Source organism: Thalassophryne amazonica, chromosome 1 (assembly GCF_902500255.1).
Source record: "Thalassophryne amazonica chromosome 1, fThaAma1.1, whole genome shotgun sequence".
In the NCBI taxonomy this organism is placed as follows: domain Eukaryota; kingdom Metazoa; phylum Chordata; class Actinopteri; order Batrachoidiformes; family Batrachoididae; genus Thalassophryne; species Thalassophryne amazonica.
The window spans coordinates 153747189-153858385 of NC_047103.1; the positions used below are offsets into that span (position 1 = coordinate 153747189).

The 111197-nt window shown below is 41.8% G+C and overlaps 1 long non-coding RNA gene across 1 annotated transcript; it reads left to right on the forward strand.

Moving 5' to 3' along the window:
• Positions 1-674: 674 nt before the first annotated feature.
• LOC117520713 lies at positions 675-71994 on the forward strand. Its single transcript, XR_004563742.1, has 3 exons — positions 675-911; positions 1248-1304; positions 71884-71994. It is a non-coding gene; the product is annotated as an uncharacterized LOC117520713 (long non-coding RNA).
• Positions 71995-111197: the final 39203 nt, after the last annotated feature.

Sequence of the window (111197 nt, forward strand, 5' to 3'; positions counted from 1 at the left end):
CCCAGGAAGATATAGTTTGTAAGTCATAAAAGCCCAATTAGAGGCATTAGGGCCCTCAAATGGAAGATTACAACTGTGACTGCATTTTTTTTCAGGCCGATTGTGTCGTTAATGTAGGATGTGTTTTTTTCCTCTGAGAAAAGCTTTCAAAGCCGGGGGGGTGGGAAGCAGTAATTCAAGGTTACAGGTATACAGTGTCGCTGCCCGTTGACTCAGCTTCCTTGCTTTAAATCTCCTCACCCCTCCGTTTGGGCGAGCTTGACCTTGAACGTCTCCAGTGTGACCCTGGTGCTCCGGCTTTCACATTACCACACAATGGATCCTGACTCATTCAATTTAAGCCCATCAAGACGTGGCAAATTAGCCGCTGTTATTTAGACGCTACCGTGCCCCCAACCTGAGGTTGCAGACAACAGTTACAGTACATTTGTGTCGTCACGTGTGCAATGTGCTTAATCCTCAACTATATTTGAAGTAAATGTGCAAAAATGCATTTTAAAGGTCAGTTTGATGGACCTACTACGTACACACAAACACCAGACCTACGTTTTTGAAGTCACCGTCGTTGCACTCCCTTATTGATGAGGGAAGATGGTCTCTTCTAGAAACTCCTGTGCGTGGGTTTGTTTGACGTGGGAATGTCATTGCACGCTGACAAGCACACGGTTCTTTACAGATCCTCAGTCTGGTCCGATGGCTGAGAAGTCCCAGAAAGTCGGGGTCTGAGGACCTGCTGCAGCCTTCATCTGACTTCACAGCTGTTGGGTTGTAAAACATCACCTCCTCCGCCTGATCCGCCGTGTAGAACTTCTTGTTTCACCAGAGGCCCATTAGCTGTCTCATGTTCAGTGTTCCTATGGCTACCCTAGTGGCCATGGAGCACACAAGGCCCCCACCACAGGAATACCCAGGTGTCAATGTGACAGGTTGGATTTTGAAGTACACAAAATCAGTTAACCTAATTTCAAGCTACGTTCCAGCTTCAACCACTCTTGCTCCTAATTTCCATCATGCATGTGATGATTAATCCCTGCAGCAAGCCTAGACATGTCCAGCAGATGGCATCGTTTAACAAATTACATGACCAAAGGAAAGTTGCTTTTTGTGTTCAACATTTAATCACTTTATCCTCACTTTTAAAGTGGTGAGTTACAAGATGACAGCTTCTATTAATTTTATGTTATTGTGTTTATAAGATAGAGGGAGTAATTGCTTATGTGTGTTTATGTTTGTCTGTCTTTGTGCAGAATAACTCAGAACCAGGTGAGCAGATTTTCGCCAGATTTGGAAGGATTATTCTTTTGGTGAGAATTTTGCATGATTACATTTTGGTCACATCACTCAACGGTCAAAGTCATGAAACTAAGAACTATATTTTCCAGTCTATCTCCACAACCAATCATGACATCATGATGATGCCACAAAAATGATGTCATAATTGTACGATTTTCCAAGATAGTCTCATAACAAATATAATGAGAGATGGTGATGATCAGCTATTCATGTGTCATTGTGTAATCAGTAAATAAATAATTCAATAAATAATTCTCATTTTACATTTTACTTTGGCCCAGATTTTATTTAGTTGTACATATTTAATTTATTGTTAAAAATCATTATTTTTTATTTGGCTAACAATTACTCGCACCTCGGAAAAGCACCTTTTGGAGTTGCACTCAAATCTCGTTGCAATGCAAATTACAATGACAATAACGGTGATTCTGAATGTACATGACATCATGGTGAAGTCACTAAAATATCATGATGTAACATTATAATGGTCCCATTTTCCAGGATATCTCCACAATGAACAAAGATAGACAGACAACGCAAAGCTTATATCACCTAGTAAATCACTTGTTCGCAAATGATTAATCAGACAATTACATTATATTTAAATTTTTTTACATGATCTCAGATTTTTGTAATATATATTTTATTCCACAAATAAGACAATAATATTGTGATTGCTGATTTTATTATTTATTCTACATATTTTTTGCAAGTTCATCTTGATTGTAAGGTCTTTTTTTTTAAACAAATAAATAAACGTACATTTCAGGTAAAATAGAGCACTGATGATTCACCATTTAAAAAAAAAAAAAATCCAGCCTCCAAGAATCAGTCTGTTTCTGGGCCTGTCGCTTTAAATGTAAAGGAGCTGCACCTGGCCACGCCTCTTTTGGAATTGGATGGGAGCAGAGCAGTGTAATGTCTGAAGATCTCCTCTCTGTCCCAGCTGCAGAGTGAGTGGGCGTGTCACATAAGGATGTCTGTGACACATGTCATGGAAATAGAAAATGAGCTGTTTGAGGCCTAAAGTCTGCTTATAGCAGTAGAGTTTTAACATCAAGTCTAGTGGTGTGTGTGTGTGTGTGTGTGTGTGTGTGTGTGTGTGTGTGTGTGTGTGTGTGTGTGTGTGTGTGTGTGTGTGTGTTTTGTTTAAGAGGAAGACTCCAAATATAAAAAACTGAATTCAGATTTTTTTTTTTATGATATGACACCTTTAATCTAGCAGGAGCAGAATGATAAACACACAAAAAAATGGTTTATTTGTTTATTTATTACAGGACTACTAAGCAGAACACTTCATCCTTCTAGTGTTGGTACATCCTTTTCCAAAAAACCTCCCAGGATATTCTAGCAACATTGTCTTTCTGGAATACTTTGCAAAATGAAGGCAAAAAAATGTACTTTTTGTAAACACATGCAGGCTTACAACCACTATATTTTAAAAAGTGAAGTCAGCACATTAAATAATTAGGCACACCTTCACTTTACCAAAACTATGTTTATTTCGTGTCTGTACAATCTTATGTTCACATCTTTACTGAAGTCATTTGCACATGTGCTGGTATTTTTCCTTGAATTTGAATGTTTTTCAATAATCATTGTATGTATTTGACACATTTACCTTTTAATACACATTATGAATTCTGCACGTTAAAATGGATGGATTTTTATGAAGCAAGACCTCTTGCCATTCTTTTTTCCCCCTGCTTCATCTGTACTTTGCACTTTGTGCAGAATGCTTTGAATAACAGAAAATTGTGCCAAATTCAAGACAACAGTTGAGGCAGGTACTTAGTGGTGCCTGACTGTGGCGATGAAAAAAATTACAGGTCTGCAGCTGCTGAAGGACAATCTTTATCAAGTGCTCTTCATTTGTCAGTGCCAACTCAAAAAAAAAAAAAAAAGTTTTCTCAGCCAAGTGAGTGATAAATGTTCAATGCATTGATTTTACCACCTTAATATAGCAGCTGAATGTGGAGGGAGCAGCCGTACATGGCTTTTTATTATGGCAACGACATCTGTTTTCAATAGCAATGCAGTGCCTCGACTTCCAGCCGACTTTAAATAGTAGATTTTTCAGGATTATGTAAAAGGAGAAAATCTGAACATGTCAATCGAAAATATAATATGAATTCAGAGTGCAGTACCTGGCGTTTATTAATTCAGGGCCACAGAGACAGCTGAATAATGAAATTTAATGAAAATTTTAGACAGAGTAAAAGTCAGAGTGCTTCTGTCATTAATTTTAAAAGCACACGACCATCAGGCTTTGCACAGTAATGATAAATTCCTCCATTGGGCTTTATGTTCTATAGTAACTGTGCCAAATCCCACCTAGAAAGGAATGGATCCATTGGAACTCAAGGTCTTCTGATGTTAAATCGATTTCTGGGAAATAAAATTAATGGAAAAAGTAGTTTTAGTTAAGCAATCATTTTAACAGCTAATTAGGTTTTGAGGAGAATTTATCCAATACAAATACATTTTGTAGTTGTTGCTGTTATTATTCATCCATCCATTCATCCATTTTCTATAAGTTCTATATGTACTTACTCCAATTAAGGGTCATGGGGGGGGGGGTGTGTGTGTGTGTTATTTTTTAATTTCAATTTTTATTTCTTTATTTATTTTTGTAGTAGTGGTAGTAGCGCAATCTCTAGGGATAAATCCACTCTAATCTCACCAAAATTCAGCACAATACACACACACACACACACACACACACACACACACTCATCGTCAACCGCTTAGTCCAATTAAGGGTCGCGGGTTGGAGCAAATCCCAGCAGTCATAGAGCGAAAGACGGGATACATCCAGGACAGGACACCAGTCTGTCACAGGGCCACAAACAGACAAACAAACACACTCACACCCACTCGCACACCTATGGACAATTTAAAGATTCCAATCCATCTAACCCGCATGTCTTTGGATGTGGGAGGAAACCGGAACACCTGGAGGAAACCCATGCAAACACGGGGAGAACATGCAAACTCCACACAGAAAGGCCACAGGCAGGAATTGAACCCATGACCTTCTCGCTGTGAGGCAACAGTGCTAAACACTAAGCCACCGTGCTGCCCTTTCAGCACAATAAAGATACTTAAAATATGTACTTTCACTAAATTAAATTAATGGAGTATATCTCCCATATAATGGTCCGTAAATGATGGAATCCCTAAATTCCTTGCAATTGAATGTTGAGAAACATTGTTCTTAAACTGTTCGACTATTTTTTCACGCAGTTGGTGATCGTCGTCCCATCTTTGCTTGTGAATGGCTGAGCCTTTTGGGGATGATAATTTTATACCCAATCATGACACTCACAATTAGTGTCCTCAGTTCCCAAACGCTTATTGAGTGTTGTTAGAAGGAAAGGTGATGTAACACAGTGGTAAACATACCACTGTCCCAGCTTTTTTGTAATGTGTTGCAGGCATCCTTTTTAAAATGAGCAAATATTTGCACAAAAACAATAAAGTTTATCAGTTTTAACATTAAATATCTTTTCTTTGTGGTGTATTCAATTGAATATAGGCTGAAGAGGATTTGAAAATCATTGTATTGTGTTTTTATTTTCATTTTACACAACGTCCCAACTTCATTGCAGTTGGGGTTGTCGTAGGTTAGTCATTGCATTCATTAAATATTTTCTGAATGAAATATAAATGTACTTTTTATGATTAAAAACAACATAATCTTATATGATTTTATAATAATTACTATATACTATTGTAATTATATTGGCTATAATCTCTTAAATCATTAATTAGCTTAGTTGACATCATAGCTAATGTTAGCATGGGGTAAGTGCCCATTGTGAGCAACAGGATTTATAGTGTGCTTAAAAAAACATGCTCATGTTAGGGTCATTCACGATGGATTTAATCATTCAAGTGTCTTGAAAAGTTGGTAGCATCACGTAATGCAATGCTAATGGGCCAGTATTAGCATGAAAATCCTCTGGCATTGCAGTGCTAACAAGAGTTGCATAATATGATGCTAATGCACTAGCATTAGAATATATATATATATATATATATATATATATATATATATATATATATATATATATATATAAACTTACAGCTTCAAGGTGAGGCTATTTCATAAAATCATTAACAATGCAGCAGGCTGAACACATATTGTATGAACGGAATATATTTGTTGTTTGTGAACAAGCTAATTCCAAGACAGTAACATGCTGAGCCTGCTCCAAAACATTGCTGTTAGCGAGATTTAAATGAACCATTACATGAAGGAATTGTGTTTTTACTAACTGGTATTGTGTAAGATGTGACTGCAAATTATATTGATCTGTTTTAATACGTTTGATAGGGTAGACTTTGTACAGATGTGGCTGCACATGGCCGCCTTCCAAAAAACAAACAAAACAAAAAACTGATCACGAACAAGACAAAATAAACAAATGAATAAAAATCTGTGTTAGCTGACAGGACAGATGCTATGTTCCTGCTGAGTGTGAGTGCTTTTGTCACAGCACATATTATAAGCTAGTTGTTAGTTGCTTATTGTTGTCATTGAAAGAATATCAAGTGCTGGGATGGAGCACTTCTGGGTGCACTCTTGATGCTTTTTTTTGCCAGAGACAAAAAATATAACACAGTATCAACATAGGGCCTAAGATAGTTCAAGCACTGTAGCGACTTAACAATTGCTAGTGTGTAGTATAGGCAAGTCTGCTCAGATCTAGGAGCACGTACTGGTGGTACATGTCTCTTCATCTACCAACCTATTGTCATAGACTGCTGCACCCAGGCAAAGGAACAATCGATCCCCAACAACCTGAAAGTAGCCATCTATTTATCTTATAACCTAGTTGTTGTTGTTGGTGTCCCCTTGGCCTTTTCTAGTGGCCAGTGTACACAACACTGAAGCACCTGTGTACGGGATCATGAGAAGCACACCAAAATGTCCAGAATATTGTAGCTGACTTTCCCTCACAATGCAAGTGATTGTCCTCATCTGAGTCTCCCTATTTAAGTGTTTTCAGGACACACAGTCATTCCAGCAGTGCACAAAGATTCTCCAATAACACATCTAGTTGTTGCCTTAAATAGAGTTTGTCCAAATTAAGTTACCTAGTTGGTATAAATTTTACTTGTTAAGTTATACATACATACATCCTCAATGGCTTATTCTGGATCGGGTCATGGGGGCAACAGCTCCAGCAGGGAACCACAAACGTCCCTTCCTGGGCCACATTAGCCACTCCTGACTGGGGGATACTCACGCATTCCCAGGCCAGTGTGGAGGTATAATCTCTCCACCTAGTCCTGGGTCTTCCCCAGGGTCTCCTCCGAGCTGGAACATCTACCTAGAGAGGTGCCCAGAAGGCATACTTAACGGATAACCGAACCACCTCAGCTGGCTCAACACGAAGGAGCAGTGGGTCTACTCCGAGCTAATAATTTTGGCCGCTTTCGCCATTTTAGCCACTTGTACCTGTGATCTAGTTCTTTTGGTCATGGCCCAACTGTCATGACTATAGGTGAGAGTAAGAACAAAGTCTGACTGGTAGTGTATACCTTTTTTAAAAGTTACACCTTTTTGTCATAACAGTACAGTAGAGCGACTGCAACACCACCCCTGCTGTGCCAATTCTCCAGCCAGTTTCACGCTCCATTGTCCCCTCACTCATGAACAAGAGCCCAAGCTACTTCAACTCCTTCACTTGGGACAAGACCTCATTCCCTACCCGGAGTAGGCAATCCATCGGTTTCATGCAGAGAACCATGGCCTCAGATTTAGAGGTGCTGATCGTTATGGGCGTGACCTCCAGCATCCAGTGAGTGCTGGAGGTCACAGGCCAATGAAGCCAACAGGACCACATCATCTGCAAAAAGCAGTGATGAAACACCTTGATATCTTGTTCAAGAATATCACAAACAGGATTGGTGACAAGGCACAGCCTTGGCAGAGGCCAAACCCACCGGAAATTAGTCTGACTTGCAGAGCACCTGAAATTAGCTCTCGCTTTGTGAGTACAGAGATTGGATGGCCCTGAGAAGGGACCCCCTCACGCCATACTCCCACAGTATCTCCTGGGGTATCCGGTGATAGGCCTTCTACAAGTAAACAAAACACCTGTAGACTGGATGGGCATACTTCCAGGCACCCTCCAGGATCCTTGTGAGCTGTTCCGTTGTTCCACAATCAGGATGGAACCCACATTGTGCCTCTTCAATCAGAGGTTTGACTGTCGGCTGAACCCTCCTTTCCAGCACCCTGGAGTAGACTTTACCAGGGAGGCTGAGTAGTGTGATACTCCTGTAATTGGCACACACTCTCTGGTCCCCCTTTTTTTTTTTTTTTTTAAGATATGGACACCACCAACCCAGTTTGTCACTCCTTAGGCACTGTCCCAGACCTCAGTGCAATGTTGAAGAGAGATCTCATCCAAGGCCAGGTCAACAAACAGAGACCCCGCTGACCTTGACCTTTGCAAAAATAAAATCTTTGTCAGTTCTGGGGTTGACTGTCATCTACATATATCAAGTTTGATGCAAATTGTCCAGAGGACCTGGGAGGAGCATTTGGAGAAACAACCACACAAACGTTTCTCAGATTTTCTCAGTCTGAAGATATTAGTTGTTTACACTTGTATTCATCAAGGTTCAGGTTTAGCAATGTAAGAGGAAATCCTTTCAAAGTAACTTCTCTAAATGGAAGCTTTTCTCATTTTCAGTTGACCCTTCGCTTTTAGTCCAATAAATTTTAAAACGCTGTGCTATAGCGATTCTTTTATCACAGTGTGACCTGACAAAGCAGCACTGATGTTTTACATTATGTCACTGCCACTTCTCCTGAAAACATAATTTCAGGTCAGAACAATAAGTGTGAACAAATCAATTAATTTTTACTTGCTTATGCAAATGACATCTTTCAGTGAACAGCCTTCAACAAATTACTGAATCTTTTAAAAACAAACCGTGTGTCTACATGGTGAATTTCTTCATGAGAAATTTTATTATCAATCTCTTTTCATGGCTGGTAAATGAAGTTTGGAGATAAGAAGCTACAGCAATAAACATGAAAAGCTGAATTCAGGTAATTCTTAAGTGTTCATGTCAGTGCCCTTTACTCTTTTATTCAGTTAAAGCTTACTTTTTTCATGAAAAGGGTCCATTAAAAAAGTAAAACATAAAAAACAACCCAAACTTCAAAATAAAAAGTCAATGAAAAAGTGTCCTTGTTATGTTGAAGCACCATCCTGTCTGTGTCTGTCCTCCTTCAATATGTTTTTACAAAAAACAAAACAACTTTAAATTTAAGGACTTTAAATCAGCTCAAATAGTTTACAGGGGAGTAGAAACAGTGGGGTGAGGGTGGGTGGGGTGGTGAGGGGGGCAGGGTAAATATCTCCCACGTGAAGTTTTTTTTTTTTTTTTTTTTTTAAAGCGAAATTCCTGTTGTCTGTTTTGTCTTTTTTACAACCCCAAATCACAAAAAGTAGGGATCTATGGAAAATGAAAATCTGCAGCAAAAAAAAAAAACAAAAACACCACAGTAGCAGTGTCGTGGAGCAGCTTAACTACAATTTCCATAACAGTTGTGCCATTTGTGATAAAAGATTCAAATTTGGCACACATATTCTAGATTAACTAATGTTTATTTTCCAATATGGAGCCATCCTGGAGCTGACCTCTAATGAGCTACATGGGGTCAATAAAGAATTACACAGGGGTCAAAATTTTTAAATGCTCCAATCATATTGAAAGCTATACCACCTTATTTGTCTGATCATAACAATTCCAAAAAAGGTATAGTTTGGACTATCTATGACTGAATGTTCTGGGGTTATTAGGTAAAAACAGCAAAAATGGTGACAAAGGTCAGTTTCAGTTTGTACTGTGGTCAGAAGTTGAAGTTCCTCCAATTTTGGTTTAAAAAAAAATGATGCAAATTATTTGTTAATAGCATTTTAAAAAGGAATAGTTTGCACCATATGTCATGCTTAGTTATCAGGTTATGGGGTAACATACACTCAACAAAAATATAAACGCAACACTTTTGGTTTTGCTCCCATTTTGTATGAGATGAACTCAAAGATCTAAAACTTTTTCCACATACACAATATCACCATTTCCCTCAAATATTGTTCACAAACCAGTCTAAATCTGTGATAGTGAGCACTTCTCCTTTGCTGAGATAATCCATCCCACCTCACAGGTGTGCCATACCAAGATGCTGATTAGACATCATGATTAGTGCACAGGTGTGCCTTAGACTGTCCACAATAAAAGGCCACTCTGAAAGATGCAGTTTTGTTTTATTGGGGGGGGGATACCAGTCAGTATCTGGTGTGACCACCATTTGCCTCATGCAGTGCAACACATCTCCTTCGCATAGAGTTGATCAGGTTGTCAGTTGTGGCCTGTGGAATGTTGGTCCACTCCTCTTCAATGGCTGTGCGAAGTTGCTGGATATTGGCAGGAACTGGTACACGCTGTCGTATACGCCGGTCCAGAGCATCCCAAACATGCTCAATGGGTGACATATCCGGTGAGTATGCCAGCCATGCAAGAACTGGGACATTTTCAGCTTCCAAGAATTGTGTACAGATCCTTGCAACATGGGGCCGTGCATTATCCTGCTGCAACATGAGGTGATGTTCTTGAATGTATGGCACAACAATGGGCCTCAGGATCTCGTCACGGTATCTCTGTGCATTCAAAATGCCATCAATAAAATGCACCTGTGTTCTTCATCCATAACAGACGCCTGCCCATACCATAACCTCACTGCCACCATGGGCCACTCGATCCACAACATTGACATCAGAAAACCGCTCACCCACATGATGGCACACACGCTGTCTGCCATCTGCCCTGGACAGTATGAACCGGGATTCATCCGTGAAGAGAACACCTCTCCAACGTGCCAAACGCCAGCGAATGTGGGCATTTGCCCACTCAAGTCGGTTACGATGACGAACTGGAGTCAGGTCGAGACCCCGATGAGGACGATGAGCATGCAGATGAGCTTCCCTGAGACGGTTTCTGACAGTTTGTGCAGAAATTCTTTGGTTATGCAAACCGATTGTTTCAGCAGCTGTCCGAGTGGCTGGTCTCAGACGATCTTGGAGGTGAACATGCTGGATGTGGAGGTCCTGGGCTGGTGTGGTTACACGTGGTCTGCGGTTGTGAGGCTGGTTGGATGTACTGCCAAATTCTCTGAAACGCCTTTGGAGACGGCTTATGGTAGAGAAATGAACATTCAATACACGAGCAACAGCTCTGGTTGACATTCCTGCTGTCAGCATGCCAGTTGCACACTCCCTCAAATTTTGCGACATCTGTGGCATTGTGCTGTGTGATAAAACTGCACCTTTCAGAGTGGCCTTTTATTGTGGACAGTCTAAGGCACACCTGTGCACTAATCATGGTGTCTAATCAGCATCTTGATATGGCACACCTGTGAGGTGGGATGGATTATCTCAGCAAAGGAGAAGTGCTCACTATCACAGATTTAGACTGGTTTGTGAACAATATTTGAGGGAAATGGTGATATTGTGTATGTGGAAAAAGTTTTAGATCTTGGACTTCATCTCATACAAAATGGGAGCAAAACCAAAAGTGTTGCGTTTATATTTTTGAGTGTATGTCACATGTCATAGAATCCAGTGGATGTTGACCTTATTTGACCTCTACTTTGGAGACCAAGCATTCAACACTGTCAGAACTATTCCATTTTTTTTTAATCCTTTTATTTCAACCAATAATTTGCATCACTTTTTTGTAGAGACCACCAATGAAACGTCCTCTTATTGTATGTCATTAATCACTGATGGTGAATAGCAGATTTTGGGCTTGAATTGATTCAAGGACCCAGAGTTTCCATATGATTCAGCTGACCATGCCAGCAAAGTTGATCCTTCATAGGAACAAACTGAATAGAACACCAAGAATCATTGTTGATGATCTATCTTTAAACTTATGGTGATGGAATGCATAAGAAAAATGCTTTGATAACTTCAAATTAATTGCCACCAACATTGATATGACACAACCAGTTCAAAGAACAGCCTTGGGCAGAATTTATCATAAAATTGGTCAGATCCTGCAGTCACTGATGCAGCATTATAAGTTGGTATTTGAACCCTCCCTTACAATACAAATTAGCCCGTCAACTTAGTGTACATTTGGCAGCAGAAAGGTATCCCTACATTTTGTCAGTGGGTGAGCCGTCGCCTCTTTTGAAGGTGTTTGTCTATGGAGTGTCAGAGCTGTCAAATGATGTTGTCACATAAACATGTCACCGCAAGATCCAATATCGAGGCCCCTGTCCACTCGCTGACAGAAAGACGCTCTGTCTGTTAAATCCTCTCCTTGCCTGCACAGTGTGACTCTTCATAAACAAACAAATGCAGACAAAAGACAGCTGAATTCTTACATGTCCAACTTCAGACTCTTTGAAAGTGAAAAAGAAACGTGGCTGCTGAAGGGAGACGTGCTTCCCGTTAGTGAGCAACCGGCGACTGTCTTAACTAGCCAGAGCTTTTGAATGCCATTAGAATACATGAGGACTCTGAGACGGCGAGGTGCTCTCCCCTGGTTCCTAATGTATGACTATTTCATATGGACAGGAGAGGGGGGCCGTCTGCGGGGGTGATTGACACAGGCCCACATTATGAGCAGCTTTTGGAAATAAGTCCGTGGAGACTCGGCGGATTGGGTCTGCTGAAGGAGCGGCGTCTCCATGAGGAGCCATGCCTTCTTAACCCCGCTCATTGGTATGCCGATGCGTGCATTACCGAGCCATGCTCCGACCGACATAGCCATCCGCTCCCCCACAACCACCCCTCCCCTCCTCGGCCCATCGCTACGCCGACACAACCCCACCGAGGGCCCTGTGACGATATGCAGCGTGGAATACTGAATCAAAACAGGCTCCAATTAATAATCGTGCGGTTTGCTTGCTCCTCTCGGGCCTGGAGGACAGCTTCAGCAAGGAAAAAAAAAAGTTTATCTAGCGCACGCACGTCCCGTCAAACATGTCAAGTTTAGTGGAAATAAGAAAGCGTGGGCCCTTAAGTCACATGCTGCATGTGACAAAACAAAAAACCACAGGCGAATAAAATGTTTAAATTTGGTTTAGATCTCACTTCTGGTCTCTGGAATTAGAGGAATAACATGTCAGCGCGGAGACATATTTTGCTGTCAGGTAAGAAGACAGACTCTTGCGTTACCCTATTGTGACTTTGAACTATATGACGGTAAGCAGACAGATTGTTTTTGTCACAGAACCAAGCGACCTTGAACCGAACCGTTCTCTTTTCAAACTCTTCCTCCGTACATCTAAAAAATATTCCCATCAGAAGGGAACTGATAGAATTCACAAGACCTAATGTCATCGCAAAGAAATATTACCACAAACATACAGCACATATTTTTGTCTTTATCGTTGGCGCAGAGTTATCATTTAGCAAGCTCGGAGGTCCAAGGTGAGACAGGAGTATTTGAGTACGCCTAATGAAAGGCAATATAAAAGGTGCCTCTTGTGTTGTTTGAAATCAGCTTGTTTTGTTTTTTGGCTATGGTACATGTGCTGGCACTAATTATACACGCTAGGTAGTCCTCGCACATTCAAAAAAGAAAACTCGACCATTTTTGACATGTTCATTTAAAGTTACTAATCAGATGTAAATATGCAAAGCAGGTCCCGATGGGATTTCTTTGATATGCAAATCGAAAGTGCAAACAAAGGTGGGGGAGATAAAGGTTTTTTTTTTTCCTAAAATTAAAAAAGAAAAAAAAAATCTGAGAGATGATATTGTCATGACATTCTGGTAAGAAGAAAAATGTGAGCTACCGCCAAGGCTGCAGAAGGTAGCATAGCTGCAAAACATTTTTTCTTCATTTGTTTATCAGTAAGAGACCAGATTTGGAATTTGTAAATGTTAATTAAAAATAAATACACATTTTTGTTGATTTCATTAAAATAGTGTGCTTGTTTCCAGTGTGGAATGTTCCAGGTTCAAGGCCACACCATCCCATTCTCCATGTAATGTGGAGTTATGTTAGGAAGGACATCCGGTGTAAAACATGTTCCAAATCAACATGCAGATCTGCTGTGGCAAGTGAAAACATGGGAGAAGCAGAAGGGACTTACTTTTAGGGAACGTAACACACCGGATTACTTTGTAGCGTTACGGTCTCATGAGCAAAGGTGTTCGGCGATGTCAGCCCCTTTGTTGGAAAAAGAAGGTCCAAGTTTTTAGAGTCCTGGCACTTCCTGTCCTACTGTTTGGTTGAGAGTCTTGGACTTAACCAGTGATCAAAGACAATGACTTGATTTCTTTGGTATGATGTCTCTTTAGAGGACCCTTGGGTGCTGCTTGACTTTGTGTCAAACAAATGTTACTCAGGGAGATTCAGCAGAGAAATATCACTTATATTGTGAGGGTACATCAGCTAAGTCATTTGGTCTACGTGGCGCATTTCTCTCTGCATGATCCAGCATGCAATTGCCTCAGTGTTGAGGACCCAAGCGACTGGAGAAGGCCAGGTCAACACCCACTTTTCACCTGGTTACAGGAGGTAGATGCTTACTTTCGAGAGGTGGGGACGGACCGGTCTGCTTGTGATGGGCCCGTAGTGTTGTGGGTGCTGCAATGAACAGCGCCTGTGCATGATCCCACACCAGACAAGTGTTTACTTTTATTTCACGTCATAGTTGTTTTCACTTTTTAGTGTATTTAATACTCATTTCCTCTTTCAGAAAGAGAAGTCTTGTAAAATATGAGGTTATTTCTTTCTTCCTCCTGATCTGCTTATTTTTCTTTGCCTACAGCAGCCATAATACAACCAGATATTAATACACTGTTGCAGGTGACTTATGACAATATGTGCAGACAGGGTACATGTGTTATGAACCCACTTGTGTAAGGTGCATCTGACTGTTGCAGTCTTTGTAATGCATCAGAGTGTAGACAGATAGATAAATTTATCCCTCACGTGGGTTAACATTATACAATCAACATTATTTATATAGTATTTTACAACAACCAAAAGTTGACCAAAATGCTTTACACTCAAGAAATAAAAACATAACATTCAATAAAATCAGAAAAAAACAGCGTATTAAATGCTCTGTATTAAAAGCCATTTTAAATAAATAGTGTGTATCAGGGGTAACTTACTCCATAGTTTGGAGGTAGCAAACACAAAAGCATGATCACCTCAGTGATCATATCTCAAGCTTGGGACTTCACTGAAACGTTGACCACATGACTGCAATTCGCTTTTGCGAATGCAAAGAGTTAAGTTGATGGCTTTAAAGACAAACATTAAGACCTTAAAATCAGTTCTAGAATGAACTGGAAGCCAGTGGTGTGAGTAAAGTACTGGGGTAATCTTCTCATGTCTTCAAGTATTTGTTGAAAAGTTTACAGCAGCATTTTGCACATTTTGATGGTGTGCAACAAAAGGCTGGTTAACACCAACATGAAGTGCATTAAAGTAATCTACTCTCGAAATAAGGCATCAGTGGCCTTTTCAAGACTGTGTCTGTTGAAGAAGAGTTTAACTTTAGACAAAAGACAAAGCTGGAAAAAGCTTGTTTTAATTGTGAGTCTGTCTGTTTATCAAACGTCAAACAGCTGTCAAATACAACTCCCAGGTTCTTTACAGCTGGTTTAAAATAAGGAGGGAGAGCACCAAAGTGTGAAATTGCAACATTCTGCATGCACAAGGTACCAGACATAATACACTCAGTTTTACCTTTATTTAAATGAAGTTTTGTGACACTTACTGCTTTATATCACCAACACAGCAAAATAAGTAATTCAGTACATCACTTCCATTGGGCTTCATATGCAGATAGGTTTGTATATCATCTACACAGCATTTGAAAGACAAATTGTGGTGCGCTATAATTAACCCTAAACATAGCATGGATAGTGGGACAAAAATGGGGCCAAGAACAGAACCCTGTGGCACTCAAGAAGAGGGAATACTTCAGTATAGTACCGCAGATGTCTGCTTCATGACCAGAGTGAGAAATGCACTGCATGGGCCACAGTACCAAAGGCTGCTGCAAGGTCCAACAGTACCAGCATAGCAGGATTCCCTGCATCAACAAATAAGTCAATGTCATTGTGCATATTCGAAAGTGCTGAATCCGTGCTATGTCGTGACCAGAACCCAGAATGGATTTTTTTCAAAATTGGAGTTATTTTCTTTAAAAACACATTAATTGTATATAAACAACCTTTTCTAAATCTTTGGGAAGAAATGGCAGATCTAAAATTGGTCAGCACTGAGGAATCAAGGTGGGGCTTTTTTTAATAGGGGCTGTAACCACAGCATGTTTGAAGGCAGCTGTAGCAGACCCTAAACTAAGACAGTTGTTAATAAGAACATGAAGACGTGATTCGACAGTATTAAAAATCTCATTCAACAACTTAGCTGGAACAGCATCCAAGGCACAGTTGGTAGGTCTCGTGTGTTGCACCACCTGAGTGAGGAACAAAAGAGAAACAGGCTCAAACTGCTCAAGCACAGCAAAATGTGCACGAGAAACAGACAATTCAACATTAAGTTGAACACCAGCATTCTGCCTGGCAGATGCCTCTTTAATAGTGAAATAGTGAAGTTGTTGAAACATCTGTCTGAACAGAATTGCACGACAGCGTGTATGGTCTCTAATAACACCCTGGGATGATGGCAGCTGCTAAAAATAATGTACGAGGGCTGTCAATAAAGTATAGGTCCTTTTTATTTTTTTCAAAAACTATATGGATTTCATTCATATGTTTTTACGTCAGACATGCTTGAACCCTCGTGCGCATGCGTGAGTTTTTCCACGCCTGTCGGTGACGTCATTCGCCTGTGAGCACTCCTTGTGGGAGGAGTCGTCCAGCCCCTCGTCGGAATTCCTTTGTCTGAGAAGTTGCTGAGAGACTGGCGCTTTGTTTGATCAAAATTTTTTCTAAACCTGTGAGGCACATCGAAGTGGACATGGTTCGAAAAATTAAGCTGGTTTTCGCTGAAAATTTTAACGGCTGATGAGAGATTTTGAGGTGATACTGTCGCTTTAAGGACTTCCCACGGTGCGAGACGTCGCGCAGCGCTCTCAGGTGCCATCGTCAGCCTGTTTCAAGCTGAAAACCTCCACATTTCAAGCTCTATTGATCCAGGACGTCGTGAGAGAACAGAGAAGTTTCAGAAGAAGTCGGTTTCAGCATTTTATCCGGATATTCCACTGTTAAAGGAGATTTTTTTAATGAAAGACGTGCGGACGGGTCCGCACGTCGGGACGCAGCCGGCGCGGTGCGGCGGCACAGGAAAAACACCTCCGTGTTGATAACCATTTGTAAAATCCAGGCGGCTTTTGATGGCTTTCAGTGGAGTGAGTATATGAGAAATTGTTTAACAGCTGGACATGTTCCAACTTGTCCTTAAGGCTTCCAACAGAGGTGTTTTTCCTGTGGTGGAGCATCGCAGCGGCTGCGAGCCGACGCTGCAATCCGTCCGCACGTCTTTCATTAAAAAAATCTCCTTTAACAGTGGAATATCCGGATAAAATCCTGAAACCGACTTCTTCTGAAACTTCTCTGTTCTCTCACGACGTCCTGGATCAATAGAGCTTGAAATGTGGAGGTTTTCAGCTTGAAACAGGCTGACGATGGCACCTGAGAGCGCTGCGCGACGTCTCGCACCGTGGGAAGTCCTTAAAGCGACAGTATCACCTCAAAATCTCTCATCAGCCATTAAAATTTTCACCGAAAACCAGCTTAATTTTTCGAACCGTGTCCACTTCGATGTGTCTCACAGGTTTAGAAAAAATTTTGATCAAACAAAGCGCAGGTCTCTCAGCAACTTCTCAGACAAAGGAATTCCGACGAGGGGCTGGACGACTCCTCCCACAAGGAGTGCTCAGAGGCGAATGACGTCACCGACAGGCGTGGAAAAACTCACGCATGCGCACGAGGGTTCAAGCATGTCTGATGTAAAAACATATGAATGAAATCCATATAGTTTTTGAAAAAATAAAAAGGACCTATACTTTATTGACAGACCTCGTAAGATACATAAATATTGAGATTTTGCCCTCTTTCACAGCCTTCTGGTAATTCGTAAGTCTGTCTCTCAATATAACCAGAGAAACGTGTAGTTTGTCCTTCTTCCACTTTAGTTTAGCCTGTCTGCAGTGTTGCCTGAGGACACGAGTGGTGTCACTTAACAACAGTCTACAAATGTGTGTCATATGTACCTTCCATAACCTGCTCATCACCAGCTCCTTCAAGACCAAGCCTCAACATAAGGTCTCCTGGAGACATCCAAGCTCAAAACACTGGCACCAACTGGATCTGATCCTGGTTAGGCGTGTCGCCATCAAGAACATTCTCGACAGTCGGTCTTACCACAGTGCGGACTGTGACACTGACCACTCCCCGGTGTGCTGCAACAGAAGAAGTTCCACCGTGCAAATAAACTGGGGATCCCATGCATCAGCATCAGCAAGTTGACTCTCCCAGGTCTCGTGGAGCAGTTTGCAGATTCTGTCAAGAAGGATGCATGGATGTATGAGGCATTGCAGCTCGGCGAAACAGAGAAGTGGAAAATTCTGCGAGATATCATCCACCGCACCGCCCTGGCCACATTTGGGAAGAAAACGTCGAAGTCACACGACTGGTATGAGGCCAGAGATGGCTCCCACAATTGCGGTCAAGCGCACTGCACTCGGCTTGCACAAGCGGTCACCAACTGAGAGGAACCTGCAGCTACTCAGGGCTGGCCGGAGCAAGGTCCAGCACACCGCCAGGCGCTGAGCCGAGTACTAGACAGAGCTCAGCAAGACTGCACAACTTAATTGTGTCATTCCTCTCCAATAGGACGGGGACTGTGCAGTTTAATGGCAACATCTCCGAGCCCCTCAACATAAGCAGTGGGGTGAAAAAAGGCTGTGCACTGGCCCCAACCCTTTTTGGGATTTTCTTCGCTCTTCTCCTGAGGCATGCATTCGGCACAGCACAAGAGGGAATCTACTGGCTGTTGACCAGATCAGATGGCAGGCTTTTCAATCTAGCCTGCCTAAAAGCGAGGATAAAGGTTTGTGAAACCCTCATCAGAGACATGCTGTTCGCTGATGATGCCACAGTTACGACTCACATGAAACTGCAGCTGCTGATGGACCACTTCTGCCGGGCCTGTAAAGACTTCGGTCTGACCATCAGTCTCAAGAAGACAAACGTCCTAGGCCAAGACATACCGGTATCACCAGTCATCATCATTGACAACTATGAGCTTGATGTTGTTCACCAGTTCACGTACCTCAGGTCCACCACCACCGGTAAACACACCCTTGATGCTGAGATCAACAAGAGGATCAGAAAGGCAGCCTCAAAACTCTCTCACCTTACATGAAGAGTGTGAACAAACCCCAAGTTGACCGTGAAGATGAAGATGGCAGTGTACAATGCCTGTGCCCTCAGCACCCTACTGCAGGGGTGGCCATGTTCGGTCCTCAAGAGCCACATTCCTGACACTCTTAGTTGTCTCCCTGCTCCAACACACCTGAATCCAATGAAAGACTCGTTAGCAGACTTTTAATAAGCTTCATTGGATTCAGGTGTGTTGGAGCAGGGAGACAACTAAGAGTGTCAGGAATGTGGCTCTCGAGGACTGAACTTGGCCACCCCTGCCCTACTGTATGGCGGCGAGGCATAGACCTGCTAGGAGAAAAGGCTCAACACCTTCCACCTCAGCAGTCTCCGAGGTATACTCAGCATATCCTGGCAAGGTAAGGTGACCAACACTGATGTCCTATCTCGTGCTGGCCTCCCCACCATGTACACCCTGCTGAGACAATGTTGGCTGCGCTGGCTAGGTCACGTACGCTGGATGGAGGATGTCCGAATCCTCTATGGAGAACTTGTCATAGGACAGAGACAATTTGGCCACTTGTAACTGCTGTATAAGGATATTCAAGAGAGAGATCAAGGCGCTGGATATCAAAAGAAATTCCTGGGAGAACCTTGCAGCTAACTGCTTCAGCTGGAGAACCACAGTTCACAGGCATCTGCAGACTGGTGAAAAGAAATTGTCAGGGGTAGCAATAGAGAAGCGTGCCGACAGAAAGGGAATGGCAGCCCTCAGAGCAGAGTCAGAGCACAGATGCGACCTATGTGGTCTTGACTGCCACTCTCGCATCGGTCTCTACAGCCACAAGAGGCTCTGCTCAAGACGTGCAGTCAACTAATTATTGGACGGATATTTTCACCCATGGTCAGCCATGACCAACGGAGGCCTACAGTACAGCCAATTTGTTATAATAACAGTCTAAAGATGTGTGCCATGATACTGTACAGCAGGTTAGTATAGAGTGTAGAGCTGCAACAATTACTGTGTTTTCTGGAGTATAAGTCACATTCTTTTTTTCTTTTTTTTCTTTCTTTTTTTTTTTTTTTTTTTTACGAGTTTTGGAGGTCCTGCAACTTATATTCTGAAAACTCATTTTTATTAAAAATAATTATTACTTAGTTAGGGCCTTCCCAGGAATCAAGGCAGAAACAAAATAAAACAGTAATAAAAGAATTAATGGCATGAATAAAAAGTACACTACAACAATGCACATAAATCTCCAATAGCTGATAGAAAGACCCGTCGGCTGCTCCCTTGTTTTCACTTGGGGTTGATTTGGCACACGTTTTATGCCCTTTTATGCCCTTCCTGATTCAACTCCACATTACATGGAGAAATGTGGCAGGGGTGGGGTTTGAACCAGGAAACTTCTGCACTGAAACCAAGTTGACAGAAAAAAGATGCAACTTGTATATTTTTTTTCTCGTCGACATTTTTTGGCAGGTGCAACTTATACTCCGGTGCAACAGTATACTCCAGAAAATATATTAAGTCATAAGTCGATGATTAATTGGCAATTAATCAGCAACTATTTTGTAATTGATTAATTATTCAAGCCATTAAAAATAAACCTTGGCAAAACTTAGATTTTTTTTTTTTCTCAAAATGATTAATGGATTGTCACAATAGTTGTTGATTCATTTAACATTTGATTAATCTGTGATTAATTGGCTGTTAAATTAATCTACAACTATTTTGACAATCCATTAATCATTTTGAATCTTTACATACATATCAAAATTCTTTGATTTCAGCCTCTTAATTGTGAATATTTTTCTGGTTTATTTTTGTAGCTGCTTTACTCCCATCTGATGGTAAATCAATCAATCAATCAATCAGTTTTATTTATATAGCGCCAAATCACAACAAACAGTTGCCCCAAGGTGCTTTATATTGTAAGGCAAGGCCATACAATAATTACGTAAAAACCCCAACGGTCAAAACGACCCCCTGTGAGCAAGCACTTGGCGACAGTGGGAAGGAAAAACTCCCTTTTAACAGGAAGAAACCTCCAGCAGAACCAGGCTCAGGGAGGGGCAGTCTTCTGCTGGGACTGGTTGGGGCTGAGGGAGAGAAACAGGAAAAAGACATGCTGTGGAGGGGAGCAGAGATCAATCACTAATGATTAAATGCAGAGTGGTGCATACAGAGCAAAAAGAGGAAGAAACACTCAGTGCATCATGGGAACCCCCCAGCAGTCTAAGTCTATAGCAGCATAACTAAGGGATGGTTCAGGGTCACCTGATCCAGCCCTAACTATAAGCTTTAGCAAAAAGGAAAGTTTTAAGCCTAATCTTAAAAGTAGAGAGGGTGTCTGTCTCCCTGATCCGAATTGGGAGCTGGTTCCACAGGAGAGGAGCCTGAAAGCTGAAGGCTCTGCCTCCCATTCTACTCTTACAAACCCTAGGAACTACAAGTAAGCCTGCAGTCTGAGAGCGAAGCGCTCTATTGGGGTGATATGGTACTATGAGGTCCCTAAGATAAGATGGGACCTGATTATTCAACACCTTATAAGTAAGAAGAAGAATTTTAAATTCTATTCTAGAATTAACAGGAAGCCAATGAAGAGAGGCCAATATGGGTGAGATGTGCTCTCTCTTTCTAGTCCCCATTAGTACTCTAGCTGCAGCATTTTGAATTAACTGAAGGCTTTTCAGGGAACTTTTAGGACAACCTGATAATAATGAATTACAATAGTCCAGCCTAGAGGAAATAAATGCATGAATTAGTTTTTCAGCATCACTCTGAGACAAGACCTTTCTAATTTTAGAGATAATTGCGTAAATGCAAAAAAGCAGTCCTACATATTTGTTTAATATGCGCTTTGAATGACATATCCTGATCAAAAATGACTCCACGATTTCTCACAGTATTACTAGAGGTCAGGGTAATGCCATCCAGAGTAAGGATCTGGTTAGACACCATGTTTCTAAGATTTGTGGGGCCAAGTACAATAACTTCAGTTTCATCTGAGTTTAAAAGCAGGAAATTAGAGGTCATCCATGTCTTTATGTCTGTAAGACAATCCTGCAGTTTGGCTAATTGGTGTGTGTCCTCTGGCTTCATGGATAGATAAAGCTGGGTATCATCTGCGTAACAATGAAAATTTAAGCAATGCCGTCTAATAATACTGCCTAAGGGAAACATGTATAAAGTGAATAAAATTGGTCCTAGCACAGAACCTTGTGGAACTCCATAATTAACCTTAGTCTGTGAAGAAGATTCCCCATGTACATGAACAAATTGTAGTCTATTAGATAAATATGATTCAAACCACCGCAGCGCAGTGCCTTTAATACCTATGGCATGCTCTAATCTCTGTAATAAAATTTTATGGTCAACAGTATCAAAAGCAGCACTGAGGTCTAACAGAACAAGCACAGAGATGAGTCCACTGTCTGAGGCCATAAGAAGATCATTTGTAACCTTCACTAATGCTGTTTCTGTACTATGATGAATTCTAAAACCTGACTGAAACTCTTCAAATAGACCATTCCTCTGCAGATGATCAGTTAGCTTACCCTTTCAAGAATTTTTGAGAGAAAAGAAAGGTTGGAGATTGGCCTATAATTAGCTAAGATAGCTGGGTCAAGTGATGGCTTTTTAAGTAATGGTTTAATTACTGCCACCTTAAAAGCCTGTGGTACATAGCCAACTAATAAAGATACACTCAGCAAAAATATAAACGCAACACTTTTGGTTTTGCTCCCATTTTGTATGAGATGAACTCAAAGATCTAAAACTTTTTCCACATACACAATATCACCATTTCCCTCAAATATTGTTCACAAACCAGTCTAAATCTGTGATAGTGAGCACTTCTTCTTTGCTGAGATAATCCATCCCACCTCACAGGTGTGCCATATCAAGATGCTGATTAGACACCATTTTTAGTGCACAGGTGTGCCTTAGACTGCCCACAATAAAAGGCCACTCTGAAAGGTGCAGTTTTATCACACAGCATAATGCCACAGATGTCGTAAGATTTGAGGGAGCATGCAATTGGCATGCTGACAGCAGGAATGTCAACCAGAGCTGTTGCTCGTGTATTGAATGTTCATTTCTCTACCATAAGCCGTCTCCAAAGGCGTTTCAGAGAATTTGGCAGTACATCCAACCAGCCTCACAACGGCAGACCACGTGTAACCACACCAGCCCAGGACCTCCACATCCAGCATGTTCACCTCCAAGATCGTCTGAGACCAGCCACTCGGACAGCTGCTGAAACAATCGGTTTGCATAACCAAAGAATTTCTGCACAAACTGTCAGAAACCATCTCAGGGAAGCTCATCTGCATGCTCGTCGTCCTCATCGGGGTCTCGACCTGACTCCAGTTCGTCGTCGTAACCGACTTGATTGGGCAAATGCTCACATTCGCTGGCGTTTGGCACGTTGGAGAGGTGTTCTCTTCACGGATGAATCCCGGTTCACACTGTTCAGGGCAGATGGCAGACAGCGTGTGTGGCATCATGTGGGTGAGCGGTTTTCTGATGTCAATGTTGTGGATCGAGTGGCCCATGGTGGCGGTGGGGTTATGGTATGGGCAGGCGTCTGTTATGGACGAAGAACACAGGTGCATTTTATTGATGGCATTTTGAATGCACAGAGATACCGTGACGAGATCCTGAGGCCCACTGTTGTGCCATACATCCAAGAACATCACCTCATGTTGCAGCAGGATAATGCACGGCCCCATGTTGCAAGGATCTGTACACAATTCTTGGAAGCTGAAAATGTCCCAGTTCTTGCATGGCCGGCATACTCACCGGACATGTCACCCATTGAGCATGTTTGGGATGCTCTGGACCGGCGTATACGACAGCGTGTACCAGTTCCTGCCAATATCCAGCAACTTCGCACAGCCATTGAAGAGGAGTGGACCAACATTACACAGGCCACAATTGACAACCTGATCAACTCTATGCGAAGGAGATGTGTTGCACTGCATGAGGCAAATGGTGGTCACACCAGATACTGACTGGTATCCCCCCCCAATAAAACAAAACTGCACCTTTCAGAGTGGCCTTTTATTGTGGACAGTCTAAGGCACACCTGTGCACTAATCATGGTGTCTAATCAGCATCTTGGTATGGCACACCTTTGAGGTGGGATGGATTATCTCAGCAAAGGAGAAGTGCTCACTATCACAGATTTAGACTGGTTTGTGAACAATATTTGAGGGAAATGGTGATATTGTGTATGTGGAAAAAGTTTTAGATCTTTGAGTTCATCTCATACAAAATGGGAGCAAAACCAAAAGTGTTGCGTTTATATTTTTGTTGAGTGTAGATTGATCATATTTAAGATCGAAGCATTCAATAATGGTAGGGCTTCCTTGAGCAGCCTGGTAGGAATGGGGTCTAATAGACATGTTGATGGTTTGGATGAAGTAACTAATGAAAATAACTCAGACAGAACAATCTGAGAGAAAGAGTCTAACCAAATACCGGCATCACTGAAAGCAGCCAAACATAGCTATACGTCTTTGGGATGGTTATGAGTAATTTTTTCTCTAATAGTTAAAATTTTATTAGCAAAGAAAGTCATGAAGTCATTACTAGTTAAAGTTAAAGGAATACTCGGCTCAATAGAGCTCTGACTCTTTGTCAGCCTGGCTACAGTGCTGAAAAGAAACCTGGGGTTGTTCGTATTTTCTTCAATTAGTGATGAGTAGTAAGATGTCCTAGCTTTACGGAGGGCTTTTTTTATAGAGCAACAGACTCTTTTTCCAGGCTAAGTGAAGATCTTCTAAATTAGTGAGACGCCATTTCCTCTCCAACTTACGGGTTATCTGCTTTAAGCTGCGAGTTTGTGAGTTATACCACGGAGTCAGGCACTTCTGATTTAAAGCTCTCTTTTTCAGAGGAGCTACAGCATCCAAAGTTGTCTTCAATGAGGATGTAAAACTATTGACGAGATACTCTATCTCACTTACAGAGTTTAGGTAGCTACTCTGCACTGTGTTGGTATATGGCATTAGAGAACATAAAGAAGGAATCATATCCTTAAACCTAGTTACAGCGCTTTCTGAAAGACTTCTAGTGTAATGAAACTTATTCCCCACTGCTGGGTAGTCCATCAGAGTAAATGTAAATGTTATTAAGAAATGATCAGACAGAAGGGAGTTTTAAGGGAGTGTGTAAGACTACAACTCTGCTTCCTGGTCCCAACCCTGGATAGTCACGGTTTGGAGGATTTAAGAAAATTGGCCAGATTTCTAGAAATGAGAGCTGCTCCATCCAAAGTGGGATGGATGCCGTCTCTCCTAACAAGACCAGGTTTTCCCCAGAAGCTTTGCCAATTATCTATGAAGCCCACCTCATTTTTTGGACACCACTCAGACAGCCAGCAATTCAAGGAGAACATGCGGCTAAACATGTCACTCCCGGTCTGATTGGGGAGGGGCCCAGAGAAAACTACAGAGTCCGACATTGTTTTTGCAAAGTTACACACCGATTCAATGTTAAATTTAGTGACCTCCGATTGGCGTAACCGGGTGTCATTACTGCCGACGTGAATTACAATCTTACCAATTTACGCTTAGCCTTAGCCAGCAGTTTCAAATTTCCTTCAGTGTCACCTGCTCTGGCCCCCGGAAGACAATTGACTATGGTTGTTGGTGTCGCTAACTTCACATTTCTCAAAACAGAGTCGCCAATAACCAGAGTTTGATCCTCGGCGGGTGTGTCGCTGAGTGGGGAAAAATGGTTAGAAATGTGAACGGGTTGGCGGTGTACACGGGGCTTCTGTTTAGAACTACGCTTCTTCCTCACAGTCACCCAGTCAGCCTGCTTTCCCGGCTGCTCGGGATCTGCCAGAGGGAAACTAACGGCGGCTAAGCTACCTTGGTCCGCACCGACTACAGGGGCCTGGCTAGCTGTAGAATTTTCCACGGTGCGGAGCCGAGTCTCCAATTCGCCCAGCCTGGCCTCCAAAGCTACGAATAAGCTACACTTATTACAAGTACCATTACTGCTAAAGGAGGCCGAGGAATAACTAAACATTTCACACCCAGAGCAGAAAAGTGCAGGAGAGACAGGAGAAGCCGCCATGCTAAACCGGCTAAGAGCTAGTAGCTGCGCTAAGCTAGCGGATTCCTAAAAAACACACAAAGTGAATAATGTGTAAATAATTTAGAGGTGATTCAGCAGAGGGAGTGCTTTAGTTAAGGCACGCAAAGATTACACTGTGAAGCAAATCGTTATCTAGGTAACTAGATCAATCTAACTGCGCAGATTAAACAGCTAACAGATACAGCAAAACACCGCTGTGCTCCGGAACAGGAAGTGATACAATACCGCAGTGAGAGCCAACTGTATATTGTTGGGCTGTGGACAAAACAGGATATATGGCATCATCTTGAGCTGATCTGCATAACATTGATCAACTTTTTTAACCATTTTTTCACATTATTTGTACCTAACTACTAACTACTGTTCAAAAAAAGAAGTGATTGATTCATCAATGATAAAATTAAGCGTTAGTTGCCGCCCTAGCAGTACACACTGTACAATCTATATGTTAATGTCCATGGTGCTAACTTTTCCACAAAGCTAAAATGTAACTGTTAACATCTGAAAACTGTCTTCTGCTGAATAGCACGGCATGCCTTTCATGGGATTATGAATATTTTCAGAGGAACTTTAAAGAGGTCACCAAAAGGTGAGTCTTTGAACTCACCACATGACCATACTGCCGGTCCAGTCATTTTCTTCCTGCAGCAATGAAATTGGCCACATTCACATATAAAACAAACAAACAAAAAACAATCTGCAATGTATTTCAATCTTAGTTTACGCTGTAGCCTGGCACCAAAATAACTGAGCAGCCAAATCCACATTGAAACAGAAATTATGTATTTCAAGAAGTACTGATGAAATAATAACAAAGCCATTTTTAAAAATAAAGAAGCACAGTGTGCGTGTGTGGTCTGGTATGGGTCCAGTATGTGACATTGGAGTGAGATGGAGCAACAGATAAGGTCACAGTCCAGCTTCTCTGCTGCCCCACAACCACTCAGAATCTCTTGTCCTCTTGGCTTCACACTGTATTTCATCCATGCTCATATCACACATATGCCTTGACTTCTGCTAAATATTACCCCATATCTGCACAAATTACATTGGAAAAGTTGCTGTTTTGGATCTAGATGTGTCCCCACATCACAAATGTTTTTTAACATGTTTAGAACATTCCCATTAGCTCAAAATGATCTACAACAATACTTTAACCACCTATTAACACCTATTACACCACATTTCATGCCCTGATTGGGGTTTTAGTGCCACATAGCCAATCATGGGTGAAAAATATGCAACGACAGACCAGTTTAATCTTATCACATGTATGTATATCAAAATTAGGATCAGGTGTTAAATGAAGTTAAATGAGCTTGATGTCAGTTTCTTTCACTTCCAAAGCCTAGGCCTGTTATGGCACATATGCATGGTATTGTTGAACAAAAAACAAACCCTGACTTTGACTACAGCCAAAATCTCTGACTTGTACTCGTATATCAAAGGCCCTGTGCGATATGAATCTCGTCTTATTTGCCATTTGCCTGCATCAAGACAAGTAAACAGGCACAATAGCGTTCTCCCCCCACCTCCTATCATAACAGCAACTTACTGGCCAGTTATCTGTTTGATGGGATGTAAAGGGAAGGTCAGTGTTTCCATAATTCACTTCAGAACCATAAATCATATTATATGATCTGCTGTGCACGGGGAGCTGGTGTGTGCTGCTCCCTCTGAATGCAGAAAACAACAAATTCACAACTGCATAATACGGCAGTTTTGCACTTTTACAGGGACAGGCGGTGCTTTTAAAGACTTTATTATTTCCTTCAAGTATCCTACCGCCTACCTGCATGATCAGAGTCATCACTAAAAATCTACTTGCCCAAAACAAAATCACAGCTTTCTGCACGTTAGCACAATATTAGCGAGCCTGCACTCCAACTGGGACAGACAAAAGTCCCTTTGTGGTCAGCGATGGGAAGCAATGGAGGGAAACTGACTTTTATTGACATGGAGCTGTCAGAATGGAGCCGGCACCGCTGTTCATTTCCAATTTCAGACCACAGATTGGAATCTGCCGCTGGGCTCTCCAGTGTCTCAAGCACCATTTTCTGAAGCTATGGTGTGGAAAACATGATTTAATTCCTGTTCAATGCTTCTCATCAGATTCTCCTTCTCTCCAAATCGTCTTTGTGTGGCCATGTATTGAAGGAGTAATTGTGCATTGCTGTGGATGTTGGAGTGCAAGGAAAGTGGAAAAAAAACGACAGTGACAGTTGACCCATCGAGAATATGGAGGAGGCTGTGGCTTGATGTTCTGCTGAAGTTACTGATAAGGATTAATTACTCATTTCAAACTCTTTGCCTTAACTGATTATATGCAAAAAAAAAAAACATTTATCTGCAGGTACATCATTACTTTACAGCACGTTTTAAAAATTTTAGACTTTTGTGGCAGTGTTCAGTGAAAGTAGCACAGTGACTGCAAAACAAGTGTAAATATAATGAAAAGTGACTGGAAACCAATACTTGGCTGCATGATCGATAGTTTAATTATATATTTGGAGAAAGTCACATGTAACAGCTCCTTTCCTGGTAATCTGTTCTTTCGCTGCAAAGGGAAATGGCGCAAAAATGTGCCCAGTGGCGAAGAAGCCGCAAACCAAACAACATTATCGTAAAAAGTCACAAACTTGAGCTTATTGTATATTGAGAAACCAAAACTTCAAAGGACAACTTAAGCTCAACTTAAGAATTAAGTAATTATTTAATTCAATTCAATTTCTTCGTTTTCTATAGTGCCAATTCACAACAGTGTTGCCTCAAGGCGCTTCACACAAAAACAAATTAAAAGATTAAAAAGTACAATTAAAAGATTAAAAAAGCACAATAAAAGAGTAAAAAAAATAAATAAAAAAATAACAAGCATAGTAACACAACATGCTAGCCATAAAAAAAGAGAAAACAAGTGCGTCTTAAGTCTAGACTAAAAGTCTGATGTATGACACACAAACCTAGGCTAAGCGCTAGCTGGTCAAATCAATGCCGATGTCTCGCTGGACCAAGAACCATCATTTCAGTTTTATCAGAGTTTAAAAGTAGGAAGTTACTAGACATCCATCTTCTCACTGATGCAAGGCAATCTTCTAAAGATATTATGTGGATGAGATTACCAGCAGTTATCGGCATGTACAGTTAAGTATCATCAGCATAGCAATGAAAGGCAATTCCAATACGCCGCGGTATATGCCCAAGGGGTGCTATATAAAGGGAGAAAAGCAAGGGGTCTAAGATGGATCCCTGTGGAACCCCAAATATCATGTCACAAAGGTTAGAGGTAGTGTTATTGTAGAAAACACAGTGAGAATGACTTGACAAGTATGACATCAACCACGCAAGGGCACTTCCAGTAATCCCAAAATAATTCTCCAGCCTATTGAGTAAAATATGATGATCCATGGTATCAAACACAGCACTAAGCTCTAACAGCACCAAAACCGTAGTGGTGTCCGAGTCCTTTGCAAGCAGAAGGTCATTCACTACTTTAGTGAGAGCCGTCTCTGTGAATTGATATTTTCTGAAGGCAGACTGCAGTGGCTCAAAAAGATTATTCTCAGTAAGGTGGTCCATGAGCTGCCGTGAAACCACTTTTTCCAGAATTTTAGAGCAAAATGATAGATTTAATTTTGGCCTATAATTTTTCAATACACTAGGGTCAAGATTAGGTTTCTTAAGTAATGGTTTAATCACTGCAGATTGGAAACATTTAGGAACAGATCCAGAAGTTAATGAGAAATTAACAATTTCCAGCACAATCGGCCCAAGAGTGGGCCACAGGTCCTTAAACAGTTTTGTTGGTATGGGATCAAATAAGCAGGTTGTGCTTTTTGTAGACATTGACTTTCGTCAGCATGCCAAGTGAGATACTATCAAATTCTGTAAATCTAGGTAATACCTCAGTAATGGCACCCACCTCAGTAACAGGGGGCAGTGGTTGGGTTAAGGCATGCTGGGATATGTTTAACCTAATGTCTTCTATTTTCTTCTCAAAGTAATCCAAGAAGTCGTGTGCTGAAAAGGGAGAGTGACTAACAGGTGGTTGTCCATGAATAAGTGTTGCCACCATGTCAAACAAGAACTTTGAGTTATGCTTGTTTTTATTAATCAAATCAGAGTAATAGGTCCGTTTTGTAGCCAGTAGTGCATGCTTATAGTCTAAAATAGCATCACGCCATGCAGGGTGGAATACTTCTAATTTGGAGCTACGCCATTTCTGTTCTAGACCTCTAGCCTTCTGCTTGAGGTCACGCAGAAGAAGAGATTAAATGAAAATATTTTAGTTCATTTAATGAACACTTTATCAGGGGTGGTGGAAAAGTGGTTGGTGTGCTTGGTTTCAGTACAGAAGGTTCCCAGTTCAAACCCCATCCCTACCACATTTCCCCATGTAAGGTGGAGTTGCGTCAAAAAGTGCATCTGGTGTAAAACTTGTGCCAAATCAACATGCAGATCCACCTCGGAACTGCTGTGGCGATCCCGAGTGAAAAACAAGGGGGCAGCTGAAGAGACGTATTTTTACTTAACGAACACTTAAATTTAATTGTAATCATGAGGTACAAGTAGAATGTAATCAATTAAGTTCTAGGAACAATTGACTCTTAAGCTTATGAACTCAAAAATGTTGTGGCAGTTGTTTGCCTCAGTATTTTTGAGTTGTGCTAACTTGTTCGGGTTTACAGTGAGGGGAGAGATGTAGACTTTTCTGTGCTTCATGCTGCAGTATTTGTGGAAAAGCACAGGGATAGGGATAGGTCTCAGGGCCCGTACATGACATCTTCTACTTGTTGTTGAGAGATCGATCCATTTTCAGAATTTTGATTTCTATCTCCATTAATATATCTATATATATAGATATTTGTGTGATATTATCTGCCGGGGTGATGTCCATGTTATACACACTGGTGTTTGCAGGTATTTGGTGTCAGAGCTCTGGGCGATCTCATATCCAGTGTTGTCTTTGACAAACTGGCCTTAATGGTGGCTCTTTGTCCATCTCTTGCATCAGGAAAGGCATCCGGTGTTAAACTTGCCAAATCAATATGCAGCGCCACACCAGATCTGCTGTGGGAAAACAGCAGAAACCAGAAGAGATGAGTTTGTTGACTTTTAACTAATTCAAACCCTCCTAGATGAGAAATAGCATTCCTGTGAAGGTTAATGCACTTCGTTTTGAAAATTGGCTTTAACTATTATTTTTTTTATGGCATTATGTCCCTTTTAATAACTGCAGTGGGGGCGAGGGGTGGGGGTGGGGGGTGGGGGGGTAGTTATGTTATGGAATCCAGTAAAACTGTAACTGCTTTAGGATATTTGTTACACAGTGCACCAAATACACAACAATAACCATCATGTCTTGTGCGTTTTCCTACTTGTTGATGATCTATTGTGGCACGTCCAATGTGGGAAGTATGGAGGGCAAAATAGAGAGAGGGATTTATTATCCTGTATTGAAGTTCACCCCAAAAGAGCTAGCATTTCACAGCAGCTGCACGCTGACCTTTCCGACAGCCAAAAATGTCATTGAAGGTTTAAGGCAAAGAAATCCAGTCGTATTTAACCAAGCCTTCAAAATCTTTGACATTTCTTCTGATGTTGCCACAGGATGGCACCCTGAAGACTGAGAGCTTCTTATAGAGAGCTGATGCTTTCTACACACAAGCGGGCCTTGTGCAAACACCAGTCCTCACTATGAAAAGAGGATTTAGAGATGTGGCATCACTGATAATGGAAGATATGATTTGGCCCTGTCCTAAAACCTCACTTTTTCCCCTCTGTTCTCACAGCAGTGCCTTAATAATTAGGAAATACCTGTATAGGTCACGAGTGGAAAACAGTCACACGTCATCTGAAAGATTACTGAAGTAAAGTCAAGATGAGCTTTTGAATGTCCCATTTTATTGCAGATTTACTGAGTAAATCCATTCAACAAATTCAATTGCAACACTGTTTGTAGTTCGAATTCCAGAATGGAAATATAAATATAAATACAATGTTAAAAAAAAAGCCTGCGAAATTAGTAGGGAAATCCTGTAAAATCATGACATAAAAACTGTGAAAACAGTCTGATGCAGGCAAGAGTAGTGTTTAATTAATGAAAAAAAATTGTAAAATGTTTAATGAAACTGACCTGTGAATCTAACAGTACAAAAATGTTAAATCATCATATACCATTGTAGAATTTACAAATGACTGCAGTTTAAACACAGATGTGCTCCGGTTTCTTCCCACATCCAAAGACATGTGGGTTAGGTGGATTGGCATCTTTAAAATTGTCCATAGGTGTGTGTGTGGGTGTGTCTGTGTTTGTTTGTCTATTTGTGGCCCTGCGACAGACTGGCGTCCTGTCCTGGGTGTACCCCGCCTCGCGCCCTATGACTGCTGGGATAGACCCTTAATTGGACTAAGTGGTAGAAGATGAATGAATGAATGAATTTTCACAAATACAGTAAAATACTATAAATTAAGGGTTTTAAAAAAGAGGTGATTTGTCTGTTTAAACTACATTTTGACAATATTTAAACATAAGGTGACCCTTTTGCAGAGATTTTATCTTCTAAATAGACAATTAATAGCTTATCTGTTCCATATATTTGCATTGTAATTATTAACATTCAAAAATAAAGACCAGATTCATTTTGCAGTGTAATAATTATTTATTTTAGATAGAAATAGATAGCAGGGGTGGTGGAAAAGTGGTTAGTGTACTTGGGTTCAGTGTCGAAGGATTTCGGTTCAAACCCCACCCCTGCCACATTTCTCCATGTAATAATGTGATGTTGCGTCAGGAAGGGCATCCAGTGTAAAACTTGTGCCAAATCAACATGCAGACCCACCTTGGCTCTGCTGTGGCGACCCTGAATGAAAACAAGGGAAGGGACTCACTATATGTGTAAATATTTAAAAAAAAGTTTTAATAACAGCATAATGTTCATTCAACAGGAAAGGACCATTAAAATTACAGTTTTAATTATTACTATTATTTTGGGGGGTAAATTACATGTTTAAACTGTAAAATTTACATATTTTATGTAAAAACATTTACATATTCACTGTAGTTTTTACAGAATTCCCCTTGCAGCCATAGCTGCCAGAATTTTTCCATAATCTTTTTTTTTTTTACAGTTTAGATCTATGCAGATATTGCGATGGTGCTTGTCTTGTTTTGTTCCATTTCTCCTCTCTCACTTTTGCAAGTGCCATTTTCTTTCCATGTTGTTCCACCTGTTGAAGGTCAAGGCTTCATTTTTGGTGGTGCTGGGGTGTGAGTGAACAGGAATATGCTGCACACACAAGTCATACAGCTCTGACGTAAGCTCTTATATAGCGACAAAACTATGGCATAAATGTGCTGTAAACCCAGAGTAAACCTTATCACAGTGCTAAATCAGCTCTATCACAGAGTAAAATCAACTCTATCATGCTGTGAATTACTCTTATTGGAGTTGAAAACATGGTTTGACAAGACGGTAGAGCTGATTTCACTCTGTAATAGAGTGTATTTAACTCTATTTGGACTAGGACCAAATGTTATCCTGGCAGAGTAAATTTTACTCTGCAAAATTTACTGTGAAAGTTTGTGCAGAGCATGGAGTCTACTCCAGGTGTGAACTATGTTGAAATTCTATCACCAAACCAGACGAGTGATACATCCCATCACTGCTGCACACAAGGATGAAAGTCCACAGACTGCACTCAGACTGGGCTTCAAACACAGAGTGGCTATTTTAAAAAGATAGAGTTGAACCAGCTTGAGCACCATTGTGGAGCTTAGATTGTTGTCATGGTCACGCTTCAGAGCTCTATACCCCTGGCTGGAAAACATAATGATGCTACGCTGTGTTATGTTGTGATGTTGTGATCTCTGTGCTTGTTCTGTTAGACCTCAGTGCTGCTTTTGATACTGTTGACCATAAAATTTCATTAGAGATTAGAGCATGCCATAGGTATTAAAGGCACTGCGCTGCGGTGGTTTGAATCATATTTGTCTAATAGATTACAATTTGTTCATGTAAATGGGGAATCTTCTTCACAGACTAAAGTTAATTATGGAGTTCCACAAGGTTCTGTGCTAGGACCAATTTTATTCACTTTATACATGCTTCCCTTAGGCAGTATTATTAGACGGTATTGCTTAAATTTTCATTGTTACGCAGATGATACCCAGCTTTATCTATCCATGAAGCCAGAGGACACACACCAATTAGCTAAACTGCAGGATTGTCTTACAGACATAAAGACATGAATGACCTCTAATTTCCTGCTTTTAAACTCAGATAAAACTGAAGTTATTGTACTTGGCCCCACAAATCTTAGAAACATGGTGTCTAACCAGATCCTTACTCTGGATGGCATTACCCTGACCTCTAGTAATACTGTGAGAAATCTTGGAGTCATTTTTGATCAGGATATGTCATTCAAAGCGCATATTAAACAAATATGTAGGACTGCTTTTTTGCATTTACGCAATATCTCTAAAATCAGAAAGGTCTTGTCTCAGAGTGATGCTGAAAACTAATTCATGCATTTATTTCCTCTAGGCTGGACTATTGTAATTCATTATTATCAGGTTGTCCTAAAAGTTCCCTAAAAAGCCTTCAGTTAATTCAAAATGCTGCAGCTAGAGTACTGACGGGGACTAGAAGGAGAGAGCATATCTCACCCATATTGCCTCTCTTCATTGGCTTCCTGTTAATTCTAGAATAGAATTTAAAATTCTTCTTCTTACTTATAAGGTTTTGAATAATCAGGTCCCATCTTATCTTAGGGACCTCGTAGTACCATATCACCCCAATAGAGCGCTTCGCTCTCAGACTGCAGGCTTACTTGTAGTTCCTAGGGTTTGTAAGAGTAGAATGGGAGGCAGAGCCTTCAGCTTTCTGGCTCCTCTCCTGTGGAACCAGCTCCCAATTCAGATCAGGGAGACAGACACCCTCTCTACTTTTAAGATTAGGCTTAAAACTTTCCTTTTTGCTAAAGCTTATAGTTAGGGCTGGATCAGGTGACCCTGAACCATCCCTTAGTTATGCTGCTATAGACGTAGACTGCTGGGGAGTTCCCATGATGCACTGTTTCTTTCTCTTTTTGCTCTGTATGCACCACTCTGCATTTAATCATTAGTGATCGATCTCTGCTCCCCTCCACAGCATCTCTTTTTCCTGGTTCTCTCCCTCAGCCCCAACCAGTCCCAGCAGAAGACTGCCCCTCCCTGAGCCTGGTTCTGCTGGAGGTTTCTTCCTGTTAAAAGGGAGTTTTTCCTTCCCACTGTAGCCAATTGCTTGCTCACAGGGGGTCGTTTTGACCGTTGGGGTTTTACATAATTATTGTATGGCCTTGCCTTACAATATAAAGCGCCTTGGGGCAACTGTTTGTTGTGATTTGGCGCTATATAAAAAAAAAATTGATTGATTGATTGATGTAACATTTGTCACTATTACCACCTACCATACAACCATTAATGTTAATAAGAACTGGGGCAGTGTGACATCAGATCAAGTCAATCAATATTCAATATATTCCCCAGAAATTTAGGGTATGATGGTGTTGTATCTCTGGGGAGGATGTGTGGGGGATCAGCATTTTGTGATGTCAGATGAAATTGATATTCCATTCAAGGGATCTTGAGGTGGGAGGTGATGGTCTGTTGGTTAAGCGTTGGGCTTGAGACCAGACGATCCTCGGTTCAAATCCCAGCCTGATCAGAAAATCACTAAGGGCCCTTGGGCAAGGTCCTTAATCCCCTAGTTGATCCCGGTGTGTAGTGAGCGCCTTGTATGGCAGCACCCTGACATTGGGGTGAATGTGAGGCATTATGGTAAAGCGCTTTGGGTGTCTGATGCAGATGGAAAAGCGCTATATAAATGCTGCTCATTTACCATCTTTTCTTCTGGACTCACCAGTTGAGTTAATGGTTGCGTGTAACACAACAGGGCCACCTAAGTACAAAAAAGTACACATGTTCCCCAAGTATCCCAGCAGGTAATTTGTACCATGCTTTGGTAGAAAAATTAGTCAAGATGGACTGAAGCTTGTATTTTATGTTCTGATACTATACTTACAAATAAAACCAACAAGCTGTGTTGATGAACTATACTGCCACACTGGGAGTTTGGATAATTAGCAGAGGTGGGATGAAGTCACCAGCAAGTCACTCTCAAGTCATGAATCTGCAAGTCTCGAAGTCACCAGCAAGTCACTCTCATGTCATGAATCTGCAAGTCTCGAAGTCACCAGCAAGTCACTCTCATGTCATCGAAGTCACCAGCAAGTCACTCTCATGTCATCGAAGTCACCAGCAAGTCACTCTCATGTCATGAATCTGCAAGTCTCAAGTCAAGTCCCAAGTCAAGTCTCATGTCATAATGACCACCAATTTTTTGCAAGCTGACTTGAGAGTAACTTGACAGTGACTTTGTCCCACCTCTGGTAACTAGAATATTGGCATGGTGCTTCCAAATTTTGTAAGATAAGATCAACATTATTTTTCCCAAAGGAAATTATTTTGCCAGAGTACTGAAACAGTAAACGGTGAACAGTGTTTTTTTTTTTTTTTTACAATAAGTACAACAAATTTATATGAAATCAATGGAAGACATTTGCACAAGATGTTCAGTAATATTGCACATAACTCTGAGCAACTTAATATATCTGAATAACTGTTCAATATGTATTCATCCTGCAGAAGGGAGAGGAAGTATACTGTCTGATTGCCACATGTAGGAAAGACGTTCTGTGGTGTACCTCGGTGGTCTCACTTTATGGCTGGAGGTGCTCTGACAGGGCGTCACTGTGGCATGCAGGGGGTGGGAGGTGTTGTCCAGGGTGCTGAGCAGTTTCCTCACCATCCTCCTCTCTGACACCTCCACCACAGAGTGTAGCTCTGTCCTGGGGGGTGCTGGGATGTTGCTGGGGTGTTTCTATTTCATGAAGAACAGGTTTTTTTCCGAGGGGGGGGGGGGGGGGGGGTATTTGGTAGAGTAGGGTCACTTCAGTAGCGCCAAGTAACCTCAAGGTGCTGCGCGTGAGTAAGGTCTAGATGTTACCACCCCATGAGCAAGCCAAGCACATGGATAAAGTGGTAAAAAAAATTCCCTCACCTGTTATTATTACTATAATAATAATTATTATTATTGTACAAAAGAAATGTCTAAGTGGATCTTTAGTGCAAAGGGGTTGGGTGGGGGGTGATCTGTCCTCTTTGCCCTCTGAATTTTCAAAACATGGGAATGTGAAAACAGGGCATCTTATTCTGGTGTTTTGATAATGCTCTGTACAGACCTCTTCCCAACACCTACAGTATATTGGTCAAAGGTTAATCACATCACCTCTTCCATACCAAAATGTGACATCGTAAATACAAGATGCTGCCGTTCTTAGTTTTGAAGTTATTCTGTCTGAAAGAATTCACTCACTCACTTAATAAAGTGGGAGGTCCTTGGTGAAACCAGATGAGGCTCGAATTCAAAGCCATCCAAGTTAGATGCATTTGGGATGTGTGGTTCAAATTTGGTGAAATTCAGATACACTTTGTTCAAGTTATCATGCACACGTGCATGCATGGATGCAGTGCAATTCCATATCCCACTTCTAGCCTCATTTCTGGTGCGGAATAAAATAAATAAAATTGCACATTGTCTAATATATTCTCTTTATTCATGGATAGAAATTTGTGAATGTTGTAAGATGTAAGTTTATGGTGCCTCCAAAGGAATACTTTGTCAGAAATTTATGTATTGCCATGGAAACCAGAACAAAACCACATCAAAAGAGCACACTCACATTGCAAAGTATCAGAAATTTAGCAGCAGTGTTACAGCGCTCAAGTTCACAAACAGTATACTATCTGAATAAATTCCCATGATAATAGTCATTTTCAGATATCGCTGGGCTGTGCTGTCCACAAACGGATAGGCCAAGTGCACCTGCAAAGTCTGATCAAAATGAAATGAGGTGTTCTTAAGAGGATCAAAGCAGAGCTGGCAACACATTGTCATGTAAGAAAAATATCTGTTGCGTTTTTGCACGTATGGCGGCATGGTGAATTAGTGGTTAGCACTGTTGCCTCACAGCAAGAAGGTCATACATACATACATACATACCTATCCTCTTCAGCTTGGAAGGAGTCCACAAGGATTCCTATTGGAAAGCCGCTCTTCTTAGACCTTGTCCACCGTCATATGTGGGTTGACTGGACAGTCGAGCGCCCTGTAGTTGTAGACCATAGGGTGATCCTTGAAATAATCATCCAGTCTGCTTTTAAATGAATTTGTCAGGGGGCATCTATCACTTCTTGAGAAAGACTATTCCACCAGGCACCGAAGACTATTCCACCAGGCACCTACTCGTTGAGTGAAGAAGTACCGTCTCTTATCTGTTCGGCTGTACATCCTCCTCAGCTTCTTATCATGGCCTCTAGTTCTTCTGTCTTCCTCCAATGGTGGTAAACATGAGTCCACATCATATTCGCCTGTGAGGTACTTGTATGTGTTAATCAGGTCTCCCCTCAGTCTCCTGTATACAAGGGGAGGAAGCTTGAGCTTTCTTAACCTCTGCTCGTAAGAGACATCCCTGAGTCCCGGCACCCTCTTAGTTGCTCTTCTCTGCACCGTCTCTATTTCCTCGGCTAGCTTCCATGTATGCGGTGACCAGACAGATGCTGCATACTCCGAGTGAGATCTTATCATTGTCTTATACAGTATCTTGAACATGGTTTTGTCCATATAGTTGAATGACCTCCACAATAGTCCTATCATTTGGTTTGCCTTTTTGACTGTCATGCTGATATGGTAATCGAACTTAGGGGAAGCATCTACATATACACCTAGGTCCTTCTCACACTCTGATATGGATAACTCCACCTTTATGTTCCCATCCATCATATAATACCTGTAATGTGGATGACTAGCACCCACTTGTAAGATGGTACATTTCTTGGGATGGAAGCGCAACTGCCACCGGTTTGCCCAGTCTTGTAGTTTCTCCAGATCTTCTTGGATTTTGTCACAGTCATTCGTATTCTCAACTCTGATATATTTTTGCGTCATCTGCAAACAGCTTAATTGGGCACACAGTTTCACTTGGCATATCATTAATAAAGATTGTAAACAGCACCAGACCCAAGACACTCCCTTGTGGAATGCCACTGGTTACCTCTGCCCAGTCTGACTCTGCTCCATTTATTATAACCTGCTGTTGGTGATTTGACAAGAATGCTTCAATCCAAGAGTATATTAACTCCGTAATCTTATATCTGAGTATCTCTTTCAAGCATTGTTGGGGAACAGAGTCAAAAGCTTTTGGAAATCCAAGTATGCAATATCAACTTCTGTCCCTTCATCCAGTGATTGCAACCAGAATTCAGTCTTCTCCAGAAGCTGTGTCACAGTTGATCGGCCTGCCATAAACCCATGTTGGTGTGGGCTGAACAAGTCATTTTCCGTCATGTGTTTCACTACTTGATCACATACATAGCCCTCCATTACTTTGCATAGAACTGATGTCAGGCTGACTGGTCTATAATTTCCAGCTTCTGTTTTTGCACCTATCTTATAAATTGGGGAGACATGGGCCACCAACCAGTCTCTTGGGAGCACCCCCTCATTTAGTGAAGACTGGAATAACAAGCTTAGTGGGTGTGATAAAGAAGGTGCCAGTTCCTTCAGAAGCCTCGGGTGTAAACCATCAGGTCCAGGTGACTTGCTAGATTTTAATTTGTTCAGTTTCTTCTGTACTACTTCTTCAGTGATCTGGAAGGTGTCCAGCTCCATTATTCCCTCGTGGTCATTGATGCTAGGGACGTTGGTAAGGTCCTCCTTCGTGAAGATACTTGTAAAGAATTTGTTCAGACACTTGTAAAGAATTTGTTCAGAATTTGTCATGGGTTCGATTCCCACCTGTGGCCTTTCTGTGTGGAGTTTGCATGTTCTCCCCATGTTTGTGTGGGTTCCCTCCGGGTGCTCCGGCTTCCTCCCACATCCAAAGACATGCAGGTTCGGTGGACTGGAGACTTGAAATTGTCTGTAGGTGTGTGTGCGGGTGTGAATGTGTTTGTTTGTCTATATGTGGCCCTGCGACAGCCTGGCGTCCTGTCCAGGGTGGATCTTACCTCACACCCTATCACCCCCCGCGACCCTTAATTGGAGTAAGCGGTTGAAGGTGTGTGTGTGTGTGTGGATGGGTATTGCACACATTTATTTACCTCTCTCTCACTCTGTCTCTTTATTGCTACTTTCTGTTTGCTATTTCTCCCCCTCAATTAAATCACACCTGATGGCACGCACACACAGACACACACATGCACACATGTGCCCCCCCCCCCCCCCTTTGTATCAGCGTGGTGTCAGTCTGCATCTTTCCTGCCACTCAGTGAATTGGAGGGGGAGCGGCTCAGCACTCAGGCAGAACTAAACGAGGAAGTGCTAAAACTGGAGGCAGGAAGAAGGGATGAGGGTGAGCGGGTGAGGATGGGGGAGGGAGTGTGTGAAAGAAAGCGCAGGGGGGGTGGAGATGGAGGTAGTGGTGGAAGGGGGCCACACTCACTGCCACCGGATACCTCCGCAGTGGTCCGTCCCTGAATCACAGTGGCCTAATCCTAGCTGGCAACCTTGTGCACAGACACATTCACACACAAAACACACTTGTGTACTCACACGCTAATATCCACCACGCTATGCTTTGTCTCGCTCCCTCTCTCTCTCAGAAATGGACACAATAGTGCAGATGGGTTTGGCTTTAGAAGAGGCACAGCCACAGATTAAAGTCTTTACATTTGTGGGCGTCGGATTGACATCACCTCCAGGATAGAAGCAAAGAACGAACCCTGCAACTGACAGGGTATTGGATCTCCCAGGCTCGGCCATCAAGGAGGAAAAAACTAATCTGTGCACGCACATTATGGGTGTGTGCTCTCAGTTTAAATAAGCAATCTTCAAAATTATTTGACAGGCACAACAGCAACCTCATATCCTGTCATTTTCAGCCCCGTGGTGTTGTTTTTGTTTCAATCCTGATTCCTTTCATCCTAATTACAGGATTAAAGCAAGCATGACAGAAAACCAGCACATAGCTGCCTTCATAGAACTAAATCAATCAATAGCCAGGATCTAGGTTTAGCAATCAAGATAAATGGTCAGGATCAACAAAAAGTCATTTAGATCAAAGATACATATCAAAGTTGAGTCATCGGGATTAAAGGTCAGAATCTCCTTCTTGAGAACAGTTATTCGATCCTAATTATAGGATCAAAGTAAGAAAGATGCACAAATAGCAATTAATACCCAATATCCATTAGGTAATCAAAGCAATTAGCTGCCAGGATCTATATTCAGCAGTCAGGATCAAAGATAAGTGATCAGGAAAAAATATCAGGATCACCAGGATCACATATCAGTAATCAGGATCAAAACATGGTCATCTGGAACAACCAGGATCAAAGTTCTGCACTCATAACCAAAGTTTAGCAAATAAGATCAATGTCTATCAGAATCAAAGCTCTACAGTCAGGATTAAATGTCAGCAATCGCAATCAAAGTTTTACAATCAGGATAAAAGCTCAGTGATCAAGTTCAAAAGTCAGAAATCAGCATCAAGCCTTAATGATCAGGATCAAAGGACTTAACTAAGGGCCAGACGTCAGCATGAAGGATAGGCAACCAAAATCTAATTTCTGTTATCAGGAATAAAGATCAGCAATCGGTATTAGATGGGTGATCAGGATCAAACGTGTTTAAGATCCCATGATTGCCTGTTAATTGGTGTACTTTTAACTACATACAGATAAACAATTTGTTATATTACAGCTTTATTCCAATATGGATAACATTCTTTTGTTCTTCAAAACTCGACACACAATACCCTATAATGGCAATGTGGTCAAAGTTTGTTTGTTTTTTAGATTTTTGCAAATTTATTAAAAAAAAAACCTAAGAAATCACATGTACATAAGTATTCACAGTCTTTGCCATGAAGCTTAAAATTGAGCTCAGGTGCATCCTGTTTTTACAGTTTAACTGGAGTCCATCTGGGGTAAATTCAGCTGATTGGACATGATTTTGAAAGACACACACCTGTCTACATATAAGGTCTCACAGTTGACAGTGCATTTCAGAGCACAAACCAAGCATGAAGTCAAAGGAATTGTCTGTAGACCTCTGAGACAGAATTGTCTGAAGGCGCAAATCTGGGGAAGGGTACAGAAACATTTCTGCTACTTTGAAGGTCCCAATGAGCACAGTGGCCTCCATTATCCATAAGAAGTTCGGATCCACCAGGACTCTTCCTAGAGCTGGACGCCCATCTAACTGAGTGCTTGGGGAGAAGGACCTTAGTCAGGGAGGTGACCAAGAACCCGATGGTCACTCTGTTAGAGCTCCAGAATTCCTCTGTGGAGAGAGGAGAACCTTCCAAAAGGACAACCATCTCTGCAGCAATCCATCAGTCAGGCCTGTATGGTAGAGTGGTCAGACGGAAGCCACTCCTTAATAAAAGGCACATGACAGCCCGTCTGGAGTTTGCCAAAAGGCACCTGAAGGACTTTCAGACAATGAGAAACAAAATTCTCTGGTCTGATGAGACTAAGATTGAACTCTTTGGCGTGAATGCCGGGCATCATGTTTGTAGGAAACCAGGCACCATCACTACAGTGAAGCGTGGTGGTGGCAACATCATGCTGTGGGGATGTTTTTCAGTGGCAGGAACTGGAAGACTAGTCTGGATTGATGGAACGATGAATGCAGTAATGTACAGAGACATCCTGGGTGAAAACCTGCTCCAGAGTGCTCTTGACCTCAGACTGTGGTGACGGTTCATCTTTCAGGAGGACAGTGACCCTAAGCACACCTTGGCACAACCTTATTCCATTTAGGAGATAAGGTTGTAACATAAAATGTGGGAAAAGTTAAGTGCTGTCAATACTTTCCAGATCTGTGTGTGTGTGTGTGTGTGTGTGTGTGTATATATATATATAGTACAGTAGCTTTAATCTGTGAACAGCAGAGAGCTGCTGTCACCTACATTCACAGTGAGGTAATGTGTAAGTGTAAACTTTCTTTTCTCTTTAAGCATTTATGAAATTTTGTTATTTGTGTTGGGATGAATTATCGTGCAGCTCAGTAAGTGTTTTTGTTTGTTTTCTATATTGCTGTCTGATGGCTCCCGAGTTTTTCTGTAGTCCTGCCTTTGCTCCCGGTACATGCACTGTTGTCACTGTTGTGATTTGGGCTTGATATGCCTCTGTCTGCTGCATGTGGCAATATGTATGCACACACACACACACACACACACACACACACACACACACACACACACACACACACACACACACACACACACACACACACACACACACACACACACACACACACACACTCTACAGTTCTGTCCACCTGGCTGCACTGTTCAAATTTCACTTTCTTCACATTTCCATGTTGATTTTCAGTCAGCGTGATTGTCTCTGTGACTGTGTGGAGGGCCTGGGCAGGTGTCGGCTCATACCTTGAAGGTTGGTCAGCGTGAATAAATACGGACGTCTGGATGAGCCAAGTACAATTTGATTTTGTGTTCACGTGAGTCTTTCTGTGCATCAGCATTTGCCTTGTGTCCTTTCACTCAAACAATAGCGCTTACCTTTTTTTTTTTTTTTTTTTTTTTTTGCTACCATCTGCTCATGGCCAGCCATTTAGTGAAAAGGGAGGGGAAAGATTTTTGATATGAATTAATTACAAATGCTTTTGAAATGTCAAGTATAGATAAAGCTTAATACCCTGTCTCCTCCCTTCTGCAACAGAGAAGCTTTTAAATGGCTCTTTGCCAGCCCCTATGTGCCAAACGACACCAAGGTTACCGGCAAAAGCTGAAATATTCATAATATATGCAAAACCACCGCTGTCCATGGACAGTGTTCATTGGAATTCAAGAGCGAGCTTCAAACCTTTGACAACTGCTTAAGTAATTAGTTGCTGGAAGAGCGACCCCCCCCCCCTCACTCCACCCCACCCCTCGTCCCTCTCACCCCTGCCTCCCCAACACTCCCCATAGGTGCTGAAGCTGGCAAGTAAATATCAGAGAATTTTATCTATTCAGCTTGATCATATTAGTGAGCGCGTGGAAGAAAGGCTGCATTTTCATTTAATTAATATCTGCGTGATGTCAGTTTGTCATGAAATCATCCAATAGCTGGATTCAGTGACAAATTGATATTTTCAAGCCCGTGTTGTACAAAGTGTTTTGACAACATGCACCATGTTGATTTGTTCTGGATTCTAGTGGCAATATGTAATGTAGGGAAATGGTTGCACACAATTAACAATTACATCCACCCTTGCCGGGGCTCTGTTTTCTCTCCTGTGTGTGAACAACATAACTCAAACAGTTTCAATCCAATTTGGATTAAACTTGGTGGAATGATTGATGGTCAGCTATTGACAAAGTGATATGATTTAGAGAAAAATTGGTTAAGTGCCACACATCACAAACCAAGTTCAAATTTTGGACCAAATATTTTTATATGTGAAATATTTAGAATCACTAATTGACGAATTGGATAAAGATTGTGCTGTGGCTCCTATCAAACACTAATTTGAATTCATATATCAATTTTTAAATTGGTGACATGATCTGTGACCTTGGGTAAACTTGACAACTCAAACTCAAGGTCAAATCTAACTCAAACAGTTCAGTAGCTGGATCCTGTGTTAGTCAGTCAGTCAGTGATGATAAGGGTGGCACTGAGAGACAAGCAGCCCAGTGGGTGTGTGTCTGGCTGACAAAGCAGGAAATTAGTAGCGCTATTCCTGACCAGTGCATCAAAAGACATACAGGCCAGGGAATCGAAACAAACAATCCCATGAATCTTTTTAATAGCCTAAATGAGATGTTTTCTCCCACGGATGGGAGGAGACAGGAAATTAATACATGTCTATTACTGTGCGGGTAAAAGTTCTCAGCGTTTCGCAGGTGCCGTGGGACTGGAAAGGCACATTGCGGGAACGGGTGGGAGTATAACACACATGTTACAGGTGCAGGCGGTAACAGTCCAAAATTCAGCAACAGCGGGATGAAAAAATTAGGGATCTTCCATGGACCTCTGCCTTAAAAGAACAGCTCTCTGTCTGTCCGGCTCGTTCGGTGTGACACACGCACAAAAAGGAGCATTTCATGAATGAGTGCCTGTGACATATGTCACAAAGGTATCATACGGTGTGAATCCAGACAAGTAGTTTCAAAGTGCACAGACACAGAACTGTGGGACTTTTGAGGATGTCAAGGATCACATCACAGTAACAGGTAGATGTTAAAAGTAAATTTAAAAATATTTGACTGAAACTATAGAACTACTATAAATCAGCAGGTTATTGCAAAGGAACATTTGCTGTGATTCCCACTGTGTTTGTGCTGTGAGTTTGGTGTCTTATTCCAAATCCTGGCCGATCTGACTCACAGATTTGGGCCGATGTATTATTAATGGATAACAACACAGAACAACATGTTTTATGTTGAAACAATAGCCGGATCGGGTGTTGGACACAGCCCTGCAGTGTGTCTCGGCTGTATCTTCACTCTGGGTTTGTCACGCGCTGGGAGCCACTGCACAATGAGAATCATGCCCAAATTGGAGCAGAGCCAAAGCCCATTCAGAGCAAGTCCCTGTGTCGAACACATCACCCCGACTTATTAATCCAAAAAGAGAATGTTTTTGGATTAATAAGCACAATTTGCTTCTAATTAAAGTGAAATAATTATACTTCAAAGGACGGCAGCAGAGGCAGGACAACTCTTCAAAGATGAGAGCACCTTGTGTCATGTGCAGAACGCAGCAACAATGCAGGATGGGAAAATTAATTAAATGTATGGCAGAGATATTGTTGGGAAAGTGTAGTGACACGGACCCACAACAGGGGGCGTAAATGAACGGACAATGGAAGGAGTCAAATTATAACACTTTACTGGTGTGAATGTCACAACCAAACACAGCAGAATCAGAATGTGCAACAGTCAATTAATAAAAGGTGTCGTGTGGGCAGGCTCGACGATAGGAGACGCCCGTCTGGAAACAAACCGGAACCACACGATTTCCACCGCCACCTGAACCCGAGGAATACTGGAGCCGCCAAGTCCCGGAGTCCCCAGGTGGCCACCTTCCCGGCGTGTCGGATCTGGTACTGCTGGCAGAAAGCAAAAGACAGTCAAAGGGTGGGTGTGTGAACACCCAGTAACACTGGTGGGAATGCCACCTCCACCTCTCACTCAGCGCGTTGCAGCGGTCTCAGCTGAAAAGGAGCGCCGTCTTGCACAGCCTCCTCAAAACGACCGGTTCTCCTGCAAATACTCACAATAAACAGATTTACAAAGGCTGAGGATATTACCTCCAGATGAAGATGATATCTCGGCAGTTTGGTGGAGGTGTCTTCCTGCTTTTATACCAGATGTGTTGATTAGTGACAGCTGTCACGGATGATGGGTGACAGCTGTCACCACGGCTTGTTCCTGAGGCGGCAGCGCCCTCTCATGCCTGAAGCCCGCACTTCAGGCAGGGCGCCTTCTGGTGGTGGGCCAGCAGTACCTCCTCTTCTGGCAGCCCACACAACAGCACCCCCCCCCCCTCAACGGGCGCCTCCTGGCACCCGACCAGGCTTGTCCGGGTGGCGACGATAGAAATCGGCCAGGAGGGCCGGGTCCAGGATGAAGCTCCTCTTCACCCAGGAGCGTTCTTCGGGTCCATACCCCTCCCAGTCCACCAAATACTGGAAACCCCGGCCCATTCGACGGACGTCCAAAAGCCGGCGAACTGTCCAAGCCGGCTCCCCGTCGATAATATGGGCAGGAGGCGGCGCCGGACCGGGTGCACAGAGGGGTGAGGTGTGACGCGGTTTTACCCTGGAGACATGAAAGACCGGATGGATCCGCAGTGAGGCCGGGAGTTGGAGCCTCACTGCGGTAGGACTGAGGACCTTGGTGGAAAGTCACACCTCCTGCCCGGGCTGGTAAGTAGGGGCTGGGGACCGTTGACGGTCTGCATGGGCTTTAGCCCTCGTCCCTCAACAAGGCCGAACGGGCGGTGCGCCACACCCGACGGCATCTCCGCAGGTGGGCCTGGACCGAGGGCACACCGACCTCTCCCTCCACCACAGGAAACAAAGGGGGCTGGTACCCCAGACACACCTCGAATGGGGAGAGGCCGGTGGCAGAGGACACCTGGCTGTTATGAGCGTACTCGATCCAGGCCAGATGTTCACTCCAAGCCGTCGGGTGTGCGGAGGTCGTGCACCTGAGGGCCTGCTCCAACTCCTGGTTGGCCCGTTCGACCTGTCCGTTAGTCTGCGGGTGATACCCAGACGAGAGGCTTACAGTGGCCCCCAGTTCCCGGCAGAAACTTCTCCACACCTGCGAGGAGAACTGGGGACCGCGATCCGAAACGATGTCTGTTGGTATCCCATGCAGCCGGACAATATGGTGGACGAGGAGATCCGCCGTCTCCTGGGCCGACGGGAGCTTCGGGAGGGCCACGAAGTGGGCCGCCTTGGAGAAACGGTCCACTATCGTGAGGCTGGTGGTGTGCCCCCGGGACGGCGGGAGGCCCGTGACAAAATCCAGACCGATGTGGGACCAGGGGCGGTGAGGCACAGGAAGTGGCTGTAGAAGTCCCTGTGCCTTCTGGTGGTCAGCCTTGCCCCTGGCGCAGGTGGTGCAGGCCTGGATGTAAGCCCGGACATCAGTCTCCAGGGACGCCCACCAGAAGCGCTGCCGGACCACTGCCACGGTCCTACGCACCCCTGGGTGGCAGGAGAGTTTGGACCCGTGACAGAAGTCCAGGACGGCAGTCCTGGCCTCTGGTGGGAAGTATAATCTGTTCGTCGGTCCTGTTCCGGGATCCGGGATTCGGGCTCCGTGCCAGGGCCTCCCGGACGGTCTTCTCCACGTCCCAGGTCAGAGCAGCCACGATAGTGGACTCCGGGAGAATGGGTTCCGGTGGATCCGACAGCTCGGTCTTGACTTCCTGTTCATACACCCGGGACAGGGCATCCGATCTTTGGTTTTTGGTCCCGGGGCGGTAGGTGATCTGGAAGTCAAAACGGCCGAAAAACAGTGACCAGCGGGCTTGCCTGGGGTTCAGTCACTTGGCGGTCCTGATATACTCCAGGTTCCGGTGGTCAGTGAAAACCGTGAAAGGCACTGACGCTCCCTCCAGCAGGTGTCTCCACTCCTCAAGGGCCTCTTTCACCGCAAGGAGCTCTCGATTGCCCACGTCATAGTTCCGCTCTGCTGGGGTCAACCTGCAGGAAAAATAGGCACACGGGTGAAGAACCTTATCGGTTTCTCCGCTCTGGGATAGCACGGCTCCTATCCCCGAGTCAGAGGCGTCCACTTCAACCACGAACTGGCGACCAGGATCGGGCTGCACCAAGACCGGTGCAGTCGAGAACCGGCGTTTCAACTCCCTAAACGCGGCTTCGCACCGATCCGACCAGGTGAAGGGAACTTTTGGTGAGGTCAGGGCCGTCAGGGGGCTAACAACCTGACTATACCCCTTAATGAACCTCCTGTAGAAATTTGCGAAGCCGAGGAACTGTTGCAGCTTCCTACGGCTTGTCGGTTGGGGCCAGTCTCTCACCGCTGCGACCTTGGCCGGATCCGGGGCAACGGAGTTGGAGGAGATGATAAACCCCAGGAAGGACAAAGAAGTGCGGTGAAACTCACACTTCTCGCCCTTCACAAACAACCGGTTCTCCAACAACCGCTGCAGGACCTGACGTACATGCTGCACATGGGTCTCAGGGTCCAGAGAAAAGATGAGTATATCATCCAGATATACGAAGACGAATCGGTGCAGGAAGTCCCGCAAGACGTCATTAACCAAAGCTTGGAACGTCGCGGGGGCATTAGTGAGGCCGAACGGCATGACCAGGTACTCAAAATGACCTAATGGGGTGTTAAATGCCGTCTTCCATTCATCTCCCTTCCGGATCCGAACTAGGTGGTATGCGTTCCTAAGATCCAACTTTGTGAAGATTTTGGCTTCATGCAGAGGGGTGAACACTGAATCCAACAAAGGCAACGGGTATCGGTTGCGAACCGTGATCTCGTTCAGCCCCCGATAATCAATGCATGGACGAAGACCGCCATCTTTTTTTCCCACGAAAAAGAAACCCGCTCCCATCGGAGAGGTGGAGTTACGGATCAGCCCGGCAGCTAAGGAGTCCCGGATGTAGGTCTCCATCGATTCGCGCTCAGGTCGGGAGAGGTTGTACAGCCTGCTGGACGGGAACTCCACGCCTGGCAACAAATCGATGGCACAATCATATGGACGGTGCGGGGGAAGAGTGAGTGCCCGATCCTTGCTAAAAACGTCAGCAAGATCGTGGTACTCAACCGGCACCGCCGACAGATTGGGGGGTACTTGGACCTGCTCCTTCGCCTGGGAACCGGGAGGAACCGAGGATCCCAAACACCTCCGATGGCAAGTTTCGCTCCACTGTACCACCACCCCGGATGGCCAATCAATCCGGGGATTGTGTTTCAACATCCAGGGGAACCCCAGAATCACACGGGAGGTAGAAGGAGTCACAAAAAACTCAATCTCCTCCCTATGATTCCCTGACACTACCAGCGTTACTGGTGGTGTCTTGTGTGTGAGTAAAGGGAGTAGGGTGCCATCTAGTGCTCGCACCTGCAATGGTGTAGGTAGCGCCACCAGAGGGAGCCCTACCTCCCTGGCCCATCTGCTGTCCAACAGATTCCCTTCTGACCCTGTGTCTACCAGTGCTGGGGCCTGAAGGGTTAAATCCCCACTAAGGATTGTAACTGGGAGTCGTGCGGCAATATGTGTGTGTCCCACGTGAAGTTTTTGGCCCACCCTAAGCCAAGTCTCTAGGGGCGGGCGTTGGTGTTTAACCGTTCGGGGCAATCGCTCAATTGATGCTCCATTGAGCCACAAACAAAACACGCCCCGCGTGGAAACCTCCATAAGTGGCTGCGCTCCGGCGTCCCTGTCTCATCGACAGCAGCACAGTTGAAGCGGTCTCTCCCCTGTTAGGGTGATCAAACACAGTTCTGAACTCCCTCACAAACCCAGTGTACGTGTGAAGGAGCCGTGAATTTTGCTCCCAATCGCGTGCCTCTCCCCGAAGCAGAGTGATCACATAAGCTATTTTGCTTGCGTCTGACGCGTACATGATGGGACGTTGTGCAAAGACGAGTGAACACTGCATAAGAAAGTCCGCGCACGTCTCCACACAATCTCCGTACGGCTCAGGAGGGCTTATGTATGCTTCAAGGGATGGTGGGAGGGGTTGTTGGACCACCACTGGAACATTAATGTCTAGCACAGGATCGACAGGAGGAGGAGCTGCAGCAGCACCCTGAGCGCTTGCCGCCACTTGCGCGGAGAGAGCCTCCACCCTGCGGTTCAGGAGGATGTTTTGCTCAGCTATTTGATCCATTCGAGCCGTAAAGGCGGTGAGAATATGCTGTAGCTCACCAATCACGCCTCCTGCAGATGCCTGCGCTCCCTGCTCTCCCATTGGTTGTTCAACAACTGGTGACGCCCCTCGGAGTCCATGACGCTGGCCGAGATATCCTGTTGGGAAAGTGTAGTGACACGGACCCACAACAGGGGGCGTAAATGAACGGACAATGGAAGGAGTCAAATTATAACACTTTACTGGTGTGAATGTCACAACCAAACACAGCAGAATCAGAATGTGCAACAGTCAATTAATAAAAGGTGTCGTGTGGGCAGGCTCGACGATAGGAGACGCCCGTCTGGAAACGAACCGGAACTACACGATTTCCACCGCCACCTGAACCCGAGGAATACTGGAGCCGCCAAGTCCCGGAGTCCCCAGGTGGCCACCTTCCCGGCGTGTCGGATCTGGTACTGCTGGCAGAAAGCAAAAGACAGTCAAAGGGTGGGTGTGTGAACACCCAGTAACACTGGTGGGAATGCCACCTCCACCTCTCACTCAGCGCGTTGCAGCGGTCTCAGCTGAAAAGGAGTGCCGTCTTGCACAGCCTCCTCAAAAACGACCGGTTCTCCTGCAAACACTCACAATAAACAGATTTACAAAGGCTGAGGATATTACCTCCAGATGAAGATGATATCTCGGCAGTTTGGTGGAGGTGTCTTCCTGCTTTTATACCAGATGTGTTGATTAGTGACAGCTGTCACGGATGATGGGTGACAGCTGTCACCACGGCTTGTTCCTGAGGCGGCAGCGCCCTCTCGTGCCTGAAGCCCGCACTTCAGGCAGGGCGCCTTCTGGTGGTGGGCCAGCAGTACCTCCTCTTCTGGCAGCCCACACAACAGATATTACAGTTTTTATTTTTTTATTTTTGTTCTGATTGAGATTGTAAAATGCATGAAATTCCACGTGCATGACAACACATAAAATAGATAAAGCATCACGTTGGAATTATTCTTCAATAAAAGCTGCTTTAGTGTGGGGTACTTTTGTGCTTATTTTGGCTCACTGCTGGGGCTATGCACTTCAATATGAAACAATAAATTTCCCTTTTGAAATGCCCTTAAAATGACTTGTTACTGAGATTTTGCAACATTCTGATTTTTTGGCTCAACTTGCACAAAGCATAAACTGCCACGTACACCATTTGCACATAGGCCCATACAGCGATGTCATAAAATATGTGAACCATTGAGCTTTTGCATCATATTATTATTTTTTATGACATCAAATGATAGCAAACCTTTGCTACAGAAACATTTAAAAAATTGCACAGTTCAGTCCTTCAGTTAAAACAAATCTACATCATGTCAAAATCATAGATTGCATGTTAAGCTTTTAAAGCTACAATATGTAGGATTTGTTGCCATCTAGTGGTGAGATTGTTGGCTGCATTCTGCCATTGCCTATCACAAATTTGTGCCACTTTACATTTTTTGCTTCTGAAAATGGGCTTAATCAGAGAAGTAAAATGATACTTTGTTTGTTTCATCATTACGTTCTAAATTAAGAAAACGCACAACCCCACATAAAGGATTGTGTCTGAATGCCACTGAAACAGATGATTCTTCCTTCTTTCTGTATGTCCCTCTCACCATATATGTTGTTTTGAAGTTCCATGTAGCTTGCAATGTGCTTGTTTGGCCATTTCTTTCAATCCCCAAATTTCTTTTACCCGTAAAAATAGATAAATAAACACAATGTTGTGTTAGATGCTAGGCAATGTGTATTTAGAAAAAGGCAAAATTTAGGCTTCTTCAGTTTGAACTCATGGTGAAGTATGACCTGACTAAGTGGGTGTAATATGAGCATGTAAGCCCGACTTTAAGCCTTGATTCAACAGCCATTGCCGGCGCGAACAACTGGACCGCCCCTTTTTATGAGCACGTGTGTCCTTGTCCTTGGTGAGGCGAAGGTTGATGTGTTCCCTCCTCTCTCTATCTCTCCCGCTGTGGCACTCCTACCGGCCATTCATTTGGACCTGCGACGGCTCTAATAACGTCTCCATCACATTAAAGCGAAGCAGGCTGAGGACATGTTAATATTCTCCTGCACTCGCTGCTGGGAAAATTGGTCATGTATTACAACAAGTGCCTTTATAAGAGCCTGGGCGGCCTAGTCTGTGGAAATATTCAGCGCTGCCTGCATGTGAAGCTCTTAACACGCCGGATTTTCAAGTTGTGACAGTTCAAGGGAAGCAGAGCTGTTAACATATTCACAATGGTGCTGTTGCAAGGCCGTTCCTCCAATTCCTCTTTGCATCTCCACTGCTCGGCTGACAAGGTTGCCTGTGATATATTTTTTATTTTTAAGATGGAAATTAGAGAGGAATGTTTCAAAGAACTGAAAAGCATGCCGACTAAAAGGCCAATGTTGAATTTAAAACACCATAGATAGATAGACAGATAGATAGGTAGCGAGTGATTAAAATAAAGCAGAACCCATAAAAATTGTAACAATAAAAATTGTAATTGGACCTACAAAGGTCCAGCAAATTTGTTCCATTCGTCTTCCTCAACAAGTCTTGGTCAACCAACGAAAAGACATTTTCTCCTGAGGCCTATTTTGCCAACAAATCATACCATTTGGAGCAAATTTGGAAAGAACATGTTTTTTATGCAAAGCAACCAAGATAACCGAAACTTTGGGGAAAGATCATACACAGACTGAAGTTTAAGTCCCTTTGTAGGATTTATTACAACCCCAGTTCCAGTGAAGTTGGGACGTTGTGCAAATTGTAAATAAAAACAGAATACAATGATTTGCAAATCCTTTTAAACCTATATTCAGCTGAATACACCACAACAACAAGATATTTAATGTTCAAACTAATAAACTTTATTGTTTTTGTGCAAATATTTGCTCATTTTGAAATGGATGCCTGCAACATGTTTCAAAAAAGCTGGGACAGTGGTATGTTTACCACTGTGTTACATCACCTTTCCTTCTAACAACACTCTAAGCGTTTGGGAACTGAGGACACTAATTGTTGAAGCTTTGTAGGTGGAATTCTTTCCCATTCTTGCTCCGTTGTCGTATTTTGTGCTTCATGATGCACCACACTTTTTCAGTGGGCGACAGGTCTGGACTGCAGGCAGGCCAGTCTGGTAGACAGGTAGACAGCATAGGTGGATAGATGCAGTATGTTGGTAGATGAGGCTTGAACATGGAGATAATGTGTTTGGTTGCATATGTAAGGAAATTATTGCTGTAATAATTGGAAATGTGGCAGCAGCTGAAAAACAAGTTCTTCAGCCGTCTCATTGTGGTTTAGGGTATCGAACTGGTGGGACTGAGGCCATAATTCTGCCTAATTCTTCCCGTTGGCTTCTTTTGTTTTTTTCATTTGGATTGATCTGCATGTTGATTTGGTACAAGTTTTACACTGAAGGTCCTTCCTGATACAACTCCATCATGGGCAGAGGCAGTCTGGAACTGGGAACTTTCCGTTCTGGAAAAAAGCGCACTAACCGCTTGACCTTCTCCCTGTGCACTGCTGCCACTTTCTGGAACATTTTGAATGCAACAAAATAATTTTTCTGAAGCGAATGTTTTACTTTCAGAAAGTGAATAGTTTTTCAAATGTTTTGAGGCTTCTGAAGGAGCAAACCAGTTTTTGAAGCAATTCTCTCCTTTAATGTTTGGGGCTTTTCCAAAAGCAAATTATTTTCTGAAGCAGCGTTTTTTTTTTTTTTTCATGTTTCAACCATTAAATGAAAGACTGTATTCATGTTTATGCTTTTGAAGAAGAAAAAGATTCATTTAATGTTTCCAAACCATTGAAGCAGCAAAAATTTTATTTTTTGCACTTTGTGCTTTGTCAATTTTGAAAAACTGAATCATTTGTTCAGCTGTTTTGCTCAAATAATTTTTGAAGCAGTTGTCTCATTTTTTTCAGCATTTCATGACTGTAAATAGGTTTTTGAAGCATTTGTTGAATTGTTTCAGATTTTTTCAAATAACTGAAACATTTTATGAAACAGTTAATCCTTTTAGTGTTTGCAGCAGGTTGAAGCAGCAAATTGTTTTCTGAGCAATTCTTTCATTAGGTTCAGTTTCTAAAACAGTGCTATGTTTGGATATATTTATTTATTTTTTTCAAAAGAGGTTTAACTCCTCCTCCCTCCCCCCCCCCCCCCCCACCCCCCACTAAGCCTTGGATCCTCAGATAGCTGTCACCACCAGTCGCCATGGTGAGCCAGCGATTGATGGCGCTCATTGCCTGGTGAAGCTGTATACATCATGTTGCTACGTCCAGATGGACCTGGGCCATCCATTGCCTGTCAGGGACACAGCTGTTTGAGACGCAGTGTCTTCTCTTTGCTCTCTTCTTACACTGTTAACGAGAGCTTCGCCCGCCACATTGGATGACGCCGTCCACAGGGGCAGGGACGTTTTCCAGAGGGAAGAAGATGTGTCATGGATTCAGCTGTAGGCCAGTCTGCCAGAGTGACAAAGCTGATGGCAATTTGCTCTGGACTTTTGTCTGAAAAGGGGGGCAAGATAAAAACATGATGATTTTCAAAGTGATATTTTAAAGAGTTTTTGGAGCAGCACACTCAAAAAAAAAAAAAAAAACTGCAAAAAAGAAAAAAATGCATTGAATGAACTCAGTTCAATCATGAGCAGGATTTCCAACTAATAAATATATGTAGCCCCAACTCAAATAAAGTGCATCCATGCAAGATAATTTAATTTAATTTAGTTGGGACTACATATATTTATTAGATGGAAATCCTGCCCATAGTTGAATTGACTTCATCCAATGAGTCAGTTTTTTTGAGTGCAGAACTGAGTCATTCAAAGCCCAAAATTATTACACACGATGAAACCGTAAAACGGTTGACATTTGTCTCACAGAGATTTGGACAAATTGGTTGTGCAAGTTGCTGTAATGAAAATTAAGAATTTCATTTTTGTGGAAAAAAGTTGTCATGAGGGATGAAAGTTGCTACAAGTTGTCACATTTTCACACTTGGTCAGCGCCCCTTTCTGTCATGATGTGACAGCTTACTGTCAGGAGTTTTGGGTTGTTTTTGTGTTATGCATTAGAGTGTTCTCTGACCATGTTCTGTGTGCTGATTTTCTTGTCTGTCTTTTTCTGCTTGGGGTTTTCTGTCTCTATTTCTCTTGTCTGTCACTTGGTGCCTGGTGGTGGGCGTGTCCCTCTGTCTTTCCACTCCCATGTCCTGGATCTTTCTCACACCTGTTCCTGATTTTCTGCTCATCACCTTCCTGTATTTAAACCTCATTCCCCACCAGATTGTTGTGCTCCATTGTCTTCACTTCCAGCCTTGTTCCTTGTATCATTCTCCTGCTTGCCTTGTTATCATGACCACAATTTCAGTTCAATTTATTTCATTTATATAGCACCAAATCACAACAAAGCTGCCTCAAGGTGCTTCACATAAGTAAGATCTAACCTTACCAACCCCTAGAGTAAGCACACAGGTGACAGTGGTAAGGAAAAAACTCCCTCTGATGATTTGAGGAAGAAATCTCAAGCAGAACAGACTCAAAGGGGTGACCCTCTGCTTGGGCCATGCTACCAACACAGCTGACAATACAAATATACGTACAGGAACTTTTGGGAGTCCATGCTGGTGTTCAGGGCGGGAGACCTGCAAAAGAAGACACCCACTCCCACCTCTGGATGGAGCCACACTTCTAACAGAGAGAGCGAGAGAGAGAAAAAAACAATCAGGTGGCAGAAAGAAAGACCGCCTGGTTGTTTTTTGGACCACGCCTTTGCCTGATGAATTTGTTCCTGTTGCTTGTTCTGGAATGCTTTTTTTGTATACCCAACCCTGCTTGTTGCTCCAGTAAACCTTTTTGAACTAATCCACGCTGTGTCTGAGCCTAGGCATTTCGTGTTCCAAAGCCTGATAGTTAGGTGCCCCGTTGGGGAGATGCATTATTTGAAAGCTGGACAGAACACTCTGCTTCACTGCGTCATCAAGAAACATTTATCTATATTTTGGTCATGGTTAAGTTTAGGGTTACATAGTGTTAACATTTCCCTGTGTGTAACAGTAACACATTCAGTCAAAATGAAACCATTTGTGTCAAAATGTGATGACTTGAGTGTGAGACGGGGTTTGAAGACACAAAATGCTGCAATGGATATGCAAAAAACTGAGAGGCAGCAAATGAAAAGAAAAATTTGAAAGACTAAAAATGGCAAAATAGGACATGTTAGTAATCACTTTTACCAAAACTGAAGCAACTTTAACTACAAATTGAAATTGACTTTTGTCACCATTTTTGCTGTTTTTTACCTCGTAACTCCATAACATTCTGCCATAGATAGTTCAAACTATACATTTTTAGTATCTTTATGATTAGGATTACTAATTCATGCATTTAGTTCCTCTAGGCTGGACTATTGTAATTCATTATTATCAGGTTGTCCTAAAAGTTCCCTGAAAAGCCTTCAGTTAATTCAAAATGCTGCAGCTAGAGTACTGACGGGGACTAGAAGGAGAGAGCATATTTCACCCATATTGGCCTCTCTTCATTGGCTTCCTGTTAATTCTAGAATAGAATTTAAAAATTCTTCTTCTTACTTATAAGGTTTTGAATAATCAGGTCCCATCTTATCTTAGGGACCTCATAGTACCATATCACCCCAATAGAGCGCTTCGCTCTCAGACTGCAGGCATACTTGTAGTTCCTAGGATTTGTAAGAGTAGAATGGGAGGCAGAGCCTTCAGCTTTCAGGCTCCTCTCCTCTGGAACCAGCTCCCAATTTGGATCAGGGAGACAGACACCCTCTCTACTTTTAAGATTAGGCTTTTAAAACTTTCCTTTTTGCTAACCCTGATGACCCTGAACCATCCCTTAGTTATGCTGCTATAGACTTAGACTGCTGAGGGGTTCCCATTATGCACTGAGTGTTTCTTTCTCTTTTTGCTCTGTATGCACCACTCTGCATTTAATCATTAGTGATTGATCTCTGCTCTCTGCCACAGCATGTCTTTTTCCTGATTCTCTCCCCTCAGCCCCAACCAGTCCAGGAGGAGACTGCCCTCCCTGAGCCTGATTCTGCTGGAGGTTTCTTCCTGTTTAAAAGGGAGTTTTTCCTTCCCACTGTCGCCAAGTGCTTGCTCACAGGGGGTCGTTTTGACCGTTGGGGTTTTTTGTAATTATTGTATGGCTTTTGCCTTTACAATATAAAGCACCTTGGTGCAACTGTTTGTTGTGATGTGGCGCTATATAAATAAAATTGATTTGATTTTGATTTGATGATTAGACAAATAATATGGTATACTTTTCAAAATAGTTGGAACATTTTAAAATTTTGACCTCCTGTCTAAATGTTCACTGACCCGTACCTGACTATAGCTGCCACCTTGGGATGGTATCATACATTTTTGTATTGGCCATGGTGTACTGAGACTGGATTGTAGGTGTTTAGTCCCCTTTAAGTGGTACCAAAAACCTGCTTCACTTGTGGACTATGTAGTATGTGCTGCAGTAGCATTAATATCTACTGTATGCTGACATTTGTTAACTTTATTGCAGAAAAACCTACACCTTTTAAATCCAAATTAAATTCTGATTTTGTAAATTCTTATGAAATTGTCAATAAAATGACCATGTATCAAACAGATCAGCCAATACTGCTGGCTAAAAAAATATTGTTACGGTTCTGAATTTATTTATTTTTTTTTTTACATCTGCGCAGGACTTCTCTGTGGAACGCTCTCCCTGCGCATATAAGGCAGTCAGATTCTGTGGAGACTTTTAAATCAAGACTTAAGACCCATTTGTTTTCCCTGTTTTATGTGTTTTTTTTTTTTATTCTTTTTACTCTTTTATGGTTTTGCTCTTTTATTATGTTTTTAATGTTTTAATTAATTTTGTTCTGTTTTTCTGAGTTGTGTTGTGTGAAGCACCTTGAGGCAACCTTGTCGTGAGTTGGCGCTATGTAAATTAATTTGAATTTGCCAAGAAGACAGTGTTGCCAGCCTTGTTTGTTTACATGTTGTTTTGTCTGTCTGTTGATTTGACTGGGATATTTCAAAAGGAAATTAATAGATTTCAGTCATATTTGGTGGTGAGGTAGGCCTTGGACCAAGGAAGAGTTCATTGTGAGCCAGATATAGACCCATAATTCTGAAATAATATTTTTATTATCTCTGTCATTCAATTCCATGATAATTGTAATTTTCTGAAACAGCGCCACGTTTTCCACTTGAGATGAACAGTAGACTTTTGGGCTTTGACAGAGTCACTTTTAGTTGTACATATATGTTTTCATCTTAAATGTTTTCAACTGAATGTGGATAGTAACTGACTGTTCAGGATTTTTCCTTGAACGCACAGTGAAATCTCACACAGCGTTCGATGCATTTTGTTTGGGCGCCCTGCAGTTTGTGTTGCTGGCTACTGAAGCTCGCTCAGTGCTGCACAAAACTTACTCAGAAAGATTTTCCACATCTGCCGCTGTGTGATATGTGCACACACGTGCACTCCAGCCAGTCGCCCGGCCCAGTTCATCGCTTCCCCCTGTGGTGTGAGCTGGGACTAGGGAAGCATGAAGTTATGCACTGTCTGCCTATTTGGTTCTAATAGTCTGGCGCAGCGTGACTGACGCTCCCCCTCTCAGCCATGATGGAGTGTATTGATCCAGAGCTGCTGCCGCCGGCGTGCTCCCTGGACACCAGGCCAGAGAAGACCAACAATCAGATCCTTCACTGAGGGGAAAAAGCCCTCCTCATCTGCCTTAATCATCCGATCGATGATTAGCACGCCGGCGCACTCATCTCTTCCTTTCACTGACAAAGACATCTCAGTCTGTCCTGTTTTTTTTTTTTTTTTTTTTTTATGTCCCACATCTTCCTTCATCCTGCCTTGTTGTTTCTGAAGTGCTGCATTGGCTTTGTGTGTGTGCACGCGTGACTCAAGCCAAACAGTTGCCGCAATACTCCTCAGTACTTTTGCTGACCATCCATTTTTTGAGTGAAAGTGAGGGAGACAGGAAAGAACTTGATTAGACGGAGGAGAGAACAAATAGCAGAGAGTGACAGAGAGCAAGTGGCAGAGAGAAAGACAGAGACGGAGCCCGGGAGGACGTAATGGAATCTGAGGAAAGGAACTGTTGAATACCAGCTGGATTTTGGGGTTTGGAGGCTTCCAACTCTATTTTCTTGCCCCATAATCCCTCCCCTACTGTCGTCAGCAGCCCAATCGTGTGCCTCTCCCTCCTTCGTTGGTTGTTGATTGGGCAACAATTGTTCCCATCACGTGGCATTAGTCCAAGTCTACCCAGTCAAAGCTTTTAATCTGCTCATTATCCTGGTGCTAAGCAGCAGCACCACAGCTTGTTTGCTCAAGCAAGTTACTGTGGCTGGGGCATGGCGGAGTCGCCAGAATTCACTTCTGTAGCTCTTACTCAACCTAGAGATCTGCAGTATCAGGAAATACATCATAACAGTGATATTTTAAATGATTTAAACCAAGACAAGCAACGGATGTTCGAGTGCACATTCACACCCCAATGTCTATAGAGTCCAGACCAATGTTTGGGACATGGGTGTTTCATGTTCCCATCACTAATTTACAGTACTGACGAAAAGTTTTGGTGACATCCCCAGTGCACGTTTTATCCATTCTTTAGTTTTGGTTCATTACTTTCCTGTTCTATTTATCTTGCCATGTAGTGCACATCAACCGTATAAGCTAGCAATCACAGGGTCGCTAGCTTATATTGTTTAGCTGCAAGGAGTGTAGCACTATGATGTGCCTACTGTGCTGGACAGAGAGAAACTATGAGTTCAACTCATTAATTCATTTTCTATACTCACTTATTCTAATTAAGGGTAGTTCAAGTTCAGCAGGCAGGCAGTCTAGTACCCGCACTCTTTTACTACAAAGCCACGCTGTTGTAACACGTGCAGAATGTGGCTTGGCATGTCTTGCTGAAATAAGCAGGGACGTCCCTGAAAAAGACGTTGCTTGGATGGCAGCATATGTTGCTCCAAAACCTGGATGTACCTTTCAGCATTGATGGTGCCATCACAGATGTGTAAGTTGCACCATGTCATGGGCACTAACACACCCCCATACCATCACAGATGCTGGCTTTTAAACTTTGCACTGGTAACAATCTGGATTGTCTTTTTCCTCTTTTGGTCCTGAGGACACGCATGTCCATGATTTGCAAAACCAAGTTTGAAATGTGGACTCATAGACCACATCACACTTTTCCACTTTGCGTTGTCCATTTCAAATGAGCTCGGCCCTAGAGAAGGCGGTGGCGTTTCTGGATGTTGTTGATGTATGGCTTTCACTTGCATAGTAGAGTTTAACTTGCACTTGTAGATGTAGTGACGAACTGTGTTAACTGACAATGGTTTTCTGAAGTGTCCTGAGCCCACGCGGTAAGATCCTTTATTACTATGATGTCGGTTTTTAATGCAGTGCCGCCTGAGGGATCGAAGGTCATGAGCATTTAATGTTGGTTTTCAGCCCTGACACTTACATGTTGAAAGTTCTCCAGATTCTCTGAATCTTCTGATTATATTATGGACTGTAGATGATGAAATCCATAATTCCTTGCAACTGAACGTTGAGAACATTGTTCTTAAACTGTTGGACTATTTTTTTTCATGGCAGTTGTTCACAAAATGGTGATCCTCGCCCCATCTTTGCTTGTGAATGGCTGCGCCTTTTGGGGATGCTCCTTTTATACCCAATCATGACACTCACAATTCGTGTCCTCAGTTCCAAATGCTTATTGAGTGTTGTTTAGAAGGAAAGGTGATGTAACACAGTGGTAAAATACACTGTCCCAGCTGTTTGAAATTTGTTGCAGGCATCCATTTCAAAATGAACAAATATTTGCACAAAACAATAAAGTTTATCCACTTTGAACATTAAATATCTTGTCTTTGTGGTGTATTCAACTGAATATAGGTGAAGAGGATTTGCAAATCATTGTATTTTTGTTTTTATTTACATTTCACCAACGTCCCAACTTCATTGGAATTGGGTTGTACATCCTAGAATTACTGAATTTGATATTATTTCACTGGGCATGCTACAGTGTTGCCACAGTACTTTAGTTACAATTCAGCAGTCTGCCGTCAGTTGGAGGCTAAATGGAGGCTAATAAATTCACTAGTAATCTAACATAGGTACTTTTAAAATTGAGTAATCAGTAAAGTAATAGTTACTTTTTCAAGGAGTAATCTGATTACTTTTTCAAAAGTAACTGTGGCAACACTGGTGTTCTGACAAACTTGTAATTTCTGCTAAAACTATGACCTGCTTATTTGATCCTATACCAACAAAACTGTTTAAGGACCTGTGACCCATTCTTGGGTCTGCTGTGTTGGAAATTATTAATCTGTCACGAACCTTGGGATCTGTTCCTAAATGTTTTGGATCTGCAGTGATTAAACCATCATTTCAAACCTATCATTTGTTCTAAAATTTTGGAAAAAGTTGGTTTCACGGCAGCTCGTGGACCACCTTACTGAGAATAATCTCTTTGAGCCACTGCAGTCTGCTTTTAGAAAATATCATTCCACAGAGACAGCTCTCACTAAAGTGGTAAATGATCTTATGCTTTGCAATGGATTCAGACACCAGTAAGGTGGTGTTAGATCTTAGTGCTGCATTTGATCTTAGCTCAGTGTCTAAGTCTCACAACCAAACAGTAAAACCGGAAATACCAGGACACCAAAGGCTTGGACCTTGGTTATCATCCATAGGTATTGTTATTCTTAGGCATCTCTGTCCATAAGCATCTCCCAGGCGTTCCAGGTTAACCGTCAGTGTCGGTGCACAAACAAAGACCATAATGGCACCACCTTTTTTAACAATTTTACCCTCATGGCCAATGCTCACCAATCAACACTTTTTTAAAAGTGCGAGCTGCCCAGAAGTAGCCAAAGGTAAGCGTGCAGTTTTAATCCCAAGAACAGCAAAAACTCAAGAGGCAGAGATAAAGGATGAAAAGGGAGGAGGAGGAGGCTTTTTTTCTGTGAATCATGCACTCCATATCCTCAAGCAAACCACTCAATCTGTCCTCATCACATTCAGAGTTTTGTCATATTTTAGTTAAATGTTCAAGGATGTTGCTCGCTGCACATCAATGGCTAGCAGTTCAGTGCCACCAAATCTCAAACAAATCTTCAGTGAAAATTTGCTGTAGGGAGTGCACGATCATCTTATTTTACTAGTGAGGCCACTTTTGTGTCTGAACGCATGTTTAACACCTCTAGAATGCACGACGTGCACTAATGAGTGTCTATCTATCGCATGTCCCGTCAAGTACAACGGAATCTCGCACATGATTACCTCAACCCGTCACCATGCACGGAGGGGGAACATACCAGCCAACGGCTTCTAAGTGCTCGTTTTCAATTGCCGTCTATTAGAAATTCCAGCATGTGCTTCTCCTCGTAGAGAACCCACTCCTGCTGCCCACCCACTAACCTACACGCTCTCCAGCCGGTGCCCAAATGGGCCAAAAGCCTGCATAAAATGCCAACTTGCGAAACAATGGATGATGTAAGTTTGGAGAGCGTGGAGAGGCTCTTCACTCAGAGAATCAGGCAGCGGCGTCTCTTGAGATGGAAAGGGGTGGCTGTGTAGATCTGGAAAACAAAATCGCTGTTTTTAGAAGATCCACTTCTTACTGATGGAGCAAATCATTCTAGCATGTGAAAATCACTCTGAAGACGCAGGAGAATAACTAACACTAGAGATGGACAGTTATTGTTAAGTGGCACTCTCTAGCTTGTACTAGGTGCTCACATCTGCGTGGAGGGCTTTTATTTAAAAGTATCCCCTCAAAAGAAGCTATTAGGAAATATCTTTGATGGGAGAATTTTCTCTTTTGCAAGATGATGCATGCAAATTATTTTGAATAATTGCACAACTTTGTCGCATTTGAGTTGTTGAGGAAGGCTTAAATCTGCAGAAAAGAACAGCCAGATGAGACCGGATCGTCGTTAAAGGGACTAATGCGTGACATTAGTCTTCACTAATGCCCGGCTGGCAGTCAGTCTATTTGGTGTGACACAAGACAACCGCTCTGTTGTTTCAGTTCTGTGGGAGTTGATGGAGGATGTTGATCGTTGTGTCGTTTCCATGACAAATAAGCGGCAGGGGAACCAATTAGTTGTTACAGCTTTTAACGTTTATCTCACACCAGCCACAGAGATTTAAGTTTAAGGTTTGCTTGAGTTTACCAGTGGATTCATTAAAAAAAAAGATGCCCCCCCACCAACAAAGAATCACATGTCGACACATTGTAAATGTGTTGACTAAATTATTTTATGTCGTATACTGAATCTTGCATTCAGTGCACTTTGTGTATCAATGATGACCACTCATTTTGTATGTAGCACTAAAAATGTGTGACAAATCCATGAGGTATTTGTCAAATTAATTGGATGTGATAAAATCATCAGTGTTTATTTGTCGTCTGGCTGTTAGCAGGATTACATCAAAACTACTGCACATATTTTTATGAAAAAGTTTCACCACAGATAGATATTAGGCCATAGAAGACTCCATTAAATTTTGGAGGTGACCTGGATCCAAATCTTGGATCAAGATTTCACTTTATAGGATTACGGCAAAAAAAACAAAAACAAAACACAAAAACTACTTCATGGATTCTTACCAAATTTGCACCACAGACAGACATTAGAGCATGAAAGACTCCACTCAATTTTGGAGGTGATCCAGATCCGGATTGGTGGATGTCAGAAATCTTGGATTGCTCTTGTTGGAAAATAATATAACCACATTGTAATAGAAGTTCTATCACTTTTTGTATTTCCGAGTGAATGTTTGCACGGTAGAGATATTTAATTCAACTGTCTGAAAGGCGTGTGCATAGTTGCTGTTAAATACTCAAACACGGAATACTTCTGGTAAGTAGAAGGTAGTATATCTGCCAGAGCAGTACAGAGAGGAGGAAGAAGGGTCATCTTGGTCAACAACAAAAGAATGTGAATAAGTTATTGGAGATCAATTTTGCAAGATTGTCCACAGCTTGGTCTTGTGAATGACAAAAATATTGGGCAATGAGCCAGAGATGATTCAGCACTAATCTGCCCCCTGGTGGATGTTTTCCATAACTGAACGTTTAAATGGGAGAGAGATTTGATGAGACTCTTTGAAAGGCTTGTTGCTACTGAATGCTCGAGCGTGAAACCCACGAGAATTGCAAGTCCCAACATTCCCTTCATAGTGCAGCAGATAGAATATTGGAGCAGAATCCTGCAAATGGTGATACAAGCATCAAATTCAGCACAAATACTCCATAGACATTCTCCTTTGAAAAAAAAAAATGAGCAGTTGAATTTTCAATCGGAGGTCAGGTAGGGGTCATTTGAAGAATTGCACAGGTGTCAAAATTAAAGATGATCCAATCATATTGAAAACTATATTACATATTTGCCTGATCATAAAGATTCCAAAAAGGTATAGTTTGGACTATCTGTGACTGAATGATATGGAGTTATGAGGTAAAAACAGAGAATGGTGACAAAGGTCAGTTTCAGTTTGTACAGGGGTCAAAAGTTAAAGTTGCTCTAATTTTGGTAAAAAGTGATACAAATTATTACTTCAGTTAACAGGGTTTTAAAAAGGAATAGTTTGGACCATGTATCATAGTTATCACGTGACGGGTAACATATGTCACGTCATAGAATCGAATGGACGTTGACCTTGTTTGACCTTTTACTTTGGAGACCAAGCATTCAACACTGTCAAAACTATTCACTTTATTAGCCCTATTAGCTCAAGCAATAAGTTGCATCACTTTTTTTACCAAAATTGGCGCAACTTTAACTTTTGACCCCTGTACAAACTGAAACTGACCTTTGTCACCATTCTTTCTGTTTTTATCCCATAACTTCATAACATTCAGTCACAGATAGTCCAAACTATACCTTTTTGGAATCTTTATGATCAGACAAATAATGTGGTGTAGTTTTCAATTTGATTGGAACATTTTAAAATTTTGATCCCTGTGTAATTCTTCATTGACCCCTACCTGGCTGCCTATTGAAAATTCAAGTCGGTTTTTTTAAGACTAATGTTTAAGTTGTATTGTGCCAAATTTGGTGCTTGTATTCAGCATTTGAAGGATTGTTTCAGTTACCTGCTACACTATCAGGAGACACTATAACTGCAGATGAAGATACTTAAATCAATTTTATTTATATAGTGCCAAATCACAACAAACACTCGCCCCAAGGCGCTTTATATTGCAAGGCAAGGCCATACAATAATTACGTAAAAACCCCAATGGTCAAAACGACCCCCTGTGAGCAAGCACTTGGCGACAGTGGGAAGGAAAAACTCCCTTTTAACAGGAAGAAACCTCCAGCAGAACCAGGCTCAGGGAGGGGCAGTCTTCTGCTGGGACTGGTTGGGGCTGAGGGAGAGAACCAGGAAAAAGACATGCTGTGGAGGGGAGCAGAGATCAATCACTAATGATTAAATGCAGAGTGGTGCATACAGAGCAAAAAGAGAAAGAAACAGTGCATCATGGGAACCCCCCAGCAGTCTAAGTCTATAGCAGCATAACTAAGGGATGGTTCAGGGTCACCTGATCCAGCCCTAACTATAAGCTTTAGCAAAAAGGAAAGTTTTTAAGCCTAATCTTAAAAGTAGAGAGGGTGTCTGGTCTCCCTGATCTGAATTGGGAGCTGGTTCCACAGGAGAGGAGCCTGAAAAGCTGAAGGCTCTGCCTCCCATTCTACTCTTACAAACCCTAGGAACTACAAGTAAGCCTGCAGTCTGAGAGCGAAGCGTTCTATTGGGGTGATATGGTACTATGAGGTCCCTAAGATAAGATGAGACCTGATTATTCAAAACCTTATAAGTAAGAAGAAGAATTTTAAATTCTATTCTAGAATTAACAGGAAGCCAATGAAGAGAGGCCAATATGGGTGAGATATGCTCTCTCCTTCTAGTCCCTGTCAGTACTCTAGCTGCAGCATTTTGAATTAACTGAAGGCTTTCAGGGAACTTTTAGGACAACCTGATAATAATGAATTACAATAGTCCAGCCTAGAGGAAATAAATGCATGAATTAGTTTTTCAGCATCACTCTGAGACAAGACCTTTCTAATTTTAGAGATATTGCGCAAATGCAAAAAGCAGTCCTACATATTTGTTAATATGCGCATTGAATGACATATCCTGATCAAAAATGACTCCAAGATTTCTCACAGTATTACTAGAGGTCAGGGTATGCCATCCAGAGTAAGGATCTGGTTAGACACCATGTTTCTAAGATTTGTGGGGCCAAGTACAATAACTTCAGTTTTATCTGAGTTTAAAGCAGGAAATTAGAGGTCATCCATGTCTTTATGTCTGTAAGACAATCCTGCAGTTTAGCTAATTGGTGTGTGTCCTCTGGCTTCATGGATAGATAAAGCTGGGTATCATCGCGTAACAATGAAAATTTAAGCAATGCCATCTAATAATACTGCCTAAGGGAAACATGTATAAAGTGAATAAAATTGGTCCTAGCACAGAACCTTGTGGAACTCCATAATTTAACCTTAGTCTGTGAAGAAGATTCCCCATTTACATGAACAAATTGTAGTCTATTAGATAAATATGATCAACCACCGCAGCGCAGTGCCTTTAATACCTATGGTATGCTCTAATCTCTGTAATAAAATTTTATGGTCAACAGTATCAAAAGCAGCACTGAGGTCTAACAGAACAAGCACCAGAGATGAGTCCACTGTCTGAGGCCATAAGAAGATCATTTGTAACCTTCACTAATGCTGTTTCTGTACTATGATGAATTCTAAAACCTGACTGAAACTCTTCAAATAGACCATTCCTCTGCAGATGATCAGTTAGCTTACCCTTTCAAGAATTTTTGAGAGAAAAGGAAGGTTGGAGATTGGCCTATAATTAGCTAAGATAGCTGGGTCAAGTGATGGCTTTTTAAGTAATGGTTTAATTACTGCCACCTTAAAAGCCTGTGGTACATAGCCAACTCATAAGACAGATTGATCATATTTAAGATCGAAGCATTAATTAATGGTAGGGCTTCCTTGAGCAGCCTGGTAGGAATGGGGTCTAATAGACATGTTGATGGTTTGGAGGATGTAACTAATGAAAATAACTCAGACAGAACAATCGGAGAGAAAGAGTCTAACCAAATACTGGCATCACTGAAAGCAGCCAAACATAGCGATACGTCTTTGGGATGGTTATGAGTAATTTTTTCTCTAATAGTTAAAATTTATTAGCAAAGAAAGTCATGAAGTCATTACTAGTTAAAGTTAAAGGAATACTCGGCTCAATAGAGCTCTGACTCTTTGTCAGCCTGGCTACAGTGCTGAAAATGAAACCTGGGGTTGTTCTTATTTTCAATTAGTGATGAGTAGTTAGTTGTCCTAGCTTTACGGAGGGCTTTTTTTTTATAGAGCAACAGACTCTTTTTCCAGGCTAAGTGAAGATCTTCTAAATTAGTGAGACGCCATTTCCTCTCCAACTTACGAGTTATCTGCTTTAAGCTGCGAGCTTGTGAGTTATACCATGGAGTCAAGCACTTCTGATTTAAAGCTCTCTTTTTCAGAGGAGCTACAGCATCCAAAGTTGTCTTCAATGAGGATGTAAAACTATTGACGAGATACTCTATCTCACTTACAGAGTTTAGGTAGCTACTCTGCACTGTGTTGGTATATGGCATTAGAGAGCATAAGAAGGAATCATATCCTTAAACTAGTTACAGCGCTTTCTGAAAGACTTCTAGTGTAATGAAACTTATTCCCCACTGCGGGTAGTCCATCAGAGTAAATGTAAGGTTATTAAGAAATGATCAGACAGAAGGGAGTTTTCAGGGAATACTGTTAAGTCTTCAATTTCCATACCATAAGTCAGAACAAGATCTAAGATATGATTAAAGTGGTGGGTGGACTCATTTACATTTTGAGCAAAGCAATTGAGTCTAATAATAGATTAATGCAGTGTTGAGGCTGTCATTCTCAGCCTCTGTGTGGATGTTAAAATCGCCCACTATAATTATCTTATCTGAGCTAAGCACTAAGTCAGACAAAAGGTCTGAAAATTCACAGAGAAACTCACAGTAACGACCAGGTGAACGATAGATAATAACAAATAAAACTGTTTTTTGGGACTTCCAATTTGGATGGACAAGACTAAGAGTCAAGCTTTCAAATGAATTAAAGCTCTGTCTGGGTTTTTGATTAATTAATAAGCTGGAATGGAAGATTGCTGCTAATCCTCCGCCTCGGCCCATCCTACGAGCGTTCTGGCAGTTAGTGTGACTCGGGGGTGTTGACTCATTTAAACTAACATATTCATCCTGCTGTAACCAGGTTTCTGTAAGGCAGAATAAATCAATATGTTGATCAATTATTATATCATTTACTAACAGGGACTTAGAAGAGAGAGACCTAATGTTTAATAGACCACATTAACTGTTTTAGTCTGTGGTGCAGTTGAAGGTGCTATATTATTTTTCTTTTGAATTTTATGCTTAAATAGATTTTTACTGGTTATTGGTGGTCTGGGAGCAGGCACCGTCTCTACGTGGGATGGGGTAATGAGGGGATGGCAGGGGGAGAGAAGCTTGCAGAGAGGTGTGTAAGACTACAACTCTGCTTCCTGGTCCCAACCCTGGATAGTCACGGTTTGGAGGATTTAAGAAAATTGGCCAGAATTCTAGAAATGAGAGCTGCTCCATCCAAAGTGGGATGGATGCCGTCTCTCCTAACAAGACCAGGTTTTCCCCAGAAGCTTTGCCAATTATCTATGAAGCCCACCTCATTTTTTGGACACCACTCAGGACAGCCAGCAATTCAGGAGAACATGCGGCTAAACATGTCACTCCGGTCCGATTGGGAGGGGCCCAGAGGAAAACTACAGAGTCCGACATTGTTTTTGCAAAGTTACACACCGATTCAATGTTAATTTTAGTGACCTCCGATTGGCGTAACCGGGTGTCATTACTGCCGATGTGAATTACAATCTTACCAAATTTACGCTTAGCCTAGCCAGCAGTTTCAAATTTCCTTCAAGTGTCGCCTGCTGTGGCCCCCGGAAGACAATTGACTATGGTTGCTGGTGTCGCTAACTTCACATTTCTCAAAACAGAGTCGCCAATAACCAGAGTTTGATCCTCGGCAGGTGTGTCGCCGAGTGGGGAAAAACGGTTAGAGATGTGAAGGGGTTGGCGGTGTACACGGGGCTTCTGTTTAGGGCTACGCTTCCTCCTCACAGTCACCCAGTCGGCCTGCTTTCCCGGCTGCTCGGGATCTGCTGGAAGGGAACTAACGGCGGCTAAGCTGCCTTGGTCCGCACCGACTACAGAGGCCTGGCTAGCTGTAGAATTTTCCACGGTGCGGAGCCGAGTCTCCAATTCACCCAGCCTGGCCTCCAAAGCTACGAATAAGCTACACTTATTACAAGTACCATTACTGCTAAAGGAGGCCGAGGAATAACTAAACATTTCACACCCAGAGCAGAAGAGTGTGGGAGAGACAGGAGAAGCCTCCATGCTAAATCGGCTAAGAGCTAGTAGCTGCGCTAAGCTAGCGGATTCCTAAAAACACACAAAGTGAATAATGTGTAAATAATTTAGAGGTGATTCAGCAGAGGAAGTGCTTTAGTTAAGGCACGTGAAGATTACACTGTGAAACAAATCGTTATCTAGTTATCTAGATCAATCTAACTGTGCAGATTAAACAGCTAACAGATACAGCAAAACACCGCTGTGCTCCGGAACAGGAAGTGATACAATACCGCAGTGAGAGCCAACCACCAGTAGAGGCAAGCAAGAGTCACCCAAGACTTAACAATACTTAATCAGCTGTGATTGTGGGGGATGGGGGGGGGGGCATTTTTTGGCTGTTTGTTTGTGTGCTGGAGGTTGTGGATGTTGTTTGTTGATGGTGAGAAGCTGACTTTTGGATTTGGATGGATTACTGGACTGTGTACTGGACAACGGCAGCGTGGAGAGAGAGAGGATTGAATTTCTCATCTGAAGTGGTTCTTTGAGATACGGCTAAGGAAACCGACGACATGGTTAGTGATTCTGCAAGTAGAGGAGCTGATGGACCTTGAAAAATGGTTTAGAAAATGGCTAAAGGAAAAGACACGTTTGAACAGTGGGTCATCTGAGGACAGTGAACGTGAGAGTGAGACAACAAGAAGGAAACTGATGAGGGATGAGTTTAAGGTTTCGAATAAATTTACAATGCAAGAGGCGGCTCACCATATCAACCTGGTTAGCTCGTTTAAACACTCTGATGAAAAGGTGAGCAAACAAAAACAGCTGGAAATCCTGCACAGTGGTTTTTTTACGTGCACAGACAGGAACAACGTGACTGACTAGAAGTCACTATCTCCACTCCAAACAGCACCGCTGGAAACTGGCATTCTGTTTAAAAAGGCATTTATTTTAGAAGGTTGTCACACTGCATGTCTGGCAACGTGAGGAAAAACTCTTTATACATTTTCCACCATACTCTCACGAGCGCCACTAGCTTAGCTTATGGCAAGCTAAAAGTGGACGCTCTCGTTTTGGCTGAACTACTATACAGTTTTTGTATATTCTGTGTTAGAACGCGTCTGCAGCCGACGTGCTTGATGAATTCCTGTGCAAGAAGTAGTTCCCAAACAATGCTGTATTTGTGATGACGGTGTGTTTTCATGGGTAACAAAAACATCTGGTGTATATTTGGCACAAGAACTTGTGTAACTCGTGTGTTTTTTACGCCTAAGTATCGTAAGTCAATTGTCACACTCATCCAGCAGCATCTTCTCATGTCAGCAAATTCAGCGCTGGGTCGGATGAAAGTATGTCCGGCGAGCTATCCACAATGCCAAGAGATGCAGCAGAGATGTCGCACCAGCGAGAGTGGCACGCTGAACAGGGTGATTTTCCACATTATAAAAGGAAATTAATTCAACTGTATTGGACGTTTCCTTTCCAGCCCTGGTTGTGGGCTTTCATGAGCACAATATCTTTACTTCACAGGCACAGTCATAATAATATTTATTTCTTGGGGAAAATCCCCTTTAAAAAACTTTCCTTTGTGTCCTTCTGTTTTAGTTTGGTTCATAAAATGACTCTCCAATCTCTCTGGGATAAGCACGACTATAGTGGTTATTATTGTTTTTAGATGGAGAAATAAATGTTGCGTTTGTCAAATGTGAAATTATTGTATTTCTTGAAAGCGTCTGTATGGTGACTGAAGTAAGTACTGTAGTAACAAAAATAGACTTATCACCCAACACTGTAGATCCCAAGCTGAAAATATGTCAACACAACATAAATTTTTACGGATTTGTCCATTGTGTCGGCCCAGTCTCAGCTCAAGATGCCATGTAGTGAATCTTCTGAAGTTGTCATCAAATATGGAAGGGATCCTGTATCTGTGGAGAAATATGGAAAGATTGTGGTTTCTGTGTAGCAGGAATACATATTGTATGAAAGTTATGTGAATGTCATTAAAACTAACCACCTTACTATCGTGATGATGTGTGGCGCACGGACTAAATTGTACAGTGTTGGTAATCAGAGCGCAAAATAGGGAGCAGGGCACCAAGGGGTGCTATTTGATCACTTAATTAGTCTTGGGAGCATCATCCATCATTTCCTGTGGGACTTAAATGCGTCACGATGTTGTGCATTGCTTTTCAGATGGTGGACCCAAAAAGGAAATGATTTCTGGCAAATAAAGGAATCTGCACGCAGTGTCAACATGGACAACCAGATCATTTATGAGAGCAGCAGTTATCCATCAAAGCTCCCTGACATGCAATAGGTAGCAAATCTCCATATTGCATATTAATAAAAACTGACCCAGAATGCATTGCGTCACCAATGTTTTTTCTATTTTGTTTAATCAGTCAGTGATGGTGTGGTTGGGTAATTTTCAGTCACTTTCATTGCAAGGTGAACAATTTTGCTTTGTAGCACTTGGCAACTATGCTTTATTTCTACATGTGTTACTTTAGGATCGTAATACTGCCATTCTCATGTGTTATATCCAAACTCTGTTCATTATGGATGACAGCTAAAGTTTCATGAGTGTGGCAGTGTCACAGTTGAAAAAATTACACGTGCTAATCTTCACATTCTGACCACAATGTGGTCTGGATGCTAAGTACACATGCATAACTATGGCAGACTGCAAATCTCACCAAATTAAAGCAATATAAAAGTGTCCCACAATGTTGGTTCATATAAGTAATTACGGTGTATCCGGAAAGTATTCACAGCGCTTCACTTTTCCACATTTTGTTGTGTTAAAAAATGGAATGAAATTCATTTTTTTCTCAAAATTCTACACAACAATACACCATAATGACAGTGTGAAAAAGTTTTTTATTTTTTGCAAATTTATTAAAAATTTAAAAAAAACTTATGTCACCTGTACAATAAATATTCACAGCCTTTGCATGAGCTCAAATTGTATTTAGCTTTGACCACGGATGACTGAGCACCCATTTTCCCCCTGGAGGATAAACATTTTAAACCTTTAGTTCCATGTAAAGGCATTGTCATACTTCGACGAATACAGCAAATGGTTTAGTTACATATTTAAATATATTGTCTGGTGGCAAATTGTGTTATCTGTCGGTCTCATGTGGATTTGGAGCTTTGAGTGGTGGATGACATCACATTTCCACTCGCGCAACAAAGAGCTGCATTCAGCAGAATGATTTCCCTGGTTTCAACACATACATGCACACTGGGGGAGCCAGATTTGAGTGGGATTCACCGAGGTCTGAATGCAAATGTGTTTAGAATCCAGTGCGCTCAGGAATCCTGACATCACTTTCTCACAATCTTCATGCACTGACAGAGTCTTCTCATTGTGTCAGCATTCAGTGTGGCTGCAGCAGCGAGGACATCAAACAACTCTGCGACACCTTCTCACCAAAATAATTTGCCTGACGCTCTGACCTCCAAATAAAAATGCCCAGTCTTGTTCTTTAGTTAAGTCTGACCTTGGCTAATGACCAGCCGTGCTGAACTGCCTTCTCTCCACTTGTGCAGAATTCACCCCCTCCACCTGGGCTTTGGCCAATCGGAAGCCTAGTCTGAAGCAGCCACATGATATAAACGCTTTGAGTATCGAAACAGTAAAAAAAAAAAGTAGAAGACAAAACAGTAAACAAATGTCTAGGCAGTGGGACAGTTCTCTAACTGTTGACTGCTCAAAGTTTGAGCATGCACAAAACATTCCGACAGACTTTCCGGACATCAGCTAACAAGAAACACATTTCACAAATGGGAAAAGTACTTTTGCAGGACAAAACAGTTATCCAAAGTTGCTATCAGTTCCTCATATGTTTCCTTGATCTGTCATGGTGTGCCAGGTGCTTAAGGCACACAGGCAAATACGTGAACACTGACAATCATACATAATTATTTTATGTTTATGTCATGGAATAAAACTGAGGTTTGTTTGTGTCTTAAGGGTACTGTCGAAGATCATTATCGACAAAATGTCAAATATGTTGTTAAGTGTCACTATAGGGACGCCTTGGATTGAGAGCGTGTTGATTATCCATAAAAATAATATAAAATACCCCACTGACAAAACCAGTCCAGAAATTTAATATGCATCACCACCAGCTGTAACAGTGTGGAAGTGCTTCACATTGGATTTTTGGTTGGGTTTTTTTTTTTTTTTTTTGAATAAATTATCTGCAGGGATGCTGCTGACTTGTTGGACTTCACTGTGTACATGGTTCACCACATATGGCAGCTGCAAGCTTTCGGGCCAACTTGTTGAATTTGATGGATAGTGAAAAGGCCTTCGGGCGGCATGTGTTGGCCCTGCCTACCCCATGCTTTCTTTCTTTCTTCCTTTCTTTCTGTCTTTGTTTCTTTCTTACACTGCAAGCTTATTGATTATCAGAACTTTCTCTCAACACTCGGCACCTCAGCGTGTCTTCGTACTCCTCTGACTGTTGGAGGTTCTCCAACGCTCTGCAAACAGGTCTGATCCCTAACAAAGGTGAGGGTTGGAGCTCGTCCCGTTGCAGCACAGCAGAGGTGAACGCAGAGAGGTCTCTGTTCCTGGCACACAATTCTTTCAGTGCACTGCCACGTCTCTTCATCTCTACACTCCTCTGATGCTACCTGACAGGTGAGGGTGGGTGTAGGCGCGCGCGCTGTTTCGTGCATTCTGCAGTCCGGAGGAACGAGAACAGGGCCGCGGGAGGTGTGGGGTGAGGCTGGTAGTGATGGTGGGGGGGACAAACAACAGGATATATAGATAGGGTCGCATTGGGAAGGAGAGGGCAAGAAGACCAAAAGAGGTGGGAGGTAAGAAAACCGGAGACGAGTGGAGTCCATGTGTGCGTTTGAGGGAGATCTGTAAGTATGTGGGCATCTTTGTGCTTCGTGTGTGTGTGTGTGTGTGTGTGTGTGTCTATCGATTTGTGTATCAGTGTGTGCATGGCGCGGACAGGAGGGAGTGTGATGGCAGTGCCTTCAGGCTCCTCCAGGCGTAGGAATCAGTGAGCAGGTGGAGCGCACCGGCAGCTCTGTCTTCTGACGAGTCCCTGCCGTCTCCTGTTTTGTCAGGACCCCTGGAGCGAAGATGGGGGACTGTGTGTATGTGTGCCGCGAGTTTGCGATGCACTGTGATCATTAAGATTCACAACGGCTTTGACAGCAGGGCTCTGGAGCAACAGACACAACATATGCCCAGGGAGATAACCGGTTGGCTGACTGGTTAGCTGGATGACCGGTTGGTTGACTGTCGTAACTGCCACCAAATCCCAGTGTGCTTAAACCAAACCGATGTCACTGTGGATCCCGTGGACTCGACTCGATTGCATCAGGCAGAGCCACTATTCTGAATTATTTGTTCTCTCTCAAAGTTGTGATTAATTTTGCAGCAGTCTGGCGCCTGTTCGAGATAAATCAAAGCAGTAGAGAGCGAGAGAACATGTTGTGGATATTCGGAACTGCTTCTACAAATGAAGCTTGTCTGTAGTAATAATATTGTAGATAAATAAGAGGTTTTTTTTTTCCCCTAGAAGCGTTATTTGTTCTCACATTCAGGCTCTTTTGAATGCAGTATAGCCAAGGTCATTTATAATACATGTGTGTGCGTTTCTACACACAGAATAAGAATTTTCCAAAGTGTTTTTTGCAGCTGATTCCTAATCGTGATCATTATTGTCGATGCTCCTTCATTACATATTAATTTATTACTGGTATCGTTTTTCCACTTGGAGACACATGTTGACCTCAAATCTGACATTTTTCAACACCAACTCTGCAGCAATTAGCATTTTATATGATTTGGCAACAATCTACACATATTGTACATATGTGAACACCAGAATTGAGACAATTAGCAACAACTGATTTGCAAAGGAAAAGTAAAACATCTAAAACTGCCACTGATCTTACAAAAAGAGACGTAACCTGATTCCACCAAGAATACATTTGTCAATGCTTTTTAAACCACTTTAAACATGGTACAAACATTATTTGTGTAAGGCCTCTTCAAACTCTTTAGACCATATGTCTTATTTGACAGAGTTGGAAACAAACAACAAAATGTCCAAAGGTGGTTTTGTTCTAAGTAAATGCAAAAGTATCTGGTTTTAAGTTGCCTTAAATTGGAGTGTCCTGTTCAAGTTTCTTTGCTCCCAATCTCTATCCGAGCCATTCAGTATTGAGTATCTGTTGATACCAAATCCTCATTGAATACTTGGATTTTGCCACATATACTGTATTTTTCAGTCTATAAGTCACACCTGTCAAAAAATGCCTCTTGAAGATAAAATAAAAGCCCCATGTACTATATTTCCAGATGCATTTTGTTTTTTATTATTTTCACCCTATTGGGAGGTCCTGCAACTTATATCCGGTGTGTCTTATATACTAAAAAATCACATATTTGTTATTAATAATAATAATTATAATGACTACTTATGTAGGACTTCCACAGGAATTAATGTACTAACCAATATAAATTCAATAATAAAATAATAAATTCCAGTAATAAAATGCACACTACAGCAATGCACAAAAATCCCAAATTAAAGAGTTAATAATACAAAAAAAAAAAAAAGTGTGACTTAATGGTATACTCCAGTGTGACATACTCCAGAAACTACTGTATATAGTTACCTTAATATAAGTTGCACCTTTCTTTTGTATTATCAGCATTTTTTTATTTTTGTGCATGTTGTAGTGTACTTTAAGTACTGGCATATGTTCTTTTATTATTGAAGTTTTATTTTGTTTAGTACTTTGATTCTTAGGTAAACCTTATGTAGATAATTGCTAATAATAATGATTTAACAATTCATTATAATAATAATAATAATTCATTTTCTACACCCACTTACTCCAATTAAGGGTCACAGAGGACAGGGGGTGGGTGGGCTAGAGCCTGTCCCACCAGTCATAGGGTACGAGGCAGGTACACCCTAGACAGGAAGCCAGTCAATTGCAGGGTCACATATAGACAGACAAACACAGTCACAGTCTCACTCACACCTACAGTCAATTAAAAGTTGCCAATACACCTAACCTCTTTGGAAGTGGGTGGAAGCGGGAGCACCTACAGGGAACTCACACAAACATGGGGAGAACATGCAAACTCCACACAGAAAGGCCATAATAATAATAATAATAATAATAATGTTAACGAATGCACTGCTATTGAGATAGTGGACTCAAGTGAGTGGTTTTCCGGTGAATTAATGGATCTACACCATAGCTGTCTTGAGGTAAAGCGGAAAGGTGAAGGTTTGTATTTTTCCAGGAGTGTTTACTTTTATTTAATTTTGTGATTACGTTCAATTCAGGTCCATAGTGTGTACAAGCAGAGCGAACCCACTTATGTAAACCGTGTCTGCATTTTGTACCATACAAATACCACAAATACACCATGCTGAAATGTATGTGCGGTTTTTGGTAGTCTGTGGTGCAATTATGTTCTGCTTTCACACAAAATTAGTGTGTCAGCACTGCACATGACCGTACCTCATTTGTAGACCAACATTCACATAAGCACTCAAAGGTGTGATGTTGTCAACGGTTGTAGTGAACTAGCCTGTGCTATTTACTTTGTATTATGTTTGTAATACACTGGAATCCGTCTCCACCTCCAACAGAATCAGCCAACAGCAACCAAAGAAGACACTTGAAGAATAAAATAACATTTTGGAGAGATGCTTGTGAGCTATGGTTAGAGCTTCTGGAGATAACAGTGCTGATGGCCGCACACCTGTATTATAGCATTTCACGTCGAAGCATGAATCTGTATTTGAAGGGCATCAGTTTGGCTGGGTTGGGTGCACCCATCATCAACCCCCAGGTATGGCTTTTGGTTAAAAAGTGTTTGTTGTGTTTTTGTGACTATCCTAAGCATGTAAGTGGCTCAGGTGGTAAAGAAAGGACGTCCTAATAATAGCCCCCGCCCCCCACCATCTCCAGCTGGTCCACAGGCTGTAGCCGTATCGATTCTGCCTCTCCTGCCTTGCTGCAGACCATCTACCAAGGGTTTCGTTTGGACTCTGGTGCAGCGATTTCTCCAGCCAGTACCGGATAAAGCTGAGCACCCAGAGGGCAAACTGCAGTGGTTTTAATTGTTTGTAGTGTTAGTTGGCCACGCTGGAGGCGAGCTCTCTGGGGACAAGCCTCCAGCCCGGGTCCTGACCTCACTATTTACACACAAACGCCCATGAAAACATGAACACATTATTGCACACAGCCTCACAAAGGTACAGTGAAGCAACGGCGCCTGAATACACTGGGGCTGTAGCAGTGATTACTCCTATTATTGATCCATCTGTTGATTATTTCATCAATTAATTATTGTCTGTTCTATAAATGTCAGAAACAATAGATGCATCACAGGACTCACAGTCAAATGTGAGATCTTTATCAATTCATCATAAAACCACAATAAATACTCCATATTTTAGAATCTTGGACAATATTTAAAGTTTTGCTTTTTCAGTGTCTTATTTAAAATATTTACTTTGACTCTTTTGAATTAATATTTTATTTAATCTGAAAAACACACCAAAACAATACATTTTTATTGCACATACACAAGAGCTTCTGCAAACAGTTCCTTTTTCATAGTAAGAACAACAGCGAAGACATCAGTCATGAACCAGAGACAGGAAAGTGCATTTCCGTATGAACATGTTGCACATTTTAAAAGTTTAAGTGAAAACAGTTTTCCTCAGTGTTGCTGCTAGTTACTTCCGACTGCACCGGGTGCTGTAGAAGCCTGTTTGTACTCTGGAAAAACAAGTATTTACCAACTTGCTTTCGCCTTCACAACAAAATTGTATTTCTTCATAATTGCAACATACGTCATAACAATGACAAAGATCATAATTATTAGATGTTAAGTCATCGTCCCAAAATACTGATTGACAGTTATGTGAAAAATAAGTTGGCTGTTGCCAGTTTTATAGAGTTTGTGAGCTGAATAATGTTCTCCATTACAACATACTAAGTCATAATTATGAAAAAGATCATAATCACAAGCTACAAAGAATTATGATGAATCAAAATTACATCATTAGTCATAATTATGACATAGTATGTGACAATTACTAAATAAGTCATACTTGTAAAATTTGTAAAATAAAAGTTAAAATGATGTCGAATAACTCTAAATTCAGTGTATCGTGGGTTTATGTTGAAAAAAATTCAAGCTTGACAACATCTACCCAGAAAATCCATTCTAAGCTCAAACTTTATATTTTCAAATGAATTAGACAGAAAACCTCAAAACCCTTGGTGAATAGACTCAAGAACTTTCAAAGACATTATCAAATGTGTGGTATTAGTGCTGCTGCCTCACAGCAAGAAGGTCATGGGATCACTTCCCGGCTGGGCCTTTCTGTGTGCAGTTTACATGTTCTCCTTGTGTTCGTGTGGGTTCCCTCCGGGTTCGCCTGCTCTCTCCCACTTCCAAAGACATGCAGGTTAGGTGAATTGGAAACTTTAAAATAACCGTAGGTGTGAATGAACGTTTGTCTTTTTATTTATGTAGCACTTTTGAATCAAGTAAAAATACCTAACAACAGTTTAAATTACAAATGGATCAGACATCTAAAACTAAGTTAAATCTTCACAACAATAAACAGCATCACCATAAATATACAAACAAATAAACTGGGTGAAATCAAAGTGTATAGTAATTATACAGGGTTGTTGTATGTTTTATTTTAAATGATTCAATATAATTAGACTGTCTCATGTCAGCAGGGTAAAGAATTTTAAAATCTTTTTTTTTTTTTTTGGAGCGTTTGTCCTGGGATCAGGAAACAGTTGATCAAATTTTGATGATGATCTTAAGATACCTAAAAAGAAATTATGTGCATTCTACTCTTTAACGTTGCGAGATATTGTATATTTATTACCTTTTGTTGCTCTTCAAAATTCTTTTGTGATGACAGCTGACAGACTTGATGGGAAAAGTCCAGCCACCCTCTTTCATACTGTATGTTGGCTGAGATATGTTCTAGCAACACCTGTCTAGTATTTCTTTTTAACGGACAGCTCTGGGATTCCATAGATCACACTCAGTTTATTGTCGAATCTTGTAGATTTAGTACGACTAAAAAAACAAAAACTATTGCATCATTTCATGTTTCCTATCCTGTGAGGTTAGTATTTTTATTTTCCTTTCATTTCATGCAGCAAAAATATCCAGATTATGGTGAAGTAGTAAAAACAAATTGATAAATATATGATGATGTTCCATTAACTTTATGTTTCAAATGAGGAGCGACTGAGTTAAGACAGTATATAATCTGTGATTTTGCCTAAGTGCCTTTTAATCACCTTAGCAGTAACAGCCCAAATGGGTGTTTAATAAAGAAAATCTGAACACTTCTCTGCTCTTCTTCACTCTTTTTTTCCCCCTTCTGCATTAGCGGCTGTTTTATCCTTTGATCTACAGTACATTAAAGTAATACTGTGGGTTTGAAAAACCATTAGACGGCCTTTTGCAGGCAGCAGGTCTCTGTTAAAAGCATAATGAACCTCTGAGCAGATCAGGATGGAAACTTAGTTAAAGGCGCAATAACACATAGCCTCAAATTAGTCTTAAATGGTGTTAGACCTCAAATAAGACCATTGACTCCTGACCTGTGCTGCTGTGGTTCAATTACACCTCCAGCTTTTCCTCTTTCCAGCACTTTGGAACAAGACGATGACTTCTCGGATTCAGTCGAGATCCGTGTTAAAATATTCACATACCGTCTTTTGTCTTTCTGCCTTGCTGTCCGTCATGCCGTCTGTCTGTCAGCGTGGCAGGTTTCATGGAACAGGGAGCAGGTCGGCTCTCTGACAGAGCTCAACTGGTAGTTGTAGCAGCCTTGCCACGGCTGGTTGCTTCTGCACAGTCACCGGGAGACAGAGGATCATCAAGTCTGTGTGTCATCGTTACACACTCATCCACACGCAAAGTTAAGATATTACTTTGACTGGAGTCATTATTTTTAGCATTAAAAAAAAATAAAGCCAGAAGATGCAAACACAACTCCTCCACCAATCACATGCCCACTCGTGGACAAAATGGTTGGAACGCACATTTTAATATATGGTCAGAAATACAGTAGTGTTCAGAATAATAGTAGTGCTATGTGACTAAAAAGATTAATCCAGGTTTTGAGTATATTTCTTATTGTTACATGGGAAACAAGGTACCAGTAGATTCAGTAGATTTTCACAAATCCAACAAGACCAAGCATTCATGATATGCACACTCTTAAGACTATGAAATTGGGCTATTAGTAAAAAAAAGTAGAAAAGGGGGTGTTCACAATAATAGTAGTGTGGCATTCAGTCAGTGAGTTTGTCAATTTTGTGGAACAAACAGGTGTGAATCAGGTGTCCCCTATGTAAGGATGAAGCTAGCACCTGTTGAACATGCTTTTTGAAAGCCTGAGGAAAATGAGACATTCAAGACATTGTTCAGAAGAACAGCGTAGTTTGATTAAAAAGTTGATTGGAGAGGGGAAAACTTATACGCAGGTGCAAAAAAATTATAGGGTGTTCATCTACAATGATCTCCAATGCTTTAAAATGGACAAAAAAACCAGAGACGCATGGAAGAAAATGGAAAACAACCATCAAAATGGATAGAAGAATAACCAGAATGGCAAAGGCTCACCCATTGATCAGCTCCAGGATGATCAAAGACAGTCGGGAGTTACCTGTAAGTGCTGTGACAGTTAGAAGACGCCTGTGTGAAGCTAATTTATTTGCAAGAATCCCCCACAGAGTCCCTCTGTTAAATAAAAGACATGTGCAGAAGAGGTTACAATTTGCCAAAGAACACATCAGCTGGCCTAAGGAGAAATGGAGGAATATTTTGGTGGACTGATGAGAGGCAAAGGGCCGCAGACAGTTTGTGAGACGACCCCCAAACTCTGAATTCAAGCCACAGTTCACAGTGAAGACAGTGAAGCATGGTGGTGCAAGCATCATGATATGGGCATGTTTCTCCTACTATGGTGTTGGCCTATATATTGCATACCAGGTATCATGGATCAGTTTGGATATGTCAGAATACTTGAAGAGGTCATGTTGCCTTATGCTGAAGAGGACATGCCCTTGAAATGGGTATTTCAACAAGACAATGACCCCAAGCACACTAGTAAACGGGCAAAATCTTGGTTCCAAACCAACAAAATTAATGCCTCGCAGATGTGAAGACATCATGAAAAACTGTGGTTATACAACTAAATACTAGTTTAGTGATTCACAGGATTGCTAAAAAGCAGTTTGAACATAATAGTTTTGAGTTTGTAGTGTCAAAAGCAGATGCTACTATTATTGTGAACACCCCCTTTTCTACTTTTTTTACTAATAGCCCAATTTCATAGCCTTAAGAGTGTGCATATCATGAATGCTTGGTCTTGTTGGATTTGTGAGAATCTACTGAATCTACTGGTACCTTGTTTCCCATGTAACAATAAGAAATATACTCAAAACCCAGATTAATCTTTTGGTCACATAGCACTACTATTATTCTGAACACTACTGTACGTTCCTGGTGAATTTTTGTCATTTAGGGACACTTAGAGGTGATGCATTAAAATTGCAAGGATTAATAATTGTTCCATGAATACATGTAAAAGCCATTATTATTTAAAATCAATCAGACCATTTCAAATAACTTACAGATTTGCACCCTGGGTTAATGGAAATAATCTATTATCAGATTGCATCCAATTAAGTGAGAATATAAAAGCTGTATTGCCCTGAAAAAGTTTTCAACGTTGTGGGCCTGCGGGGTGCTGCACAACATGATGGAGCCCCCAGAGGAACCAGAGCCAGGACCGGTCCAAAACACTATTCAAACTTGGCACCAAGTAACACACACAATATAAAACGATAAATAACTTATAATTTCTTAACCAGTTCTTTTAATGTCAGTGAGTGTGGCATTGATATGTTTAAGGTGTTTCCTGAGCTCTCCATTGCCTCCAACAATTTCCTGTTGTGAGCCCAACACAGCCCGTGTGAGAGAAGCCAACGTGTCGGGTAGACCTCACCTCAGCACTGGACAGAAGGGTCCGACTCAGTGTGCGGCGCTGATTGGAGTGGCGTGGATGTTGTGCTGTCTGTGTTAAATACAAATATATAATCATTAAAATCACATTAACGACAGCAAGCCAAAGTGGTGTTCTTACAAATGAGGGCGGGTAAATTGGCCTATTTGTGTCAAACGCAAAATTAAAAACAGAGTGCTGATGGGTGGCTGTCCATCACTGAGGCAAAGGTATCTCACAATAAAACTTTTTTACCATTCACTGCAGTCCTCGTTTGTGTCAGAAATCCCTGCACCTGACGGGACCACTGCGAATAGGACGGTGTCTCCCGCACCTGACGGGACCACGGCGAAGAGGACGGTGTCTCCCGCACCTGACGGGACCACGGCGAAGAGGACGGTGTCTCCCGCACCTGACGGGACCACGGCGAAGAGGACGGTGTCTCCCGCACTGACGGACCCACGCTGAAGATGACGGTGTCTCCCGCACCTGACGGGGCCACGCCGAAGAGGACAGTGTCTCCCGCACCTGGCAAGACCACGCCGAAGAGGACAGTGTCTCCCGCACCTGACGGGACCACGCTGAAGATGACGGTGTCTCCCGCACTGACGGGACCACGCTGAAGATGACGGTGTCTCCCGCACCTGACGGGACCACGCTGAAGATGACGGTGTCTCCCGCACCTGACGGGGCCACGCCGAAGAGGACAGTGTCTCCCCCAACCTGACGGGGCCACGCCGAAGAGGACAGTGTCTCCCACACCTGGCAAGACCACGCCGAAGAAGGACAGTGTCTCCCACACCTGGCAAGACCACGCCGAAGAGGACAGTGTCTCCCACACCTGACGGGACCACACCCAAGGGGACAGTGTCTTCCGCACGTGACGGGACCCACACCAAAAAGGACAGTGTCTTTCGCAACAGCTGCCGCTTGCTGTTCAGGTGGTGAGCTCTCCACCCGGGTTCCGCTGCTTCTTTCACATACACTTTTTCAATGGGCAGAAACTTTCGTTTTTATGCCAACCTTCCATCCAACCATTTTTTTTTATTTCTTAAATAATCAAGGGTGTAATTTTCGGCCCAACTGCATTAACAGTCTTGGTCACATGTTCTCACTCCAGTTTTTAGTTTTTTAGATCCTGATGGACAGAAACTCAAATAAAATATTTTGTTTGTTTTTTTTTTTTAGAGAGCACAGTTGGTGAAGTTTCACCAACTGTGAAGTGAACTGTGTTTCACTTATACCACTTTTTTTTTTAAGGAGTGCAATATGCAAGCTGATTTATACAAATTTGCATATTCAAATTGGGGTCAATAAGGAAGGAGACAGGGTGGAGCTTAACTGTGCTTGTGCATGTGCGCTTGATTTTCACATTAACTGGGATTAACAAAGAGAATGTGTGTGAAATCTTGCTTACGTACATTTTGATGAATCTCATTTGTTTTGTTTTTCTTTTTTTTGGCCATATGCAACTTTCCGTCCCCTGGACCCCAATGTTTCAACTTTGGTAAATTTGATCTCACCTTGACAATCTCAGAACCAAAATTCATACATCTGCCACGTCCGGTGCTCATCAGAGGGATGCTGGGGAGGTGGGAGTGAATATTTTGACCTTTGACCCCAATGACCTTGGCATTTGGTAAAAAAAAAACAAGAAATTTAAAGGCAGTTCTGAGGTTGAGCTCAGGTGGAGGTCAATGTTCTTGCGGTGCTTTCATTAACTGAGTAATGAAGCAGTTGAAGGTTTGATGTAATTTGAAGCTAATTGTGCTCAAATATATAATATTACAACCATAAAGTCAAAGTATTTGGAGGCTGATTTTCACTTAGTTATTGTGTACATTTTTAGTTTTTTTCAATCATGTTTTTATTTTGTTTTATCAAGTTTTAATTGTTATGTTTAATTGTAAAAGCACTTTGAAATATATAGTCTGCACCAGAAAGTGTTATCCAGATAACGTCTCGTTATTGCAGCCAGTGCACATACGTATCACGCCACACAGTAAAAACAAAAAAAAACAAAAAAAAAAAAAACATTTTTCAGATGAACCACAACTACAGGCTTCAAAATGACCAATTTTTTTTTCTTTTCACATTTCCTCAAAGCAGACAAATAACCGTAGTAGGCCGTTCAGGCGTTACCTGGGCTATTTGTCCAGTGACTCTCCTGTCAGTTTGTACTCGTTCTAAACTAAGAAATGAAGATTGGCTGGGAGCAGGCTTTCTGATTGGTCATTTTGAAGCAGAAAAATAAGTCCGTGTGTCCTGACCTCTGCCCGTTGCTTCCTCGTGCTCTGCTGTATAACAAGACCATCACACGGCACCGATGAGAAACAGGTCTCAGCTGCTCGCGCGCTCATCAGAATGAGCTGCGCGGACCGAGGCGCCTGGAGGAAGTATCAGTAAACAGCGCTATAGGGTTCCAGTTGCTATATGCTCAGGCACTCATGCAAAATTCAGCACTTTGTATGTAGACTGAGACCGAGCCAAGGAAAATGGCAGGGGTTATGTTTTATCTGGTGAACCTTCACAACTCAGCTGCTCCTGCTCTAATTCAGATGGAAACATTTGCCAACTGTGAAACAAAAAACAAAGCAAAAAAATATTAATTGCCACACTAAAGATGTGAAGAAATTCAAATGGTTCCAGCTCAAACCAGTTAGCTCTCTGTCTCTGTCTTCTTCCCAAGTCCTTCAGTGGTGTGATCACCCTTAACGCCACTGTAAATCTTTCCCCAATGGCTTATGGCTCAAATTAATGGCTCTGCTATAAGTGTTTGAATTTCATGAATTGTAATAATACTTACATCACAAGACACATGAAGTCATGTCTCCCTCTCTCCAGTGGGATGTGATCCATTCTAGAGAGATGCCCAAAGTGGTCCCCTGGTACAGCAGTGATGTATTCTAATAGACTGTGCTGGCCAGACCCACAGTGCAGATATTCATGATTCATATTCGAAGGCCGCAGAACATTTAAATTGTACATTAAGTGGTGAAGAAGATTAAAACACTGTTGGCTTTGTGGAATAACTGGGACGTTAATGGTTGGTGGTATTATACCGCTCTTTTATCTCTCTGTGTGTCCGTCAGAGAACCGACTCGGCACAAGAGCATTTGGCAATACAATTTCAGAGAGAATTTCATTTCGTGCAGCTCGCTGTGCCCTATGGGTTAGCGTGGATTTGTCCAACGGAGCAAAATATTACAAGCAAAGTTGGGGCTGCAAAGCAGTATAACAGTATAACTCCCTCTTAACACATACGTTTGTACATATTCATATGTATTTTTCAGCAGAATTCATACACATTCTATCTTATATCAATGATATAGCATTGTCTATGTATTTCTCTCCAATTCCTTACTCGAACAAATATGAATTCCCCCAGTAGATTAGTTCTTTGTTGGTTTGTTTGCTTGTTTTGACACCAGCATTAGTTTGCATGAAAGCTGGCAAAAGGGCAGGGCATGGTTCACTGTCCAAGTAGAAGCCATTCAAATGGAGTGTGGATACTACTCTGAAGACAAAGCTAAGAATATTTTTGCCACCTTTGGCAACATTCCAAAACAGGTCATTTTTCATCAACTTAACCTCAGGTTGTTTGGATCTCTGCTTTTATGGTAAATGGTAAATGGACTGCATTTATATAGCACTTTTCCATCTGTATCAGATGCTCAAAGTGCTTTACAGTTATGCCTCACATTCACCCCGATGTCAGGGTGCTGCCAATACAAGGCGCTCACTACACATTAAAGGTCTTGCCCAAGGGCCCTTAGTAATTTTTCCAGTCAGGCGGGGATTTGAACCCATGATCTTCTGGACTCAAGCCCAACACCTTAACCACTAGACTATGACCTCACCTGTTGTTGTTTTAAGTAGTGCATATTGAAGGGTTGGTATATGTGTTGAGATAATTTGGCTGAGGAACCTGTTACATCATGGTATTCATGGGTGTCTTGGTGGCTTTCCTCACTTATTTCCTTCTTGCACAGTCGGTCAGTATTTGAGAACTGCCTTCTCCAGACAGATTTACCACACAGCACTATGTGCTTGTATTTATTAAATCTTTTTGGAAATGAAGTCCAAGATATATTCAGTGACTTGGAAATGTACATGTATCCATCCTCTGACTAATCTAAAGAAAGTGGCTTATTTACTGTAAGTTCATCAAAGGGTGTCAATAACTGGCTCCAGCATACATTTTTTTTTTTCACTTTATTATTTAAAGCATTTTGTTTTGTTCTTGCTGCCAAATAACTTTGGGTATTTAAAAAATATATTATGAAAAAAATTGCTGTGTTTGCATTACAATAGTCTTCAGAATAATAGTAGTGCTATGTGACTAAAAAGATTAATCCAGGTTTTGCATGTCCTCTTCAGCCTTATTCTGAAGAGGACATGCCCTTGAAATGGGTGTTTCAACAAGACAATGACCCCAAGCACACTAGTAAATGAGCAAAATCTTGGTTCCAAACCAACAAAATTAATGCCTCGCAAATGTGAAGAAATCATGAAAAACTGTGGTTATACAACTAAATGCTAGTTTAGTGATTCACAGGATTGCTAAAAAAAAGCAGTTTGAACATAATAGTTTTGAGTTTGTAGCGTCAACAGCAGATGCTACTATTATTGTGAACACCCCCTTTTCTACATTTTACTAATAGCCCAATTTCATAGCCTTAAGAGTGTGCATATCATGAATGCTTGGTCTTGTTGGATTTGTGAGAATCTACTGAATCTACTGGTACCCTTGTTTCCCATGTAACAATAAGAAATATACTTAAAATCTGGATTAATCTTTTTGGTCACATAACACTACTATTATTCTGAACACTACTGTATGTACTGCCATTGGGGTACGTACATTGTCAATTTCATTTCGCTTTCAGTAAATCTGAACATGAGTGTGAAAGGTGGCCTACCCAAAGTGTTTGTCCATAGGCCACCTTAGTACACAAGGCCCAGGTCATTGGAGTGAATGGTCAAATTTTGTATAGTTAAAAATAAACTGTTGCCACCAATATGTCCAGGATCTGTTTAAACTGAGGGACTCAGGACTCACTTATTTAAGAGGAATATTATTTTTTGAGAAATTAAGGATCCCCACTACAGCAAAAAGTCATTGTGTTTCTGTTAATGGTGTTAACATCTGGAATAGCTGTCATGACAATATTAAAGTACTTGGTACTTTAGTTATCTTTAAAAGGCATTACAAGAATAATAAAATTGCTTGCTATAATTTCAAGACTTCGGTTTATTGAGTTTGCGCTTGTGTGTTGTGCGCCCATTGTTTGGTTGTGTTTTGTAAATTTGAGTTCATTGACTAATTTTGCATGTTTTTTGGCGTATTTGTCATCAGGGGTGTGTGTATGTGTGTATATATCTATGTATGTATGTGTGTGTGTGTGTGTATATATATATATATATATATATATATATATTTATGAAATTGTGTTTATGTGTGCATGAATGAATGAGAGATTTATTGTCATTGTCATACAAATGCAACAACAACGAGATTACGTTTACACTCCAATTACCTCAGAATACAGCAATTAATCCACAATTACTACTTTTTTTTATCGTAATGCACACATCAAAATTAAAGAACACATATACTACATTTGACATTGTTTATGTGCTCTAACCTTGAAGCAGTCCGTCATCCGAATTGAGGCAAAGTGGGTGAAGGCCACAACGAAACGTATGTGTGTATACATTTCTTATTTATAGTATAAGGGGTGGATATTTATAAGCTTTGCTTCTGCCCTCACCCTTTCGGTCATACGGGTCGTTATTGAGTTGTTTTGTTATGAGTTTTTTGTTATTGTTGATTTGTTTGCTGAATAAATTCATTCATTTTTTTTTCTTTTCCAGTCCCATTTTACACTAAAGCTGGTATGCCGTTGGAAGTGAGTTCCAAAATTGCCCAGGTGACGTTAAATTTGTCAACACACTGAGGTCAAGGTTCTGTCTGTCTGTGGCGTACTCCTACCAGGTTCTTTGACTGATTATTTTTATGTTTATTGAACTGGGAATGTGAGTGAAAGTTGACCCCAGAATTTCACGTAAAGTGTTTATTTTGGCAAAAGGTTACATGAGTCAAAGATCAAAATTTGTACCAAAGTGCAGCAACACTTTAGGCACACATACACTGATTACGGAGTTACCCTGGCAAGGTCAGCCAAAGCTCAGTAACGTGGGTGAAGGCCAAGGTAATTGGGGTCAGAGTGTCTGATGGAAGGATCTTTATCTGATAAACCTAAAAAAAAAAAAAAAACAGACAGTGAACATACTGAAGGTAAAGTAATAAGTTATTTATTGTTCCAAAAAAATGATGCCCAGTCAAAAAATAAGGATGTAAACAGTCGGGGTGAGGTGGAGAATGGGCACAAGAACATGGAGTCAGGGGGAGGTGAGGAAATAACAAGATTGCAGGAGACCAAACGGCCAGGAATCAGAACACACAAGAACCACAATAATCCAGCAAACCAAAGGTGGTGAAGTGATGAACTTACATAGTGAAATATAATGAGGAGATGAGAGACAGGTGTGGTGATTGTGATGTGGAACAGCTGTGAAGGAATGCCAACTGCCAAGACCACGCCTACAAACTGATGACAAACGCTGAAACATGAACCTACAAGGAACCCAGGGTGAGTATAACCTAAACCTTAAAAAAAAAAAAAATCAACTATCTGTGCATTAACCAAAGAACTCAACCAAAGATCTGTACCAGAAAACCAAAACACAACTCAAAACTGGCAAAAGTATGACACAAGGGGAAAGTGACCAAAAACAGCATTTAACCAACAGGACATCAGGCAGGTTCAAGGAGTGGAAAATAACGGGTGTCAAAGGTCAGTTTATCAGGAAATACTATTCTTATAAAGCTGATCCTGTCCTTACTGATGCTGTTCTTACACCAGTTCTCCACCATAGCTCTTAACGTCTTTTTTTTACAGTTGTATGCAAAAGTTTGGCACCCCTGATAATTTTCATGATTTTCCTTTATAAATCATTGGTTGTTTGGATCAGCAATTTCAGTTAAACATATCATACAGCAGACAAACACAGTGATATTTGAGAAGTGAATTGAAGTTTATAGGATTTACAGAAAGTGTGCAATAATTCTTTAAACAAAATTGGGCAGGTGCATAAATTTGGGCACCCCAACAGAAAAAAATACATCAATATTTAGCAGATCCTCCTTTTGCAGAAATAATAGCTTCTAAACACTTCCTGTAGCCTCCAATGAGAGTCTGGATTCTGGACGAAGATATTTTGGACGATTCTTCTTTACAAAACATCTCGGGCTTGTTGGTTTCTGAGCATGGACAGCCCGCTTAAAATCACACCACAGATTTTCAATAATATTCAGGTATTCAAGTCCACAACGTTGTACTTGTTCATCTGCATGAATGCCTTAGTAGATTTTGAGCAGTGTTTAGGGTCGTTGTCTTGTTGAAAGATCCAGCCCCGGCGCAACTTAAACTTTGTCACAGATTCATGAACATTGTTCTCAAGAATCTGCTGATATTGACTGGAATCCATGTGGCCCTCGACTTTAACAAGATTCCCAGTACCTGCACTGGACACACAGACCCACAGCATGATGGAACCACCTCCAAATTGTTTTTCTTGGAATGCTGTGTTCTTTTTCCGCTATGCATACCGCCCCTTGTTATGTCCAAATAACTCAATTTTAGTTTCATCGGTCCACAGCACCTTATTCCAAAATGAAGTTGGCTTGTCCAAATATGCTTTAACATACCCCAAGCGACTCTGTTTGTGGCATGTACACAGAAAAGGCTTCCTCTGCATTACAGCATCTCCTTGTGCAAAGTGTGCTGTGTTGAATGATGCACAGAGACACTATCTGCAGCAAGATCATGTTGTAGGTCTTTGGAGCAGATCTGTGGGTTGACTATTCCTGTTCTCATCATCCTTCGCTTCAGCTTATTTGAGATTTTTCTTGGGCTGCCACTTGGGGCCTTAACTAGTACTGTGCCTGTGGTCTTCCATTTCCTCACTATGTTCCTCATAGTGGAAACTGACAGCTGAAATCTCTGACATAGCTTTTTGTATCCTTCCGCTAAACCATGATGTTGAACAACCTTTGTTTTCAGGTCATTTGAGAGTTGTTTAGAGGCTCCCATGATGCCACCCATTAGAAGAGATGCAAACATTTGCAAATGGCCACCTTAAATACCCTTTCTCATGATTGGATTCACCTGTGTAAGGAGGTCAAGGGTCATTGAGCTTCCCAAACCAATTTTCTGTTCCAATAATTAGTGCTAAATGTATTCATATCAATAAAATGACAAGGGTGCCCAAATTTATGCACCTGCATTTTGTTTAAATAATTATTGCACACTTTCTGTAAATACTAGAAACTTCAGTTTACTTCTCAAATATCAGTGTGTTTGTCTGCTGGATGATATATTTAACTGAAATTTCTGATCTAGACAACCAAAGACTTATAAAGAAAAATCATCAGGGGTGCCCAAACCTTTGCATACAACTGTATATGGGTTTTATTGTCTAGTTGTTGAAAAAGAGAAGGATAATGGAAAAAAAATATACAGTGGTTTACAGTTTGTAGTCTTCCTTAGAAGTACAGTGTACTTATTTCCAGCAAAACCTTTGAAAACAATTAAATTCAATGATTTTTTCTCATTTGAATGATCTCAGCAACACTTTCAGTTGTTTAGTTAAAACAAACAAATAAAAACAGTGCTGAATAAACGCAGATAAGTGCTAGTCTTACTGCCACTGCAGAAGTATTTGAAGTCATAGTAAAAGTGCTATCATGATTTTATTTTGGTCTGAATAAACGCTAAATATTTCATTGTTTACAATTTCACTTAAAGCTGTACTGCCTCTGTTTGTTTTGTTTTTTTTAAGATTTAAGTCATAAAAATAATTTTCTTTGGCACCACTATAATTGTATTCCTTAGCATTTATATAAGCTATTCACAATATGATGTTGTCAATGTGGTCAAAATTCACACGGTCTGGAAACAATAATAATTTTGTCCCCTGAAGGGGAGAAATTCAAGTGATCAGATGCCATGACGTACATTTGGTAGCGATGTTATAGATTGGGTCCCCTGAGCTGGGTTATGGGAAAGACACGGTGTCTGCCAGTCAGAGTGGAGGAAGGTAGTGTGATCAAATGAACCAACATGGCAGAAAACACTCCAAAACGGCTTATTTCTGTATAAATCTAATATGTCTCTAATATATTTTGTAAATATTAGCAAGAAATAAACACTTCTGAATCTAAAAATGTTGTTTTTGTTACCAGGTATCACCTCTGAAGTGCTTTACAACACATCTTACAGATGTTAGCATGCTAACGTGCATGCCCCATGAACGAACATCAAGCAGGCAGGTCAGGTCACAGGTCACCTCTAAACCTCGTGCATACACAAATGGGCTTTCTCCTGCAGTCCATCTGCACAATGTCATTCGAAGGAAAAGTTTATATTCACCATGAAATTCCCCCCAGATAAAAATGTTCTTCTCATTAAAATGAACTGTAATTTTGCAACATGTTACAGAAAAAAAAAAACATTATAATGCTCGGATTTCAGTAGAAACCAAATTTTGTCAGTTTTGTGAAATTTCAAAGGCTTTACAGCTTTAAAAGAGTCGGCAAACAACTCGGCAACTCTAAGAAAGTCAGGCGGGTCCGAATGACTTCTGGTCATTGTCAGAAAGTGGTGAATACTGGACTACTGTCAGTGAGACTGAACTGTAATCACGACATGAACACTGAAATCCTCCAGACATGCATTTTTCAAGCTCCTACTTTCAGTTCTTGTTTCAGGTGCGGCGACTATAATCTCCTGCGAGTGTCCGAAACTCACCATTTGCTATCATTTGTCACATGGCCGCAGTGTTATGGGTTCAAACAGAATTTGCAATGGCTCAGTGCACTCCAACAGCACCGTTTTCCCTCTCCACTCTCCCCTGGCGCACTTTCATTATCCTCAAGGTATTCAAGAAGTAATGGCTTCTCGGGCCACAAACCTATTGGCCATTTCAAGTTCTGTGTCCAGACCTTTTGTCATTTTTGCTGAAAAATGGCACGTCTGTGTTTGGATAGAACCTCCAGCAGATTTGTGCAGCAAACTTCCATTCTCCAAAATCCCCTGGAAGCAGTTCATGTGTTCTAAACAAAAAAGAAGTGATCTCTTGTGCTGTGCCTTTGATGATTTAAAATACACATCGGTATCATTTGCTATTAATTGGTTTGACAGTATAAAAGTAAAAAAGAAGCCAAAGAGGATTTATTTTAAGTATGGCCAGTAACCGTGCGAGATATCGATTCGCTCACAATCAAACTAAGAGAAGAAAGGAGCTGAAAAGTGAATATAAATGTGTTTGTTCACAAAAAAAAAAGCTTCCAGGCAGTGAGAACAATTAAATGCTCTTATTTAAAACTTTTGTGAACTTCTCAAGGGTTGTAAATAACATCTTTTCATATAAACCAGGTTGGATATTTGGGTTGTGTTTTTTTTTTTTTAAACCGAGGAGCTCTTGCCGTGTAACTTCAGGTCCACTGAACATCACCCTTCACTGGATCTGAGGTATCTGATTGAGTTCATCCATGTGGAGCGCACGGACACGGCCCGCCACGCAACCCAAGCATATGAAAAACACATACAAGCAAAGGCGTAACGGATAGCATCAAGCCGTAAGCTTCAGCCGTCCAAAATGAGGCTCAGCGGTAAGAAGAAAAAGTTGCACTTCCTTGATTGGCTGCTTGAGGCTGACACCAAAAAGGAGCAGGTTGCTATGGAAGCTAATGTTAAAATGTCCAAATTTAGAGCAGAAATATACAGGTTTACCACCTCTTACAAAAAAAAAGGGTGTTGGTCTTTATAGCTACACTCAACAAAAATATAAACGCAACACTTCTGGTTTTGCTCCCAGTTTGTATGAGATGAACTCAAAGATGTAAAACTTTTTCCACATACACAATATCACCATTTCCCTCAAATATTGTTCACAAACCAGTCTAAATCTGTGATAGTGAGCACTTCTCCTTTGCTGAGATAATCCATCCCACCTCACAGGTGTGCCATACCAAGATGCTGATTAGACACCATGATTAGTGCACAGCTGTGCCTTAGACTGCCCCAAAAAAGGCCACTCTGAAAGGTGCAGTTTTATCACACAGCACAATGCCACAGATGTCGCAAGGTTTGAGGGAGCGTGCAATTGGCATGCTGACAGCAGGAATGTCAACCAGAGCTGTTGCTCATGTATTGAATGTTCATTTCTCTACCATAAGCCGTCTCCAAAGGCGTTTCAGAGAATTTGGCAGTACATCCAACCAGCCTCACAACCGCAGACCACGTGCAACCACACCAGCCCAGGACCTCCACATCCAGCATGTTCACCTCCAAGATCGTCTGAGACCAGCCACTCGGACAGCTGCTGGAACAATCGGTTTGCATAACCAAAGAATTTCTGCACAAACTGTCAGAAACCGTCTCAGGGAAGCTCATCTGCATGCTCGTCGTCCTCATCGGGGTCTCGACCTGACTCCAGTTCGTTGTCCTAACCGACTTGAGTGGGCAAATGCTCACATTCGCTGGCGTTTGGCACGTTGGAGAGGTGTTCTCTTCACGGATGAATCCTGGTTCACAGTGTTCAGGGCAGATGGCAGACAGCGTGTGTGGCGTCGTGTGGGTGAGCGGTTTTCTGATGTCAATGTTGTGGATCGAGTGGCCCATGGTGGCGGTGGGGTTATGGTATGGGCGTCTGTTATGGACGAAGAACACAGGTGCATTTTATTGATGGCATTTTGAATGCACAGAGATACTGTGACGAGATCCTGAGGCCCATTGTTGTGCCATACATCCAAGAACCTCACCTCATGTTGCAGCAGGATAATGCACGGCCCCATGTTGCAAGGATCTGTACACAATTCTTGGAAGATGAAAATGTCCCAGTTCTTGCATGGCCGGCATACTCACTGGACATGTCACCCATTGAGCATGTTTGGGATGCTCTGGACCCGCGTATACGACAGCGTGTACCAGTTCCTGCCAATATCCAGCAACTTCGCACAGCCATTGAACAGAAGTGGACCAACATTCCACAGGCCACAATTGACAACCTGATCAACTCTATGCGAAGGAGATGTGTTGCACTGCATGCGGCAAATGGTGGTCACACCAGATACTGACTGATATCCCCCCCCCCCCCAATAAAAGAAAACTGCACCTTTCAGAGTGGCCTTTTATTGTGGACAGTCTAAGGCACACCTGTGCACTAATCATGGTGTCTAATCAGCATCTTGGTATGGCACACCTGTGAGGTGGGATGGATTATCTCAGCAAAGGAGAAGTGCTCACTATCACAGATTTAGACTGGTTTGTGAACAATATTTGAGGGAAATGGTGATACTGTGTATGTGGAAAAAGTTTTAGATCTTTGAGTTCATCTCATACAAACTGGGAGCAAAACCAGAAGTGTTGCGTTTATATTTTGGTTGAGTGTAGTTTCCCCCACTCCTTAACAACTGCATGTGTGATTTTTTTTCTAACCCAGTAGTTTCTAATGTTTAAAGCCATAAATGCGTGATTAGGGGTTTGAGTGACAGCTCGTGTTGTGGCACTGAGATGAGCTCAGAGCTGTAATAGTAGAGAAACCATGAGGTGTGGCTGCAAGTTGTAGTGGATGATCCTGTCTGTCTTTTCTGAAACATTTTATTACAAATGTCTGTTATAATGCGATTTGTTGTGTGGTTAATTGTCCTAACGGATCATCAAAGATTTCCAGCGAGTGAAATTTTTATCTTGTTTATTTCTGTATGCTAATAGCGGTAGCACTGTTAGCAGCTATCGGTACCATGATGATGTTAGGTCCAGTTAATTCACAATAAGGCAGCGCAGTCTTGTTTGAACCCTGCGGGATATCGGGGGATTTGACCACTCATGGGGACAGCCGGTCCTGTTGCACAATATATACACAACATAACTTCACAGGGCAAAATGGTGTACTGTTTTGTTTTTGGTTGCAATCACTGAAACAGTTGCGAAAACTGCAGGTTTTTTTTTCGGTTCCCAGTGGAGAACGGAAGACGAGGCAAATGTGAGAGGTCGTGTCGGTAAGCGTTAGCCTACACAGCTAGCTACATTCTCTCACCTGCACAACCGCCTCGACACATTTGCGCTCCGGGTCATAAACAAACCGTAACACATGTCCACTTTCCACCGCATCATCGCTTTTTCTTTGCATTTTCTCTTTGTTCTCACTCAGAGAAAGTGCCGTGTTTCTGTCCCCGGAAGTAGAGAAATGACATCATATTTTACCCCTTTAGTGCCCGCCCTCAAACAAGACTGTGTTGCCCAATTAGAAGAAGTAAGCGGGTCATAATTTTAAATGACCACACCAAAGCCATATGGTATGAGAACCATCGCACTGACCCCACAAAACATGATTTCATGAACCCCAAACTAATTTTTAGCCTGTTAGCTTGGTTGAAACTCTGTAGATGGGCTATGGTTTGTGCTTTATTTGTCCCGCCCAGGTCATACAAGGTTTCACTAGTGCTCCATCTCTTCATCCAAATGGTGTTGGAAACATGGAAAACAGCAATTTCTGGGCTTCAAAATGGTTCTTCTGGGTCTTTATAGAAAACCTATGGGTAATGTCACATGTCACACAGCATTTGTCCAGTCTGTGGGTAACCCCCCCCCCAAAAAAAAGAAAAATGTGGTAATTATTCAGTTGCACCCATCTCGCATAACAGGTGAAATCTAATGTTAAAGGGAACATTTGATATTTTCCAATGTGTGTTGTATTTGTTAGCATTTTGGGGGTTGTCTATTCATGCAGAACACAAATGAAATGTAAGAGCGTGTTATTGATTTAAAACGCAAACACCATCACGGTCTAACTGGCTGATTAATGTAATGGCGCGGGGCAAGCTGAATACACTCACTGTAAATCCAGTTGTCCCCTTAGGTCACTGGTTAGGAGTTCCCCTATTAAGTCTGCATTTTATTGCCAGAACTGACTGAAAATAGAGCAACTAATGATTGATCAGTTAATCCCAGTGTGTGTCGTTTCTTACACCGTAGCCCCGGTGAGATGTGTTCCCCTAATTATATTGTTCCTGACTGTCGGGCATTGATTCGCATTAAAGGTGGAGATAGAAATTCCTTCTCGGGGGGGGGTGTTTGCCCGATTTCAAAGAACCAACAGAGTGAGCTGCTGAGAGATGGACTGGTCAGCAACAATACGCGTGCACTCACTACTGCAGGAAACAACGGCACGCTACTGTAGGCTCGGCTACGCCTCTCAAGTGGTTAATTAAATGAGTCCAAGCGCACAGCTAGTGCACAACGCTTGGTTTACCATAAACAATGTGATTAAAGCGGCCTTGGGCCAGTCAGAATGCATTGGTGGGAGAAAAAAAAAGAAAGAGATTCAGATCACCATGGAGATGTGTGAGGAAAAACAGGTCTGAATGCAGATAGGGAGGTCATTATTACTTTGTTATTCATATTTTCATATCACAGTTGAAAAAATTAACACGTGCTAATCTTCACATTCTGACCACAATGTGTGTCTGGATGCATAAGTACACATGCATAACTATGGCAGACTGCAAATCTCACCAAATTAAAGCAATAATAAAAGTGTCCCACAATGTTGGTTCATATAAGTAATTACGGTGTATCCGGAAAGTATTCACAGCGCTTCACTTTTTCCACATTTTGTTGTGTTAAAAAATGGATGAAATTCATTTTTTTCCTCAAAATTCTACACACAATACCCCATAATGACAGTGTGAAAAAAGTTTTTTTATTTTTTGCAAATTTATTAAAAAATTTAAAAAAAACTTATGTCACCTGTACATAAATATTCACAGCCTTTGCCATGAAGCTCAAAATTGTATTTAGCTTTGACCACGGATGACTGAGCACCCATTTTCCCCCTGGAGGATAAACATTTTAAACCTTTAGTTCCATGTAAAGGCATTGTCATACTTCGACGAATACAGCAAATGGTTTAGTTACATATTTAAATATATTGTCTGGTGGCAAATTGTGTTATCTGTCGGTCTCATGTGGATTTGGAGCTTTGAGTGGTGGATGACATCACATTTCCACTCGCGCAACAAAGAGCTGCATTCAGCAGAATGATTTCCCTGGTTTCAACACATACATGCACACTGGGGGAGCCAGATTTGAGTGGGATTCACCGAGGTCTGAATGCAAATGTGTTTAGAATCCAGTGCGCTCAGGAATCCTGACATCACTTTCTCACAATCTTCATGCACTGACAGAGTCTTCTCATTGTGTCAGCATTCAGTGTGGCTGCAGCAGCGAGGACATCAAACAACTCTGCGACACCTTCTCACCAAATAATTTGCCTGACGCTCTGACCTCCAAATAAAAATGCCCAGTCTTGTTCTTTAGTTAAGTCTGACCTTGGCTAATGACCAGCCGTGCTGAACTGCCTTCTCTCCACTTGTGCAGAATTCACACCCTCCACCTGAGCTTTGGCCAATCGGAAGCCTAGTCTGAAGCAGCCACATGATATAAACGCTTTGAGTATCGAAACAGTAAAAAAAAAAAAGTAGAAGACAAAACAGTAAACAAATGTCTAGGCAGTGGGACAGTTCTCTAACTGTTGACTGCTCAAAGTTTTGAGCATGCACAAAACATTCCGACAGACTTTCCGGACATCAGCTAACAAGAAACACATTTCACAAATGGGAAAAGTACTTTTGCAGGACAAAAACAGTTATCCAAAGTTGCTATCAGTTCCTCATATGTTTCCTTGATCTGTCATGGTGTGCCAGGTGCTTAAGGCACACAGGCAAATACGTGAACACTGACAATCATACATAATTATTTTATGTTATGTCATGGAATAAAACTGAGGTTTGTTTGTGTCTTAAGGGTACTGTCGAAGATCATTATCGACAAAATGTCAAATATGTTGTTAAGTGTCACTATAGGGACGCCTTGGATTGAGAGCGTGTTGATTATCCATAAAAATAATATAAAATACCCCACTGACAAAACCAGTCCAGAAATTTAATATGCATCACCACCAGCTGTAACAGTGTGGAAGTGCTTCACATTGGATTTTTGGTTGGGTTTTTTTTTTTTTTTTGAATAAATTATCTGCAGGGATGCTGCTGACTTGTTGGACTTCACTGTGTACATGGTTCACCACATATGGCAGCTGCAAGCTTTCGGGCCAACTTGTTGAATTTGATGGATAGTGAAAAGGCCTTCGGGCGGCATGTGTTGGCCCTGCCTACCCCATGCTTTCTTTCTTTCTTCCTTTCTTTCTGTCTTTGTTTCTTTCTTACACTGCAAGCTTATGATTATCAGAACTTTCTCTCAACACTCGGCACCTCAGCGTGTCTTCGTACTCCTCTGACTGTTGGAGGTTCTCCAACGCTCTGCAAACAGGTCTGATCCCTAACAAAGGTGAGGGTTGGAGCTCGTCCCGTTGCAGCACAGCAGAGGTGAACGCAGAGAGGTCTCTGTTCCTGGCACACAATTCTTTCAGTGCACTGCCACGTCTCTCATCTCTACACTCCTCTGATGCTACCTGACAGGTGAGGGTGGGTGTAGGCGCGCGCGCTGTTTCGTGCATTCTGCAGTCCGGAGGAACGAGAACAGGGCCGCGGGAGGTGTGGGGTGAGGCTGGTAGTGATGGTGGGGGGGACAAACAACAGGATATATAGATAGGGTCGCATTGGGAAGGAGAGGGCAAGAAGACCAAAAGAGGTGGGAGGTAAGAAAACCGGAGACGAGTGGAGTCCATGTGTGCGTTTGAGGGAGATCTGTAAGTATGTGGGCTTTGTGCTTCGTGTGTGTGTGTGTGTGTGTGTGTCTATCGATTTGTGTATCAGTGTGTGCATGGCGCGGACAGGAGGGAGTGTGATGGCAGTGCCTTCAGGCTCCTCCAGGCGTAGGAATCAGTGAGCAGGTGGAGCGCACCGGCAGCTCTGTCTTCTGACGAGTCCCTGCCGTCTCCTGTTTTGTCAGGACCCCTGGAGCGAAGATGGGGGACTGTGTGTATGTGTGCCGCGAGTTTGCGATGCACTGTGATCATTAAGATTCACACACGGCTTTGACAGCAGGGCTCTGGAGCAACAGACACAACATATGCCCAGGGAGATAACCGGTTGGCTGACTGGTTAGCTGGATGACCGGTTGGTTGACTGTCGTAACTGCCACCAAATCCCAGTGTGCTTAAACCAACCGATGTCACTGTGGATCCCGTGGACTCGACTCGATTGCATCAGGCAGAGCCACTATTCTGAATTATTTGTTCTCTCTCAAAGTTGTGATTAATTTTGCAGCAGTCTGGCGCCTGTTCGAGATAAATCAAAGCAGTAGAGAGCGAGAGAACATGTTGTGGATATTCGGAACTGCTTCTACAAAATGAAGCTTGTCTGTAGTAATAATATTGTAGATAAATAAGAGGTTTTTTTTTCCCCTAGAAGCGTTATTTGTTCTCACATTCAGGCTCTTTTGAATGCAGTATAGCCAAGGTCATTTATAATACATGTGTGTGCGTTTCTACACACAGAATAAGAATTTTCCAAAGTGTTTTTTGCAGCTGATTCCTAATCGTGATCATTATTGTCGATGCTCCTTCATTACATATTAATTTATTACTGGTATCGTTTTCCACTTGGAGACACATGTTGACCTCAAATCTGACATTTTTCAACACCAACTCTGCAGCAATTAGCATTTTATATGATTTGGCAACAATCTACACATATGTACATATGTGAACACCAGAATTGAGACAATTAGCAACAACTGATTTGCAAAGGAAAAGTAAAACATCTAAAACTGCCACTGATCTTACAAAAAAGAGACGTAACCTGATTCCACCAAGAATACATTTGTCAATGCTTTTAAACCACTTTAAACATGGTACAAACATTATTTGTGTAAGGCCTCTTCAAACTCTTTAGACCATATGTCTTATTTGACAGAGTTGGAAACAAACAACAAATGTCCAAAGGTGGTTTGTTCTAAGTAAATGCAAAAGTATCTGGTTTAAGTTGCCTTAAATTGGAGTGTCCTGTTCAAGTTTCTTTGCTCCCAATCTCTATCCGAGCCATTCAGTATTGAGTATCTGTTGATACCAAATCCTCATTGAATACTTGGATTTTGCCACATATACTGTATTTTTCAGTCTATAAGTCACACCTGTCAAAAAATGCCTCTTGAAGATAAAATAAAAGCCCCATGTACTATATTTCCAGATGCATTTTTGTTTTTTATTATTTTCACCCTATTGGGAGGTCCTGCAACTTATATCCGGTGTGTCTTATATACTAAAAAATCACATATTTGTTATTAATAATAATAATTATAATGACTACTTATGTAGGACTTCCACAGGAATTAATGTACTAACCAATATAAATTCAATAATAAAATAATAAATTCCAGTAATAAAATGCACACTACAGCAATGCACAAAAATCCCAAATTAAAGAGTTAATAATACAAAAAAAAAAAAAAAGTGTGACTTAATGGTATACTCCAGTGTGACATACTCCAGAAACTACTGTATATAGTTACCTTAATATAAGTTGCACCTTTCTTTTGTATTATCAGCATTTTTTTATTTTTGTGCATTGTTGTAGTGTACTTTAAGTACTGGCATATGTTCTTTTATTATTGAAGTTTTATTTTGTTTAGTACTTTGATTCTTAGGTAAACCTTATGTAGATAATTGCTAATAATAATGATTTAACAATTCATTATAATAATAATAATAATTCATTTTCTACACCCACTTACTCCAATTAAGGGTCACAGAGGACAGGGGGTGGGTGGGCTAGAGCCTGTCCCACCAGTCATAGGGTACGAGGCAGGTACACCCTAGACAGGAAGCCAGTCATTGCAGGGTCACATATAGACAGACAAACACAGTCACAGTCTCACTCACACCTACAGTCAATTAAAAGTTGCCAATACACCTAACCTCTTTGGAAGTGGGTGGAAGCGGGAGCACCTACAGGGAACTCACACAAACATGGGGAGAACATGCAAACTCCACACAGAAAGGCCATAATAATAATAATAATAATAATAATGTTAACGAATGCACTGCTATTGAGATAGTGGACTCAAGTGAGTGGTTTTCCGGTGAATTAATGGATCTACCACCATAGCTGTCTTGAGGTAAAGCGGAAAGGTGAAGGTTTGTATTTTTCCAGGAGTGTTTACTTTTATTTAATTTTGTGATTACGTTCAATTCAGGTCCATAGTGTGTACAAGCAGAGCGAACCCACTTATGTAAACCGTGTCTGCATTTGTACCATACAAATACCACAAATACACCATGCTGAAATGTATGTGCGGTTTTTGGTAGTCTGTGGTGCAATTATGTTCTGCTTTCACACAAAATTAGTGTGTCAGCACTGCACATGACCGTACCTCATTTGTAGACCAACATTCACATAAGCACTCAAAGGTGTGATGTTGTCAACGGTTGTAGTGAACTAGCCTGTGCTATTTACTTTGTATTATGTTTGTAATACACTGGAATCCGTCTCCACCTCCAACAGAATCAGCCAACAGCAACCAAAGAAGACACTTGAAGAATAAAATAACATTTTGGAGAGATGCTTGTGAGCTATGTTAGAGCTTCTGGAGATACAGTGCTGATGGCCGCACACCTGTATTATAGCATTTCACGTCGAAGCATGAATCTGTATTTGAAGGGCATCAGTTTGGCTGGGTTGGGTGCACCCATCATCAACCCCCAGGTATGGCTTTTGGGTTAAAAAGTGTTTGTTGTGTTTTTTGTGACTATCCTAAGCATGTAAGTGGCTCAGGTGGTAAAGAAAGGACGTCCTAATAATAGCCCCCGCCCCCCACCATCTCCAGCTGGTCCACAGGCTGTAGCCGTATCGATTCTGCCTCTCCTGCCTTGCTGCAGACCATCTACCAAGGGTTTCGTTTGGACTCTGGTGCAGCGATTTCTCCAGCCAGTACCGGATAAAGCTGAGCACCCAGAGGGCAAACTGCAGTGGTTTTTAATTGTTTGTAGTGTTAGTTGGCCACGCTGGAGGCGAGCTCTCTGGGGACAAGCCTCCAGCCCGGGTCCTGACCTCACTATTTACACACAAACGCCCATGAAAACATGAACACATTATTGCACACAGCCTCACAAAGGTACAGTGAAGCAACGGCGCCTGAATACACTGGGGCTGTAGCAGTGATTACTCCTATTATTGATCCATCTGTTGATTATTTCATCAATTAATTATTGTCTGTTCTATAAATGTCAGAAACAATAGATGCATCACAGACTCACAGTCAAATGTGAGATCTTTATCAATTCATCATAAAACCACAATAAATACTCCATATTTTAGAATCTTGGACAATATTTAAAGTTTTGCTTTTTCAGTGTCTTATTTAAAATATTTACTTTGACTCTTTTGAATTAATATTTTATTTAATCTGAAAAACACACCAAAACAATACATTTTTATTGCACATACACAAGAGCTTCTGCAACAGTTCCTTTTTCATAGTAAGAACAACAGCGAAGACATCAGTCATGAACCAGAGACAGGAAAGTGCATTTCCGTATGAACATGTTGCCACATTTTAAAAGTTTAAGTGAAAACAGTTTTCCTCAGTGTGCTGCTAGTTACTTCCGACTGCACCGGGTGCTGTAGAAGCCGGTTTGTACTCTGGAAAAACAAGTATTTACCAACTTGCTTTCGCCTTCACAACAAAATTGTATTCTTCATAATTGCAACATACGTCATAACAATGACAAAGATCATAATTATTAGATGTTAAGGTCACGTCCCAAAATACTGATTGACAGTTATGTGAAAAATAAGTTGCTGTGCCAGTTTTTATAGAGTTTGTGAGCTGAATAATGTTCTCCATTACAACATACTAAGTCATAATTATGAAAAAGATCATAATCACAAGCTACAAAGAATTATGAGAATCAAAATTACATCATTAGTCATAATTATGACATAGTATGTGACAATTACTAAATAAGTCATACTTGTAAAATTTGGTAAAATAAAAAGTTAAAAATGATGTCGAATAACTCTAAATTCAGTGTATCGTGGGTTTTATGTTGAAAAAAATTCAAGCTTGACAACAATCTACCCAGAAATCCATTCTAAGCTCAAACTTTATATTTTCAAATGAATTAGACAGAAAACCTCAAAACCCTTGGTGAATAGGACTCAAGAACTTTCAAAGACATTATCAAATGTGTGTGGTATTAGTGCTGCTGCCCTCACAGCAAGAAGGTCATGGGATCACTTCCCGGCTGGGCCTTTCTGTGTGCAGTTTACATGTTCTCCTTGTGTTCGTGTGGGTTCCCTCCGGGTTCGCCTGCTCTCTCCCACTTCCAAGACATGCAGGTTAGGTGAATTGGAAACTTTAAAATAACCGTAGGTGTGAATGAACGTTTGTCTTTTTTATTTATGTAGCACTTTTGAATCAAGTAAAAATACCTAACAACAGTTTAAATTACAAATGGATCAGACATCTAAAACTAAGTTAAATCTTCACAACAATAAACAGCATCACCATAAATATACAAACAAATAAACTGGGTGAAATCAAAGTGTATAGTAATTATACAGGGTTGTTGTATGTTTTATTTTAAATGATTCAATATAATTAGACTGTCTCATGTCAGCAGGGTAAAGAATTTTAAAATCTTTTTTTTTTTTTTTGGAGCGTTTGTCCTGGGATCAGGAAACAGTTGATCAAATTTTGATGATGATCTTAAGATACCTAAAAAGAAATTATGTGCATTCTACTCTTTAACGTTGCGAGATATTGTATATTATTACCTTTTGTTGCTCTTCAAAATTCTTTGTGATGACAGCTGACAGACTTGATGGGAAAGTCCAGCCACCCTCTTTCATACTGTATGTTGGCTGAGATATGTTCTAGCAACACCTGTCTAGTATTTCTTTTAACGGACAGCTCTGGGATTCCATAGATCACACTCAGTTTATTGTCGAATCTTGTAGATTTAGTACGACTAAAAAAACAAAAACTATTGCATCATTTCATGTTTCCTATCCTGTGAGGTTAGTATTTTTATTTTCCTTTCATTTCATGCAGCAAAAATATCCAGATTATGGTGAAGTAGTAAAAACAAATTGATAAATATATGATGATGTTCCATTAACTTTATGTTTCAAATGAGGAGCGACTGAGTTAAGACAGTATATAATCTGTGATTTTTGCCTAAGTGCCTTTTTAATCACCTTAGCAGTAACAGCCCAAATGGGTGTTTAATAAAGAAAATCTGAACACTTCTCTGCTCTTCTTCACTCTTTTTTTCCCCCTTCTGCATTAGCGGCTGTTTTATCCTTTGATCTACAGTACATTAAAGTAATACTGTGGGTTTGAAAAACCATTAGACGGCCTTTTGCAGGGCAGCAGGTCTCTGTTAAAAGCATAATGAACCTCTGAGCAGATCAGGATGGAAACTTAGTTAAAGGCGCAATAACACATAGCCTCAAATTAGTCTTAAATGGTGTTAGACCTCAAATAAGACCATTGACTCCTGACCTGTGCTGCTGTGGTTCAATTACACCTCCAGCTTTTCCTCTTTCCAGCACTTTGGAACAAGACGATGACTTCTCGGATTCAGTCGAGATCCGTGTTAAAATATTCACATACCGTCTTTTGTCTTTCTGCCTTGCTGTCCGTCATGCCGTCTGTCTGTCAGCGTGGCAGGTTTCATGGAACAGGGAGCAGGTCGGCTCTCTGACAGAGCTCAACTGGTAGTTGTAGCAGCCTTGCCACGGCTGGTTGCTTCTGCACAGTCACCGGGAGACAGAGGATCATCAAGTCTGTGTGTCATCGTTACACACTCATCCACACGCAAAGTTAAGATATTACTTTGACTGGAGTCATTATTTTTAGCATTAAAAAAAAAATAAAGCCAGAAGATGCAAACACAACTCCTCCACCAATCACATGCCCACTCGTGGACAAAATGGTTGGAACGCACATTTTAATATATGGTCAGAAATACAGTAGTGTTCAGAATAATAGTAGTGCTATGTGACTAAAAAGATTAATCCAGGTTTTGAGTATATTTCTTATTGTACATGGGAAACAAGGTACCAGTAGATTCAGTAGATTTTCACAAATCCAACAAGACCAAGCATTCATGATATGCACACTCTTAAGACTATGAAATTGGGCTATTAGTAAAAAAAAGTAGAAAAGGGGGTGTTCACAATAATAGTAGTGTGGCATTCAGTCAGTGAGTTTGTCAATTTTGTGGAACAAACAGGTGTGAATCAGGTGTCCCCTATGTAAGGATGAAGCTAGCACCTGTTGAACATGCTTTTTGAAAGCCTGAGGAAAATGAGACATTCAAGACATTGTTCAGAAGAACAGCGTAGTTTGATTAAAAAGTTGATTGGAGAGGGGAAAACTTATACGCAGGTGCAAAAAAATTATAGGGTGTTCATCTACAATGATCTCCAATGCTTTAAAATGGACAAAAAAACCAGAGACGCATGGAAGAAAATGGAAAACAACCATCAAAATGGATAGAAGAATAACCAGAATGGCAAAGGCTCACCCATTGATCAGCTCCAGGATGATCAAAGACAGTCGGGAGTTACCTGTAAGTGCTGTGACAGTTAGAAGACGCCTGTGTGAAGCTAATTTATTTGCAAGAATCCCCCACAGAGTCCCTCTGTTAAATAAAAGACATGTGCAGAAGAGGTTACAATTTGCCAAAGAACACATCAGCTGGCCTAAGGAGAAATGGAGGAATATTTTGTGGACTGATGAGAGGCAAAGGGCCGCAGACAGTTTGTGAGACGACCCCCAAACTCTGAATTCAAGCCACAGTTCACAGTGAAGACAGTGAAGCATGGTGGTGCAAGCATCATGATATGGGCATGTTTCTCCTACTATGGTGTTGGGCCTATATATTGCATACCAGGTATCATGGATCAGTTTGGATATGTCAGAATACTTGAAGAGGTCATGTTGCCTTATGCTGAAGAGGACATGCCCTTGAAATGGGTATTTCAACAAGACAATGACCCCAAGCACACTAGTAAACGGGCAAAATCTTGGTTCCAAACCAACAAAATTAATGCCTCGCAGATGTGAAGACATCATGAAAAACTGTGGTTATACAACTAAATACTAGTTTAGTGATTCACAGGATTGCTAAAAAAGCAGTTTGAACATAATAGTTTTGAGTTTGTAGTGTCAAAAGCAGATGCTACTATTATTGTGAACACCCCCTTTTCTACTTTTTTTACTAATAGCCCAATTTCATAGCCTTAAGAGTGTGCATATCATGAATGCTTGGTCTTGTTGGATTTGTGAGAATCTACTGAATCTACTGGTACCTTGTTTCCCATGTAACAATAAGAAATATACTCAAAACCCAGATTAATCTTTTTGGTCACATAGCACTACTATTATTCTGAACACTACTGTACGTTCCTGGTGAATTTTTGTCATTTAGGGACACTTAGAGGTGATGCATTAAAATTGCAAGGATTAATAATTGTTCCATGAATACATGTAAAAGCCATTATTATTTAAAATCAATCAGACCATTTCAAATAACTTACAGATTTGCACCCTGGGTTAATGGAAATAATCTATTATCAGATTGCATCCAATTAAGTGAGAATATAAAAGCTGTATTGCCCTGAAAAAGTTTTCAACGTTGTGGGCCTGCGGGGTGCTGCACAACATGATGGAGCCCCCAGAGGAACCAGAGCCAGGACCGGTCCAAAACACTATTCAAACTTGGCACCAAGTAACACACACAATATAAAACGATAAATAACTTATAATTTCTTAACCAGTTCTTTTAATGTCAGTGAGTGTGGCATTGATATGTTTAAGGTGTTTCCTGAGCTCTCCATTGCCTCCAACAATTTCCTGTTGTGAGCCCAACACAGCCCGTGTGAGAAGCCAACGTGTCGGGTAGACCTCACCTCAGCACTGGACAGAAGGGTCCGACTCAGTGTGCGGCGCTGATTGGAGTGGCGTGGATGTTGTGCTGTCTGTGTTAAATACAAAATATATAATCATTAAAATCACATTAACGACAGCAAGCCAAAGTGGTGTTCTTACAAATGAGGGCGGGTAAATTGGCCTATTTGTGTTCAAACGCAAAATTAAAAACAGAGTGCTGATGGGTGGCTGTCCATCACTGAGGCAAAGGTATCTCACAATAAAAACTTTTTTACCTTCACTGCAGTCCTCGTTTGTGTCAGAAATCCCTGCACCTGACGGGACCACTGCGAATAGGACGGTGTCTCCCGCACCTGACGGGACCACGGCGAAGAGGACGGTGTCTCCCGCACCTGACGGGACCACGGCGAAGAGGACGGTGTCTCCCGCACCTGACGGGACCACGGCGAAGAGGACGGTGTCTCCCGCACCTGACGGGACCACGCTGAAGATGACGGTGTCTCCCGCACCTGACGGGGCCACGCCGAAGAGGACAGTGTCTCCCGCACCTGGCAAGACCACGCCGAAGAGGACAGTGTCTCCCGCACCTGACGGGACCACGCTGAAGATGACGGTGTCTCCCGCACCTGACGGGACCACGCTGAAGATGACGGTGTCTCCCGCACCTGACGGGACCACGCTGAAGATGACGGTGTCTCCCGCACCTGACGGGGCCACGCCGAAGAGGACAGTGTCTCCCCCACCTGACGGGGCCACGCCGAAGAGGACAGTGTCTCCCACACCTGGCAAGACCACGCCGAAGAGGACAGTGTCTCCCACACCTGGCAAGACCACGCCGAAGAGGACAGTGTCTCCCACACCTGACGGGACCACACCCAAGGGGACAGTGTCTTCCGCACGTGACGGGACCACACCAAAAAGGACAGTGTCTTTCGCAACAGCTGCCGCTTGCTGTTCAGGTGGTGAGCTCCTCCACCCGGGTTCCGCTGCTTCTTTCACATACACTTTTTCAATGGGCAGAAACTTTCGTTTTTATGCCAACCTTCACATCCAACCATTTTTTTTTATTTCTTAAATAATCAAGGGTGTAATTTTCGGGCCCAACTGCATTAACAGTCTTGGTCACATGTTCTCACTCCAGTTTTTTAGTTTTTTAGATCCTGATGGACAGAAACTCAAATAAAATATTTTGTTTGTTTTTTTTTTTTAGAGAGCACAGTTGGTGAAGTTTCACCAACTGTGAAGTGAACTGTGTTTCACTTATACCACTTTTTTTTTTAAGGAGTGCAATATGCAAGCTGATTTATACAAATTTGCATATTCAAATTGGGGTCAATAAGGAAGGAGACAGGGTGGAGCTTAACTGTGCTTGTGCATGTGCGCTTGATTTCACATTAACTGGGATTAACAAAGAGAATGTGTGTGAAATCTTGCTTACGTACATTTTGATGAATCTCATTTGTTTTGTTTTTCTTTTTTTTGGCCATATGCAACTTTCCGTCCCCTGGACCCCCAATGTTTCAACTTTGGTAAATTTGATCTCACCTTGACAATCTCAGAACCAAAATTCATACATCTGCCACGTCCGGTGCTCATCAGAGGGATGCTGGGGAGGTGGGAGTGAATATTTTGACCTTTGACCCCAATGACCTTGGCATTTGGTAAAAAAAAAAACAAGAAATTTAAAGGCAGTTCTGAGGTTGAGCTCAGGTTGGAGGTCAATGTTCTTGCGGTGCTTTCATTAACTGAGTAATGAAGCAGTTGAAGGTTTGATGTAATTTGAAGCTAATTGTGCTCAAATATATAATATTACAACCATAAAGTCAAAGTATTTGGAGGCTGATTTTCACTTAGTTATTGTGTACATTTTTAGTTTTTTTCAATCATGTTTTTATTTTGTTTTATCAAGTTTTAATTGTTATGTTTAATTGTAAAAGCACTTTGAAATATATAGTCTGCACCAGAAAGTGTTATCCAGATAACGTCTCGTTATTGCAGCCAGTGCACATACGTATCACGCCACACAGTAAAAAACAAAAAAAAACAAAAAAAAAAAAAACATTTTTCAGATGAACCACAACTACAGGCTTCAAAATGACCAATTTTTTTTTCTTTTCACATTTCCTCAAAGCAGACAAATAACCGTAGTAGGCCGTCAGGCGTTACCTGGGCTATTTGTCCAGTGACTCTCCTGTCAGTTTGTACTCGTTCTAACTAAGAAATGAAGATTGGCTGGGAGCAGGCTTTCTGATTGGTCATTTTGAAGCAGAAAAATAAGTCCGTGTGTCCTGACCTCTGCCCGTTGCTTCCTCGTGCTCTGCTGTATAACAAGACCATCACACGGCACCGATGAGAAACAGGTCTCAGCTGCTCGCGCGCTCATCAGAATGAGCTGCGCGGACCGAGGCGCCTGGAGGAAGTATCAGTAAACAGCGCTATAGGGTTCCAGTTGCTATATGCTCAGGCACTCATGCAAAATTCAGCACTTTGTATGTAGACTGAGACCGAGCCAAGGAAAATGGCAGGGGTTATGTTTTATCTGGTGAACCTTCACAACTCAGCTGCTCCTGCTCTAATTCAGATGGAAACATTTGCCAACTGTGAAACAAAAAACAAAGCAAAAAAAATATTAATTGCCACACTAAAGATGTGAAGAAATTCAAATGGTTCCAGCTCAAACCAGTTAGCTCTCTGTCTCTGTCTTCTTCCCAAGTCCTTCAGTGGTGTGATCACCCTTAACGCCACTGTAAATCTTTCCCCAATGGCTTATGGCTCAAATTAATGGCTCTGCTATAAGTGTTTGAATTTCATGAATTGTAATAATACTTACATCACAAGACACATGAAGTCATGTCTCCCTCTCTCCAGTGGGATGTGATCCATTCTAGAGAGATGCCCAAAGTGGTCCCCTGGTACAGCAGTGATGTATTCTAATAGACTGTGCTGGCCAGACCCACAGTGCAGATATTCATGATTCATATTCGAAGGCCGCAGAACATTTAAATTGTACATTAAGTGGTGAAGAAGATTAAAACACTGTTGGCTTTGTGGAATAACTGGGACGTTAATGGTTGGTGGTATTATACCGCTCTTTTATCTCTCTGTGTGTCCGTCAGAGAACCGACTCGGCACAAGAGCATTTGGCAATACAATTTCAGAGAGAATTTCATTTCGTGCAGCTCGCTGTGCCCTATGGGTTAGCGTGGATTTGTCCAACGGAGCAAAATATTACAAGCAAAGTTGGGGCTGCAAAGCAGTATAACAGTATAACTCCCTCTTAACACATACGTTTGTACATATTCATATGTATTTTTCAGCAGAATTCATACACATTCTATCTTATATCAATGATATAGCATTGTCTATGTATTTCTCTCCAATTCCTTACTCGAACAAATATGAATTCCCCAGTAGATTAGTTCTTTGTTGGTTTGTTTGCTTGTTTTGACACCAGCAT